Source organism: Gracilinanus agilis, chromosome 5, assembly GCF_016433145.1.
Source record: "Gracilinanus agilis isolate LMUSP501 chromosome 5, AgileGrace, whole genome shotgun sequence".
Taxonomy (NCBI): domain Eukaryota; kingdom Metazoa; phylum Chordata; class Mammalia; order Didelphimorphia; family Didelphidae; genus Gracilinanus; species Gracilinanus agilis.
This window is the reverse complement of record NC_058134.1, coordinates 28,247,517-28,391,695: the sequence shown is the minus strand read 5'-3', so window position 1 is coordinate 28,391,695 and position 144,179 is coordinate 28,247,517.

The following is a 144,179-nucleotide window of genomic DNA, read 5'->3' as shown; positions in this document are numbered from 1 at the left end:
TCAAACCATTCCCCAACCGATAAATGGGCAAGGGACATGAATAGGCAATTTTCAGATAAAGAAATCAAAAGTATCAATAAGCACATGAGAAAGTGCTCTAAATCTCTAATAATTAGAGAAATGCAAATCAAAACAATGCTGAGGTATCTCCTCACACCTAGCAGATTGGCTAAAATGATAGTAGGGGAGAGCAATGAATGTTGGAGGGGATGTGGCAAAACTGGGACATTAATGCATTGCTGGTGGAGTTATGAACTGATCCAACCATTCTGGCTGGCGATTTGGAACTATGCTCAAAGGGCTGTAAAAGAATGCCTGCCCTTTGATCCAGCCATACCATTGTTGGGTCTGTACCCCAAAGAGATCATAGATAAACAGACTTGTATGAAAATATTTATAACTGAGATTTTTGTGGTGGCAAAAACCTGGAAAACGAGGGGATGCCCTTCTATTGGGGAATGGCTGAACAAACTGTGGTATATGCTAGTGATAGAATATTATTGCACTGAAAGGAATAACAAACTGGAGGAATTCCATGTGAACTGGAAAGACCTCCAGGAATTGATGCAGAATGAAAGGAGCAGAGCCAGAAGAACATTGTACACAGAGACCAATACACTGTGGTAAAATTGAATGTAATGGACTTCTGTACTAGCAGCAATGCAATGATCCATAACAATTCTGAGGGATTTATGGCAAAGAACGCTACCCACATTGAGAGGAAGAACTACAGGAGAGGAAACACAGAAGAAAAGCAATTACTTGAACACATGGGTTGAGGCGGATATGATTGGGGATGTAGACCCAAAACTACCACAACAATTAGGAAATAAGTCTTGATCAATAACACACGTTAAAACCAGGGGAAATGCGCAGAGGCTATGGGGTGGGGGTGGGGTGGGGGGAAAGTAAGTACGTGTATCATGTAACCATGATAACTTTTCTAAAAAATTTAAATTATTAAAAAATAAATAAATAAACAGGATTGTACATTTGATCCTGAAGGTAACAGGGAACCACAAAATTTATTGAGCAGGGGAGTATCATGGTTAAACTGGCATTTTAGAAAGATCAATCTGGCAATTGAATGGAGAATGAACTGGAAAGGAGACTTGAAGGAGGAAAAACAACCAACAGGCTTTTACAGTAGTTTAGAATGTGAAGCGATGAGGGGCAGTACCACAGTTCTGTTTGTATTGAATGATTCTCAGTGAAAACTTATTGATTTCATTTGATTTTTTTTAATTTTAAATTTTTATTTTTTAGAAAAAAATTTTTTCATGGTTACATGATTCACATTCTTGCTCTCTCTCCCTCTACTCTCCCACTCCCCGGTAGCTGACACACATTTCTACTGGTTTCTTCCTGTCTCATAGATCAAGACCTATTTCCATATTATTGATAATTGTTCTAGGGTGGTCATTAAGAGTCTATATCAAAATCGTGTCTGCATCAACCCATGTGTTCAAGAAGTTGTTTTTCTTCTGTGTTTACACTCCTGTAGTTCTTCCTCTGAATGTGGGTAGCATTCTTTTCCATAAATCCCTCAGAATTGTCCTGGGTCATTGCATTGGTGCTAGTACAGAAGTCCATTACATTCAATTTTACCATAGGGTATCAGTTTCTGTGTATAATGTTCTCCTGGTTCTGCTCCTTTCACTTTGCATCAATTCCTGGAGGTCATTCCAGTTCACATGGAATTCCTCCAATTTATTATTTTTTTTTTGAGCACAATAGTATTCCATCACCAACATATACCACAATTTGTTCAGCCATTCCCCAAATGATGAACATACCCTTGTTTTCCAGTTATTTTTCCACCACAAAGAGCATGGCTATAAATATTTTTGTACATGTCTTTTCCCCTATGATCTCCTTGGGGTACAAACCTAGCAATGGTATGGCTGGATCAAAGGGCAGCAATTCTTTTAGCACTCTTTGGGCATAGTTCCAAATTGCCATCCAGAATGGTTGGATTAATTCACAACTCCACCAGCAGTGCATTAATGTCCCAATTTTGCCACATGCCCTCTAACATTCATTACTCTTCCCTTACCACCCTTACACCACCTTATACCCAGCAGACTGGCCAATATTGCAGCAAAGAAAAGTGAAGAAAAGAAAGGCAATTTGGAACTATGTGCAAAGGGCTTTAGAAGACTGCCTGCCCTTTGATCCAGCCATGCTGGGTTTGTACCCCAAAGAGATTATAAGGAAAAAGACTTGTACAAAAATATTCACAGCTGCATTCTTTGAGGTAGCAAAAAAAATTGGAAAATGAGAGGATTTCCATCAATTGGGGAATGGCTGAACAAATTGTGGTATCTGATGGTGATGGAATATTATTGCACTGAAAGGAATAATGAACTGGAGGAATTCCATGTGAACTGGAAAGACCTCCAGGAAGTGATGCAGAGCAAAAGGAGAAGAACCAGGAGAACAACGTGCACAGAGACTGATACACTGTGGCACAATCAAATGTAAAAAACTTTTCTATTAGCAGCAATGCAATGTCCCAAGACAATCCAGAGGAACTTATGAGAAAGAAGCGATCCCCATCCAGAGAAAGAACTGTGGAAACAGAAATGCATTAGAAAAATATATGATCGAACATGTAGTTCAATACGGATAGGATTGGGGTTTTGGTATTAAAGGATCACTCTATCGCTGATATGAATAACATGGAAATAGGTTTTGAACAATGATAGATGTATAACCCAGGGGAACTGCTTGTTGGCTTTGGGAGGTGGGAGATAAGCGTGGGGGGGGGGGGATCATGAATCATGTGACCATGGAAAAACATTCCAAATTAAAAAGGGGAAAAATGATAGGGTTTTTTAAACCCTTACTTTCTGCCTTAGTAACAATTCTAAGACAGAAGGGCAAGGGCTAGGCAAAAAGGGTTAAGTGACTTGCCCAGGGCCACACAGCTAGGAAAAGTATGAGTTCAGATTTGAACCCTAGTCTTAGCTTATATCCATTGATTCACCTAGCTGCCCCCAAAGTTTGGTTTTTAATTGGGGATAGGAACACAATGGCATCTTCTACAATTTCAAGTCAAATGGACTGATCGAAAATTATCAAACCTGGGTCAGCTGAAACTTCACTCTTACAATTACCTGTAATCTGGAGCTTTATTCACAATGGGACCTGGACAGTTATTCTAAGTCTCTGACACTCTCTTTAGTTTTTTCCTAAAATTCTCTTTAACTAATGTTTTCCAGAATACATGTCCTCATTCCTTCTCATGCTTTCAACCTTTTAGATTCAGTCTTTCCCTGAGTACCTCAGCCAAACTGCAAAGCCATCCACTCCATTGTTCCATCCATCTTCCTGATCCTCTGGCCTCATCTCATGCCAATTTCCTGACTCACATCATTTCCAGATCTATTTTCTCCACCTCACCAAATGCTGCACTTTGGCTTTTCCCATGCCCTTTAAAGGTCTATTTCTATTATTTAAACTCAGTTGATTTTTTAATGGAGTGTTGCTAATAAACTCAAATATCTTCACCAGTAACAAGAATTTTAAATCCATATTCTTCAGCACCTTGTAAGGAGGGGTGACCAATTCCAATTAAAATATATATTCACATAAATTCATTTATCATTTCTCAAGTAGTTAAATAGGCAAATTGAAGACCACTATAACGTAACCAATTTTAATTCCTAAGGTCTGTTTGCTCCTTGGAGGCAAGAATTGTTTAATTTTTGTCTTCCTATCTCCAGCCTAGCATAATGTCTGTAATATAGTAGAGGCTTAATATATGCTTAGGATTGATTAATTCATTAAGGAATAGATAAGAATTTTTTGTAATGAGTACATTGCTCTCTCTTCATTATGTAATTGTGTTTGGTTATAACCTCTCAGTTTAATTTAATTTATTTTAATTAAAAGCATTCATTAAGCGCTTACTGCATACACATTACATTAAATTCTAGGGATCTCAGAGCTAAATTTATGTATCACAAAAGCTAAATCAATGACATAGGAATTAACAAAGATTTCCCCAGTCTCTTTTAGAGAGATACAATTATTGTAAGAAATATATTCATCTCATCTCTTTTCATTCTAAACCAGGGAGAGTATTAGTTCCCTTAAAATTCATTCTACAGTTTTAGAAACATTCTCCATGTTGATGCAACTTATTCCTCAGTAATCTGCCTTCTTGCCAAAAGTGTAGAGAGATCTGGTGGTTTGATGGTATCACTGATGTACCTGTGATGTGTAATCAGCCTTTGCATTTCACAGAACAAGTTGGCATATCAAATTACCTAAATCTGACAAAAGAAACCCAATAAACTATGCCAAAGCAGTCTTATATTTGATTTCACACCCATATTTTATAAGATGAAGTTGGCCCCAAGGGACTATTTGATTCTCTGCCTCACAAATATTCAACCCCACATGTCTGCAGAGAAAACTGCCAGTTTTGAAGCCCATTTGTCCTGATTAGGGGGGAGCCCAATTTTCCTTCTTATGATATGAAAGGGCTCCAAAGCTCCCCAAATGCCTCCTTGTCCAAAGTATCTTAAATATCCACCACTGTGATTATTTCTTTGGGTTAGTCTGCCTTAAGCATTAAAGGCATTCCTTCTCCTCCTGTTACCTGGAAAGTATATGCTACCTTGTACGCATAACTGGAATGTAAATGTTACTTGGAAGAGATAGCAAAAGAAGCTATGTGGGGCAGTGGAAAAATCAATGATCTCAACTTTAGAAAGCCTGGAGTTGAATCCAAACTCTGCCTTTTGGTACTCAGTAAGTGTTAATCAAGGGTCTGCTATGGGCCAGTAACAGTGCTAGGCTCTGGGAATACAAAAGGCTCTGTGGATCTCCAAGTCTTAGCTCTCTCACTTGAACTGTTTCATGTTCAGAGTGCTCTCCTTTACCAATATAACATATTTAGTCCTCATCTCTAATGAGAAAGTCCAGTCAGATTCTATATTGTGTACATATCCCATGGCAAATGTCAGAGCTCCCAACAGTCTCTGCAAATTACAACAGACTTAAGTGGATAGAGGAAAGAAAAATATACAAGCACACTTTGTATCTAAAATGCCACATAATTTAGTTTTAATTATGAGTAATTTTCAACGTGACATTGTAATCCTGATTTCTTGGAAATTATCTGTTAATGAAAAATGTTACCACCAATATTTGGAAATGCTCATGGGTTTCTCATTCTCTTTGTCTATGCCTCTCTCTTCTTTTCTATGTCTTTCTGTCTCCCTGTTTCTATCTCCATCTTTTTTCTGTCTCCCTTTCTTGTTTGTCTCTGTCTCTGTCTCTATCTCTGTGTAGCTCTGTTTCCCCCTCCGTGTGTATATCTCTTTATTTCTATCTCTCTTCCTTTCTATTTCTGTCTCCATGTATCTGTATCTCTCTATTTTTGTCTCTTTATCTCTGTCTCCATCTTTCTCTCCATCCCTCTCTCCCTTTCTCAAATCTCACTGTGTTCTAGATATTGATTAGGGCACAGACTCCTCAGGGTTTGTTTGCCACCTTTTTGTAGTCAGTGTCACTAAATGTTTCTTCTTGAAGATGAAGATGTTGGAGCCAAGTAACTGCATGGCCACCTTTAACCTAGCAATCGAATTATTTTTCAGGCAATGTCTACTAAGTGGAAAAAAATCAAGAGCCATGGAAAAATAATCAATAAGTCCCCTTAACTGAAAAGCAGTTACCTCCTCTCCCTTTTTCTAGGGAATCAGTGAAAAAAGAGCTCTTCTTCTGCCCTGGGAGGATGGGGGCTCCCTTCAATTCTCTGTGACACCCACACTTTCCCAGCATAAGATTTTCCCTAGTAGAGCAGACACATGGCAGGATTGCCACATTGAGAGCCCATAGTGAATCATTCTATTGTGGCAGTCCTTGTCATAATTACATTGTGAGTTAACGTGGAGTTCAGCTGAGCGAATCCAAGGATCTGCTGAGAACTGACAAATATTTATCTGCCTGCTCTTCAATCAACCATGATATATGTCAACCTAAAAATAGCCCCATGGGGAAGCAAACTGAGCTCTTCACAGTTAGTTTATGATCCTAGATTCAGAACCTGAAGCCCCTTTAGCAGCCATCTAGTCCAATACCCACACTTCCCAGTTGGGGTAACTGAGTTCAGAGAGATTTTTTCTGAGGCTACACAGGTAGCAAGAGACAGCTGAATCTTGATCACAGGTTTATTAGGTCCATTCTCAAAAATGGCATTCTTGCTACTGCACTACACTACCTCTACACATATCAAAGCAGATTCAATTCTTATCCAGTGTCACCAAGTCAGAACACCTAAGTGGTTTAGTGGACAGAGTGCTGGCCCTGGAGTCAGGAAAACTAATTTTCTTAAGTTATATCTGGCCTCAGATAGTTACTAGCGTTGAGACCCAGGGCAAGTCAGTTAATCCTGTTTGCCTCAGTTTCCTTATCTGTAAAATGAGCTAGAGAAGGAAATGGCGGACCACTCCAGTATCTTTGTCAATAAAATCCCAAATGGAATCACAGAGTCAGACAGAACTGAGAATGACTATATAAGAACAAATTGCCAAGTCAATAAACATTTATTTAACACCTACTATGAATAAGGAACTGTGTCAGAGCTGTGGGAAATAAAACGATAAATAAAACTAGTACTGTCCTCAAGGACCATATAAACTAGAAGAGGATATGACACATATTCTAAGAATTGGGATACAAAATGATTAAGGGAAGAGATACATGTCTAGTGCTCTGAGACATCTGAGAGAGAAAACATACACAAATTTTTAGACAAATTTTCAGTTGGTTACATTTCATATGTTGTTAATTTCTCCAAGAACATAGATGCTGATTTTTCCTTTTTATTGCATGGAAATCTTATCTTTCAAATGGTAGAATGAGGGGAAAAAAGCATTTAATAGTGCCAGCTATGTACCAGGCTACTGCTCTAAGTGCTTTACAAATATCTACAAAGAATTGATAGGCAAAAAAAAATAACTTCTCCTGCTGTTGTCCTGATTGCTGTGCCTAACCCAACAATGGGGACATGGTACAGTGTGCGTGTGTGTGTGTGTGTGTGTGTGTGTGTGTGTGTGTGTGTGTGTGTGTAATCTTTGGGTGTTGACTAACTGACTAGTCGGTAAATTTGAGTCTTTGGATTTCACTCTCAAATCACAAGGACAAGGAAAGGTTATCCAGCCCCTAAATCACCTTGGACAGATCCACATTTGGGTTCTTTTCATTATTGCCAGATACTCACCTTGGCATGTTTTCTTCAACTTAGGAAAACCTATCTATCTCAAGAGTAAAATAACATAAATTTTATCCTCCCTGATGTAATATAATTTCATTTCCTCTTGTTCTCCTGTGGATAGATTTTTCTGGCTATTGAAAAGGGAACTCAGAATGCCCATGCTCCCCTTCTTCCTAAGTGCCTGCTACTTAGCTTAATAAATGCTTTTTCATTCATTCAAGTCCCTAATTCTTAGTTTATCCATTGAGGCTTCTCAATAGAGATTTTTTCAATAGAATTTTCTCAAGAGCAATTGACAGATGAGGACTCCAGGGATGTGTCTGGGACTTTGGCAACTAGTTGGTGGGCAGAATTCAGCATCCCAAATGCGAGAAGTCATTCCAAATGAGTTGTCCAAATGGCTATAGACTGATTCTTACACAAGCTGTTCTAAATATGTTAATTATGGATACAGTGTGGAATTAGATGCCATAGCCTATCCTGTGGGTGTCAGAAACCCCTGGCAGCTCCTGTCTAGGAGATCTCAGGATCGTTTAATAGATCTATACAGGATGAAGTCCTAGGAGCCATAAAGTTATTCCCAGAAGTATGCAGGAAAGAAATTCAGGACACAGATTTAAAGGGTTTGAACACCAACAGTAACAAGACAGACTAATAACATGAATGTATCTCTTTATCACAGATATCTAGGCCAATCACAAGATTTAAGGACTGCAATCAAGGAAGAATAATCCTGTGGATTGGCAGAGGTACTCACAGTAGATCTGGGAATCTTGGCTTGGTGACTAGGGCAGGAATTTATGTTCATAGTAGAAAAGAAAGAAGATATGGAAGATTCTAGGTTAGGAACAATATTCTTTCAGATATGTTAACTAGATTATATAATTATTTCAAAAGATAAAGTAATAGCAAGCATCAAAATGATTTTCAAAAATGTAAACTAACACACTTCTTCCCAAAACTAACATTTTCTCACATTTTTAACCCAGACCTTATGTTGGCAGCGATGTAATAGAGTTAATCATTTTGAGTGACTTCATCTTGAGACACCAGCTTGCTCACTGCCATGCAAGTTGGGCAATGGTTTGTGTGATAGAACCTAAAACTCCACATATATGTTTTGGGCACTGTAGTTTAGGAAGGAAATAACCTTTTCTCTTTAACCACAGAGCAACCATGAGGGCAACCAGCATGGTGACCAGCATTCAATTCCATAATATGTGAGATTAGTGAAAGGAATTGAGAATGTTTATCTTGAGGAGAAGACTTCAGGTAGGGTTATGTGATGACTGCATTCCATTATTTGAAGGGTTACTGTGTAGGAAGAGCAAGAAGGCAGCTAGGTGGCTGGAATCAGAAAGCCTCATCTCATGAATTCCAATCTGAACTCAGACACTAGCCAAGCCATCCTGAGCAAGTAATTTAACCCTCTTTGTCTCAGTTGCTCACTCATTAAAATAAGCTAGAAAAGGAAATGGCAAACCACTCCAGTAACTTTGCCACAAAAACCCCCAAAGGGGTTGGAAAATAAATGAATAGTGACAATAATTATATGGAGTAGGGACAAGATTTGTCTTGTTTGCTCTTTAAGGACAAAACCAGGAACAAGGGATGAAAGTTTCAGAGGAACTGATTAGGCTCAATGTCAGGAAAAACTTCTTGACAATTAAGACTACTCATAAATAGCACAGACTGCTTTGGAAGTAAGTAGGTTCTTCTTGATTGGAGGTCTTGAAATAGAGGCAATATAACCCCTTGTGGTTGTTACAGAAAAGATTCTCTTCCTACATAATAGCTAGTCTTTAATGTAATACCTTGTGGTTTACAACACACTTTTACAAATATGTTCTCATTTGTTCCTTACCACAACTCTGAGAAGTAGGACTTTTATTTTTCTTATATCATTTTGCAGATCAAGAAACTGATCAAGAAAAAAGACTTGAAACAACCACAGCAATGCAACTATCAATAATATGGAAATAGGTCTTGATCAATGACACATGTTAAAACCAGTGGAAATGTGCATTGGCTATGGGGGGGGGGGAGGTTTGGGGGGATGAAGGGGAAAATAAGAACATGAATCATGTAACCATGAAAAATTTTTCTAAAAAATAAAATAAAAAAATACTGTGGTAAATAGAAGTCAAAGGAGTTGCTTAGGATCACACAGTTAGTAAGTGTTTGAGGCTGGTTTTGAACTCAGGTCCTCCCTACTTGGTCTAGTACTCTGCCTCCTAGCTGCCTAGGTGGTTTAGGCTCAAAGGTCATTGAAGTCCCTTCAAATTACTGAAGTTCTTTTATTCTGTGACTATTCAGTTTGGGAAGAGATCATAATGGTATATATGAGGAATATCAGTGTCCAACACATGGCCCACAGGCTGTATGTGGTTCAGAACACTCCACAGTATGGCCCAACCATATTAAAATGTAATTGGAAATAATTTTGTTGTTCAGTTGTGTCCAACTCTTTGTGACCCCATTTTGAGATTTTCTTGTCAAGGAAATTGCAGTGGTTGGTCATTTCCTTCTCCATATCATTTTACAGATATCAAAGTGAACACAGTTAAGTGGCTTACCCAGGGTCATCCAACTAGGACGTGTCGAAAGTCAAATTTGAACTCAGGAAAATGAATCTTCTTGACTTCAGGCCTGGCACTCAATCTACTGTGCCAGTAGCTGCCCAGGGAAATATTTAACATAATAAATAAAAATATAGTAAAATAGATAACATTAGTATATTTTTCTAAATCAATATGCAAGGCTCCATATGGATGGTATAATGACTTCTATTTCTATTTGAATTGGATACCACCATGTTTAGGGTATTGAATATCCTAACCTCAAATTTATAATCTAGAAATGAAGATGAGACATGTACAACAGTAATTATGATACAAAATGAAAGGGCAAAAAGAACAGATCTCAGAAGCATGAATGTGGAATGAGAAAATCTCTTATAAGAGTCTCTAAGAATCCCTCTGACTTGGAAGGGATTGGGAAAAAGAGGAGTAAGGGGGGGAGTTTGGAAGGGAACTTGAGCAAGTGAATAACAAAGTTTTTAAACTAAGCTTTCCCTGCCCTGCCCCAAATTTTAGCCCTATCACACCCAGAAAGCAATGATCTAATTATCTCAAATACTTACCAAAAATGTAAATTCAGTATATTGTTACTGTTTTGTAACAGTTTTTTTTTTGCTGTATCTTATTTAGGAGAGTCAGTGGGAAAATAAAATTGTCTATCAATTGAAGTCAATAAACATTTATTAAGCATTTACTATGTACAAGGCATTATACTAGGAACTAGCAATACAAAAAAATGGTAAAGAAAGAGTCCGTACCTTCAGATTTATATTTTACTATTGGGAAGATACTAGTAAGATGTGTACTAGTAAAAATATAAAGATAATGAAGCAGGAAAGAACAATGAAATGAGGGGAGACTAGAGAGTGATTGTAGTAATAGAGCTGAGTCTGAAGGAAGAAAAATATCATGGGAGACCATGAGGAGGAGAAAGTACATTACTGACATGAGTGGATGAATTATAGAAAGCCCAAAAGGCAAGGTCAAGTTCAAGGAATAGCTGTAGTGCAACTGAGTCAGAAAAGAGTTTAAAAAGGGGAGTAATATAAGACTAGTGAAATGGTTGAGATTCACAAAAATAGAGCATCTTGAATGCCAAATTGAGGGGTTTGTATTTTAATCAAGAGGTATTTGAGAGAGGCCAGCTAGATGGCTTAATAGATAGAGAGCCAGGCCTGGAGATGGGAAGTTCTAGGATCAAATCTGGCTTTGGACCCTTCCTGTGTGACCCTGGATGAGTCATTTAAATCAGTTGTCTAGCCCATCCTAGACTTGAGTCTTCTGCCTTGAGCTGATATTAATTAATTCTAAGACAGAAGGTAAGAGTTTTTTTTAATTTTTTAATTATTTAAAAAAAAACCTAACCTTCCATCTTAGAATCAATACTGTGTATTCATTCTAAGGCAGAAGAGCAGTAAGGGCTAGGCAATGGGGGTTAAGTGACTTACCCAGGGTCATATAGCTAGGAAGTATCTGAGGCCAGATTTCAATGTAGGACCTTCCATCTCTAGGCCTAGCTCCCAATCCACTGAGCCACTTAGCTGTCCCAAGAGTTTTTTTTGTGTTTTTTTAAGAGTCAATAGGAAGCTATAGAAGGTTTTTCAAATAAGGAATTATGTGCCTTAAGAAGATTATTTTTTTGGCAGCAATGTTGAAGATGAATTTTAAAAGGATAAGATTAGAAACAGGGATCCAAATGTGAATGTTTTTGCAATAATCCAGTTGAGAAGTGATTAAAAATTGTGCAAGGGAGATAGAAGTGAATAGAGAGGAGACAGAAGTGTGTAATGTTGGAGAGAACTGAAGAAACTGAGCAACTGAATGGATCTAGGGAATGTGGAAGAAGGAAGAGCCATGGTTGCAAATCTTGCTAATCAAAACTGGTGGGAATTTAGAGGAGGGATGATTTTGGGTGGAAGACTGAGTTCCATGTTAGATATATTGACCTTAAGATGCCTTCGAAACATATAGATTGACATAAGTTAGAGGATCATGGAATTATTCACCTGTCAGACTCATAGAAAAGGAAAAAAATGTAAGACTGAAGATGACAAGGAACACATTAAATAATGTAAAATGGATAATTTTGATTACATTAGATTTAAACCGTTTTGCCCGAACAATGCCAATGCAATAAAGATTACGAGAGAAACAACAAACTGGGAAATATTTTACAGTAAATGTCTCTGACAAAGACCTCATTTCTCAAATGTAGAGAGAACCGAGTCAGATTCATAAGAATATGTCATTCTCCCACTGGTCAAAGAGTACAAATAGGCAGTTTTCCAATGAAGAAATTAAAACTATTTAGAGCCATATGAAAAAATGCTCCAAATCACTATCAATTAGAGAAATACAAACTAAAATAACTGAGGTATAACTCACACCTATCAGATTGGCTAATACGACAAAAAAAGAAAATGATAAATGTTGGAAAGGATATGGGAAAACTAAGACACTATTACAACTATTCATGGAACTATAATATGAAGTAAGCAGAACAAGGAAAACATTGTATACAGTAACATCACACAATGATCATCTGTGAATGACTTAACTGTTATCAACAATATAAGGATCCAAAACAACTCCAAGAGATTCATGATGAAAAAGGCAATCCATGACCATAGAAGAGGCTGATGGGGTCTGAATGGAGAATAAAGCATACCATTTTCCACTTTATTTCCTTCATGAACTTTTTCTTGATTGTGTAATATGTGTTTTCTTTCACAACTTGATGAATGCGGATATATGTATTACTTGATAGCACATGAATAACATATTGCTTGCCACTTCAATGGGAGAGGAGCAGAGGGAGAGAATTTGAATCGTAAAATGCCAGAAAGGAATGTTAAAAATTGTTTCTGTATGCCCTTGGGGAAAATATAATAAAAAAAACCATACAGGTAGAAACATCTAGCAGGCAAGAGAGAAGAAACTATCCTGAAGGAAAATATGGTCTTAAGTGTCAAAATTTCAGAGAGGTCAGGGAAAACAAGGACTGGGTAAAGGTCATTGATTTTAGTAGTTAAGAAATCATTGTTAGCCCCAGGAAAACCATTTTGGTAGAGTGGAATACTTGAAAGCTTTGTATGGGTGAAAGAAGTGGGGGAATTGAGAATGGAGACCTTCTAGCAACTTTATAGTTAAATGGTGAAGTAAGAAGGGATAAGAGTGTGTGGAGATGATTGGGCCAGGTGACAATGTTTTAAAAGTGAGGGAGATCTGGGTACATTTGTAGGTGACAGTAAAGGGAACAGTAGAAAAGAAGAGATTAAATATGAAAGAAGAGAAAATACTGAAGGGACCAGCACTAGAAAGAGATGAGAGTGAAAGAGAGATCAAGGCTACAAGGGGAGGGTCTGGCTTTGAAAAGGAAAAGGAGAACTTTTTTTTTTCTGAGACTAGATCAAGGAAAGCCATTATTAATAAAGATAGGTAGTTGAATTCTGAGTTATCCCTTTGGGGGGAGATAGTAGTTCATGATGTATGGACACATTTTTTTTTTTTTTATTGCAGAGGAAAGGAAGTCATTTTCAGAAAGAGAGATAGAGGCAGCTACATGCTATAGGGATTCTTTAGAATGAATAGGTTGCTTTGGATAGCATAACTGGAAGTCAGGCATGGAAAAATGAAAGGCAATCCGTACAACTCTGAGGGATCAGATGAGATCAAACAAGGATGTGTAGCTGGCGAGGTTAGATAACTTCCTTCCACATGACATTCATTAGGGCAGAAATTGGAGTATTGATGGTGAGATTGATCAAATCAACAGAATTGCAAGGATATAGATGGTGGCAGGACAAGTAAGCATGGTCTTTAAGGGTCAGAGTCAGTATATAGTTGCACTGGTCAACAATAATTTCACAATTTTGAAGAGCAGGTACCTTCCTCCTTGCTTCTTTTCAGAGGTGAAGAACTATATACAGGACATTGTATACAATATGTGACTTTTGATAGTATCGTTAGTTTTCCCAGATTTTATTTCCTTCTTTTTTATTCTTCATTATAAGGGATAGTTCTCTAGAATGGGAGCTAGGAAGTTCATTGGGGAAGGTAGGTGATTTAAAAATCATTGATATCAATAAAACTATGAAGAAAGTATTACTGAATAGGGGTGATGAATTGGGGTAGCATGTAGAAGTAGAGAGCCTTAAAGTTATGATGAGAATGAGCAATAGGAGACAGTGAGGAATATGGGAGAGGTAACACTGGATTATGACCGAAGAGAAGAATTTCAGTTTTTGAGATAATAAATGTGGCACAGTTGTGGATAGTGGTTAGTATGTGTTTCCATAGGTAACTTAGGTGGAATTAATGTATCAGTCATTGGAATTGGAAGACTGAAGAAATGGGAGGCCAGGGTGTTTGGAAGGGACGATGATAACATATCCATTCAGTACAAGAGGTTGGATTGGTGAGCATGACTAAGTCATATTCCAAGTTCCTTGAAAAATGAAGGAGTTTGAGCTATAGGCCAGCACCTTGCAACATCAGGGTGTTAGACCCATGACTCTGTGACAACTATGTCCCATCGCTGGGGTAGCTGGGATCAAAGCTAGAATAGAGGTCCCCTAGATATTTTACTTCACACACTTCTCTGTTGGGATCTTTGTAAACCCTTGACTTTGCTTTCATCATCTCATCTAGTTTTTCTTTCAGTCCCAACGCAGACATGGTTATTACCCTTTGTAAGAGGGGAATTTAGATATTTAAGGTATGGTCGCCAGGAATCTGATTACCTTGATTCTGAATTTAAAATAGACCCAAGTCAGAATGGCTTTTATGGAAGTTTATTTACAATTAGGAAGGTTGAAGGTAGGGAAATAGAGAGAGAGAGAAACTTTGGCCGGGACCAGAGGTCGGGACAGGATAAGAATTTAGAGGCCCCAGCAAAGGAGCACAGAGGTTAATTAAACAAGGCTACTAGCCACAAGGCCTTTGACAATTAGAGAGGCAAGTGAAGCCTCCTTGAGGGTAGAGCCTCCAGAAACGCCAAGGGAGGAGAAAGGAAGTCAGCCTAACTTACCCACCTGACAATTCAGAGGGAATCCACCTGAGGTCTCAGCAGAGATCCTTCAACACCAAGTTCAAAGCTCCAACTGCCTTCACAGGAAGTTACTATCATATTTAAAAGATAGCAGCTTTCATCACTTCCTGCAGCCACCTTCCATTTCAAGTGGACAAATGGCAGCCTCAACACTGTTTTGGACTGTCCAAAGGGCAGTCCCTTGTTCTTGATTTGTTACTTATTGTCATGAGTGGGTAACTAATCTTCCCCTCCCCACTAACTTGGGTGAGATGACATTATTTCTGATGGTTAAAGTCTAACAATGAATGAGGATGAGATAATTCCATTTACAGCTTTCAGGTATGATACTAGGATATTCCAATGGGAAGTCCAACACCCTGATCCTTCAAAGACTGAGCAATCCTCTTCAACCAGGGAATGGGGAAGAAACCAAGATGAATTAATGCCTGAGGGCTCTCTTCTTCATCCACCTTCCTAAATAATTCCTTCCTGTGTTTTGGCTAGAGCACTCTCATCTGGCTTGCTGGAAATCTCCAGTTCTAGCTAACTTGATGGTTTTATGCAGGCCCCAGAGGCATGACCACATTCCTCAACCAAAACAAACATGCTTCCTGTCACACCTAGGGAAGCATCTAGGCCATACCTCTACTATCATTTAACAGATTTTTTTACCTAGAAAATATGACAAGGAATAGCAGCTTATGGCTTACTTTAACTAGGTTGGAGGTTATTTTCTAGATTGACCCCCAACCTTATATTTGAAAGGGTATATTCTTGTTGGTAGAACAATCTGAATGTCACTTAGGAGATGTGTAGGAGGGAAGGCAATGATTTCATCTTTGTGGGGGCAGTCTCTCCACCTATGTAGGTGACAACCTATTCATCTCTGCTAATGGTATAAGTACAAAAGATTTTCCTGAGGCACATTGAAATTAAGAGACTTGACCAGTTAGGTACAGCTAATAAATAGCAGAGGCAAAATTCTTTTTTATTTGAAAATTTTTATTTAATTAATTAATTTAAAATGTTTTTCTATGGTTATATGATTCATGTTCTTTCCCTCCAGAGGCAAAATTCTAACCCAGATCTTTGTGACTCCAAACACAGCACTGTCTCTACTGCAGTAAGAATCGACTTAGAATAAAGAACTTTAGATGGATAATTGTTGCCCAAAGCATAAATGAACAGGAAAAAAGTGTGTGGTTGGGATGATACAGCCAGCAAGGTTGCATTGATGCCCAAGTCCCTGTGTAACCAGCAAAGCTACAGGAATCCCTGAATTGAGTTTACTTTTAAGTCACCCCTGCAGCAATGCTGAGGGGGGAAATGCTGGTTCTCAATGGGTGGCTTTTGATGAAGAAAGGAGTGAGGGGATCTGGGAGATAATGAAGTATGTTGCCAAGCCCAATTGATCTGTGCTTTACTAAGGCACCACTCATCCTGTTTGTGAAAGGTCTGGTGCAGGTCATTATTTGGGAGTTTGCCTGCCTGAGAGTTTTTGCTCTGGGAAAAGACTGAAAAAGATCCCTCTGATGGCAGAGAATATTTTCCAAGCTTTGCACATGCAAAAACGCATCCACACAGCACACACTAACAGAAAAAGGAGAGCTCCTTACTAAATGTGGTCCTAGGAAAGGGGGTCTGGTTTTCTTCTCTCAGTTTGCTGAAGAAAGCAACACTGCAAAGTGTGGAAGAAAGGGTGCTCCTTTGTGGAAGTTGCAGAGGACTCTCCCTTGGTGGTCTGGAGACATTTACCCCAAGGTTTCTGGAGAGCTGAAGGTGATCTCAGCAAGAGGATGAGTTCCATCCCAAAAATCATCCCACAGGTTAGTTCACTGAGTCACATTTTCAGATGCATATTTATGGTTCTGAATCTCAGCCACACACACTTTACAGTAAAATGGAATCAAGAGAGATGATACAATGCTATTGTTGCAGCCCTATCCCCATGGCAACAACATCATAATGAAAAGTTGCCTCTGGTGAAAAGGCAGGATGATCCCCCCCCCCCTTTCTTGGGATGTAAAACACTTCCTCTGACATCAGCAAAGTGGGAAGGTGCTTCTAACACCACTTACTTTGTAGCCAGCCTTCTCTCACTTTGTCCTTTCTTGTTATCGCTCAGCTTCCCTTCTTTTTCTTTTTCCTCTTTTTTTTTTCCTGTAGGGCTCCTCTTTTCCCTCTCCTCCAGTAGCACTGAAGAGTCTGGGAAATATTGCATTCTGTCTGGGGCTTCCCCATGTGTCCTGAACTGAACTGACACCCCACACAGATCAGATCATGCAATGATTACATGGCAAGGAGTCAGGGTCATTGAGGGCAGCCCTAGAGCACTGTTTGAGCTTTAGTGAGGGGTGATTCCTCTCCTTCTGTTCCTCATGGGAACTTCTGAAATGTTGTAATCCTTTTTTTCCTTCCATCCTCTGTTATTGCTCTGTTCAACTAAATAAGAAGCTCTATAAATGTGAGCTCTGATGTCTGTCAATTAATTACTCCATCCTGACACTCATTCAATGTTGGCTGTTTCTAGCCCTCTATAGAGATGGAGCTGACCACTGCGCTAGACATGGCAGCTTTTCGGCTCACAATTAAAGACACTTAATCATCTTCCTTTTTTGCTGATTTTCCCCAACTGCCTAAACGAGCACCCTAAAGTGTGTAGTATTAAGAGTTAGCTTCCTTTGAATACTAGGAGAGGTCGTATTGATATGGGTACTACTTCTAGCAAGTCAGATCACCACCACTTTAGGCCTGTCCAACCTATCCCAGAATTGGCCAGATGCACCTATATATGCTCTGAAGAGGACCCACCCAATACTTTTTGAAGTTGTCCTATGATTCTCTTACTATTGTACAGATTCTATTCAAAAGATCAGTTACATCTCACTTTTACTAGCTTGTCAGTCTATTATTTTTTTCCTTTTTCTGCTGTACATTTTTGTTTGGCTTCCCTCTTACTGGTTTCCCTGTGCAATTCCCAATTTGTAATGTGTCTCAGTTTATTAAAGCCCACCATGAGTGTCTCCACTTTCCTCTTTAGATTATCCTCAACTTCAGATCTTTAAAGATTTTAGTATTCCATGACCTTAGACAGGAATAGGAGCTGGAACTTCAGTTTCATTGTTATAATCATTACTATGATCATCATATTAATAGTTAACATTTCTATGATGTTTTTAAGTTTTTCTTTTTTTAAAATCCTTACTCTCTGTTATAGTAATGACTCTAAAACTAGGCTAGGCAAATGGCTTAAGTGACTTGCCTGGTCATAAAGCTAGGAAATGTCTGGGGCTAGATTTGAACTGGAGAGCTCCTGACCTAGTTGCCCCTAGTATTTTTTAGGTTTTCAAAGCACTGTGCATGCAGCTTCACAAGAACTCTATGAGGTAGGTAGTACTATTATCTCCCTTTTATTGATGTGGAAACTGAGGTTGACAAAGGTCAAGTGACTTGCTCTATGTAATAACTGTCTGTGACAGGACTGGAATGTATACATACCTTCCTTACTCCAAATCCAGAACTCTGTCTACTGAATCATCTAGATCTGTGTAAGTTATAGGGAACTTCCCAGGGGAAAACTTCTACCAATGCAGGGCATTACCTTCTCTGAAATGTTAAAGAGTGTTAGGTAGTTGACTTGAGCATTGAGAGGTTATATGACTTGTCCAGGGTCACACATGTGCTGGACTTGAACTCCAGATCTTCCTGGCTTTAGGACAGCTGTCTCAACACTATTACATATTTTCTTCTCAGTTATACAATATAAGCAGAATTTGGTGACGGAACCCCACTGGGGACCATTTTCTCTGGGAAAAACTTGAGTTCATCATAGACCCATAGGTAGTGCAACAGATAGGTAGGTCTAGAATCTGGAAGATCTTAGTTCAGAAATAAGTTAGTTGAGTGTCTCTGGGCAAGTCACTTTAACCTTTGTCTGTCTGCTTTCTCAATTATAAAATGGGGATAATAGGAGCACTCACCTCCCAAGGTTGTTGTGAGGATCAACTGTAATATCATTTATTAAGTGCTTAGCATAATGCCTGGCATATAGTAGGTTCTTAATAACTGCTTATTCTCCTTCCCTTTCCCTTTATCAAAGGAACTTCCTGATTTCCCAAACAGAATATTGTTCACCCTCCTCCTGTCTAATTTTGGGTTAAGCTCATGAGCGATGACTATAAGAAATATTTGCCAAATTATCAGCTGTATGGGGCACCTATCCAATAGCCTACCCCAGCTTGGAAAATAGACATTTGTCCTCCGCTTGGTTTGTCGTATGTAGATAGTCGTGCCAAGTTCTTTTTAGTGAACACGAGTCTCAAGCAGGAGGAGCTACAAAATTTTAGAGCTGAATGAAATAAACATCATGACACTTACACCAGGGACAAATATAAGACCTTATGATAAGGTTGAAAAAAGTCACCATAAAAGATGGGGGAGGAATCTATATGAATTCTTATAATCCATGTGAAAAAACCCTGGAGTTGTTAATGGATTACAACATATGGCAACCCCAAAGGTCACTCTATCACCTATTCATTCAACAAGTAGTTATTAATTTATTTCATGCCAGATACTATTCTAATAGCATAGACACAAAGAAAAAAAAATGAATGGTTCCTACCTTCAAGAAGTTCACATTTTATCAAGGATATAGCAATGCTGTGTTCTACTCTCCTCAGATTAGATCACATCTAGAGTCTGGCATTTGGTTTTGCATAAGACTTTCTAAAGAGGATGTTGACAAAAACAGAGACTTTTTCAGAGTTGGGTTGGAGGGTATGATGCTATGTAAGAATTGGTTAAAGTGACTGGGGATATTGAACATGAAGAAAAGACTTAGGAAAACCGGTAGATCCACTTTCAAGAAGTGAAAGAATGTCATGGGAAAGAAGGATTGGACTCATTCTTATTGACCCCAGAAGACAGATATAAAAGTAATGGTGGATGGAAGTCACAGAGACATATTTAAATTTAAGGAAGGAAAAACTTCCCAATGATTCAACTCTCCAGAACTAGAAGGAAGCACTTCAGGAAGCGATGAGTTTCTTCTCACTCTACAACATGAACCAAGAGGTGGATGGCAAGTAAGGATGAAAGGGTCATAAATTTAGAGCTAGGAGGCTTATCTAGTTTAATTACCTTGTGTTACTAATTAAGAAATTGAGGCAGAGGCTAAGTGATTTAGCTACTTAGTAAGTTTTGGAAACAATCAGTCAACTTACATCTTTCTGATGCTGCCTCCTGTGCATGTAGCTGACTTTTGTTTTGTTTGTTGGAGGGACTCCTGATTCCTTGCATTTATTAATAAGATCATGATGATTCTACACTATTATCTACATCAGTGATAACATGGAGTCATCCACATAACATATACCTAACTCCTAGCTTGAGAAGTCCCAAGATTTGAATCTTCACATCTGTAACAAAAACTAATTCAAGAAACATGTTGGAGTTCTCAAAATGAGTATGCTTGAAATGACAGAGACTGGCAAATCTCTGCCAATATGATGGCTGTGTTAGAAATGCAAGGAAAAAAACTTGTGGCGAGGTGAAGAAATGTGAATTTTCATGTCCTGGTGCTTGCTGCCATTTAACATTATAAACTAATTTTATAGTCTAGTTGACCTCTCTTATAGGAGGCAAACTAATGTAGTAGACAGATGGCCTCAAGTCAAGAATAATTGGGTTCATCGTGGAAATATGTTTTGCATGATCAAACACATATAACCCAGTTCCTAGTGCTTACTATCTTATGGGGGGGGAGGGAGAAGAGAAAGATTGGTACAATTTGGATGCTATAATTTTGGAAAGTGTAGGTTGAAAATTGTTATTACATGTAATTAGGAAAGTAAAATATTAAAAAAAAAGAATACTTGGGCTCTAGTTGTGCCTCTAATACTTATTGATTGTGTGATTCTGGGCAAGTTATTTAACCTATACATGTCCTGGTCAACTCCCTGACATTGTTAGTTGCATTTTTAGTTGCTGCATTTAATTATCACATTTTTAGTTGCACAGCTGTTATTGAACTGGTAGAAAAAGTTACTTTAGTGGGTACTCCCTATTTCAATGAAATTGTAAGACTGGTAAAAACCGACAGATTCCCTCCATGTGATCATTTCTGCCTGTTACTTACAGTCTGCTGGGGTCTTGATCCACATCTTTTCTTGTACTGCACTCTTACCTACACCACAGACAGATAAAGTTCCTGCTCTTGTTGCCAAGCCAAGATTCCTGGACCTTTGTGAGCTCTTATCATATGGAAGTTTCCTTCCTTGATTATAGTTTCTCAGTGATTAGTCAAGGTAGCTTCAATAAGGAGATAGAGAGCTCAGAGACATCTACACCATCAATCTGTCTTCAGGTTCTGAATCCTTCCTCCAGATTCTTTGGGGACTAACTGTGTGACTTCTGGGATTTACTTCTGGGATTTGATCTTGCCCAAATTTAAAAGCTAATTTGAGAGGGAACTAATCTGAGATGTGGCTTGGTTTATCCAGATAGGGATCTGGTTGCCTGCCAGGGGTTTCTGATATTTACCCATAGGAGAGCCTGAGGCATTAAGATTCACACTGTATTCATAATAACACATTAGAAAGAAATTGTGGTGATATTTTTTACATGTGTGTTGGAAATTCTGAATTCTGCCCACCAACTTGCTGTCAAAGTCCCAGCCACAACACTGAAGCTTTCATTTGCCCATCATTTTCAGGAGTGAAACAATACCAAAAAGATAAAGAATCTGAGACTGGGGAAGAAGGAGAACATGGGTATAATAAATTCCCCTCTCAATAGCCTATATATCTAGCCACTGAAGAACAAGAGGAAATGAACTTAAATTACTTCAGGGAGGATGCAATTTAAGTTAATTTCCTCTAGAAATAGACAGACCTTCCTAAGTTGAAGATAACTTATACCATGGTGAACATCTGGAAATAATTAAGAACACAAAGAAAATTTGTCCATAGGGATTTGGTTGCCCTCTCTAAAGGACTGAGATAAAGAAACTAGAATTAAGCCCCTGGTCAATCAAGTCAAACATTATTATGTTATGAGAGGCAATGTTGTACAGTGGATAGAAAACTAGTCTTGAAGCCAGGAAAATCTGTGTTTAAATCCTTCCTCATAAACATTTTGGTTATGTGATCTTGGGCAAGTCACTTACCTTCTCAGTGCCCCAGGTAAATTTCCAAGATTATATGCTACACAGAATGTACCACTTGCATTGGTTCTTGAGAGTTTTCAACAATACTAAAATCACAGGACCAGTCTCTATACTCTAGTATATTCCCATCACAGTGCTAGGCTGGGATGAATAAAAGAAGCAGGGTCATTCTTCTGGCGAGGAAGGGTTTGCTAACCTGGCAGACTAGAAGGATAGTGGTGTCCTATCCTTCTATGGGGAAATGAGGAGGTCCATAAGAGTGGTAAGTTTCTGGGAAAAGAAATTTGGATGTGTTGAGTTTCAGTTGCCTATGGGACACATACTTCTAAACATCCAACATGCCATCGATGATGTGCAAGTCAGAGGAGAATCTCTCAGCAGAGAGACTAGGGCTAGATACATAGATCTGGGTATTATCTATATGCAGAACTCAAATTAGGAGCATATTGTTATTATATTATATACTATTATAATAGTATGGGTAAGAGGTGAGGAGGAACTTGAAGTAGAATTAAGATTGTATACATGGTGAGGAGTCCCATGTGAAAGATTTTTGTAGAACCAGAATTAAGATTCGGCAACTGATTAGCTATATGGGAATGGAGGAGAGGAGAGAACCAAGTATGACTCCAAGATTAATAAGTGAGGTGCCTAGATTGATGATCAGGCCATCAACAGAAAGGAACAAGTTCGTGGTTCATGGGAGGGTGGTGGTGAAATATAATTGGTCTGTTTTAGATATTCATTGATTCATCTACTGGGAATATAATCTATTTCAAGCCATGCTGTAAAGGAATTATGGGAGTGGAATAGCCCCTCTATTTGCTTTCTAGAGATCACAAATATAATGATGGTGGAAAAGGACAATAGCAATTGAGCATCATCATGTGGTTCAATCAGGACCCAGCCAAGAGCTCATTGTCCTTGAATTTTCAGCCTTGTGCCCCAGCAATGCCTGATGTCATACCAGTTGAAATTAGCTTTAAAGAAAAGTGCTTGTAATATTTATAAAAGCAATTATCAGGAAGTGCTCAGTTTGGATGCATTTTCAGTGAATGCTAATTAGCAAACTGACTGACGGTGGGCTGTCAATTCATTACTTTATCTAGGAAATAACCAACATAGCTTCATTGCTCACCACATTGCCACCACAACATCCCCCTCCCAACCCTGATCCTTCTTTCCACAAAGATTCACATTCCAAAGTAGGCATGCATCATTCCCGGGTTTATCTCCTTCTGAAGAGGCAAACAGAAAGAATTTTCACTAGCACTATTCAAGGATCCTTACTCAAGCTTCTCTGGATAGTTCTAATATGGACATAGTCATTTGTATGTTGTGTCCCCTTTTCAATTGTGAGCTTGAAAGCAGGGACCATGTTTCTGCCTCTGTATCCCCAGCGTTTAGCACACTGCCAGGCCCAAAGTAGGTTAAGCCATAGCAGGCTTAACAAATTGATTTGTTGACTTACTTAGAGCCAGAGTACCTGGCTTTAAAATGATACCTCCCAGCATATATACTTCCACTATTTGTTGGCATAGGAGAAAGGTGAAATGTTCTAGAATGAGAGGTGCAAGGCATAAACTTTGCCTCAGGAAATAAATGTGAAGGGAGTGAGAACACCTGAAATAGCTTTTATTATTTAAAAAATGTCTATCATAAGAATCACAATGTCCTTTTTTTCCTCCTGGATGATTTTTATTTAACTAAAATCATTGATTTTTTTTTTCTTCTTTTAATCTGAACTTAGCCTGTGAGAAGTTATGTAACAGGCTATTTCTCTGTTCCTACTTAGATAAAAGAGGGGAAAGGATGGAAATGTCCAAGGGAATGGAATTCCAAATTGAAGCAAACCAAATCCATCAATAATTCAAAGGTCTGAGATTCCATATAGAAGGGAGCCTCTCTTCCTTCTCACTACAACTCTTCAGCTACATCAGCCTAAGGCCAATTTGAGGAGGCCCTCAAATTTAGGTTAACCCTAGGACCAGAGATTTACATTACAATCCAGTACCTAAAGCCATTCCAACCTGGGAGGATGCCACATTGGTGAGCTCAGGGTCACTATGGTAGATTTGTAAGAGAAAAAAGATGTACTAATTAAATACACTTAGAAATAAAAATTTAGTAATATTTCAAAATTCTCTCAGCATTGACCATAAGATCATAGATTTAGGGCTGGAAGTAAGCACCAAGGACACATAGTCCAACTCTTTCCCTTTAGAATTAAGGGAACTAAAGCAAAGTGAAATTATAGTATTTTCCCCAAGTCACACAGCTAATAAGTGTTAGAAACAGGATTTGAAGCCAGATATTCTCATTTGAAATTCAGAAATTTCCACCATATTTTGTTATTTTTTAAAAAAAAACAGATTAAATTCTGGTCAACATATCTTTGTGTCCCCCTATGTACTACATTATTTTAAAAATCATTTCTCACAGTATATTCTGGGGAAAATGCAGGAAGGAAACATACAGGGGATCTGGAGTAAAGGATGCTTTAACAGAAATGTGCCCTCAAGAAAAGAGATGGGCTGATTAAGTGGTGATAACAAGGGATGAATGACAGACAGTCAGTCCACACATTCCACTGATATTCTCCAGATGCCCAGAAAAAGCAAAGAAGGTCTTCTTCCAACATATTGTGTACCCCTCTTTCCCACTGTGACAAAACTATAGGAGGAGAGGAGCCACTAGGTACCACAGTAGATAGAGCACCTGGCCTAGAGTCAGGAGAACCCAAATTTAAATCTGGTCTCAGACACTTTGGGGATGTGTGTCCCTAGGCAAGTCACTTAGTGCCCCTGCCTTTCTGACTCTTGAGTTGTTACTAGAACAGAAGTAAGGGTTTAAAAAAAAACAATAGCTATGGAAGGATATGGAAAAGAGAAGTCCAGTAGGCATGGGTGGGCATGAATAGGTTGTGATTTACCTTATAGGAGTGTCAATTTGAATATTTACATTTTTTAAAAGAAATGTCAGGTGATTTAAGTAGAAGGTGTCTGAACCAAAGTAAGAGGAAAACTCTGTGCTAAGGTAGACAAATCCTTCTCACTTAAGTGTAAGTTAGTGTTTCACATGTATATGTGAAGTCAGAAAAATTTTTATGTGTTGTCCAGTGTGACCTACCCGTGTAATGGAGTGTTATATACTTACTCCTCTGGAATTCTTCTGCCAGTTGCATGTACTGTGAGGATGGAATCTAAAGTGTTGGGTGCAACTGAGAATTCTGTTGGTTGTAAGTTATGTTTTCCAAGTGCATGGGTCCAATGCTGATCCAATGCTCCTCTTCATAGTGCTGTTGTCCCATATGCCAATTGTGTATCCAGTCACAGATGTCTTTTGTAGTCCTCGGGATTGCTGTCCTTGTGATGATCCATGAAGTCAGCAATGTCTTCCTTTTGTCGTTTGATGTTACCACCAAGCTTGTCAACTTGCACAGGAACTGATGTTCTGGTGTGTTGACTTGTGTCACAAACAAAGTCAAATGTCCATGAAACGTGATTAATCTTTTCTTCTTTCTTTTTTCTTGCGATTTAATAAAGATGATTACAGATAACAAGGAGTTCATCATAATGTCCTTCATGCTTTTGTTTATTCATCGATGTCAGTGTCTAGATCTTGGATTGATTGCAAATCTGATGTTGTGTCTCCTGCCATTGATTCTTCTTCATTGTCATGATGGTTTATGGATGTTTCTTCTAAGTTGTGATTGGGTTTGGGATAATCATTTTGTTGTAAAACTTTGGTGTAATATCTGGTTGCTTACTGGCTCTTGGTCTGACTCTGGTTCTGATTCTTGCTCTGATTGTTGTTCTGATTGCTGCTCTGATTCTATGGTCTCATGTATAGATTGTGGACTTTCTGTGGACTTATTTGGCTGGCTGGTTGGTGCTAATTGATCTTTGTGCTGTATAATGATTGGGTCTTGTGGTTGTTGTTGGGACATATCTTTTGCCGGCTTGACATGAGTGACATGGAACCAAGGATCCCTCCCTTTTACCTTGATAGCACTAGGAGTTTTCAAGATTACTTGGGACAGACCATGCCACTTAGGTTCCAACACAGACTTCCTAGTGAAGTTTCTGATGTAAACATAATCTCCAGGTTGGAAGTTGTGCAGACTAAAATCAAAGGGAACTCTTTGATGTATCAAGCCTAGTTTATGAAGTTGGTTTAGGCACTGCTTGAGTAATTTAATGTACTCATACAGCTTGCATTCCATACCCAGATGTGATAATTTATGGATGCTTTGAGGTGACTTGCCAAGGAAGGGTGGATGACCATATAACATTTCAAATGGTGATAAGTGGGTTGTGCTATTGGGTTGGCATCTAAGATGGAACAGTACCAACGGTAAGGCATCAGGCCATTTCAGATGTGAATCTGCACAGATTTTAGCTATTAGAGTCTTCAAAGATTTATTCACTCACTCAATCTGTCCACTTGATTGTTGTCTGTATATCGATTGTAGATGTTGCTTGACTCCGAGGGTCTCATATATTGTAGCTAAAATTTTGTTAGTGAAGTGAGAACCAGAATCTGAAGCAATGTGTAGGGGAATAGAGAATCTGGGTGTTAATTCTCTCAGTAAGACTTTCACAACAAACACTGAAGTGTTGCGTCTGGCTGGGAAAGCTTCTGGCCACTTCGTTAGTCTATCCACTATCACTAATGCATATCTGTAACCTTGACATCTTTGGCATGATGATGTAATCAATTTGTAAGCATTCAAAAGGTGTATAGGCTAGTGGTTTGCCTCCCAGACTGTGGACTTTGGTAACTGTCTGGCTGAATTGCACACAAATTCTGCACCTCTGAGAAACTCTCATTGCAACTTCATATATGCCCGTTGCATTCCAATACCTAGTTATAGAATCTGCCATGCCCAGACTTCCATAATGCCCCTTTTGGTGTAATGCATTGCAGAAGGTGAAATACAGGGATCTGGGCAACATAGGTTTTCCAACCAAACTCTGTTAGCTAAGTATGCACCATGATGTTTCTTTCAATCCTTCACTTCCTTTGGGGAGTAGGCATTTTTGAGATCATCTTCCTCCACCAAAGATAAGTTTAGAATTGTACTTGGTTCATACCTTGCTGTGAATTTGGCTGTAATGTCTGTACATCTGTTCCCTTGATTCCAGTGGCCCTTGGATCTTGGTGTGGGCCTTGCAATGAATGACAGACCCTTGGGCTGGTAGTTGGAGTGCATTTAACAACTTATCTATCAAATATCCACACGCTATCTGTTTACCATTTCATTTTTATGAGGCCTCTATTTTTTCCAGAGTTCAACAGAATGATGCACCACTCCGAATGCTTATTGCGAATTGGTAAAAATGTTCACTTTCTAGTTTTCGGCAAGCTTCAGAGCATGTATCAATCCAACTAATTCTGCCCCCTGGGTATTCATGGTGGATGGCAATGATGAGTACCAAAGGGTTTTAGAGGCTGAGACCACTGCTGCTCCGGTAAATCTCTGATTGTCTACTACTTATGACGATCCATTTGTGAACAATGTCAAATCAGGGTTTTCCATGGGCTTGTTGGATAAATCTGCCCTTTTCTTATGCACAATGTTAAGTGCGTCCTCACAGATATGTAGACTTTCTCCTTCCAGAGGTAAATCTGGGATCAGAGTCGCAGGATTTAAGTTTCTGCACTGGTGAAATGAGATGTTCTCATTAGCCAACAAGAATGCTTGGTATTGCGATAGTCTTTGGGAGGTGAAAGCTTGAAGTGTAGTGTTTCTTAGAGTAGATTCCACCTGGTGTGGGGAAAATACTTTCAGCTCACCCCCTAATACCAAGGAAGATGCTTTTCTAATCATGATGGCTACAGCAGCAATAGCTCTCAAACATCTTGGCATTCCACAGATCACTGAATCTAGTTTTGAGCTGTAATAGGCATCTGGTCTAAGGGTATTCCCGAATGACTGAGAGAGAACACTAGAGGCTATCCCTTTATCCTCGTGGACATAAAGGAGGAATGGTTTGTCACGGTCAGGGATTCCTAGGGCTGGTGCCGATAAAGTGAGTGATTTTAGTTTCTCTATTGCATGGATATGGTCTTTGGATAATTTTAACAGTTCTGGAACTTCCTTCCTGGTTAGCTCTATCAGAGGTTTAGCAATGAAAGCATAAACTGGAATCCAGTTTCTACAGAAATTCGTTATTCCTATGATTGCCCTGAGTTGCCTCTAGGTCTTAGGCAAGGTCAACCTCTGTATATCTTGTGTTCTCTTTTGGGAAATCCTTCTGGAACCTTTTGCTAAGATGAATCCTAAATAATCTACTTTTTTCCTCACAAACTGAAGCTTTGATCTGGAAATTTATGGCCCTTTTTGCCTAGCTCTTTAATCAAGTGCACATTGTCTGTATAGCAGTCTTCAGCAGATGGTGACATTAGCAGGATGTCATCAACATAATGTGCCATTTTGCTGTCTTGGAAAGTGATTGACTCAATGTCTCTCTGCAGGATTTGACAGAAGACAGAAGCTCAATCTGAAAAACCCCGGAGCAAACAGGTCCATTGGATGAATTTGCCCTCCCAAGTGAAGGTGAACAGCTTCTGGCTGTCTCTGTGCAGGGGAACAGAGAAGTATGCAGAGCTCAAGTCCAGTACGGTAAACCAAGCAGCTTCAGGTGGTATGGCTGCTATGATTTGTGATGGACTTGGTACCACGGCATAGGATCTTCTGCACATCGTCATTAATAGCTCTGAGATCTTGTACTAAATGCCATTGAGTCTTCCCATCAGGAGATAGTTTGGCTTTCCTCACAGGCATGATTGGAGTGTTGTACTGTGAGAAGCCATATCTTAATATACCCTGCTGTAATAAACTCTCTATGATGGGTTTCACTCCCTTGATTGCCTCTTGGCTTAGTCTGAACTGAGGAATTCTTGTTGGTAAGCCTTCTTTTACTTCTATTCTTACTGATTCTTCAGACAATATCCTGCCCACCTCATTAGAATTTTTAGCCCACACGTAATCAGGCGTGTTGTGAGGAATCTTATAGAAGTTATCAATTTTTTGGTAAATTGGTTCCTCACTACATGGGTATAAAAATAAAATGGGGTGGTGTTTCAGAGATCTCTTGGGGAGGTGGAGATAGATATAACACTTATAACACTTGTTAGGATAATCATGAAAATAAACATAATAATGAAATAGTGCCTACTGTGTTCCATATGCTGCGGTAAGCACTTTACAAATATCTCAGTTGATCTTCACAACAATCCTGGTAAATGTTATTATTATCTCCATTTTATAGTTGAGAAAACTGAAGCAAAAAAGAGGTTAAGTGACTTGCCAAAGGTTACACAGCTAGTAAGTGTCTGAAGCTGGATTTTAACTTAAGTCTTCCTGACTTCAGTCCTAGTGCTCTATCCATGATACCAACTAGATGCCTATGATTCTACCAACTATGGGTCCTGAAGTAGCTAGCTCACCAAAGCATCCTGGTACAAAAGAGTCTGGAAACTAAAGTTTTATTCCCAGCTCTGGCACCAAAGTTTTATGCTATGTGTTCTTTCATAAGTAAGTCACTTCTCTCTGAGCACAAGTTTACTTATCTGCATAATGAAGGAAATGGACTAGATGACCTCCCAGATCCCTCCTATACCCAACTTTGACATTCTGTGCTCCATTTCCCCACGTTGTTCAGTGCAATAACCACCATGTTGAAATTTCAAATCCTTGATGTGTTTAGGTGTCTATCTTCGTACTTGTGTAATTATATGTGCTCATTCCTCCTTTTCCTTCAGGGCCTTCTAGGTAATAACTTAAATATCCACCCCCAGTATGGTCTCAATAACTGTCATCTGAATATAGCCTTTTGGCTCCAGGCTCTGTTGCTTCTTTTTGTCTTAGGCTCCATGATTTATATGTGCAATTATGAATGAATTATATGTGTAATTAAGTTCAGCCTTCCTGAACCAAGGACCTAAAATGTTGATCCTTGGGGGCAGGTTGCCTCATCCCAACAGGGGAATTTGTGGTTTTAGGACAGAGCTATCCTTCTACATGGGGTGGGGGAGAGGGAGTTGTCAGAGCCAAGAATAGTAGAATTTTTCATTTCTGCAACCACCCATTTATCCAAATATTTTGTCGCCTCAGTCCAAGGGGAATTTAGTAGAAAAATCTATGGGACCTCCTAGTGGTCCTTGCCCTATTGGATTGATGATAAAGGGCTATCGAAAGGTATAGAACATATAGAACATACAAGGATGGAGTTAATATTCATAAACAAAAGATCTTGGATGAAAATAAAACATTTTTGATGTGTCAGTTGGAGTTCAGAGGATTTATTTAATATATAAAAGTATATTGTCCCATTTGTTGGGCTTACAGAAGAAAGCAACTATCAGCTTGTCCCACATGATACAAGTGATGAGTTCTGAAAAGTTGTATGTGACTCAAAGTTTTCTGTATCAAGTAATAGTGATTTGAGATGGTTTTTGTTAACATCTGATGGAGTTTTTTTAAATTTTAAACCCTTAACTTCTGTGTATTGACTTATAGGTGGAAGATTGGTAAGGGTATGCAATGGGGGTCAAGTGACTTGCCCAGGGTCACACAGCTGGGAAGTGTCTGAAGCCGGATTTGAACCTAGGACCTCCTGTCTCTAGGCCTGGCTCTCAATCCACTGAGCTACCCAGCTGCCCCCATCTGATGGAGTTTTAATTGACAGAGGCTCTTAAGAAGTCAGTTTGAAGCCAAAAAAATTTCTTCTTTTTTAATAGAATAGAAGACATCGTAGAAAGAATGTTAGGCTTAATAAGCAGAAAACTTGGGTTGGGAATGGCTTGGCCATTTACTTGTTGTATGACTTTAAGGACTTCAGGAGCCTCCCCACCTTCACACCACCAAAGTAAGGTCTGCATTAATGGCCAAAAAACACTGAGAGTTGGAATAAATCAGTAAGCACACAGTTCTCTGCCATACATTTCTACCATACGTTTCACAACGTTAACCAGCAGGAATCCCAAATCTTGACCTGGAAACAATATCTAAAACCTTACTTTTTCTCTACAGTGTCTGGTCATATTTGACCCATAGAAGAGCCATATTAAAAACCCAAGCTTTACCAGTTTTTGATACTTTCTTATACCTAGAATCTCAACAGAATGTTACCTGTTTTCAACCTTTCTGACTTCCTCTTCTGCTAGTGAGCTATTTTCCCTCAAGAAAGTTGACTTCCTTTTCTTTCTCCCTACTGACTGCTATCTTCTGCTATGCTCTGTCTCACGATGCTCTACTTTTTCTTGTACCGTACCTTGGCATCTCATACTTTATTCAAACTACCTTAAGACAATCACATTTGAGCAAGTCTCTTACTCTTTCTGAAAATCTCTAATAGATAAAGTGTCAAAGGATATAAGCAGTTTTCAAATGAATTGCAAATTTTCAATGACTCTTTGATATACTTCCAAATCACTAACAATAATGAGGTTGTATCTTACACTCAGCATATAGTCAAAGATAATTAAAGATGAAAATAAATGATAGGGCTAGGGGAATGGAAGATGGAAACTAAGGTTTGGAGTTGTGAATTCATCCAGCTATCTTGGATTATAAAAGTCATTAAACTTGTCATTCCCATTCACCTAAGGGCCACTGTTAAACACATACTCCAAGAAGACCAAAGATACAAAGATCCCATATATATGACAATATTTTTATATGTACATTTTGAGGAGGAAGGGAAAAAAGCTAGAATAAAAGTAAATGCCCACTGGTTAAGAAATGGCTGAATGAATAGTGGTAGGTGGATGTAATGGAATATTACCATTCTTAAAAAATTATAAGGATAAGGAATTTTAAAAAAAGAACATTAGTGCAAATTGATGCCGAAAGAAGCAAGAACTAAGTAAAGCATATATGCAACAATTACAGCAATGTAAAAAAAAATGAACCAACAAATTAATCACACACTGTGTAACTGGAATGACCACCCTGGGTGCTCTAGTACTTGGAGAAGAGATGAGGAAATGTATCTCTCTCTTTTCTGGAGAAGTGGGGGACTATGGGTGCTAAATGTTGTATAACCTATCAGATATTAATATGACTTGATTTTCCCCGTATTATTACAATGGAATGCTTTGGCTTTTTGGATGCATTAGTAGGGGAGAACAGGGTACAACTAGAAAGAAATGTGATAAGGTAATAAAGAACATCAATGAAACAGATAGATAGATAGATAGATAGATAGATAGATAGATAGATAGATAGATNCAGATAGATAGATAGATAGATAGATAGATAGATAGATAGATAGATAGATAGATAGATTCCACCCTTTTCTCTCCCTCCTCTCTCTCTCTTTCTCTCTCTTCTCTCCACATCAGTTTCTCTCTGTAAAAGAAACTAATAATGTCTATTCCTTTAATCTCACAAAGATATTGTGAACTCTAGGACCCTGAGAGGGACTTCCAGTCCATCTTGTCCATCTCTTTTATGGTTAAGGAAATGAGGCTTGTACTGGTTGTGGCTCACTCAGTCACACAGCAGTAAACACCAGAGGAATGGTTTGAACTCAAGTGTCCTCTGACTGAAATGCCAGAGGTAGTGAGATAGTCAAGACAGCAATAGTCAAGATACTTTCCAACTTACTAACGTGTCTGTAATCAGTGCAAAGCACTTTAGAATCATAAGCACTATACAAAAATGAGTAATCATTCTTGTTAACTATCCTCATGAAAACACTTCAGTCCTCAAGGGACATTTTTCTATGAAGGAGCCCCCTGTGGTGAATCCTTTTATAAAATGAGCACTTTTTCTATAATTAAAAAAAAAACTCACCTCTTAACTGAACTGCTTTGTTGGTATTTTTCTATAGTGAATTTTTTAAAAGTGACACAATCGTAGTCTTATAAAAGCTTTTTTTTAATGCTTTGTTTAATTTTCATGTATTTTTCACATTAATTTGATATGGGAACAAGTGAATAAATCTTACACTTTTCTTTTTTTCTTATAGTTTTCTAATTAAACTCCTTTTCAATGAATCTATTTTATCCATGAAAACATTTTTGTATGCCTGGGTAGGTAGGACAGAAAATATTAAAATATCATGGCCAGTGCTGTCTCAGTTCCTCCCTCCTACATCAGTCATAGTCTCTATTCCTTTATGCCCAATATATTATTTACCCAGCCACTATAACCTGCCTCAAAAATAACATACCTTTTAAGATAGTTTGTTGTAGATCTATGTTTTAACTTCTCCAATATGATGATAACAGAGTAGGGGTCAATGATGAGTCTCATGATTAGTTACTCTCTAAGCACTAGTTCTACTTGTCTCTATTATCCCCCTCCTTATATCCTCCAGGTGCTTTTCCAATGAAGATATAGAAACTCAAAAGCCCTGCTCTAGGAGTTCCCATACTGTCAGGTTACCCCATGAGCCACTTTCCATGGTATTTCTAGTAACTACCTATTCTTCTTCATCCATACTCCTGATTTTCCCTCCCTCGGTAACTACATCACAGATTTTCTCTTTCTCTGTTTCTCTCTTCCTTTTTTCCTTCTCTCTATCTCTCTCATACTTCATTCCTTTTCTTTTTTTTATTCTACACATTCAAAATATGTCCTCAACATACTTGCTTCAACACCCTAGACCACCCTTCCAACAATTGTTAGTCTACTGATTGCCTGCATCAGAAATAGCACTGGGATTAGAGTCAAGGAAAGTATATTTAAATTTCACTTTCAACACTTATTTTGTGACAGATTCTTAACCTTTCTGGGTCTTAGTTTCCTTATCTGTAAAAATGGAGAGTGGGATTTGGCAATCTCTAAGGCTCCCTTCATCTTTAAGTCTATGATAATACTATGACCAACTGCCTTGAGTTGTGAGACCTCATCACTTTGACTGACAGTTATACACAACTTTTTAAGTTAGATATCTCTAGAGAAACCATTATCATTAAATGTGTGGGAATGATGAATTCTCAGCCTCATCAAGTGGGTAGAGGTCAGTAGCCCAGAAAGCACCACCAATTACCAGCTGCCTTCTTGCTGGTTCACAACAGAAGGACCTAGGATTAGAATAAATTCAGAAACTTGAGCTTCCATGGAGTTCAGCTTGTTGATAATAGGCAGCTAGATGGTTCAGTGGATAGAGATTTGGACTTGAAGTCAGTAGCCCTAGGTTCAAAACTTCAGGCATTTGTTATGTGACACTAGGCAATTTAACTTCTCAGTATCTATTTCTTCTTTAGAAGAAATGAGAATAATCATAGTTCTACTTCCTAGAGTTGTGGTGGAGATCAAATGAGATGATATTTATGTTACCTCCCAAACTTTAAATGCTATATAAATATGTTATTATTAATGGATAATCCTTCTGAGAAAGTGAGGTAAGTCAGACATAAGGGTAGAGATGGAGATGGGAAGAATGGTTTTTGTCTGTTAAGCATTTAAGACTTCAGACTTAAGTACCTTGGACAGGTACTGTGGAACATACTTTACAAAGAGTAAATGATAATGTTGAAATTTAATAAGCATGGTTACCCCCTCATTTTCTCTAACACTTTCATACTATGGCAACAAAAACTGACACCCAAATGGGAAATTTGCACCAACAAAAGAAGCTCTCTACCTTCTTTATTTCAATGTTGAAATCTCTAGAACAGCTTGGGAAAAGAAAAGGAAGAAAGTAGATACCATGGTTACCTCAGAGATAAGTCTTTTCATTTTCTCCATGGAGTGAGAACCAGTTTAGAGAATCTAATCAGGCACAATCTCAAAATGGATCCAGTCATTTGTCATCTGAACCATGTCTTTCTCCTTAGGTTAATTAATCTACTCAGATAAGAACTACCTTTAGAGAAGAACTTAATTGGCTTATGAGTGATACAATTACACTTGAAAAATTATATCTAGTTGTCCTCTGACCATGCTTTATAGCCATGAATCCTAGATATTTTGAGATATTTTCCTATATGCCTCTGACCCTGAGTTGCTTCTTCTTACCCCTACCTCTGCCACTTTAATTTAGGGGAACTAATTTCCACTTTTTGTTCTAGAAATAGCAATCAAATAACTACTATTATAGCTTCTAGGAGTTTGATAATGAACTGCCCTAAGGCTCTACTCCTGTTTGACATTGAAAGCCCTTCTCAACATGGTTCTTACCTACCTTTCCTGGCTTCCTGAACTTAATCTCATTCCACAAATTCTATAATTCAGCTAAACTGGCCCAGTCTCTGTTCCTCTAATGCTAGCTGTCTCCCATACTTTGAATTCTCTCCCTCCTTACCTTCACCTCTTAGAACTCCTGACTCTCTTTGATTTAGATTAAAACTTACCTTGTGATGGGGCAGCTGAGTAGCTCAGTGGATTTAGAGTCAGGCCTAGAGATGGGAGGTCCTAGGTTTAAAGCCGGCCTCAGACACTTCCCAGCTGTGTGACCCTGGCCAAGTCGCTTGACCCCCATTGCCCACCCTTACCCACTCTTCCACCTATGAACCAATACACAGGAGTTAAGGGTTTAAAAAAAAACAACTTACTTTGTGCATTAGACCTTTCTTAGAATTTCCCACCCCTCATAACTACTACTAGTACTTTCCTCTGCATTATAGATTGTCTTCCACCTATTTCATTTGTATCTTGAATGTTTCTATTTAGTTACAGGTGGGCTCACACATTAAAATGTGAGTTCTTTGAGGGCAAGAACTGATTTTCTCCATTGCTTAGCATCATGCCTGATACATTGTAAGTACTTAATTAATGCACACTGCCTTGTAAGAAGGGTCCAAGCATGAGGAAAGGGATGATATGGGTCTAGATGAGATGTTGGAAATGTGGAGGGTAGTGATTTGCCATGATTATATATGATCTGAAGATGATAAGAGGAAAAACATTTTTAAATAGTCTTCATCTGCAAAAGTCAAAACTCTGAGCACTTATTTTGTGGCAGATAATTTATTTAACCTCTCTGAGCCTCAGTTTTCTCTCTCAGGTTCTCCAGAGACCCTAGTAGAATTTTGAGGATAGGAAAATAACTGTTGGATTCAAATGAGTTCTTTGGAAAATGTGACCCAGCTCCCATCTTTTTCCATCCTACATAGGAGTATTCCTTCTCTTCTTTCTTCTCTCTCCCCTCTTCTATCTGGAACTGTCAAAAGAAAGGCACTAAAATAATCATCTTTTCTCCCAGGAGACAATAGCACTATCTCCTGGTCACTTGGTCGCCAAGCTCATTCCTTCCCTACCACTAGCTTCCTTTCTCTTCGGTTGGCCCCTTGATTCTGAAGAATCAATTCCTCTTTATTTTTAGCCCTATCTTTAAACTGTAGCACTTGAAATAGCAAATTACAACATCTCACATTGCATGGTGTAGGTTTCAGGAATTCTCAGTCATCACACTTCAATTCGGCAGCCACCGGAGCTGCCTGGGAATGGAAAGTTGCCTCATGTCCCTGATATTTGTGCAAACTAGTATTCCTCTGTTTCTGTTCTGCTGCTGCTGACTATTGTCAAGATTTACTAAAGTACTGGCCATGTTTTCTATTTCTTGCCAGACCAATATATGTATTTTGGTGTTCTTGAATCCTCCTAGAAATTGTACTCTCTGGAAACATTGTTCAAGGATAGTCTTGTTTTTTAATGTCAGCCACCTCAAGTTATGTCAGTCATAGTTACACTATAGGAGGACTGAGGATCTTAAAGGCATTCAGAAAGAGAGTAAGAAGAAATTATAGAGATCCAGCACACCATCTTTTTACAAAAAAGGAAATTGTGAACTAAAGAAATGAAATGTTTCCTAAAGTCACACTAGTAATAAATGATGAGCCAAAATTTCAATTCTATGTCATAGAGAAAAGAAAAAGTAAATTCTAGATTGAAATCAAGTTCTGTTACTACTTTGTAATTTTGAAGGATTGTCAAATGGAAGAGAGATTAAAATGATTCTTCTTAGTCCCAGAGGGTGGAGCTAAGGGTGAGCAGTTTCAGAGAGGCAGATTTTGGCTCATTATTAAATAGCTATCTAAAAATGGGATGGGTTGTCTCAGGAGTCGGTGAACTCTCCATCCCTGGAGATATTTAAGTGGTGACTGAAAGCACTGCAGAGTATATTCATGCTTCCCCAAGGAGAGGATTAAGGACTTTTAGAACTTCATTTATTTTAACATTTTGTGATTTTTAAAAAAAAGATTAAGTGGGGTTTGTGAATTCTCAAAATAAGACATAGTAATAATAATGCAGAGCTCTCATAGAAAACCCCTGTATGCACACAATAATATGTCATGGCAAACATTGTTTATGTCCCTCCGGTGTGTAGAATTGTTGTTGTTGTTCGTCCTTCATTTCTGAATGTAACCAATGACATCATGGTGAGGTCTTGGCTTGTGTATAAATTGGATTTAAGTGAGGCAGAGTTACACAAAGTCATCAGCCTCACTCTCTCTTCCAGTCATCAAAGGCTAGTGGAAAGATAAAAGTTAATGTGACTGGCCATAGTCCAGGATGAAGTGGATGACTGTGGCATCTTCAATGTCTGATCCAGCTCTAAGTGCTCCCCAGTACCTGTTTCCACCACCTTCCTGTTCATTGGAACAAATTGTTCCCATCTGCCCATTCCACCAGGGAAAACCTTAATATGTTGGAGGAAACTTCCCCTTACTCTCATCAGTTAACTTCAATTTAGTTTAGCCTGTCTGCCACTATGATTTTACCAGATTGTGTAGAGTATTATGAAGATCAGAAGTAGAGAAAAAGCATCATCCCACTACCCAAGTCAACAACAAGCATTAACTAAGGTATTACTATATCACAAATTTATAGGAGTATGATATACCAGCAGCTAATTAAAACACCAAGTTAAGTCTCAGGGTCAAAGAAACCACTGGTTGAGGTGAACAAAGAAGTCTTTGTGGAGCATTTGTCATTTGATTTGGGGCTTGAAAGCTGAGTAGACTTTTAACAGGCAAAGAGGGAGAAAGAGAATTGTGGGCATCATGAAGAGCTTGAACAAAGTCATGAATGTGAGAGCCCAAATGTTGTAGAGGAAAGTGAGACAAGTCTGGTTTATTTGTAGTACTTGAGAAATGTGAGGTAAAGCTGGATCAATATTGTGATTGCAGATTGCAGAAGGCCTCGAGTTCAGGTGAAATTTAATTTTTTTTTCATAGCATCCCCTCCAGGTCTATCTTCCCTCTCCTCTAACTTATATACCCAGTTGTGAGCCTGGATCCCATATAATTGGGTGACTACTACTTAGTATTTGAGAAGGTTAAAAAAACCACCCTTACATTCCATCTTAGAATCAATTGTGTGTATTGTTTACAAGGCAAAAGAGCAAAAAGGGCTAGGCAATGGGGGTTAAGTGACTTGGCCAGTGTCACATAGCTAGGAAGTGTCTGATGGCAAATTTGAACCCAGGACCTCCCAACCCTAGGCCTGACTTTGAATCTATTGAGCTACCCTCAAGAATAAATCCTGAGAAACCAGAGTTTTTGGTATAGTCTCTCATGTGTGACCAAGAACTTACTTCCCATTGATTTTAGCTAGATTATAAGCCTTTAGAAAGGTATTTATGCAATAGGTGAGAGATAAAGTTGTTACTTTTTTTTAATCCTCCAAACTACAGAATCCTCTTCTTTTGCATTCATGAGGTCCCTGAGTTGAATAAGGAGAATAGAGAAAGTGAGAGAACTTCTTTCCCCAACTTCCCAGGAGCAACTGCTCAGATATCCTTCACAAATGGATTTTTACCAGTTATGTGCTAATAAAATGTTTAACAATTGTCTCTCTGGAGAAAAAAAATATGCTCCTCACATTTTTATGCTTAATCTACATTAGTAACATTTTCTCCATCATGTTAAGTTGAGATAATCAACAACAAAAAAAAAAAACAAGTCAGACATATATTTCATCATTTGCCCATTTCTGAGGTGTAAATATTCAAACTGAAAAATCAAAGATCAGCTTTCTTGAGCTAGTTTGAATTGACTTTTAGCATACGCACGGGTTTAACCAGCATGGCTTCAAATTAGCTTACTATTTCTATACGGAAACTCCAAAATATTTCTGATTCTTTCAGTCAATCACAACATGTGTCCTGGGTAGTATCATCTGTCTTTATCCAATGATTGAAGCAGTTTGTCCCTCTCAAACTGATAAGACTCATTCGCACTAGTGTATACTTTTGGCTTGAGAAGTGAAGTGGCATAGCGGGATGGAGTGCCAAGTCCGGATTCAGGTAGATTTATCTTCCTGACTTCAAATCTACCCTCAAACTTACCTTTTTGCCTCAGTTTCCTTATTTGTAAAATGAATTGGAGACAAAAATGGCAAACCATTCCAGAATCTTTGCCAGTACTAAATGGGGTCACAAATAGTTATACATGACTGAAATGACTAAACAACAACCATATCTAATACTTTTGGTTGATTTGATTCAATTGAGCTGTTTGGGCCTTCCATGATTTTGAGCTGAGAGAGATCTTTGAGATTATCAAGTTTAATTTTCTCATTTTGCAGATGAGAACTTTATGGCCCAGAGAATTAATGTGATTTACCTAAGGTCACCAATCTGGAAAGTAGGAGAGGTAGGATTTGAACTAGGTCCTTTGCCTACCAGTTCAGCCTTTCTTCCATCCTGCCTTGAGTGGTACCAGCAGTCGGGATACAGAGTAGATGACAGATGTGAGGAAAGCTGTGGAGGAAACCACTCTCTTTTGTCTGTCTCTCCAGTCTCTGAGTTCAAGGTGAAAGCAAGCTGTCTTTGCTGCTCTGAATAAGCTGTGAACATGGTGATTTTTTTAAACCTTCTAAATTATCTATGACTTTCCTTAAATGAATGCTTCTGACAACTTTCTTCCTGTTCTGGCTGATGATGATGTCATTCGTGCCACAAATAGGATAGAAATTCCAGGGCTTTTCCCCTGGTCTGACAACAAAGGATCAGTGGATGATGGATTTTGAGGTGAAAGGACCTTAGAGGTCATCCAGTCTAATCCCCTCTCACTTAATAAGGAACAATGCAGAGGTAGGGAAGTGAATGGAGGGCTGCCCTTGGAATTAATAAGGACTTGATTTTTGGTTTGAATCCTGTCTCTGATGCTGGTTAGCTGTGTGATTCTAGGCAAGTCATTAACTTCCCTGTCTCTTTGTCAGTAGTCAATAAAAACATCTGTAGCACCTAACTCCTAGAGCTGATGAGAGGTTCAAATTCCATAACGTATATCAAGAATGTCACTTCAAATTTATCAATGACAGCAAAATACTAAAGAGGAGGGAATGGAGTGATAATTGCTAACCTGCCCTTTCTTCCATTGACCAAACTGGGAAAAAGATGGTTCATGAATCAGGGTTTTCACCAACATGGTATGGTTTATTTATCCAGAGAGTCTAGGACCAAATCTTAGCTCTGTCACACCCTACCAGTCTGAATTTGGACAAGTTATTTGACCTTTCAAGACCTCTGTGAAGTGAGAAAGTTGGACAAGATGGTGTCTGAGGTCCTCTTCAAGTTCTAAATCTCTGATCCTCCCTATGACTTTTTTACTCTCTTTGGATTATTGGTGGAAAGCTTTATTTGTGGGGTAAAGACCATGGTCCTTGCAGAAAGGCCCCCATCATGGTCCCTCCAAAAAGCCAATGACTTTACTCAAAGGCATCTGCCCCTCCATTTTTTCTATGACACCTTGGATACCTAGATGCAGAGAAGGCACTCATGCAGAAATCAACTTGATTTTAAGCTGTCTTATAGTACTTGTTTATTTTTTGGCAAAAAAATAAAAAAAAATAAAAATAAAAAGACCCTAAGATAAAAAGAACGATGATATTGGGAATAGAAAATTAACCTTTGAGTCAAGGAGTCCTGAGTGCAACTATTTATTTTTTCTGCTACACGTTGTAATTCTGGATAAACTCAGGCAACTCTCCAGACCATTAAGTTAAAGAAAAGTCACTGGTCTGCATTGACAAATTGAATTACCTCACTGGGACTTATGACCCAGATAAAATCACAGGTCCAGACAAATATGAAAATATGAAAGGAAAGAAAAGGAAAGAGCTAAAAGAAGAAAAGAGAAAAAACAATGAAAGAAAAGAAAAAGAAAAATTTGGATAAGAAATGCTTAGCTTCATATTCTTAAGATATCTTTGGAGAAATTTGTATCTTTAAGAGACATCCCCATTAGAATGTGAGCTCCTAGAAGGTAGAATGTCATTTTTGTATTTGTATCTCCAGTGCTTAGCCACTCAAAAATACTTGATTATTGATTGGTGAATTTATCATCAAAGATTAACAGGATTGGAGATGTCTGGTTCCTTCTAAAAACTAGTATAGCTAATGGCGAAGCTGAAATCAGGATGGAAGAGTTGGGCTTTGCCTAAGGGAGTTAAAATGTAGAGCATTTTTACTCTCTGATAGACATCACTAAGATGAGAACTTAGTTATCAGAAATCCATTAAAATTGGGAAAGTACCAGATGAGGAAGTTTTTCCCTTCCCACCCTAGCCTTCTCCCCTACTGGTCCTCTTGTATCAAAGTTCAAAAATTTCCCCAGAATTCTCTTTACTCACTAATTGAGTTTACCATTTGTTATCAGGCTGCTTTTATTTTTTCATTTTATTATTTGTCTGGGTTTTTTTTTTGAAATGGGAAGATGTTAATACTGCCTGTCCTGGGGGGACAGAATTATTCATTATAGCTCTAGAGAATGCCATCTGAAGATGACATTCTTCCTATTTTTCTTCTTTCATAAGTATTAAAGAGCACCACTAATCTTAAAAATATGACCACATCCCCTCTTTAACTCAGACCCTTAGTTCCATGTTCAAGGAAAATGAGTCAGTTTTGCTTTTTCTTGCCATCAGGAAGAAGTAGCTTATAGTAAAATAATTTTCCAGAGTCTGACTTGTGTCCCATCAGGCAGATATCAGTAGCACAAAGATGAGCAAATAAAAGATGATGGGAGAAGACAAGCTGGCATGGTTCCCCAAGTACCTGGTGAGTCACAAAGAGTGGATGGTTGGTTGGTTCCATGGTGGGAGACTGGGCAGGGGACTCTACAAAATGAACAAGCATTTTGTGTTCTGAACCAAACACAGTGGCAGCAAGAAGAAGGAGGTAAACACAGCCAAGTCTTTTAGCAAAGTATCCCTTGGGTAGCATAAGTGTCTAGTGATGATGGTGGTGATGGTCAGTGTTGATGGTGAGTGTCATGGCGGTTGACATCTGTGTAGCAAGTCAGAGTTTACAAAGAGCATTCAGTAGCTTTGCCACATGTAATCCTCACTCTAGCCATGGATCAAGTACTTATACATGTATTCTTCAGAAATGAGGGAACTGAGATTCCAAGAGATTCAGGAATTTGCCCAGCATCATATAACAGCAGAGGCATGGATTGCATGAATACAGCACTAACTTTGGAACAAAGAAAACCTGAATCTCTAAGTCTTGTTTTTGACATATGCTGACTGTGTGACTCTGGGCAAGTCATTTAAACTCTACCATCTCAAGGCAACTCTAGAAGACTATATTTTGTAGACAAAATGTTAATTTATATGCATAGAGGAGTTTCATTATTTAGTAGCTCCCTTTGCCAATGAAATCACAAATTGAATCCCAGTCTTCCAATCCCATATAGATAGTAAATAGAACTCATATCTTTCTATGGACAAATGTTCATTTTGCTACTCTGAAGGGCAAGTCATAGGATCATGGATTTAGAGTTGGTAGTTAAACCCCAGCATGTTACAATTGAGGAAACCAAAGTTAACTAACTACCCCAAGATCACATCTTTAGTAACTAGGAAAACTGGTATTTGAACTCAGGTTCTTTGACTCTGGGTCTATTTTTCTTTCTAGAACACCATTTATAGAATGAGTGACCAACATAATGGTGAGGTGGGATTATTGACTCTTTTAGAAGCCTTAGGAAATATGATCAAGCAAGTATCAGTAATATGTATCCGTATATGCCAAGGTGAATGTCAAGAAGGGTATAAGTGAGAAAGATGATAGGAAGGGAATCAGTGAGTGGAGTTTTCTGATGCCTACACAGCATCATGGTCAAGAGCAGTCTAGGTCCCAATGATTTGGAACCTACCTGGAATTTCCTCTTGGACACAGGACACTGTGATGAATTAAGGAAAGCAAGGTGGAGCATCAGGAAAAGAGAGATGGATTTAGAGTCGAAGGACCTTAGTTCAAGTACAAATTCTACTATTTTTACCTTCTGGATGAACTCAATTTCTCAAAGCCTCAGTTTCTTCAGCTGCCAAATGAAGGAGTTAGCTCAGATGACAGAATGGCATGGTAAAGAAAATTATGGACTTGGACAAAGGAAAGCATAGCTTTGGAGTTTGCCTCAGGTACTTACTAATTGTATGGCCCTTAACCCCACTGAATCTCAGTCTTTCTCATCTGTAAAGTTGGAAGAATTGTAATACTTTCCTCATAGTGTTGTTGTAGGGCTTAAATGTAGTAAGTTGTGTAAAGTGCTTTTCAAACAATAACATACTATATAAACATAAGCTATCATAATGATTAATATCATGAGAGTCATTCTTCAATAGATAGTCAAGAGATATGAACAAGAAGCTTTCAAAGCAGGAAATCTAAGCTAAAAACAATGATTTTAGAAAAAATAAGCCAAATCACTACTAGAGAAATGCTAATTAAAACGATTCTTTTCTTATACCTATCAGCTTGGTAGGGGGTGAAAAAAAGGAAAAAACTATAGATATTGGAGAAACTAAAGGAAAACAGGCATTTCGATACATTGTAAGAAAACCTGCAGCCATTCTCAGAAGAAATTCAGAATTATGACCCCAAAGTTATTAATCCAGCAATACCACTAGTAGGCCTATACTTCAAAGAGATAAAAAAAAAGAGTAACAGGACCTATACGTAGAAAATATTTATAGCAGCTCTTTTTTATGGTAGCAAAAAACTATACACTAAGGGAGGGTCCTTCAATTGGGATGTAACAGAACAAATTATGGTATATTAATGTGATGGAATACTATTGTGACATAAGAAAGTATGAAAGGGGTGGCTTGAGAGAAACCTGTGGAATATTTGTATGAATTGATGCAGAGCAAAGTGAGTAGAACCAAAAGAAGAATTTATACAACTTCTACATTGTATAAACAAAAGTCTGAAAGATTAAAGAACTCTGATCAGTGCAATGACCAACCATGCTTCCAAAGGATTGATGATAAAGTGGGCTGCCCTGTGTGCTATGGGCTCAAGATTCAGAATGAAATATATATTTTTAGACATGACCATTGTGGAAGTTTGTTTTGACTGTATGCTGATAGCAAGGGTTTTCTTTTTCTTCTGTTTTTTACAGTTGGGTAGGGAAAGATGTGAAGAAGTGAAAATAAATGCTTATAATTTATAAAAATCAAAGCATAAAAGCCTTATTGTGATGATCTTTTCCAAATCTAAATCTATGTGTAGCATTCTGACATGGCAAAATACATTTATAGTCTGCCATTGTGCCAAATGATGGCATCAATCAGAAGACAGAGATGCCTAGGGAAAACTTGTTCTAACCTTTATCCCAAAGGACTAAAAAATATTTTGCTGGCAAAATTCATAAATGAATAGAATGGTAGATTGTTAAAATTAGAAGGAAACTTGAAGATTATCTAGGCTTAATTTATAGATGAAGAAACCAAGACTCAGGAAGAGGAAATGGCTTGTACAAAATATATTTTTGGATAAGGGAACAAAATTACTTTTAGCAAGAAGGAGTCAGATGCACAGTGAAGAGAGACAGATACAAATTATAACTTCTCCCCCCCCCCATACTCCATACTCCACCCTGCGCAACAGGTCTTCTTAGTGAAAGCCTATAAGCAGGATGCTTCTAGAAATAGTTCATTTTCCTGTACCTACAAATGAATTTTTTTCATCTTGGCATGCATTGATGGGTCAAAGTTAGATAGAAATATGTGAATAGTAAATCTCTTTCAGCTAGTCTAGTCTCCAAACCATACCCTATCAATCTTTTTTGAGTCCTGTGTCTGACCTTTGGCTATTTTTTCCTCATCTTCTGTTCAATGATTGGAATCCTAGCCTTCTTTTAACTTCAAATCCCAACACCCACCTTCCAAAGCTGTCCCTGACCTCTCCAGAACCAAGTGATATTTCCCTCCTATTAAGTCTGTATTCATAATGGATCATAGAGTTAGACCTGGAAGGGACTTCAGGGGTCATCTAGTCCAACTTAGAGTTCAGGAAATTGAACCCCTGGTTAAGTGACTTGTCCAAATTATACATGAAGTAAGCATCAGGGATGGAATTTATATCCAGGTCCTCTGATTCCAGAACCAGTATTCTTTCCACTACATCACAATGCCTAGAGCATTTGTCATTACCTTGTACCATTTGGCACATTTGTATGTATTCGTATGTCTCCTCCTATTTCCTCAAATAGGCTGTAGGTTATTTGAAAGAAGGATCCAAATCTCATTGGCTTTCTCTTTCTCTCTCTCTTTGTCTCTCTCTTTCTCTTTCTTTCTCTCTCTCTCTCTCCCTCTTGCACACACACACACACACACACACACACACACACACACACACACACACACATGCACACATTATCCTAAACTTCATTCATAGAGATATATTCACAATGAGGGGAATAATTTTACTGCTTTCTTTTCTCTGGTCAGACAGAGAGACTTTAGAAAGGACAGGCAATTTTCAATACAACCAGGAAGAGACCAGGATGTTGACAGTACAGCAATCATGCCAAAATAGAAAAATGAATGCATCTGAGGACACTTAACTTGAGGAAAAGACTCTGTAGGGACCTCTTGGCTGACTTTAAGTATTTGAATGGCTGCTACATACTGTAGAAAAGACATTGCACTTGCTATGCTTGGCCCCAGAAGGCAGAACTACAAACCGGAGATGAAAGTTGCAGAGAATTGGAATTAACCTAAGATAAAACTTCCTACCCATTAGAGATACCTGAAAGTCAAAAGGGCTGCCTTGAGACATTGTAAGTTCTCCCACACTTGAGGTCTTCAAATGCAAGTTGGAAGATCTCTTGTTGGGTATGCCATTAAGGAATTATTTTTCTGTTATTTTCATTCAGAGTTAAGCTCATCACCCTCTGAGATCTCTTTCAATTCTGTGGCTATGGTTATTCCCATAGCATCCAGAGGGAGCTATTGGTTCTAGGTTTATAGAAGTACATAAAGGCTGGAAGAAGTCACAGCTAGAGAGAGAGCAAATAAACATTAAGCAGTTGTTTGGAAAGTCAGTCCAGGAGGAATGAGAAGTTATCCAGAATACTATTTCAAAAACAAAAAGAAAAAGAAAGGGGGAGTTGTAAAAAGAGACCAATGTAGAAGCAGCACTGAGAACTCATCAATCATCTTGAATTTCAAAACAACTTGCTCAAAAGATAGAAGTAACAGTAAGCATGAGGATGAATACCAAAGCATGGCACAGTTCTCTAACAGTGGCAGCAGGAGTGCTAATGTACAAAATGAAGTGAGGCTTTTGAGGAATTCTAAATATAAGTTACTATACCTTTAAAGGACTTCCCTCTTCGTATGGATTGCTTTAGTGCTAAAATGATCAGAAAAATATTTTCGTCTAAAAATGAGTTATTTCAACTTGGTAAGGCATGTAAATTATTATTTCTGCCATAAATGATCATCTAAATATCTAAAAGGTGTAGGAAAAGAACTTTGATTTAGTAAAAAACTTTAAAATATGTGCATGAAGAACCAGTTTTCATAAGGAGTTTGGGCATTTGGGTGGAAAATGATGTTTGGCTTAAATATAAAGATAAATCCTCTTCTGAAGGTATGGGTTGAGGACTCATTTGTTTGTGAACAAGTTGATGGCTTTGGGCAGAGAATAATGTTTGTTTACTAAAACCTGAGAAAATAAAGTCACAAATGAGATATCAATAATGGGGAATTGCTGAGAATTATGGCTCCTCAGCTCAGTTGGATATAACTATTTTAAGATTTAAGAGGGTCAGACTAAAATGAGAGAGAAATGTAAAGATAGGATTAACTCTCCCCTTGTCTATTTTTAGCTAAACAAATCAAGAACTTAAAGTACCCCTACTTGAAGCTAAGTAAGAGAGTTTGCAAGTCACTTACTAGAGTAAGCTCACACCTCCAAAGGTCACTGCCCCCTCCTTGGGCAGTGCTAGGCAAATTGAAAGACTGCAATTGGTTCCCATAAAGGGGGGGAATGACAGGAAATTACATTGAGAAAACTGCTTTAAAAAGGTCAGCTCTAGGATTCAGTCATTCTCTCTGCTCAGTCTCAGTGAGCTGGACTGGAGGAGAAGACTCTTTCCCTGGATCCTGTGTGGGCTTGAGGTGGTGAGTGGAGTGGAGTGATTCCTTCCTTGGTTCTTTGGCAAAGAGACCCTCTATGCTTGTTGGCACTTCAGTGGACCACTCTCTTCAGCATGAGTTTTGGTGATATTCTTGGTGGTCTTAGCCTCGTGTGCACTGATGGGTTCTGGGCAGATTCTTTAGCATCTCCTGGCTCTTTGGATTTCACTTCCTAATTAGGACTTTGGATTCTGGTGAGATTCACTTTCTGATTGGCATTTGCAGTCTGGAGACATTAGGATTAAACTTAGGGTGTTTGTAGCTAGGCAGTATCTTCTGTCTCTTTCATACATTTCTCACTTTCACTCTTTCCTACCTCTTTTTAAAATAAAGCTGCTAGTCATTTTGATTTAAGGGATAATATTTTAAATTGGCAACCATAATATTACTTTAGAACTTTCATATTAGCATAAAAACCTAAATTTAAACTCTTATAGAAATCATGTAACTAACTGAATACTGGATTCAGATTTTTAAAGGTGTGCTGATTTCATGAAGAGAAACTTGGTGAATTGTTGCTTTTTAAGTTGGTGAGTCAAGAGTTGCAGGAAAACTTCAACTTAAATCGTGGAAAGAAATAAGAGATAGTATGTTGAGAATCTCTTGTGGTGAAGTGATTAAGAATGTAGAAAGAGAGGGAGATTCAGCAGGAAGTGGAAACACCTTTGTCAGAGCTATCTGAAGTGACCCGGACAGCAGGATCTATGGATAGGAAGAAAGTTTTGGCTACTGACTCATGATTGGTTGAAGAAAGGTATGAACTTTAAATCTATCTCTAAACTTTCTACCCTTCATTCCTAGTTCTACCCTTTGATAAATGAAGAAAAATCGTTTAATTCCCCTTTTACAGACATCCCTTAAACCACTTCAATTTTCTATGACATCCTATTTGTTATCTTTACCTCCTAGACTTCTGTCATCTTCAAATTTGGTAACTGAGCCATCTATGCTTTTTATGTATGGTCAGTGATGAAAATATTAACTAGGAGAGGGTCAAGCCACAATTCCTGGCATACTTGAATAGATGCCTCCTGCTACTTTGACTTTATACTATTAATAACTTCACTTGAATCCAAATCCTTCATCCAACAGTGTTCTCTATTTTCAAGACCCCAGTTTGTGCCATACTTGGGCAAGTGTCCAAAACAAGAATTAGTCAGCTTTTCCCAGGCCTGAAGACTGCCCTGAACGGCCCATTGCCCTAAATAGATAGATGCAACTTCTTTTCTTTTGGGATAAAGTAAAAACTTATTCCTGAGATACACTTTACAAAGGCACCCATCACAGGTAAGAAAACTTTAGCAGTATAAGAGTAGATCAAACATAAGAGCCAGACTGAATACATGCCATGGTCAGTTCAATTTCTCTGGCACCTTATGCTTGTACTGATGAATTCACCAGTTGTCTAAGCTGTTTCTGTCCATGTGTCTCCACTCCCACCTTCAGGGTAGACAGACTAGCTCAAGCATCTGCTCAATTTTTAATTGGCCTTAGAAATAATCTCTTAATTATTTTTAACTGGTTTAGAAGTGGCTCCTAGATGTACTCTAATTTTATTTTTCTAAAGAAAACACTTGCTCATTATTTTTAATAAGGCATTTGTCACCTGGAACTCGCACAAGCCCAAGCTTCCTTCCAAGTACCACACAGGTGTTGCCTCCTACACTAGGTTTCTGTGGGTCCTCCCAAAGTTGTTAGATGGCTCTCCCTTCTGAGAAGTTCCTAAGTGTTCCTCAATAGATTTCATTTACTTATCTGTACACACTGTTGTTCTCCCTCATCCCCAAAGACAGAATAGAATCCAAGTTTCTTGTGGGCAGAGATGACTCCTGGTATTCTCAATACACCCTGTATTGTTACCTGACCAACTTTATTCTGCCCACCCTTTCTTTACTGAAAACTAAAGCTTGGGATCACAATTTTAACTACTATTTGAAGACATTATGATAATCTTAAGGATCATGACCTTTTTCCCTAGGTGGTTTTTCTCCCTCTGGCACATAATTACCAGCCTACACATACTCCCTATTCGATTTGTAGAGGAAGAGGAGGGAGGATGATTACTCAATGAAATAGATACTCACTACCACCATCCCAGGAAGGAAGGAGGCCAGATTTCCCAACCATACCTGGCATCTAGAGTATTCCAATTCCCATAAGATTTTCCTGTCCTAAGTGCAAGTCAACAAACATAAAAACTAGATTCTAATCTCTGTGTTAAATTCAAATTCAAACACAAGCAGAAAAATGATCCTTGCCTTCAAGGAGTTCACAGTGCATGTGTGTGTGTGTGTGTGTGTGTGTGTGTGTGTGTGTGTGTGTGTGAGAGAGAGAGAGAGAGAGAGACAGAGAGAGAGAGAGAGAGAGAGAGAGAGAGAGAAAGAGATGATGATGATGATGATGAGAAAGCTCCCAAGGTACAGATATTTCCAGAGCATGACAGAAAAGGTGTCTTGGAGAATGAGGAGGGGATTCTGGGAGGAATGGGTAACCTTACTCTTTCCTACTCTTAACACCTGAAAGACATAAATTGAGGTTTTGGTTGTTTTTTAAAGGTTTTAATATCAATGAAATGAAGGCAAAATAAAATGAGATATCAGAGATAATTTAAACTCATTCCTATAATATCCCTAATAGAACAATCATTAGTTGATATAGTATTGACATTATCTCTTGGCTACCTTGGGAGAAGCCCAGTATGGGACTTCTCCAACTTGTTGTAAACCCAAGTTTCTCAGTTCCTTCCTACTGTTAAGTTGGCTCCCTTTACCATCTTGCAGAGTAAATAAAAGGTTATAGGTACCAAAGATCTTGAGCATTGTAAAGACCTTTCTATCTCCAACAGGAATTCTTTTTTTGCATTGCAGATATCAGTGATGGAAGTGATATGGTAAAATTTGAGGGAATCAAACTCTCAGGATTAATGTGACTAATGGAGCAAATTGGAGATTGTCAGTTGGATAAGGAATAATGAAGGGATGGATGAATACTGTTTCGGCAGAGTATAAAGGACATGTAGAGGAGAAAGCTGATAAACATTGGAGAAAATGCAAATATATATGCAGAGGATGAGGATGGGGGTGGGGGAAGAAGACACTATGGTCATGGTGGGGACAGATTGTCTATCACCCAATTATTTCCCTACCTCACAAATACAATAGCCAGTAAAAATCAGCAGAAGGTATAGCCAGAAATGTTGGTGATCTGTTCTGGACACTTGTCCCTACTTTAGCAGGGACTCATCATGTAAATGATGAGTCAAATATACCACTTAAACGATTAATCGGACCTGTTGAGTCACCCTCAACTAGGCAGCTGAGTGATATAGTGGATAGAATTGAACCTAGAGTCAAGAAGACCCGAGTTAAAACTGTGGATTTTAAAATTAATATTCAAGAACTAAATATTACATTTTATAAAGTTTTATTAATAATAAACTTGCATAAAAAATCTGGAGCAAAAAAGTACTAATCTAACTTCAGCAGCACTCCTGAAGAAGAGAGCAAGAGGGAAGAACTACAGAGCTTATAAAACAATAACATGACCACGCATACGTGGAGGCACATTAAAGGAGATTAAAGAGAATATTGGAAAATACTAAGGGACTTATGGGGGATGAAGTCTAAGGTTCAAAATCTCCATTTATACAAAACCTGTCCTTAAATTCTTTGTGACCTGGGTAAATCACTTCACCTCTGTCAGCCTCAGTATTCTCATCTGTGAAATGGGGATGATAATAACACCTATTTCACTGGCTTGTTGTAAGGATCAAATGAGATAATATCTGCAAGGTGCTGCCTGCCACATAGCAGGTGCTTGATATATAATTGTTTTCTTTCTTCCTTATTTTCTATGTGAGCTACTATGACTTCTTTATAACCTACCCATTCAGATATGGCCCAAAGAGCTATATCTCTCTGTGAGTTCCTAGAAGAAAAAGGATCCCTTTGTGGAAAGGAGCTTGTTGATGTACATTTAAAGGTGGGCAGGAGAATGCATCTGGGATACTGGCCTGCACTGGTCAAATTCTGAGGCATCACTGATGAAATATGACTTTCGATTTGGCCCAGGTGACTCTTGGCTAAGAATAAGTATGATACACTTTTTTTTTCTCCATGTTTTTGTGTATGAGAAAGGAGGAAAAAGGAAGAACTATCATGTGTTCAAAGTTCTTTTGTTTTTGTATTTTGTTTTTTTAAAGAACTAATTCAGAAGACAAATGTTCTACACTTAAATTTAGAAAGATACTTCCTAGAAACCATAGTTTGGAATGACAGGAAGGAATGGTTTGTCTCAGAAGTTTTAGAACCAGAAAAAGGTTGAATTTCAAAGGGAGGGAGCTGATCATTGAACAAACAGAGGTGAGAAGATTTGTCTCATTTTTCTAAAATCCAGGAGCAGAAAAAACAGTAATGCATCTACTGGCACTCAATCCATTAAGAACAAGGTAAATATTTTTCAAATGTCAAGACAAATCCAATGAATCTTTTTTCCCTTCCCCAACCCAGAAAGTTAAGGCTTATATTTTACACATTAATCTTAATCTTTGTACCATGTTTTTAAATGTTACTATAATCTTATAAATTAGCTATACTTCTTACCTCACTTTAGAGATTTTTTTTAATTAATTGTTTTCAGTTGAGTCCAACTCTTTATGACCCCATATGATGTTGTCCTGGCAAAGATACTGGTGTGGTTTGCCATTTCCTCCTCTAGTTCATTTTAAAAATGAGGAAACCAGGAGGCAGCTGGGTAGCTCAGTGGATTGAGAGTCAGGCCTAGAGATGGGAGGTCCTAGGTTCAAATCCAGCCTCAGACACTTCCCATCTGTGTGATCCTGGGCAAGTCACTTGACCCCCATTGCCCACCCTTACCACTCTTCCACCTAGGAGCCAATACACAGAAATTAAGGGTTTAAAAAGAGCAAAAATAAAATAAAAATAAAAATGAGGAAACTGAGGTATACAATGTGTAATGACTTGTCCAGAGTCACACAACTAGTAAATATCTAAGGTCAAATTTGAACAATGATCTTCCTGACTCCAGGCCTAGCATTCTATCCACCTGCCATTTAGGAGAACAACTTAACGTTTTGCAGTACCCTGCATTTGGATCAATAGAGTATGGCATATAAAGGTAAAGGAATTGATGAGCTGGGTCCCTGAATCTCGAGGAAGAAGATTTGCTATTTAGCAGTTCTCTCTTCTGAGCTTTACTTTTTGGATCAGAACTGCCATTTCATGGTAGGAGGTCCTCTGGTTCAGTAAATTTCCTCTTTCAAAGCAGGCCAGCTCTTCCTCTGCCATTCTCCATTTGAGAAAGTTGCCTAAGGCATTGAGACTTTAAGTGACTTACCCAGAATCACAGAACCAAAACAGATCAAGTTTTTAATTATAAATGGACTCATTGGTATGGCTTGACCCCGATGAGTTCAAATCTTATATCAGATAGTTAGTAGCCTCAACTTTCTCACCTGTAAAATGGGGATAATAATGGCACCTACCTACAAAGTTGATCAAATGAGAAAAATTATATAAACCTTAAAGGATGACATGAAGTGTAGTTATAATTTTTCAAAAATGATATGTTTCAAGGGACTCTATTTTCCTGATCTGTGGCACATCCTTCTATGCTCTTATTCATCTGATCAGCCACAGGACATTGACCCCAACATAGTGGTGTCTTTTTGGCCCACTTTGAGTATAAAGGACAACAACCAACTTATATACACACACACACAGTTGCTGACACACTTCTTCATTCCTCAATGGACTACATTCATTAAGGATCAGTAAATTAATAGATCATACCTCTGTTGACATTTCTTTTCAAAATCTAAAGATTTATTTAACTTTATGGGCTTCTACCATCATCAGGGACTAGTAGGACATTAAGACAAAATTGATGGGACCTGGAAAAGGGTGATGGATTTAACTTGTCTTTACTCTTTTCTTCCCAAGGCTGACTCTAAATTTAAACACCCATTTGATCTTCTAAGAGCAAGCTACATGATGAGGGCAGTTTGACTAAGCAAACCAATAGGTTCAGACAGAAATGTCAATATGGTCCAACTTACTAATATGCTAAACATTGATGGCCATTAGCCGAGTCACTGGACTCTATTAACTATAACTATGGAGGAACCAAGAGATATATCTAATAAAAGTGCCTGAAACATTTTAAAATAATTTGTTTTTGAAATAGACATGCACACAGTCACAGATATACCCTCCCACACATATTCATTCATTTAAAAACCTTTTCTTAAGCACTTATGACAGTATCCTTCTAGAACGTTTGTTCCCTGAGTTGGGGGATTATCTCTTGAGAAACATAATCTGTTGTTACAGCAGCTATATTTGAAGAAAAAGAAGTCTTCTAAGGACTTTATGTAATAGTGTGCAGTAAATAAACTCATCAGCGCAGGAAGACTTTGGAAAGAACGATGTTTCCTCTCCAGTAGAAAGCTTGTTTGGAGTTCTTGCCTATGTGACATCATCATTTGATTTGTCTCCCTGCCCTCCCATACTATTTACTCATGATTTTTAAATCTATGAGCCCCTCAGGGAAGGAATACCCTCCACTAACCCAGAACCAGGCTATCTGCTTCCTCGGATGATTTCATAAGTGGTTCCCAAAAGATTCATCCTCTTATAACTTGCCTTTTGGTAATGAGTTGCTGTAATTTGGAGGAGACACCCAAACTGGATGGCGAAGGATGAGAAAAGGATTCAACAGGGAGAAACAAGAAGAAGAGGGTTCTAAGTATTGGCCTGAAGGTTGTTATCTGCTAGAATGTTGGATGGTGAGTCAGGAAGATCTGAGTTCAAGTTCTGAACATAGACAAGTCTTTAACTTTATCTGCACCTGGTTTCCCCATCTATAAAATGGAAATAATAATGATCCCTAGTTCACAGGGTTGTCATAAGGATAAAGAGGGATGACATTTGTAAAGCACTTTTTAAAACTTGAAGAATTTGTCATTTCAATGAGATGGCACAATCAAAGGCAAAAAGATGAAAAGTGGGAAAGGGAAGGTGGTTAGAATTCAGGGAATGTCTATTGGTCTAATTTTGTTTTGGCTTGACTTATGAAAAATGGTATGAGATGAGGCAGAAATGGAAAGCTAACATGAGACGATGGCCCCTAATGCCAAGGTAAGGGATTTGAATTTTTCAATAGGCAATGGAGTGTTATTGAAGAGTTTTGAGGAGAGATGTGTAATTAGAATTGTCCTTTAGAAAGGCTATTCTGGTGGTATTTCCATCAATTGCACTAGGAAGAGCTTTTAAGTGGGAAAGACATGAATTGGAAAGGTATTGCAATAGCCCTGGCAGGAGGAGAGCTTGAATAAGGGGATGGCCATGGTAGTGGAAAGGAGAGGAATGATGTGAGAGATATTGCCAAAGAAGGACCTACAGAATTAGGTTATTGGTAGACATAGCACATAGACATCAATTTCTTGGTTTCTGGCCCATGTTTCTCTTTGGATCTACCCATCTCCTAGCAAGCTCGAACCCAAAAGGTGCCAAGGAGAGTGGCAAGAAAGGGAAAAATCTATTGGTTGCCTCAGACAAAATGGATAACACTGAAAAGTAGTGCATGTGTGGTGGGAAGAGCCCTGCACTTGGATTCTGGAGGGACCTAGGTTCAAATCCCACCTATAACACTTAAAAAAACATATGACCAAGGTCAACTCACCTAAACTCTCTTGGCCTCGGTTTCTTTCCCTCAGTAAATTAAGTATAATAATAATAATCCTGATGATACTTAAGTCTCAGATTTATTGCGAGAATCAAAATGAGATGATATGTAAAGTATTTTACATGTTAATATTAATTAATCCAGAAGTATTTATTTAGAGCACACAATATGCCAGATACTGTACTAGATATTGGGGATACTGCGACAATGTGAAGCAATATCTGTCCTGAAAGAGTTTGTTGTTGTTCAGTTATTTCAGTCATGTCTGACACTTCATGATCCTAGTTACAGTTTTTGTGCAAAGATACTAGTGTGGTTTGCTATTTCCTTTGCCAGCTCATTTAACAAATGAAGAAACTGAGGTACACAGAGTAAGTGACTTGCCCAGGGCCACACACCAAGGAAATGTCTGAGGTTGGAGTTGAACTCAGCTCTTCCTGACTCCAGGCCTAGCATTTTTTTCTACCTGCTCAATAAGGAATGATGTACACATCAGTCACTACTAAAATTTACTTGGAAATAGTTAGAAAATAATTAAGTATCTTTTTAAAATTCCAAGTGGGCATGATAACATGTGACAATAATAACTAGCATTTATAGAGAGCTTGAAGATTTGCAAAGTGATAATATTGCATCTGGTCGTTACAAGAAGCACCTATAATCAGAAGTTCAAATCTGGTGTCAGAAACATAATAGCTGTGTGACCTTAGGCAAGTCACTTAATCCTGTTTGTCTCAGTTTCCTCATCTGTAAAATGAACTGGGGAGGGACATAAAAAATTACTTCAATATCTTTGCCAAGAAAACCTCAAATGTGTTTGTGAAGCATCAGATGTGACTGAAAAAAACTGAAGAATAACCAAAGCTGATTGATGACTGATTGCTTTGAACTAAAGTCTAGGATTTAGGTTAATTGTTTTCATCTTTATAAGGTCCTAGTGCATCTTGCCATTTCTTTAAAAGATGTTACAGGGGGCAGCTATGTGGCTCAATGTATTGAGACCCTGGTCTAGAGATGGGAGTTCAAATTCGGCCTCAGACACGTCCTAGCTGTGTGAACTTGGACAAGTCACTTAACCCTCATTGCCTACCTAGCCTTTACCACTTTTCTGCCTTGGAACCAATACAGAGCATTGATTCTAATAGAAAAGGTAAAGGTTTAAAAAAAAAGATGATACAGCCCTTGTCTTCAAGTAATTTACATTATATCAAAGGAGGCAAAGGTATGTCACTAAGTATGTACAGAAGAGATTAAAAAATAATAGGACCTTCCAGAGCTTGTGTTGGCATGGTCTTCAGGAACCCAGGGGGTACCCACATGTTATAAGCAGGTATTGGGGAGGCCATTTCTTTCTTTCTGAAAGTGTTGGCTGCCTCACGTGTCCCTCACACAGAGCTTCCTCCAACAGACAGACATACTCCTCCTGTAGGATGATAAAGAAAGCTTTTGATTAGCCAGGATACCAGATAGAACCACCTAGAATGAAGGAATCAAAGCTGAGGAGGTCTTCTCTGAAGCAAATCTCCTTCTGCCTAAAGCAAAATGATAAACACTAATGGACCACACGAAGGAGAATTGCCACAAAGATGTGATAGTTCATGTGAACCCAGTTTAGGAATTAGAACCATAGAGATTATTTAGAACAATAGTGTTCAAAGAATAGTCTGAGGATCCCTGCAGGTCCCTAAGACCCTATTAGGGGTATCCACAAGGTCAAAACTATTTCCATAATAGCACTAACATGTTTTAATTTATAATATGGCAATATCAATAGATTTCTCCCATCTCAACAAGAGCTCATTATGGGGAGGGACTTCAATCATTTTTCAGAGTGGAAAGGGATCCTGAAGCCAGAAACTTGGAGATCTGCCAAACTAGCACAACCCTCTTATGTGACAGCTGAAGATAGAGAGGACCAAAAAGATATCTTGGCCAATTTCACTCTCATAAACTAGTTAGGAAAAAAGTCAGGTCTTGAACACAGGTCTTCATATTTCCAAAATAGCTCTCTCCCTACTATGATCTCTGCCAGTCTATGAAGGAAAGAAAGACTAATTTGTTGCCCAACTAGCATATAAAGGTAGTGATTGCTAGTGACACAGTGCACAGAGACTTGGACTTAATGTCAGGAAGACTTGAATTCAAAAACAACTTAAGTTCTCTCATCTGTAAAATGGGGGTCAGCATAGCAACTACCTCACAGTGTGATCCCCTAATATCTTATTCAAATGAAAACAATCAATTTAAACCATAGGTTTTAAGTTAAAGCAATTAATCAGTTACCATCAGAGGCTTTGGTTGTCGCTCAATTGTTTCAATGATATCTGATCCTTCACAACCCCAATTGGCATTTTCTTGGCAAAGATAGTGAAGTCATTTTCCATTTCCTTCTCCAGCTAGTTTTACAAATAAGGAAAATGAGACAAATAGGGTTAAGTCACTTGCCCAGGGTCACATAGTTAGTAAGTGTCTGAAGCTAGATTTCAACTCAGATCTTCCTGATTCCAGGTCTGGCACTCTATCCACTGTACCACCTAGTTGCCCCCAAAGGCTTGGGACTAAGTACAAATGGTCCTTAGATCTTTGACCTAGACATTATACCAGAATTGTGTATGGGTAGGTTGAGGAAACTCAGTCATGCCCTAGAGGTTGGCTATAAAATATCAAGCTAATTGAGAACTGGGATTATTTCAGGGTCTGGACAAGTGCTGAATTACTGTAAAACCACTGAAGAAGAATCAGGTATGGGTGGGAAAGGGTGATGAGAAGAGAAGGAGAGGTCTTGGCTTTATAAACATATGATGTACAACTGAAAAACATGATCAGAGGGAGAAGCAAATAAAGTCATGGGGAAAGTGAGTGGAGCCATAGGGTAATCCATTATCAAGCCCTTTGAAAAGTAATGGAACTATGGATTTAATATAGTTCCCAGAGCAAGAAATAGAATTGAGGAGGGAGGGAGCAGATGGTAAGAGAATGGTGCAGTGGAAATAACACAGATTCTGGATTCAAAGGACTTCAGTTCAATTCCTGTCTCTGACCCTAACTACATGGATGATCTTAGACAAGCCCTTTAACTCCCTATTCCTCAATTTTCTCAAGTATGCATTGAAGAGTTTGGACTAGTTTGGACACTTCCAAGGTGTCTCCCAACTTGAGAGCTATGATCCTATGTCTGTTGCCCAGGATGGATAGATGTAAAATATGGCTTGTAGCCAGATAAAAGTAATAGGCTAGAGGAATTTGAAGTCCTTCACTTGCCAATTCAGAAGAGCTTAGCCCATGGCAGAGTTCCAAAGCTGAATGGATGATTTCTTCCAGAAAAAGGGGTTGGTTTGGGGGGATTTCAAATAGGTAAGGATTATGGTGGTGGGAAAGAGGAGAGGAAATGGCAAGATATAAGCAGGAGCTAAAGATCCAGGTAAAAAATTTCATAGAAACTCAAAAATCATCTCAGCCCAATTTCTCTTTGAGCAATGAGATCTTCTTCATTAGTCTAGGTGTGACTGTCCTTTCTGTGGAAGGATGAGAGAAGACACTGGAATGGAAAAGGCCCAAGATGCTGTGTCCCTTCAGGGAATGGAGCAGACCTGGTCAGTGTTCACATGATAGCACTCAGCCAATGTTCTTTGGTGAGCCTTTTGACAAAGGACTCCACCTTTGAGGGTATGAAAGTTCTTCTTTAATGGTTCAAAATTTGAGATACTCCATGGGGTATCATGCAGCACATTGTTTGAGAAAATACTTGAAAATAGAAAACAACTCTGAACCTGGCAATGATTCTGAAAGAATTTGGGCTTTCCCATCACATTCACACGTGTGTATTTTTGAAGGGGGCAATAAATATGTGTAAATGCTACATATTGTTTATTCAGTGTGCAGAAGTATCTTTGTTGATTTATTATACTGAGTCACACTGCATATTTTTGAAGCTAAATAAAGACTAATATGGCAATACTTAACATGCATAAAGATTCTCAGACCCTTGGCAATAACTTCATCAGTCTCCCCTCTACCTCCTCCAAGGTCTCCATTCCCAAGATGTGAACTAGAGCTTTAGAGCAATCCTTTAACTTATTCCCTTGCCTGAGGTCACCCTTCCTTAGCTCATCATAGGGAGTTATAAAGATGTGTTATCCTCATCCATATTGTGCTAGTCTTCATGCTAGAAGGCTGACTGTATTCTAAGATAATTAATTTGGGTGATCTGGTTCTGCCATCTATATATGGAAGTAGAGTGTAGACACTCCTTTTGAAATCAACCAAGAAACTAGATGCAGCATCAATTATATGGCCATATTTCTCATATGGGAGATTAGAAAGCAATATTATTCTGAAAACTGTTCCTTTGCTGAGCAATTTGATGCTACATAGGATCTCTCCCATTATTATTCTTAGCACCTAGGAGGAGACATAGAGCATCAGAGAATATTAGAACTGGAAGAGATCTCAAAGATCTCTCATGGGGGTAGCTGGATTGAGATCCAGGCCTAGAGGTGGGAGGTCCTAATCTGGCCTCAGACACTTCCCAGCTGTGTGACCCTGGGCAAGTCACTTAACCCCCATTGCCTAGCCCTTACCACTCTTCTGCCTTGGAGTCAATTGACTCCAAGACAGAAGGCAAGAGTTTAAAAAAAAAAAAAAAGATCTCTCGATTCAATCTTCTTACTCCACAGATGCAAGTAGCAATCTTTGAAAGTTCACAAGAAGTTTCCTATAGTTTAATATTGGCAGATTTCCCTTCTTTTAAATGGTCTTAATGGTCGAAGACAGAGTAAGGAAACAATCACTAAAGTGTTTTTGCTTGAGAGCAAATGAATAACTGGGGCCTGAATTTATCTTGAGTACAGGATAATTATATTTCTCAACAATCTTTAAATATGATTTAACAAATATCCCTCAAAGAGTACTGAATGATAGGGAGGGATCTTTGAATTAGATTCATGGTGAAACATGGTCATTGAAATGATGGAAATGAGTTTTTTTGGTGGACATAGGACCTAGCAGCACACTCCAAATAGTATTGTGGATAATTAATAATAACTGAAGAAACAATCTGAGCCATGATTTATCAGCAAAACAGGCATAATAAAGAGGTAAATGGACTCCTCAGTCAGTCCAAAGAATCATCCACTTTATTAGATGACAAATCAACTCTCCTCTTATGAAAATTTCCATTTGTTCTGACCATTGTGGTCTACCACAGGCCCTTACTTGCCACCATCAATCAGCAAGTCTTTATTAAGTATTTACTATGTGCCAGATACTGTGCTAAACACTAGAGATCTAAAGAGAGGCAAAAGCACACTCTGCCCTCAAAGAGCTCATGCAAGATACATATAGAAGAGAAGAAAAGAAACTGTAGAGGAGAAGGTACTATCAGCTGGGCTCATAGAATATCAAAGCCTTTCCTGTCAAGTAGCCTTGTTGAAATTCAGAGTATGATTTCTTTGTTGCATTTGTCTTATTTTATTGTGTGTTGCTGTACAGATTCTAGTAACTGAATTCTCAGTCTGTATAGACAACTGCCTATGATAATTATGCATCTAGGAAAACTCTCAGGCCCCAAGACAAGAAATAGATTCTTTTAAATGGCATCTGTTTGACTAGGCAATGATAGGTCCTTAGTGGTCCTGTCCTGAGCATTATGGAACTAAAGTGAATCAAAATGGCAATACTGTACATTTCCGAAATGGCTCCAGAAAGAACCTTGGTCCTTGGTTGATTACAAGAGCACGTAAAAGAAATACGATCTAATTAGATGATGGGAAATGTTGGAAAATTACTCTATTATGACTTATGCGATGTTGAGATGGATCCTTCCATCATAAAATTTTCTTTTTGCCTCCCTGAAAATTCATAGTTGTTGAGAAAGTCAGGTTTATGGCATTTTTGTGCTTCAAGAAATAATAAAATGAACTAGCAGTGTTTGTTCAGGGAATAGTCATATCTTCTTATCATTTGAAGCTGAGAGGATCACAGAAATCAAGACTATAAAAAAGGCTCAGATAATGTTGTTAACTGACAACCATTGATACCTGTGCATCAAGAAAAGGCAGGTTATATTTTCAAGTGAAATGATCAGTTTGTGGACAAATTAAATACAAACTATTGGCTACAGGTTGCTTAAAATGTATTCAGTGAAAAATATGACAAGTTATCATTGAAAGATTACTTGTTCTGGAGCCAAGAATATTTAAGTTCAAATATCAGCTCTATTACTTACTACCTATATGGCCTTGAACAAATCACTTTAATTCTCTGTTGGCTAAGTTTCCTCATTGGTAGAATGAGGAAATTGAACTAGATGACTTGTAAGTCCTTAAGACACTATATTGAAGTTCCTGTTTGGAAATTCCCTCCATTTATTCAGACCAGAAGCTCTGCATTAGCTTATAGAATTGCTTAACACTGAAAAATTAGGTGAATTTCTTAAATCTACACAAGTTTTATGTTAGAGGAAGAAGCTGAAACAAGGTCTTCCTAACCTCAAGGCTATCTCATTCTGTAATTCTTCAGGCCACCTCTGGGTGAATAGATAGAGCCTTCAGAAGGATAATTTGATTCTTATCTGAGTTTAAGAATAAATTTTGATTTGAACAAAAATATGGTCAGAACATTTTTCATGAACCATGAATTATGCAGTTTTGCTTCCCTCCCTAGGCAATAGAAGACTTATTTTCTGTTCTGGAGTGTTTAGTCAGTTTGAGTTTTGCTTTCTGGATCTCTATTCTTCATCAATATCCCATGGAATCATTAGGTGGGAGTTAGTATTTGCTTCCTACTTTCCAAGCAAAGAAACTGAAGTAGAACAAGCATGAACAAGTTTTCCATCCCAAGTCAGTAAGGTGGTCACTGTTAGAATGCAGAACCCAGAACTCTTTTACCTTGAAATTATCTGGGCCATATTCAGCTGTATTCTATGTCAATAATGAATTTCAGAGCTCCTGACTTATGTAGCTGGCCACAGAACTCTAATGAAGTATAGAAAGCAAACATCTAAGAAGAGATTTGGGTCTTTAAGAATTTCACAAGACAAATTGTGGTATCATTTAATGATGGAATACTATTGTGCTAAAAGGAATAATGAACTGGAATGACCTCCAGGAAGTGATGCAGAGTGAAAGAAGCACAACCAGGAGATTCTTAAATAGAGCCTGATATACTGTGGTACAATCCAATGTTATGGACTTTTCTACTAGCAGCAATGCGATAATCCAGGACAATTCTGAGGGACTTATGAGAAAAAACACTATCCACATCTAGAGAAAGAACTGTGGGAGTAGAAACACAGAAGAAAAACAATGGCTTGATCACATGGGTCAATGGGGACATAACTGCAGATGTAGACTCTAAATGATCAATCTATTGCAAATATAAATAATATGGAAATAGGTTTTGATCAAAAATATATGTAAAACCCAGTGGAATTGCTCATTGGCTATGGGAGGGGGGAGGGAGGAAGGGAAGGAAAGAACATGAATCATGTAATCATGGACAAATAGTCTAAATAAATAAAAAAAATTTTTAAAAAGAATTTCACAAGAACTTAGGGAAAGAACATATGATTTAGGGATGGATGATAATTTAATCAAAACCTGTTATTTTACAATAAGAGAAAATGAGGACCAGGAAATTCAGTAACACCCAAGGTCATATATAATATATATGATTTATATATATAAATCAATAAGTCAATCAGTCAATGAGTATGTATTAAACACCTTCCATATGCCAGACACCATGCCAGGAAAAAAGAGATTCTCTCTTTTGCTTACCACGTCTTAGTCTATAATCCAGTTACTCTGGCTCCTAGCCCTCTTTGTGAGACAACCCAACTCTCAAGCAAAGAAAGATGAAATGAGTTGAAATACTTTCTGAGGTCTAGGCTGTCTTTGGGGACACATCCTCTATGCTCTGTTGTCTTCAGAAAATACCAATGTGGATGACAATTTTTTAAAAAATTCTGCAGCTATTTTGGGGGTTCTGCTTAGCCAGAGAGGACCAGACTAAGAGCCAATGGGAGGAAATTATTGAGTGGCAGATTTAGTATCCATGCTAAGACAGGATTCCCAACAATGAGAGAGACATCAGCGTGAAACATACTTCACTCTCGTGGGTGCAAGAATTTTAAAACCATGTAGGGATTTGAGAATGGAAAAACTGTCTTCCAATTAATTCCATCTTGTAGTAGATCTTCCCAGAAAAGATGAATGACCAATTGTTGGGACTGCCATAAAGGGGATCTTTGTTTAGTTATAAATAGCATCATTGGGTGGAGAATATATTGGGCTTCTAATGATGAGGGATCAGATCTAATCCTGCTTCAGAAACTCCCTACTTGTATGTGGCTGTGGGCCACACCAACCTCACAGGGTTGTTGTAAGGATCAAATTAGGTAATATAAAGCATTTTGCCAATCTTAAAGTGTTGTCTAAATTGTAGTTCTTGTTATGGTTGATTATTGTGATGCTGGTGCTATTACAGCTAAATGACACAGGAGATAGAGCATTGAATTTTGAGTCAGGAAGACCTGAGTTAAAATTTTGTCTCAGACACTTCTGAGAGACCCTGGGTAAGTCACTGGATCTCCCTCAGCCTTATTTTTCTCATATATAAAATAAGGATAGTAATAATACCTATCTTACTAAGTGATTGTGATGATCAAATGAGATAATGTATGTAAAATGTTTTATAAATCCTAAAATGCCATATAAATGTCCTCTATTCTTCATGTTGGTTTTATTGATTGAACTAGATGACCTCTGAGGTCCATCTCCCCTCTAAGATTCTGAATTTATGACATTGATCTTCAGGGTAAGATTGAAATGCTGGCAAACTACAGGGAATATGTGAGATTTATCTAAGTCAACCTGTAAAATACCCTTGGCTCACAGTCTGATGTTTTCTGTTACTATAGCTTCCCTTTCACAAGGTTGGATTTAATCATCCATATTTGGATGAACAGAGTTCCTTTCCCCCAAAAAATGTAGTTTGAGCAAAACGTTTATTTCTTGCCAAACTCCCCAATGGTTGTTTTCTCCATTTTGTTTTCAAAACACTCTCTCTCTCTCTCTCTCCCCCCCTCTCTCTCTCCCTCTCTCTCTCTCTTTCTTTCTCTCTCTCTCTCTCTCTCTCTCTCTCTCTCTCTCTCTCTCTCTCTCTCTTGCTTTTGCCTTCCTTCCTTCCTTCCTTCCTTTCTTCCTTTTTTTTGACTTCTTAGTCATCTTATGTCAGAAATAGAGCACAGTTATCAGGGAGGCCCCTAGCTTCAACAAAGCAGTCTAGGCATGGCTTAGCAGCATTCAAAAAAGGAAGCCCAGGCAGGTGGGTGGGAATCATCAAAGTGGTCTGTCAGCAGGCAACAGATGGAGACATCAGCATGTGGGAGAAGAAGGGTATCAGGGGGTTCTGAGAACAGCAAACAGGCAACAATCTAGGCCAGCAGATGGTCATTACCTGTTCAGTATGGTGGCAAGTGACAGGGAGACAGCTCAGGTATAGGATATTAGAATGTGTTTTGAGTTTTAGGGGCAAGGCTACAACCCTATGAGAGGATAGGAAGGAATGAAGCAGGACCAAAAATGCTGGAGAAAAAAGCCCAACTAGGGAACAAACAAAAGGCTCCAGAATGAAAGCAACAAAGGACCAGCAACCAAGGGATGAATTCAGGGGGACTTGGTCATGAAGAATAAGAAAAGTTATTGAACTTGGAATAAAAGGTCAGAGTGAGGTCAGCTTTAGGGTTAGGGGATATGGATGCAGGGATCTTTATATTTTTCCTGTTTGGGGGCAGGATTAATCCCATTATGTAGAGTGGGTTGAATCTATAAGCAGAGGTTAAATGGTACCCATCGGAGCATTAGGGGAGACAGAAGCCCAGAAGGTCATAATACTGAATTGATAGTAATCAGTTAGTAAATAAATAATCATTAATAAAGGGCTTACTGGATGCCAGGCCCTGGGTTACATACCAAAAATACAAAAGTAACCATGCCTTGTGAGACAAGGCCCTCATAGGATGCTTAGTCCAAATGAGGGAGAATCTGGGAAGTTATATTGAATAGGTGACTTTGTTTGGTTCCTAGAACATTCTGGGAAAAGGAAGGCAGAGTTACACAAATAAAGGCAAAAAAACAGTAGTTCCTCAAAGCAAGAGCTCACAATTTAATAGGAGAGATATCATGAAATTAATGTTGTACATGTGCTATATATACACATATGTGTGTGTACTATATGTATGTTTGTACATATATATATGCTATATATATATATGACATATATATGACTAAAAGAATCAGGAACTGAACTCAGGTCTTTTGACTCCCTATCAGATGTTCTTCCTGCTATCTCACAGATGAGTTTTAACATTCTTGTCACAATGGAAATAATCCTAGATTAAGTGGTACTGAGGACAAATTACTCTAAAGGTCAGAAAAAGAAAATAATCTCTTAAAACTTGAGTTCTTCTTTAAGAAGAGCCCATTGACTCCATCCAAATGTGCCCGTCTGGATAGGTTGCAATTTGACAATCATCAATGCTGTAGCAGCGTTATGAATTGATCCCCAGAGAAAGTGCATTGCCACGTCCCTAAATGACATACCCCATCTCACAATATTCACTCTGTCTTTTCTTCTTTGACCATTAACTATTGATCTTGGCTGAAGATTCTGTTGGCATCAGACAGGACCTGAAAGTTTCATTCCAGATGCCAAATTCTAGTCCAGTGCCTTATGCTGGATGGAAAGCAATGCTCTCTTAATTCATTTATGATGACCATTTATTATCCCTGACACAAATGTGCCAATGGAAGAGCATTAAGTCATTCCAAACTGCTTCCCTTCTTTCCAAAATGATGCCGATCATTTGAATGGTAGATTCATTTCAATCCCTTACAGTTTTCAGAGCTATCTTCTCTTTCTGGCAATTCAGATATAAAGCAGACTTTATTCAGAGTGGTCTGGGTCATTCAGTTCTTTGAGATTATAATGTATCACAGGACATTAGTTACAGGGTTCTAGTTCTCCATTACTGTGATTACTTTTAAAAGGAACTCAATGATGCTTTTGAGATGGAGTCAAGTGGCTGGGTGAGAAAGAGAGCCTTATGTACCACTCTTTATGTCAACTGGATCATAAAGTTAAGAACAGGATCTATCTTTCCCAATTCTTAGAGAATCCTAGATATAGAGCAAGAAATTATCTAGCCCTGGGATCAAATCCAGAATACTAACTGTTATAATCATGCTGCCTCTTTATAATTATTTTCTTGAATGGAACTGAATGAATTAAGAGTACAGGAACTCCCAGTGACAAAACTCCCTCAACTGATGTAACTAGACACCTTCTCTATGATTTAGTCTTAGAGAATTGGTTGGGGCACTGGAAAGTTAAATGACTTGCCCAGGGTCACACAATCAAGCTGTATTAGAAGTGGGATTTGAACCCAGGTTACTTACCTCTGAGATGGGCTCCCTATCCACTATCATTCTGCCTCTCACTCCCATTTTACAGATAAGAAAACTAAGAAAGAGTTGAAGTGATTTTCTTGAGGTCACATGACTAAGAAGTGACAAAATCAGGAACAGAACCCACAGGTTCTATTCCAAGTCCCTTAATTATTTTTGTCTACACTTTGCTTTGGGGAATAGAGGGCATCTCATAGATTAAAATTATGTGTATGCAAAAACTGTGTAGGTATGTCAAACATCTCTCAGGATGGGGAAGAAAAGGCATACAAATCATAGAATTGGAGGATGGTAGAGGACTTCAGAGGCCATTTAGTTGAACTCTGCTATTAAATCTCTTCCCACGGCACAACACAATAACTTTGATTCCCCTAGAATTCAGTGGGTCAGTCTAATAAACACTAACATTACATATGACTTCCATACTAAATCACTCAGTGAATATCAATGAACTACAGATGCTGGTGGCTACATTGGCAATCCAGGGTCCTGCCTCTCAATTGTATTCATGTTTAGCTCAGGAGAGGTGTCAAACCTATTCTTTTACTAACCTGTTCTGAGGGCAGTGTCCTTCCATGTTCCTCCAGAAAGAAATTGCTGCCTCCCATGCACCCACCTTTTAATCGTTTTGGGCTGCAGAGTTGACAATTTCTGCTCATTTTATTTTCCCTCCTTCTATCACGCAGACCCCTTTCCACTCTCCAAAGCCTTCCTCATGGTACCCTGTTAGACACCATTCCTCAAACTGTATTTGGCTGGATTGTCTTCACACTTGCTAACAATAAGACCCCCTCCCAAAGTCTGTGATTTGCCTTCATGCTAAGAAGGCAAGCTTTTGATGTCTGTCAATAGTAATCTCTTGGTTTTATGAACATCCAGTCCTGGAGTCCATCAAAGATTAGACTTTTATGGTGTCTCCAACTTTTTAATAATGTTTGTGATCAAAATTTTTATTACCACTGTACATACTTCCAAAGTCCTTAATGTCAGTAAAAGAATACTGTCCTGCTCTCCTCCATTTTGTTAATATTTAGAAAAGTTAGGAATCTCTGCCCACCTAGCAGGAAGATATGGTAAGGTAACTATATGGATGGAGCAGATTCTTTTTTTAATTTATTTTTTTAATTTATTAATTATGAAAAAATTTCCATGGTTACATGATTCATATTCTTTCCCTCACCTCCTCCCACTCCACTCCCATAGCCAACATGCAATTTCACTGTGTTTTACATGTGTCATTGATCAAAACCTATTTCTATATTATTGATATTTGTACTGGGGTGATCGTTTAGAGTTTGCATCCCCAATCATATCCCCATCGACCTATGTGATCAAGCAGTTGTTTTTCTTCTGTGTTTCTACTCCCACAGTTCTTTCTCTGGATGTGGAAAGCGTTCTTTCTCATAAGTCCCTCAGAAATGTTTTGGATCATTGCCACTGCTAGTAGAGAAGTCCATTACAATCAGTTGTGCTACAGTGTATTAGTCTTTGTGTACAATGTTCTCCTGGTTCTGCTCCTTTAACTTTGCATCAATTCCTGGAGGTCATTCCAGTTCACATGGAATTCCTCCAGTTCATTATTTCTTTTAGAATACAATAGTATTCCATCACCAGCAGATAACATAATTTGTTTAGCCATTCCTCAATCAAAGGGCATCCCTTCATTTTCCAATTTTTTTTGATCCAGCCATACCACTGAGATTCCAAAAGTCCCAAAGAGATTTTTTGCCACCTCAGAACGTGGCTATAAATATTTTTGTACAAGTCTTTTTCTTTATTATCTCTTCGGGATATAAACCCAACACTGGTATGGCTGGATCAAAGGGCAGGAAGTCTTTTAAAGCTCTTTGGGCATAGTTCCAAATTGCCCTCCAGAATGATTAGATCGATTCACAACTCCACCAGCAATGCATTAATGTTCCTATTTTGCCACATCCCCTCCAACATTTATTACTTTTCTTTGCTGTCATGTTAGCCAATCTGGATGGAGGAGCTTCTAAACATTCTCACAGCTTCAGTTCCACAATAATAGTGTGGTAGATGATTCACAGCAAGGAAACACTTTAACTATATCTAATCCCTAACTTGCCACAAGATTACTGTTATTACTAACCTCAGCAGCATTTTTTCTTATTATTTACAGATAGGTAGCATGAGAAAGTATAGAGTTATCATTAGAGTCAGAAAGATGTGGATTCAAATGCTGCTTCTGACATATTAGTTATGCATCTCCATATACATCTCCATAACTAACATATTAGTTAAGTCACTTAACTTGTCAATGCAATGTAAGTCTGTAAGTTGCAGAAAAGGTGCTGATCTCCATCCACTCAAGGGAATTTCTTCATCTTGGAACTCCCTCTATCAATGAAATCACAGCTAGAATCGCTGTCTCTGTTGTTGCTTTTTAGTGACTTCCTATCTGACTTTATGATCCCTTTTGGAGTTTTCTTGGCAAATATATTTCAATGATTTGCCATTTCCTCCTCCAGCTCATTTTATATATAGAATATATGTATATATATGTTTATTATAACATGTATATATAATATAAGTGATATACATGTATACGTTAGAACATACAAAATAAGATCCCTAAGAAGCTTCTAATCTATTAGAAGAGCAAGAAGGATGCATGAAGAAATGATATAAGTAAATAAATAGAAGAACATATTAAATGGCAAGAATTCACTGTCTTTTGGTCTTTTCTCTATACTCTCCCCACTCTCTCACTTTGTGATCTTATATTGTACCAGCAATTTATGCCTGATCTTTAGGAAGATGATTCCCATGTCTTTATGTACAGTCCTAATTTCTTTCTTGAACCCTATGTTTCCAACCACATACTGGACATGTGGAAGAGGGGGAATGAATATAATGGAAGAAACATTGGATTTGGATGCAGAGGGACCTGAATTCAAATCTTTATTCTTCTTCTAATTGCCCATGTGACCTTGGGCAAATATTGTCATTCCTGGGCTTTAGTTTCACCTTCTTAAAAATAATAGAGTTGGACCAGAAGATCCTTAAATTCATCTCTGATTCTAAATTTATGATCTTTCTCCACCTGGATAGTTGAAAGAAGGGAGGAGAGAGGGAGGGAAAGAGAGAGATTAGAAAAAGGAGGGAGGGAGGAAGAAAAGAGAGAATACAAGGTTGATTAAGCACTTAAATATGGTCCAGGAAGTATGCTAAGTTTTGGAGACACAAATACAAGCAAAAGGAAAGATAGTACCTGTCCTCAAGGAGCTTACATTCTTAGTGATTCAAATTCATTGTATTTAAAAGTGAAATCATGATTTTATACCCAACCTGCTCTGCCTTCCTCTGATTTCTATTTCAGGAAACAAAATCACTATTTGCCTAGTTATTTATGGTTGAAACTAGCGTTACCTCTGATGATTTGATCCTGGAGTGGGGGTGGGAGCATGAAAGTTGTCTTCAAGTATTTGATGCCCCCAAACCCAACTTCCTTATATGAGAAAGAAGATTACCTTAATGAAGGCCTTCAATGGAATCAGCATGATTCCTTTTGGGATATGTTCTAGTAGGGATGTTTTGTTTTCTTTCCAGTTATGGGTCCAACTAGATGACCACAGAGAAATTTAATTTAAATAATTTTAGTGGATTAATTCTTTCAAGATCATGATTCTCCTAAAATGTTTATCGTTTCCCTTTATGAATATTATTATAAGAAAAAGAAAAGAGAACACTGGGTATACACTCTGGAATTCTACAATTCTATACTTCTTATCCTTCTCTTCCCTTCTCCATCTTAAATCATCACCAAATCCAGCTGATTCTGACTCTGATATTTCCTGTGCCCATCTTCTTCTGCCCATTTGCATTGACCCTATCCTCATTCAGGGCTTCATTACCTCTTGCAAAAACTATTGCTATGTCTTCCTAAGAAAGCTTTGCCTATTGGTCAGGCCTTATAAGCTGCTTTATAAGAAAAAGGGAACAATAGTTGGCAACCTTCTTGTTTGCCTCAAACAAAAATAGCAATCAATGTCTACTATTTATAGGATCATGGGCTTGGAGGTAGAAGGTTTCTTAGACCAATCATCTTATTTTATAGCTGATGAACTAAGACCCCTCAAGCTGAAGTGATTTGCCTGTGGCCACTCAAGAAGTAACTGGTAGGGGGGCAGCTGGGTAGCTCAGTGGATTGAGAGCCAGGCCTAGAGACAGGAGGTCCTAGGTTCAAATCCGGCCTCAGACACTTCCCAGCTGTGTGACCCTGGGCAAGTCACTTGACCCCCATTGCCCACCCTTACCACTCTTCCACCAAGGAGCCAATACACAGAAGTTAAGGGTTTAAAAATAAATAAATAAATAAATAAAAAGAAGTAACTGGTAGACCCAGGTTTCCAATCCAGGTCTTTTGACTCCAAATCTAGGGTTCATGCCTTAGAGCATGCTGTTTTTCCTACTGATAATCCTGCTTACAAGAAACAAATCAGTGAGGGTCGTGTTAAAAATCGATGCAAATTGAGCTCTCTATTTGTCATCAAAACCCTGGACTGCTTGCAAACTAGAGCTAGGAGAATAAACTGAAAATACCAATGTCCTTGCTGTGATTCAGATTCAGACAAGGGCTTTCCCTCTATTTATTTTAGTGATGGCAATTTTCACATCTTTTCTCTCTTGATTTTCTTACAATGAAATTCAATAAGGGGAGAAGAGAAACATTTTTCTAGGGAAACTGTGAGCTTGATAGAAAATGTGCCCATTAAAAGGATTTTAATTAAGCTCCTAAATGCTTTGTAGAAGCAAACAAACCAACAACAGTAACAAAGAAAGCCTGAACAAGACTAGACTTCAGTGTCAGCAAAATGAATGAAATGAAGCATTGTCTTTCTTTCCAAGGGAAGACTTCTTTCCTATTGGCTTAGAGGTATAGATATATATACACATGTACATGTGTAAGGGTGTGTGCATATATACTTATATAATACATAATGGAGGCACACATACATGTAATGTGTGATGTATGTGACATATAATACATATATTAAGTATACACGTGTGTTGCTATGTATTTGTGTATAATACATAGTTATAATTATTCTTGAGCACACTATGAATAATTGTATACATCTATACAGTACATGATACATATATACATATATGTTTGTGTGTGCATATACATGCATGATTATATGCTCATGTATATCCATGAATTTGTTTGTATATGTATTTATATGTATCTGTATGTATGTATGTATATGTGTAGAGACAGTCAGAGACAGAGACAGAACAGAGACAAAAATGAGACAGGTGGAAAGAGAATATGGTCTACAAAATAGCTGCCCAGGAAGGAGCCTTTTCTGTCACTTAAAAAAGTCCCAGAATGTCATTCCAATCTTTTCACGCTGATTTACTCTTGTTAATGGTCTCTTTCCCCAGAATTTCTCATGCCTGCCCTTCTCTCTGCTCACAAAGATGTCACTCTAGCCTAGGCTCCCATTACTTTCTTGCTTCCAATGTTGATTGTAATAACCTTCATAGCTGCTCTCCCTCCTTTCCATCTCTCCTGTTCTCCTTCATCCTTCATGCAGCTGTCAAAGTGCTGACTGTCTTCTCACTGCTTGACAATCTTCTGTGACTCTCTACAGCCTTAAAGATAAAATACAAATTCCTCCTCAACATGGCATCTCAAACTCTCTATAGCCTGGACCCAGACTACTTTTTTAGTCTAATTTCTTATTACTTCCCTCTGCAAACTCTAGGTTTCAGCTGAACAGGGTCATTAGCTGTTCACCCAAATAGCCCATTCCATTTCCTGCTCCCATATATTTGTATAATTCATCATTTATGCTTGGAAAACATTTCTCTGCTCCCTTCAGAGTATCCTTCTTATGATGAGAGGATTACATATTTGGAGACAGAATTATTTTGAAGCCAAATAGACCAACCCTGTCATTTTTACAGGTGTGAAAAGGTCACACAGGTTTCAGGTGTTAAAGTTTTCAGAACCCATATCCTTGGATTTCAAACCTACTATTCTCTCCTCTGTCCCAAGCTGCTTCCACAAGGCTTGAATGGCAGCTGCTCCAGGAACTCTATCCAGCTAATCTTGTTCTCTCTTTCCACAAATATTCATAGAGAGCTCTATTTTCTCCTCTGCTCTCTAATCAGTCAAAGTATTTAGATAAAAACCAGACTCAAAGAGTCTATGGTGTGTGTGTTGTAGTTTTCAGTCTAACATCCAGCATTTATTAAATTCCTATCATGTTTTAGGCACCGTGCTATATAGAGACATCCAGGTAGAATAGTGAATAGATCATTAGGTCTAGTCAGGAAGACTGGGTTCAAATCTAGCCTTAGATTTTTACTTGCTGTTTGAGCCTGGACAAGTCACTTAATCATTGTATGCCTAGTAGTAAAATATTAGCACCTGTCTCCCAGAGTTTTGGGGAAGATCAGATAAAGTAATAATTGTAAAGCATTTAGCATAGTGTCTGGCACATAGTAAGTGAATATCTGTTTATTTCCTTTTTCCCTTCTCCTAATTGCTGGATTTATTTATGTATATACCAATTCCCACTATCCATAGAAAGTCAGTTTCTTGAGGACGAGGACAAAGACTGCTTCAGTTTTGTCTTTGTGTCCCCAGGGCCCTGCACATAGTAGGTACTTAATAAGTATTCAATGATTGAACCCTAACTGTGCTATAATTGTGTTTCAGAGAAGCTGAAAAGGAAGGTCCCATTTCTCTGAGGTTTCCCAAAGCCACCCAACACCTGTTGGCATCCACGAATTTATCTATCCCTTAGCCACAAAATCTGATCCCTTTATGAGTGATCTTATTTTACTCTACCATAGTTTTTTCTTCAGGAATAATTTGAACTATATTTCCTTCATAATTTGAACTATGGTTCCTTTAGAGCATCAGTAGTCAAGACCAAGCTTTCTTTCTGAAAAGAATAAAAAAACATCCTGAGCAATAGGGCAGGGCTGGCAATACTTTGAGGGTGTCTATAGACCTAAGCTATTCTGAGTGAGTCAGGAAATTTTTAGAAATGCACTAGGAATTCTTTCATTTTGGGCTCACTTGCCTTACCTAGACACCTTCCCAACAATGGGTGTTCTGGGTGATTAGCCCTCATAAGATTACAACTGGAGAGACATAAGAGGCCTCCTAATGCAAACTTCATATTTTATAGATGAAGTAACTGAGGTCCAGAGGGGTTACCCATACCCTGAGCCACACAGTTCATCTACACCTACCTTGGCATGATGCCCTATGACATATTTACAATATCATAGTCATAGGATCCTATGGAGTAGGAAGAGACTCTTCCTAGAGTAGGAAGATACCTTTAAAGGCATCTAGTCTAATCTCATTTTACAGATGAGAAAACAATAATATTAGGTAGCTTACCTAAGGTCATTAAGTTCATCTCTAACCAAACCTCTCCATGGACCCTGTGGCATTTTCACCATTTCCTACATGCCTCTCCAGCAACTCAATCCCTCAAATCTCTGAACAACTTAATTATGCTTATTGGACCTAGAGGAAGGATGAAATATGAATTCCTAAAAGAAATTGTAAAATAAATTGTCAAGGAATATAGAGAAGTTTAGACATTTTAACTAGGAACTCAATGAATTGGGAGTGTCAATTAAATAGAATTAATAATAGTGGAACCTTCTCAGCGAAAATTATGAATAAATTATGACACATAAAAGGTCAGAGTTTTAAAGAGTGGTTCTTTTTTATACACACAATTTTTGTATTGACAAAACTGCCTGCTTGAGATAATTGGCTAACCTACAATGGTGTACCAGAGATTCTGAAGTCTCAATGGACTCACTCTCACCAGAAGCAAAAGGTGAAGTTGTTTTGTGACATTTCTATGGTTTTAAGTTAGATATTCATAGGTTCTCAGAATCACAGAGTTGAAATGGACCTCAGGGGCTATCTCACCCAACCACTGCTGATCAAGAATGCCTTTTATAACAAATACCTGACTGATACTAACCCAGCCTTTACTCAGAGTCCCAGGGATGAGGGAACCAGTACTGCCCAAGGCAGTCCATTCCACATTGGGACAGCTCTCATCAATATGAAATAGTGACTTCAAGCTTAAGCCTACCTCATTCTTTCTTTCTAATTGTTCCTACTTTTACCCATTAGGACCATGCAAAACAAGTCTTATCTCTTTCCCATGAGCCCCTCCTTCAAAAGTTCTTATTAGGTCTTACTTTGTCCCAGAAAATCTGCTAAGCACTGAACTTAAAAAGATAGGAAGGTTGCTATTTTCAGAAGATAGCTATCTTATCTTCCTGGTTCCTCATGAAAGCTTCCCTTACGTAGTCTAAACGTTTTCAGATCCTTCAACAAGTATTCATATAGCATGTTCCTGAGGCTCTTTACCAGTAACTTTAACAATTTATGGTACAATGGCATGTTTTCATACACAATTAAATTCTATTATCTGTCCTGGGTCACTTGAGGTCTACCTTAGACCTAGGATCATTGAACAGGATAAAAACTTTGAGGCTATCTAATCTAATCCTTTCATTTTAAAAATGAGGAAACTGAGGTCTAGGGAGGGTAAGTGACTTAATTATCCAAAATCTTACAAGCAAGTCATTGTAAGTCTTTGTCCTACATCAAAGGTAAAGTATGAACTAGCATCCTCTGACAATAGAGTCAAATGCCCTTCTGCCATCTTTCTTTGAGAAAGAAAATGCAGCTTCAAATCAAAAAAGAAAAAGGTGAAGAGAGGAAGGCAAGACATTTCTGGATCCTTTTCTGCTCATCAGAAAAGTACTGTTGCTAAGTATCCCTCTTCCCACTAGGACTGGGAAAATTTAGCTATTGCCTAGCCAAGAAGGGCTTGAAAAGGAATAAAGAGCATTGCAATCAATTCTGAATCAAGGAAATCCAGCCCTGTTAAGAAAAGAAAGCTGCTTTCTCAGTCCTATTGCTCACTGTGGGGCTGGGGGGGTGGGGTGGGGGGAGGGGGTTGTTCTTTAAAACTGAGGTCTACTGTTCTCCCTGGAGCTGAGGCAGTGCCCTCATCCATACAAATAGCTAGAAGGCAGCCAGGTATCAGCTGATAATTAAGATGTTGCCAAGGACGATTAAGCAGGCCATTTCTTAACAATTTAACCTGGCAGCAAAGACTATAAGTGGCATATCCTTCCCAAACTAGCTAACTTTTAAACATGCCCATGATTCTTACATAGTCATTTGATTGGACAACTTTTCTTTCCAAGACAATAAATGAAATAGTGGGCTGTGGGCTGACTCTGATTCAATGGTTTCTGAGTTGCCAATGTTTGAAAAACACAATTGTACTTCCATTAGAGTTAAGAAGGCCTTAAAAAGAATTAAAATGCCTCCTTAGATGTCTACCCAGATATTAAAGGTTTCACTTTTCTGGACTGAATCAAAGACTATCAAGATGAAAGGAAATTGATGGCTTTGTAATAGGGAAATAGCTCTCCAATTAAGGGACTTCAGGTTTTCAAACTGATCCAGAGATGTTGTCGATGTTCTCTCTTTGTACATTTGGATGCTTTGAATGAATTTCCATGTAAAATGGCCAGTTACATCAATGTTCTGTCTAGCCCCAACAGAATCCCATTTCAGTCCTCCAGAGAGCAATTTTTGGCATTTTAGGCCAACAACTATGTTTTCACTTGAAAGCACAACCCCTACAAGGCACTTTGGCTCATAAAGCAAGGAGGGGAGGGAGGAAAAGAGAAAAGAAACTGAGAGGCAGGAGAGAGAGAGAGAGAGAGAGAGAGAGAGAGAGAGAGAGAGAGAGAGAGAGAGGTTGGAGGAATAAAAAGAGAAAGAGAAGAAAAGGAGGAGAGACAGGAAGGGGGAAGAAAAAGGGAAAGAGAATGGAAGAGGAGGGAGAGAGAGGATGGGAAAGGAGAGAGAAGAGGAAGAAAGAAAAGAGGAGGGAGAGAGAGACAGAGGGACAAGAGAGAGGATGTACCAGAACAAATTGCTTAACCTCTCACTTTCAGTTTCTTCTTTTTATTTTTTTAAAAAACTCTTACCTTTTTATTTGAATCAATACTTTGTATTGGTTCTAAGGCAGAAAAGTGGCAAGGGCTACACCATTGGGGCTAAATAGCTTGCCCAGGGTTACCACATATTATATAGTGTTTTTAATACATATTATCTCATTTAATCTTTGCAACCACCCTGGGAGGTAGGTGCTATTATTATTTTCATTTTACAACTAAGAAAACTAAGAAAACCAAGGCTGAGAATAGCTATATGACTTCCTGAGGTTTAAAAAGACAGTAAGTATCTGAGGTCAGAGTCAACCTCAGGTCTTCTTTACTCCAAAAATATAGACTTTAGTCATCAGTCTATAAAAGTCTCTACTATTATCACATCCACACAAGGATCCTGTAGATATAGATCATATGCAACTATATTGACTTATTGACTATATCACAATTCTGCCATGAAGGGTCCTACAATCAGGTAGCATGGCCATCATTGGTAGAATTCTTAGTAGCACTAAACTCCAATTATTTTGCATTGGTTGTCAAGTCACAAAGAGAATGTGCCGAAAGAATCTGGTGGTTATTGTGTTTTAATGGGGGGGGGCGTGATCCTTTGATGCTTAAAACAGCAACAAAAATGGTTGATGGATATAGAGTTAAGTAAAAGATAGATAGGAGATAGAGAGAAACAAATAGATAGATAGATAGATAGATAGATAGATAGATAGATAGATAGATAGATAGATAGATAGATAGATAGAATCAGAAAGAAAGAAAGAAAGAAAGAAAGAAAGAAAGAAAGAAAGAAAGAAACATGACAGATAGAAATAGACTAGAATATTCTTCATCTCAATTATGAGCCATGGAGAAATAGAGAGAGAAAAGTGATTACATGGAAACTTGTATCTTTGCCTGAAACTGTTTAAACTTGTCAGAAACTATGATGCTCCAAAGCCTGGGACTTTCTATATTCTTCCCTGTGACAAGCAGACAAACTGAGATCATTGGATGTGTGTCATTTGAGACCCAGAGTGGCATCAACACCTTCATTTACAGTAGTATTAGCTGGAGGGAAACGGGATAGGGTTTATGAACCTGTCTGCTGCGTAGCCAGCACTGGATCATTCTGGGACCACAAATGATTAAATGGCTGACATTCCCATGAAGTCAAGAATTTTACTGTTCTCCTGATACATATCATATGGAAATTAGCTTTATTTTCCTCTTTTATCATTTTTGTCCTATTACTGGTCTGAGAAAAGGATAATTAAAACTCTCTGTAAAGGATATGACCTATACTGTTGGTGAGTGATAAAAGTGACATTTAACAGTTGAGTAAGAAGGATGGTTAGCCCAGTTTGCTCCAAACTACCACATAGGAACTTCACCAGTCTTTGATGGTACAGGGCATATGAAACTTTAGAAAAGACACTGGATTTGGAATCAGCAGATTTGTATTCAAATCAAAAATCTACCATTTGCTACCAATGTGACTTTGGGTTGGTTACTTCACCTCTCAGTCTCAGTTTTCTCATCTGTAAAATGTGAGATTTGGATTAGATGTCCACTAAGGCCCCTTCTGGTTTTAAGTCTATAACCTATGATCAATTCATTCAATATGATCTAAAATCCTTTGGGACATATTCCTTGTGATCCTTTTCCAGGGTGTGTGTGGGGGAATAGATGGAAAGGAGCCCATCTATTATCTTTCAGGGAATATATGACAGGATACTTATATGATGCTAATTGGCATTTTAACTATTGGTGTACAAAAAGATAGAATTGAAAATAGGGACACTGAAGGTCATTTATGTTGATGGCCTACCTTCTACAATAATCTTGGCATATGATCAGCAAGCTTAGATTTGAGGCTGAAAAATAAAAACGGAAAAAGAAAATCAATCTGAAAAATTCTCCATCCCAACCACTGGTGAGACTCTCTCATATTCAGTAAGAGTAATCTGTATGAAGAAGCCAGTTCCATTGTCGGACAGCTGCTACTGTTGAAAAGTCCTTGAGTAAAACTCTGCTTCCTGATAACTTCCACCTATTAATCAGAGGAGATAGAACTAAAACTAAAGTAGGAAAAACAGGGATTTATGCAGGGTACTGAAATTTTGAGGGCATCTTTAGCCCTTTAACAGCATAGAAATAATAAACACATAGTTAGAAAGAAAAAAATTAGTTTAAAGAAGAAACCAGTGGTAGTTTCCTCATCCTAATAGCTGCACTCCAGGTGAGCTCTTCCCTAGCCCAGGCCACACCTGTCATGCTGTCTGCACTTCTTCCAGATGTCCCTTCAAAGTCCAATTCAAAAATACAAAAAGAGCTTTCTGATTTTGAATGGCTTTCAGTATATTCTTGACTGTAAACCTTCTGAGGGTAAGATTGTAGGTAGGTGGTGACATGAATGGATTTCAACACTCCCATGTGCACATAAATGAAAGTGAGTTCAAACCCAACCTTTGATATGTACTAGCTGTATGATCCTGAGCAAGTCACTTAGCCTCCTTTTGCCTCAGTTTTCCCATGTGTAAAATGTGGATAATAACAATAACGATTTGCAAGATTGCTATAATCATTTAATGTGATAATATCTGTAAAGTACTTGGTGCAGTGCTTGATACATAATCAGTGAGTAATAAATGCTTGCCTAACTTCCTCCATTTCTTTCCCAGGACAACAGCATCCTATTGTCTCCATCCTCCTTCACTGGTCCTCTTCCAAAATGAAGAATGACAAATAACAACCAACCACAACCCCTATTGTCTTAGGGCATCCTTTGTGCTACTTTGAGTTTATCTTCTCTGATCTATGTGTTCAATGTGCTCTAAACTCCCTTGGGACATATTCTTTGTGATGCTACTTGGTATTTTACACTTTTCATGTACAAAATTATAGAATCACAATAGGGTCATTGAAGGTCATTTATGTTGATGGTCTTATGATGAGGTAACTGAGGTCCAGAAAGTTGTCCCAAGTCATATGCTGTGTTAGTGGTAGGCCCAAGATTTGAACTCAGGCCACCTGACAGTAAATTTACTTCTTCATCCAAATGGCAGTCCTTTAAATATTTGAAAATAGCTGCTGTATCAGTTTTTTATTAAGTTTCTTTTCTCCCAGTTAAAAATCAGGAGACTATTACTTGCAGAGAAGTTCAGGGTTAAAGAGTTTTCATCAGCTACTGTTTTTGTGCTGGCCTGCCACTATTTAACTAATCTCTTCATCCTAGACAAAATGTCCATTTCTTACTGTTCTACACTATAGTAAAGAATAATGTGGGCCTCCAGCTAACATAGTCAGGGTTTCCATAATTCCCAAAGCCCCATAAAGCTAATAACAACAAAAGCCAATAACCAACCAAGATCAGCATATATTTAAATATAGTTTCAGCTCACTAGAGGTAAGCTGTTGTCCTCTGATATCAGGAAGATCTGAGTTCAAGGTCCACCTCTGAAATACTGGCCTTGTTACCCTGGTTAAGTCACTTGAACTTTGGTATTTGGGTGAAGCTTTAAGATTATATATTACAGAAGAATAGTCAATATATATTGGTAGAGGGAATTCTTTTACTGGAAGTTCCCTAAAGTGAAGAAATGTCAAATTTAGAATGATGAATTTGACATTTAGAACTCCTTCCCCTCAAAAATTATCTTACCACCATATTTCCATTGGAGACCAGGCAAATGGCCATGATACCTTTCAATCGTGGGCATTATAACCTATCTCATGAAAGAGTTGTGGATATTTATCTATTATCACTAGATTGTCTGAGACTCTTGGAATAAGAGCAACTTTAAAAGTAAAGGCATTATTTATCTCCTTATTCCATGATTTATTCCTTGTGTAATGATTCTGCATGAAATTGTAAGTTCCCTTAGATCAGAGACTCTCTTTTACCAGGATCAGTACCTAGCATACAGTAGACACTTAATAATTGCTTATTGACACTTGATAATTGATCAACATGGTAGAGTAGATAGAGTGGGAAGACAGCATAAGGAAAGAAGAGTTCAAATCTCAACACAATACCTCCTGGATTGGTGTCTGTGAGCAAGTAGGTCACATGTTCTCTGAGCCTTTAATTCACTTGAAAAGTGGAAACGGTCATATTTGTAGTATAATGCCAGAGTTTTTGTAGTGAGGGGCAAATCAGGAAATGTATGTAAAGCAACTTTAAAGTACTAGGTAAATGGGAACCATAGTTGTCACCCAAAGTGGTGAATGACCTTTAAAAGCATTGGCATTCATGTAATTTTCACGTAATATTATGAATTATAGCTATCTGTGTTGCTGAGGGAAGAGTCCGTGTCATCAAATTTTTGTTATCTAACACTATTCTGGGTCTAACTGATGCTTGATCAATGTTTTTAATGGCTTTAAAAAATTAATCAGCATTTATTAAGCACCTATCCTGGATAAGGGTACGAAAAAGTTGAAGACATGATTCTTATTGTCTAGCACTTCAGAAGCATTTATTTAGTACTTTAGGTGTTCTGGGCAATGTATTAGGGTCTTTGATACATAGACAATGACAGTGAAAGATTCTTCTTTTGAAGGGTTTACATTGTAATGAGGGAGATGATGTGTGTGTATGTATATGTAGGTATGTATGTATGTATGTATCTTTCTATTTCTCTACCTCTCCATCTCTCTATCTCTCTATCCATCTGGATATTCCAATTCATACAATTAAAGTTTAAGGTAAACTGGAAAGGAAAGGCACTGTTAGTTGCAAGACCCAAAAAGCATCATGTAGAAGGGGCTCCACCACTGAATCTTGAAGGAAATCAGGAATTCCAAGGGTGAAGATGAGGGTCATTCAAGGCATGAGAGACCGTGAATGCAAAGGAATGGTGATAGGAGATAGAACATGGTGTGTGAGGAACAGCAATGAGGCCACCATAGCTAGACCATCTAGAACTGCCATCCATCAATCAGCAAAAAAAGTATTAAAGACCTACTATGTGCCAGGCACAAGTGCTGAGGATGCAATTAAAAAGAATGAACAATCCCTAGATTCAAGGAACATATATTTGAATAGGACAGACAAGAGTTATAGGTAATCTGTAGAGATATTTATAGAAGAAAGGAAAGGAAATAAATGCAAATATAAGCAAAGTAGTTAAACACAGAAGAAATTAGTGGATGGAGCACTGGGCCTAGAGACAGAAAGATCTGAGTTCAAATCCTATCTCAGACCTAGCTATGTGATTCTGGACAAGTCACTTAATCTCTGTTTGTCTTAATCCACTGGAAAAGGAAATGGCAAACTACTCCACTATCTTTGTCAAGAAAACCCCATGGTGGGGGCAGCTGGGTAGCTCAGTGGATTGAGAATCAGGCCTAGAGATGGGAGGTCCTAGGTTCAAATCAGACACTTCCCAGCTGTGTGACCCTGGGCAAGTCACTTGACCCCCATTGCCTACCCTTACCACTCTTCTGCCTTGGAGCCAATACACAGTATTGACTCCAAGATGGAAGGTAAGGGTTTAAAAAAATTTAAAAAAAAAAAGAAAAGAAAACCCCATGGACAGTATAATCTCCTTAACCCTATTTGCCTTAGTTTCCTCTCTTGAAAAATGGACTGGAGAAGAGAATGGCTCCAGTATCTTTGCCAAGAAAACCCCAAATAGAGTCACAAAGAGTTGGACATGACTGAAATGACTGAACAACAATAATTAAACAGAAGAATGTCTGGGAGGAAGGCCAGTTACTACCTTTGAGACTTTAAGCAAATTCTTTACCCTCTCTGTGCCTCTGTTTCTTCATCTCTAAAGGGAAGAATTGGGGCAAGATGACCTCAAAGATCCCTTCTTGCTCCCAATCCTATGATTCTATGATTCCAAACACTATAAGGTTTAAAAGGAAAAAAATAATGAAGAAGGGGAGTCACAATCCTATAAAGGGTTAGAATCCAACTGGCCTTTGAAGGGAAGTGAGGCCCTACCCAAGTGGCAAGACTGGGGGAACCATTTCAAACAGGGAGGGAACTCGCATTTATTATCATAATAATCATAAGAAGCATTCAAATTGATAGAGCACAGTGGGAGATGCAAGCAGAAATACAGAATTCAGATATCACAGCTAGTTGTCTGCAATGCAAACACCCTCTTTCTTCAGTTAAGATTACTGCTCCCCCCTCACATCTACACCTGATTTGTGAGAACCACTTCTCTGGGATGGAATAAGGGTATACGTAACTGACCCTCACATTTGCCATTCAGGAACTAAGTATCCTTTAGTCAATCGGGTCTTAATAAGATGCTGGTTGTCTGGCACTCACTGAGTCAAGAGAGGTAATTTTGCTTGAGGGAGAGGGAGAGGGAGGGGGAGAGAAAGATTTAATGAGGACTAGCAAGCAAGTGGGCTTTCAGAGAAATTTCTAGCTGAGTATAAATATACATGTTTATCAAAAATAGCTTCTATAAATTAGGAATACTATTCTTAACAACATCCTTGCCCTTCAGCTGGGTAGCATCATTGAAAGAGAGTCAGACTTGGAATCAGGAAGACCTAGGCACAGATCATGCCTCAGACACCAGCTACAGGACCTCAGAGAAGTCACTTGATGTCTCTTAGCCTCAGTTTTTTAATCTGGAAAATGGAGATAGAATTATGCCTACCTCACAGGGCTTGTTGTAAGGATCAGATGAAATAATGAATGTAAAACACTTTGTGAACTTTAAACAGTTTAAACAGTTATTATCATTTTTGTTGTTCAGCTGTGTTCTATTCTTCGTACCCCTATTTGAGGTTTTCTTAGCAAAGATATTGGAGTTATTGGCCATTTCCTTCTCTGACAGCTCATTTTACAGATGAAGGAAACTGAGGCAGACTGGGTTAAGTGATTTGCTTAAGGTCATATAGTTAGTAAGGGTCTAAGGCTGTGGATATGTTGTCATTTTTACCATTATTATTAAAAATGCACAAGCTTTCTTCTTTTTTTAAACAAACTCTTTCCTTCTGTCCTAGTATCAACTGCAGGCAGTTAAGTGACTTGATCAGGGTCACACAGTTAAGAAATATCTGAGACCAGATTTGAACCCAGGTCTTCCCAACTCCAGGCCTGGTTCTCTATCCATTGTGCTACCTAACTACCCCCACAAGCTTTCTTCTAAAGAGGATTTACTTTGAGGTTTGGATTTTTGAATTCTTCTCTGCCCAGCAACAGAGCATAGCTGACGAGGAATATCTTCTCTGTCCACTGAAGAGGGTCAAAAGAGAAGAGAACATTCAAAAAACCAAGCTTTAAAATAAAAACAAAAAACCTTCCTGTCTTTAAATTCATGTCCTCTGAAGTACGCTCCAAGCCTGCAGCCCTATCGTCTGATTGGCTGGTTCCTCTCAGAACCTCCAGTCTAAGGAAGCTGCCCAAGTCAGTCCTGTCCTTATTTCATTCCCAGCTATAGTCCTGATTCCCTCCCAAACTCTTATGAAAGCAACTTGTCCATCACCACCCCAAGAACCCCCTTTCAAGCTTCCTTCTGTCATTAGAATGAGAACTCCTTGAAGGCAGGGACACTCTCCTTCTTTGGGCTTGTATTTGTTTTCCCAGAACTTAGCACCATGTCTGCCATAGAGTAAGCATTTAATAAATGCTCATAGACTTGACTCCAAATCTGTCCCTCTTTCATGGACTCAGATATCTAGAGCTGAATAGATGTCAGTGATCATCTAGTCCAATCCCTTTAGTTTTCAGATGAGAAGACAAGCCCAAGGAAGTTGGGACTTCTCCAAGGTCACACAGGCAGGTGCCTGAGACAGGATTTGAACCCAAATCTTCTTAATCCAGGATTGGTGTTTGTTGCACTGTCCCAATCTCTTTGCTGTGCCTCAATCACCATTTACTCTGTATAATACTTATTTGTGCAAGCATCATTTCCCTACTCCTCGGATGGAAGCTCCTAAAGGACAGGATTGTCATTTCCTCCCTTTGCATCCCCAGTTCCCAACTCAATAGATTCTAAATTCATGTCTGGTCGGTCGATAGGACCGAAGATGGTTCAAATGCTATTTAGAAAAGGGATAAGCAGCTGAAGAGAAAGCTCCTCCTCCCCACCCCCCAGCAAGCAGCAGGAGTGAACTTGATGCAGTCACAGTGGGGTGATTCAGAACATTATGGTTTATTTTTTCCTTCCTCTCCCCATCACGCTTTCTCAGTTCCAATCCAAACACGTCCTGCCATGTTATGGGGAAGAGCAGCACTAAATTTGATGCTTACTCTGCATCTAGGGAGCAAGAAAAAGAGAAAGTCTTGTCTCTCGTCAGCTCCTGGGTCGATAGCAGAGAGAAACGACCTGAAGATGTACTCCTTTCTCTCATCAGAGCAAATCAACAAGGATGTATTGAACACCTGTTATGCGCAAGGCCCTGTGCTGGGTGCCCAGGGACACAAGTTTTAAACAGCCTTCTCTCAAAGTCTTTTTTTCCCCTTTCCTTCTCTACTCGTTTAGTCAAGGAATGAAAGCAATAAAAATAATAGCCTGTACTTCTATAGTGCTTTAAGCTTTGCAAAATGATTTACATACATTATCTTATTCAGTATGTACACCACCACCACCTCCAGGAAAAATAACTGATAGATATGACATAATTTGGTACATACATAGATCTTTTTGTCAAATGATGCTTTCACTGATGGGGAGAGGAGAGGAAGGAAAGGAGTTAACTGAGTATGTTAATGAAACTAATGGATTAATTAATTTATTTTTAAAAAGCCACTGTGATGTAGGTATATATCATCCTCATTTTACAGTTAGAGAAACTGAGGCTGAGAAGTTGAATGATTCTTTTAGAGTCATATTACTAGAACGTGTCTGATAACGAGACTTGAACTCTTGTCTGTCATGACTCCAAGTCCAGCGCTCTATCCATCATGACCTTAGCTTCCCAAGCAAGCCATCCCAAAATGAGGGTTTGCATGACTTCAAGCCACATCATCCATGCACTCCTAGAAGGCTAGCCAGTAAGAAAGCAAGAGATCAAGGCTCTTACGGGTGCTGCGACTAAAGCTTCTGACATCATGGGTCACAGGACTCATCTGGTGGAAAGAATATCATCAAGACCAAAATGGCATCTTTGTTCAGAAGACAGTCTTGACTTGAAATAAAGGGTAGAGAATACAAACTTGACCTGTCATGTCATTAACATACAGAACTCTTGGTGAGGCAAGTCCCTCTACCAAAGCAGGTCAGCCCCTTCTCTGCAATCTAAGAAAGTTGCCTAGGGTACTGAAAAATTAAGTGACTACCCCAGGGTCAGTATGTGCCCTAAGGAGTACTTGAACCAAGTTTCCAAGGTAACATCCTATATCACCCTGCTTTTTTCATACATGCTTACAGATTCCCACCAGTTGGAAACAAAAGCATTAGCCCAATTTGACATTTGAGAGAAACTGAGACGTTGACATTTGCCAGAAGACAAATGTTTGCAAGGTCATTTTATTGAGGAAAAACAAAACACAGGATGGCAGTTAGATTTGTAATGATCAGACATTTTTCTTTATTTTTTAAGTTCAGTGACTGGCTCACAGTCTTTCTTTTTTTCAACTCTTGTCCTTATAAGTATGGGACTTCACAATATATATCAATACTCCCTCAACTATTCTAACTTCTCTCTTTTTCAGGTTTCTCATTCTCTATGACTTCCTCCTCCTCATCTCCTCAGCTGGACCCAGAAGTGGTAGCATTCTAGATTTGCCATCACTTACAAGTGTTTCAGTTCTACTTTCATGTTCATAAGCTCCAAATTTCCTATACTCAAACTAAATTCTTGGAATTCCAACTTTGCCTATGGTGTATGACCTCAAACCATGTTCTTTGTTGTCTCTGTGACCTCCATTCCCTCTCTCCTTTAGTTCTTTCTTGGGTCATTCCTATACTGCCATTCTTCTGCCTTCCCTAGCTTGATTCTCTTTGTGAATCAGCTCAACTCCATACTGTACCCTGTTTTTAATATCATCCCTATTCTCCTATTACCTATCATGGGTTTCCAAATCTGAACCTTGAATTACTTCTACCATTCATCCCCTTGATTGCTATTCAGATGTTTCTGAATCCAGCTATGGAAAATCTCAAAATGGTATCGATTGGGTCCACCTCAAATTCCTGTTACATAATCTCAAGGGGGGCCTTCACTGGATCAAGGCAATACTTTTACACCTCCCTAATCCATTTCCATTTCCACTAATTACAGTGACTCTTCTAAACCTTATTATCTTCTTCCCATATGCTTCCCATAGCATTTTCCCCAACCCTTTCAATTGAGGACATTGCCTCATACTTCTTTGAAAAAAAATTGACACTATACATTGAGAACTCTTTTTTTTCTCCTCTTCTTCAACTCACATCACTCATATGTCTTCCCCCTACTATTTCCCTCACTCCTATATCACTTGAAGAGCTGACACATCTCCTTACCAAATTTAATCCTTATATATGCAACCTTAATTTCTTCTCCTTCTGTGTTCTCCAGTAGATCACCTCCAATATCAATCCCACTCCCTTATTAGCCTCTTTTTAAACCCTTACATTTGTCTTAGAATGGATACTAAGCATAGATTCCAAGGGAGAAAATCAGTAAGGGCTAGGCAATTGGGGTTAAATGATTTGGCCAGTCACACAGGTAGGAAGTGTCTGAGGCCAGATTTGCTCCAAAATTGCCATTGATATTTTAATCTCCAAACCCACTGGACTTTTCTCAGTCCTTATCCATCTTGACCTCTTTGCAGCCTTTAACACCAACACTGAATTCTTCTTTGATACTCTTTTCTCTTGAGGGGCACTAGAAGAGAGTTGTCTCTTGAGGTGTTCATGAGACAGTTTTCTCCTACTTCTTCAAGCTATCTGACCATACTTTCTCCATCTCCTTTGCTGGATCTTCATCTAGATCACTGCCATTAACCACAGATATCCCTCTCTTCACTCCAGCCTCTATCCTGGGCCCTCTTCTCTTTCCCACTGTCCTGCATTGCTTAGCTATCTCATCATTTTCCATGGGTTTATCATCTCTATGATGCAGATGATTCCCAAATCTATATATTCAGATTTCATCTCTGTCCTTAAGCTTCAGTCCCACATCACCAATAAATTTCTTTTTGAAGATCTCAGGTTGAATTTTCCATAGGCATCTTAAACTCAATCAATACACATAAAACAGGACTCGTCTTTCCCCCCAAATTATTGCATCTTCCAAACTTTACTGTTTCTGTCTAGGGCGATGCCATTCTCCCAATCAATCACCCGTATTCAAGACTTCAGTGTTATACTCTACTCCTTACTCTCACTCACCCCAAATATTTAGTTACTTGCCAAATCTTGCCATTTTTAGCTAGAAACACCCGTCCCATATATCTCCTTTTCTCTACCTATGTGATCACCACTCTACTACAACCCTGAGTCCCTCTTGCCTGGACTCTAACAATAGCCTTCTGGTTGAATTCCTCACCTCCAGTCCATTCTCCATTCAGATATCAAATTCATCTTCCTACACTGTAAGTCTGACCATGTCACCTCCATCCACATTCCATCAAGTCCAGTGGCTCCCTTTTGCCTTCAGCATCAAATACAAAATCCTCTTTTGGACATTTAAAGTGCTTAAATTACTTGGCTTCTTCCTACTTTTCCAGACTTCTTGCAGTTTATTCTTTTCCATACATTTTATAATTCAGCTATATTCATCTACTTGCATTCATACCTGACACTCCAGCACTTATTGGTCCCTTCTCTAAAATGCTTTTCCTCCTCACTTCAGCCTCAAGCATTCTATGGTTCTTTCAAATTTCAACTCAAATGTCCCTATCATAGGAAAGAGAACTTTCCCCATTCTCCTAGCTTCTAGTGTCCTCCCTCTAAGATTACTTTTGCAGGAGTGTACTAGAGATAGATGAGAAGAGCTGATTGTTAAATTTTCAGTATGGGCATTTGCACTGCAGAAATTCATAACCATTTTGAATCAGGGCTTGATTCTTTAGACTTAAGAAAGTGATGGAGGAAATGTTAATAATATATATTAACTTAAACATGTGTCTGGATACATTTTCAAGAAACACAGCTGATTGTTAAGCATTTACCAGCACATCACTGCTGTATACAGTTCACAAGTACCTAATTATTCATGTGTTGTTTCCCTTGTTCAGTGTAAGCTTCTTGAGGGCAGTGATTGGGTTTTGCTTTTTCTTTGGACTCCTGGTTTTTAGTACAGTGGCTGGCACACAGCAAACACTTAGTAAATGCTTGTTAACTGGCTGGGCCCTCAAATATTCCTTAATAATTAAAATATTTGGTACAAATTGAAGAGATGCTACCTGTGGAGTCTGAAGACCTGGGTTCAAACCAGCTTCCAATGGTTACTATATGGCCTTAACTTAAACACAACTTCTCTGAGTCTGTTTTCTGATCTTTAAATTGAGATTGTAGAGTAGATGGTCTCAGAGGATCATTTATTTATTTTTATATATTTATATAATACAACTTCCCTTATCTTTTCACTCTCCCACCCCCAACTACCCTCTCTTTCCCATTGGAACCTTTTAGCTCTAGATTTGTAATCTTAATTCAAGTTGGGAAAAGGTCCCCAAGGGAGTTTCATAGGGACTTGTGGCCATAAAATGATGTCACTTAGCAAATTTGAAAATCCCATCAAGCTAGGAAGGATTATTAACATTCCACAATGTTTCAGTTTCTGTGTACAATGTTTTCCTGGTCCTACTCATTTCACTCTGCATCAGTTCATGGAGGTCTTTCCAGTTCTTATAGAAATCAAGCAGCTCATCATTCCTTATAGCACAATAATATTCCATTATCATCATATACCACAATTTGTTCAGCCATTCCCCAATTTTCCAATTTTTTTCTTGAGGCTGATTCTTAATGAACTGAGACACAATACTCCTCTAGGTGAAATTTAATGGGTATAAAAGTAAAGTTTTAGACTTAGATTCTAAAAATCAATTTTACCATTGCAAGATGGGAGAGAAATGACTTAATCAGTTGCTCACATAAAGAAGATCTTGGGTTTTCAGTGGGCAGCAAGCTGAATTTAAGTCATTAATATGACAGAAAAACCAAGTTAAATATATTTGGAGTGAATTTAGAAAAAAATGGTGTCCCGAGTCAGGAGGTTGGTTATAATTCTAAGTCCTCATCCTAGTTAGATTATATTTGCAAAATGTATTCAATTCTGGGTGCCATGTTTTAAAACGATCTTGAAACACCAGAGAACATGAAGAGGAAGGCAAGCAGAATAGAGAAGAGTCTCTAATTCATGGCATGTTAGAGTCAGTCAATTGAAAGAACTGGGGAGGTTTAGTTTGAAGAAGAGAAGACAAAGTAGAGTGTTAGGGCTGACTTCAAGTGTCTGAAAGAATGTCTGGTGAAAGAGGATCCAAATTATTTGATTTGTCCCCAAATGATATAAATATGAGCATGGAATTGAAGGGGGAAAGAGGCAAATTCAGACTTGATATACAGAAGGACTCCTTGTAGTGGAATGAGTTGCTTTGGGTGGTAATGGGTTCTTCATCATTGGAGGTCTCCAAACCAAGGCTGGATGACCAATTATTGGGTAGTTATACAAGGATTTCTTGGTTATAATAGGATAGGCTAAATAGTGCCTGAGATATTTATACTCCCATCCCTGCCCAACTGGTTAGTAGTGGAACTTGTACAAGGAGGAAACTAAATAACCTAATTCCCATTTTGGGGATCCCCTCTTATAGGATGTTGGTATGGACTCCTCTTTTCTGGGGTAAGAGAGCCATTTTAAAAAAAAACCCTTTCCAAATTAGAATCAATACTGGGGGGGAGCAACTGGGTAGCTCAATGTATTGAGAGCCAGGCCTAGAAATGAGACCCTAGGTTCAAATCTAGCCTCAGACACTTCCTAGCCATGTGATCCTGGGCAACCCCCATTGCATGGCCCTTGCCCTTATCACTCTTCTGCCTTAGATCCAATACATAATATTGGTTCTAAGGCAGAATGTAAGGGTTTAAAAAAAGAAGTAATATTATGTATTAATTCCAAGGCAAAGAACAGTAAAGGCTAGGCAATAGAGGAAGTATTTGAGGTCATATTTGAACCCAGTACCTCCCAATTCCAGGCCTGGTTCTCTACCCACTGAGCCACCTATTTGCCCCCTAAAAGACAGTTATGTTTAAGTCTCCAATGCCTTGGAGGAATCCAGTGACTTACCATCCTTGGATTGGCTGAGTCTAGTTTAACATATCACTCTGAGTACTTGTTCAGAAGAGCTAGGTCATAGGTACTGAGTGGAGTTTCTGTTCAATGCTACAATTTGGGGTTATTACTAAGTATGGTGCAAAATATAGCTGCCTGCAAAGCCCTACTGTAGTTTGACATTAGCACTGGAGGCGAAAGACAAAATCCTGCCCTTTCACTGTCCAGACATCGTTTAAAGCCAACTTTGGACCAGTGCTTTTGCAGGAGCTATCAGTAAATCAGACTGAAGAAGACCTGCTTCATCCCACACATACCTTCAGAAGGTGAATGTTCCTCTGATAACTTATCCCAAGTACAAGCTACTAAGAGACTCAGAATGGCTGCTGTTGATTTACCGATTTCTCTTCAGCTGTCAAAATCGGCAGAGTAAGGCTCCTCCTTGGTCTGATTCCTGAGGAGAGCCAAGGAAGAAGACTTCTACCCATTGCAGCACTGACAATTGTATATGGCTTAGAGTGGAGAAGGGTCAAGGTCAGATGCAGTCATTCCTTGCTTTGATGGCTTGTCCTAAGTTCTATTTTCTCCCAAAGGTTTGGTACTCATCCAAGTGGTAGAGCTTGGAAAACCCTTGAGCAAAGGCACTAAGGAAGCCTTTGTGGGGCAGTTCCATGAAGCCTGCTGGGAAGGAATATAAATGTCTCACATGTATGTGTGAGGAACTAAGATGTTTGTTAGAAGAGCCGATTTAATCTTCTGGTCTCTTGTGCCTTAACCCCAACATAATAGCAATGTTTTTCATAATTTATAATGACTGGCTTCAGCAGAGGAGAGTGGAGAAAATGTACCTTCTTCTCCTCTTTGGGGAGGTAGGGATTATGGGTATGGACCAATAGATACACTTTCAGAAGAGGTTGCTGTGTTGGTTTTGCTGATCTTTTTTAAACTTTATTTCAAAAAATAAAATGCACTATTAGATTATGTTGTTATAGATTATGTTCTTTTTTGTTCAGTTGTTTCAGTCAGGTTTGACTCTTCGTGCCCCCATTTGGGGTTTTCTTGGCAGAGGTACTAGAGTGATTTGTCATTTCCTTCTCCAGCTCATTTTAAAAAGGAGGAACTGAGGCAGACAAGGTTAAGTCACTTATTCAAGGTCACACAGGTAGCAAGTGTCTCAGGCCAGATTTGACTCAAAAAGACGAGTCTTCCTGACTGTAGGTCAAATGTTCTACCCACTGTACCACTAAGCTTTATGCCACACTATAGTATGCTATGTTATATTGTATTATATTATACTTGCTATGCTAAACTACATTATGTTATATTATATTGAATTACAAAGACTGTCTCAGTGACATAGAAGGAATGATCTATTTGAAAATGAAAAATCTAGGAAACCTGTGGTTTCACTGGTTGAGGGAACACCTAGGTGAAGAAACTTTTTACCAATGCAGATGGCCACCTTTTAGGCAACTTCATGTCTTAGAAGGTTACCAAAAGCAGAGGGTCAAACTCACAGGCTGCTGACAAAAACTCTCCAAACCAGATAAAAATGAAACTGGGCGGGGGCAGCTGGGTAGCTCAGTGGATTGAGAGCCAGGCCTAGAGACGGGAGGTCCTAGGTTCAAATCCGGCCTCAGACACTTCCCCTGTGTGACCCTGGACAAGTCACTTGACCCCCATTGCCTACCCTTACCACTCTTCCACCTATAAGTCAATACATGGAAGTTAAGGGTTTAAAATTTAAAAAAAGTGAAATTGGGAAATATTTGACAAATTAAATAGAGATGTAATACTACACTGGTAGTATTCATTTACATAGGCTCTTATTCTATTTGTTTGACACATTGAACCCTGAAATAAGTGACTTGCCCAGGGTCACACAGCCAGGGCTTCTTGACTTCTCTAGGCCTATGCTACCTCATCAAGATGATCTAAAAAGATATTCATTTATTCTAAAAACAAGTAATATTTTATATAGCATGGTATTCTAGACTTGGAAAAATACTCTTGTTTGCCTTCTCACCTCTAGTTCTTACAATAGCCTGTGAGGTAGGAGAGACAGGTGTCAATATCTTCTTTGTATAGAAGAGGAAACTAAGGTTCAGAGAAATTCATCTAAATGTAGAATTTTCCTTTAATGTCTATGTTGCTTTGAGCCCCTCTGAGGTCCCTTTTCCTCATCTATAAAATAAATAAGTTGGACTAGATCAGAGATGTCAAACAACATGAAACCAAAGAAGATTAAAATGTAACTGGGAAATATTTAATGAATAAATAAAAATACGATAGGTCATAGATGATGTTAATATGTTGTTTTCTAAGCTAATATGTGGCCTGTGGACATCTTTATGTCGGTTTTAATGGCCCCTGTTTCTATTTGAGTTTGACACCACTGGACTGGATAACCTTTATTGTTTTAATCTATGATCCTATTGTCATCCCATCTTCATCCCAGGAGCCCTTAAGTAATGTTCATACACGCTCTTTAGGTCTTCTCTAAAAACATAACTAGTTCATTTTCTTCTCATCCAAAAGTTTCCTTAGAAAAATCTCAGAATATATTTGACTCTTTATTGTGTCTAGGGCTTCACTGATGTTACCCAGAATCCCTCTGTTCTATGCAAGGATTCAAGAAAACTTGGCCTACTTAGTATAAAACAACTTTGATCAAATATTTGTAAAGCACTTAGCACAGGACTAGGCACATAGTAAGTGCTACAATGTCAATGCTTGTTCTCTTCCCTTCTCTTATTTTTAGAAAATGCAAAGCACTCATAAAGGATGCAGAGTAGAACACACATATTTAATGTAATTTGCCTCTTCTCTTGAGTGTCATCACCCCTGGAACCCTATGCTATTTCTCCCCAGACTTACAGCTCAACTATGGGGTTTAGATTTCCTGTAGAAGGGGTATAACTTGCACTAATAGGCAATATTTGACATTCCAGTGAGCTCCATTTTCATCCCAGAGATGCATCCAGATCTTATATAGCACTATCCCATGGACTTGGACTTCTCTCAGAAAGGAAACCAACCTGAGGTTGCTAGAAAGGCAATCTCCTGTCCCCCTGCCCTGTCCAAGGTGTCCAAGTGTCTATTAATAGTTAAGAGTCCTCCATGTGTCAGCTTAGTCCCTTGCTGATCTTCAAGCTCTAGTCTTCTGCCCAAAATGTTGGCACTACCTATCAACCACCCCATCTCTAGCTAGAAGCCTGGTCTTAGAACACATAAACCTATGGTCACTAGAGAGAGAACCTTGAGGCAGATGATGCCTGGGACCCCACCCTCTTCTGACTATGGGAAGCAGGATCCCTGTCTTAATTCTGGAACTTGATATTGTCCCAGTGTTCCTATATATAGTGTATATATAAATATGTGTATATATACATATATGCACATATATGTATGTATGTGTATAAAATTATATATTATGTATAATTTGTTATATCTAATTTATGTATTTATACATATTATAAATATATACATATATCTGCTTCTATATCCAGTTTTCCAATCTGTAAAATGGAGAACCAAAAGATGCCAACTCTACAATGGACTCCCTTTTTATAGGCACACTGCATGGACTAGTGGTTATCCACCACAGCCCAATTTGACTAGTCCTGTGCCAGATACTACAACTTAATCAGCCTTTCCCAGAGAGATGCAAATTCAGATTGGAAGAGATCTTAGAGGCCATTAAATGTAACCCCTTCATTTTATAGATGGGGAAACTGGGTGGCTAAGTGATTTGTCCAAAATTGCACAGCCAATCTATGCCAGAGACTGGAATTTGAACCTAAGACTTCCCATTTGTCAGGCCAGCAATGTTCAATCTGTTCTATCTCAACTTCCTCTCATGTACTCCTCATCCCACTTCCAATCACCACTTGACTATAGAGGAGATACCTAAGAGTGCAAATGGCTTTGTACTGAGTACAATTTGGAGAGCACTAGAAAACCCACAGAATGTAAACTGATTGAAGTTAGAGGACATGGAATTTTTCTTCTGCTTTTATCTCTGTGGGGCATTAAATCTTTATGATCTCCAGTGTCTGTGTACCCTGTGTCCTAGAGAACAAACCTTCTCATTCTACCAACTCATTTATTTTCTATCTAATATTTGGCATCTGAGATGCTTCCAAAGGCTGGAGTCGATTCCTCAAATCAACTCCTGACCTTTTAAATATTTTCTCTATTTCAGGTATTAGCTATCTGGAAAATGACACAGAGATGTTCTCAGCAATGCTCTCTTTCCCCATTTGTTATTACTTCTTTTTCCTCCTGTATTTCCAGGGGTTGTTATTATTCTTTAATGCCATGCTTTACTCTCCCTTGGAAGAGCGGATCAGTGAGATCAGTCAACTAGGAACCACATTTCTTCTTATTTCCTCTAAAACTAGCTTTACTGGGCTCTGGAAAATAGCAAAAACATTTTACCCATTTCCTCCTCTTCTTCCTCTCCTCCAACTGGCCAGAGAAAACTCCACCCAAACTTCATTTAACAAGGAAAATAGCATCCAAGGGAACTGGGAACAGCTGAATTGCTTATCTTCTGACCCCTGTTCAGTTAGTGCCTTAGCACTATTCAGCACAGAAAGCTTGTCCTCCCTGTTCTGCCAGACATGTGCTATGGGCTCTGTATCAGGATTCCCTGGGACACTTATAACATGGAACCCAGACCTGAAAAATTATCTCCATCCCCTTCCCCCAACTATCTCCACCCAGGCTCTTAGGTTGAGCAAATGCTGTTTGGTTGTGTTCTCTTCCACGCAGTGTTTTGCAAACAGCAAGACACAAACCATACCCACGTGGCATGTCCCAGAAATCTGACATTCCCATAGTTGATGCCAAAATGTATTTTCAGAAAGGTTTCTGAGTCATGCTGCAAGTGATTTCATTGACGGAAATGTCAGAAGGCTGGAGTTGACATTTCTGATGGGCCTGGTCTACCCAAGGTGGGTTATGTTTCCTTTCAAATAGTGTGAAATATGTAGGAGAGAGATTTGTCTCGTCTCCAAATGCCCATTTTCCTAGAGACTGATAAAAGCTCTCAGGGACAGCCTTGCTGACGTATTGTACAATCTTAGGATTTAAGAAGGGTTCTTAGAGATCGTCTAATACAAGTACTTTTTATATAAGAGGAAACTGAGTCATGGAGAGGCAAAGAATATTACCCAAAGTTAAAAGGGTGGTAAGGAGAGAAACTAGTATTAAGCATAATTTGTTAAGCACCTACTGTGTGCTTTTATTAAGCCATTTATTAAGCACCTACCAAGAGAGATCACAGAGAAGAGACAGGGAACTGGCCTAGAAGTCAATATGACACAAACTGATTGTATGACCCTGGGCAAAGAACTTAGCTTCTTAGAGTTCTAGGAATTGTCCATAACTCTAGGTTTTGGAGAACATACTGGCTTGCATTGATAAATAGAGTGTCCTTGTTTCAGAGTTTCCTCTATGCCATTGAAGTCACAGATCTAATCTCTGTTCTCCACTTTTACCATCTGCTAGGGCCTGGGATCCTGAAACAAAAAGCAAAATTGTCCTTGACCTCATGGAGCTTACATTCTTCTAAAGTTCTAGTAATCCACTGGGAATATTGGGAATGCTTACTTAGAATGGTTAGAAAAATGTGTTTCACTAAAGCAACATCAGGTTTAACAGAAGTAAGACAAAGCCCAGACTCCTCACTCAGTATTAGTCCTGATTTCACTGTTGATTTGCCATGTGTAAGTCAATGATGAATTATTAAAAGTCTTACCTTCCTCACAAAATGGACCTTAAGTTTTATTGAGCTGTCTATAGATGATCTACCAATTAATGCTAATTGAGTGAACATTGAAAAGGCATTGTGGGGAGGGGTAAAGTATGAGCTAAAGTCCTTTCCCTGGAGGTACATAAACATTAATTAACTAGTAGACAGTTTGTGATTCATCCAATGATTGGTGGAGACCATTGTTGCTCAGAGCAGGAGCAATGGTGAAATGAGAGAGCACTGTGCCCTGGGAGAGTTGGACTACCTGAATTCTAGATTCTGCTCCCTCAATAATTAGATTTTTATTTTTGTTTGTTTGTTTGTAATCAAGGAGCTATGTGCCCCTGGGCAAGTGACCTGGGCTCTCTACTTGGGCCTTAGATCTTCAGCTATATTTAGAGTACCTAGACTAAGTTATCTATGAAATCCTAAGATTCTATTATGCTACAAGTTCAAAAGAGGAAAATGGCCCTTTCAGCTCTGGCTGTTAAAAAGAAAAGGTAAAATCTGAGCTGACTAAAGGATATATAAGATCTGGATAAGTGGGGAAGATAGCTTAAGGGGAGGCAGAAGTAGCTACCTATAAACTCCCACAATTGCCTATAAGGTTTGAGTTAAAGAGCTTAAATAAAATTCAGGGAAGAGCTCTTGATTTTCAATTTGGGAACTTGTTCTGCCATCTCTGCCTGGCAGTCTGCCCTGGAGGAGCTAACTGGATTAATAGAGTTGAAGTATCGTGGAAGATACCATCTGAATTGGGATATGAGGGACAACCACTAGTGGGAAAATACATAGAGGATATGGCTTGACCAACAAGGACAGACCATGTAAAGTATGTTAGACTGTACGTACAGTAGTATCAACAGTGAGAGTGCAATGTATTAAGTAGATATATCCCCCTGTATCAAGTACTTTCTGTATAGAGCTGATGTTTTGTATCTGGACAAAGTTCTTTCTCAGATTCTTTCATTTGATTTTTAGCATGGTCCTCTGAGATAAGCAAGATAATAAGGATTATTATCCTCATTTTCTACTTCATCAGTGCTGCCTCATTTGTCAATCAATAAGCATTTGTTAAACATTTATTATAGACAGCCATTTTGCTACTTGCTAGGAATACAAAGACAAAACCAAAACAAGGCTGCCTTCCAGGAGCTGACATTCTAATATAGAAGGCAACATGCTTTTGTATAAATATAAGCAAAGTTCAGACAATGAACAATGCAAAGTAACCCTAGCAGGGGTTCTTAACCTGGGTTTTAGGAACTTGGGAGGAAGACAGACAGACAGACAGACAGACAGACAGACAGACAGACACAGAGGCAGAGACAGAGAAACAGAGAAGAGAGAGAGGATAAATAAAGATAGCTTGATAAATATTTTCAATGTGATTTTTTGTAATGTATTTTATCCTGCACTTAATTAATTATTCTGGGAAAGGTCAATAGACTTCACCATATTGCCAAAAAAGGTTCATGACACCAAAAAAGTTAAAAACCTCTACCTTAAATTCCATGTGAACTGGAACAACCTCCAGGAATTGATGAAGAGTGAAAGGAGCAGAACCAGGAGAACATTGTACACAGAGACTGATATACTGTGGCACCATCAGTTGTAATAGACTTCTCTACTAGCAGGAATGCAATGATCCAGGACAATTCTGAGGGACTTATGAGAAAGATGCTCTCCACATCCAGAGAAAGAACCGTGGGAGCAGAAACAGAAGAAAAACACCTGCTTAATTACATGAGTCAATAGGGATATGATTGGGGATGTAGACTCTAAATGATCACCCCAGTGCAAATATCAGGTTGTAAAAAGCTTTACGAGGCAAATAGAGGAGTTTGTATTTTGCCCCAGAAACAATAGGGAACCCAGTAGACATATCTGCATGTAAGGAAACTTACTTCAACAGAATGTGTAGGATCGACCGGAGTGGTCAGAGACTTAAGCAAAGAAAGCAATTAAAGGACCATTGTGACAATTCAGGCAAGAGATCATAAAGGCCTGGATTAAGGCAAGGCTAGGTAACAAGTATCTATTAAATACTTAGCACCATCTGTGGTTCTAAGTGCTGGCAATACAAATTCAAGCAAAAAAAAAAAAAAAAGATAGTCCCTACTCTTTGGGGCAGCTAGGTGATTCAGTGGAAAGAACCCCAGGCCTGGAGTAAGGAAGACTCATTTTCATGAATTCAAATAAAATCTCAGACACTTACTAACTGTGTGATCATGGACAAATCACTTAACCTTGTTTGCCTCAGTTTCCTCATTAGTAAAATAAGCTGGAGAAGGAATTGGCAAACTACACCAGTGTCTTTGCCAAGAAAACTCCAAATTGGGTCACGGAGTGTCAGACCTGACAGAAAACAACTGAACATAACATCTTTCAAAGAACTTACATTCTAATGGGGAGAAAACTCACAAAAGGGAGCTGAAAGGGAGTAAGGGAAGAGACATGTGAGGTAGGAGATCCATGTAGGGGTGTCAAAGTCCAAAATCCAAAGAACCAGAAGCAGAGAGAGCCAGCCTGAGCCTCTCCTCAAAATGGAAGCCCTTATAAGAATTCACCAGTGGTAGAAGGCAGCTGGTATGGCAGAGAGATAGTAGAGGAAGAAGAGGACTCAGAGATGGATGGATCAGGGTGAGACCCTAGACAGTGAGGGAAGTTCTAGGTTGAAATAACAGCTGAGGAATGGTGGCTAAGACCAGAAAGCCAGAAGCAGGCTCTAGCATTACAATCCTCAGCCTTGTGATTAGAGAGGGAGGCTTGGATGTGAGAGATATTATAGAGGTGGAAATGGTATGATTTAGCAACTTCTTGGGTATGTGGGGTGAAGATAACGCTGAGGTTACAAATCTAGAATCCTAAAAGACTTCAAAAGCAGTAGAGATCATTGAAAGAGGGAGGATGTAGGAAGAAAGATCATTTTCCATTTTGGGTAGTTACCCAAGGTCATTTGACGGTTGCTTGTCTGGTGTCTCTACCTCCTTTGCACACACACCAATTTACCACTGCCCCTGATTACAGAATTCCACTGAAGAATTCAGAGGATTGCTTGCTTATTCCCTTCTAGGTTCTAGACTTCCTCTAGCTATTACTGTAGTCTGAGATTGCATTAAGGTTTTTTGCAACCATACTACATTGTTGACTCATGCTGACCTTGCAGTCAACTATAAACCCAAAGTATTTTTTACATGAATAGCTGTCAGGCTATGTCTGCATTAATGCTACTTGTAGAGTTGATTTTAATGAACTTAAATAAATGACTTAACAAGATAAAAATTTAATAGGGACAAATGTCATTTCAGCCTTTTCTTCCAGACTGTCAAGATCATTTTGAATTCCTATTGTCATCCAATACATTATTCAATCTCACCCTCACCCCCAGCTTTGTGTCATTTGAATATTTGAAATGCATGCCTTCTGTGACTTCATGCAAGTCCTCCATAAAAATGTTGAGTAAGATTCAATTAGATGGCTCGGTGGATAAAGTGTCAGAAAGGCTCATCTTCTTGAGTTCGAAATCAGCCTCAGACACAGGCAGTATGATCCTGGACAAGTCTTTTAACCCAGTTTGGGTCAGTTTCCTATCTCTTTTAAGTAGGTCAATTTTTGCTTTTGATTTGTCTGAGATCATGAATGTTCCCCTTATCTTTTTTTATTTCAACTGAAGCTTAGTAGCTTCTGTTCCAGTCATTTATCTTAACTCTGGGTGTCTTTCTGTTTTAAGTGTGTCTCTTGTGTACAACATATTGTTGGATTCTGTTTTCTAATACATTCTGCTGTCCTCTCCCATTTTATGGGTTGATGCATTCCAGAAGGCAGCTAGATGTCAAAGTGGACAAAGTGTTGGCCTGGTGTCAGGAAGACTCATCTTCCTGAGTTCAAATCTGACCTCAGACACTAGCTATGCAGACCTGAAAAAGTCACTTAACCCTGTTAGCCTCAGTTTCTTTATCTGTAAAATGATCAGGAGAAGGAAATGGCAAACCACTCCAGTGTTTTATGGGGGTGGAGTGGGGTTGGAGAAACCAAATGGAGTCAGGAAGAGTTGGATATGACTGAACCTCAGAAGACTCAGCTGAGAACAGAACCCTGTGGCACTCCAGTAGAGACTCCTCTCTCTAAGTTGAGATGAGTTTCTGATCTCAATGACCTGAGTATTCATTCCACCAGTGGAATTTATAAGCCAGTGTCTACCTCTTCTAGTTCACTCTTCAGAGAATCATAGAATCTGAGTTAGAAAGGGTTTTCAAGAGAACCTAGACCAGCATATACTTGAACAGAAATCCTCTCAGAAACATGTCTCATAAGTGGTCATCAAATCTCCACTAAAGCACTTTGCAAAAATTATTTGGTAAACTGTAAACATATGTTTCTACTTTAAATATATAAAACATGAAACATAAAAAGTGAGGCTTTGTGCTTACCAAGAAAGAAGCAATAGAAGAAGAAGAAAACGTCATTGTGACCTCCTGAATTTGCCACAGAGAAACCCTGCCAGTCTCTGCTCCCCTCTAAGCAAAAAGGAGTAATTTTCCCCTCTATCAACCTTGGATCTTCACCCTTTGAAGTGAGAGTTTGTATTGCTCCTAATTTGCATTGAATGAATAGTCCCTTAGCAACTGTGGCACATGGGATTACTTGTTTCAGATACAAAACGGGATTCTGAAAGGAGTTACAAAAACAAGCTTTTGAGGAGGACCTACTTTAAAAACATTTAAACAAGATTTTTAAACAGAAAATTAAAGTGAGTTCAGCATAGGATGTGATGGTTGCGTCCAGAGCTGAAATGGAGTCTTGTTTATCTTCAGGCTAAATGTTATAACATCCTTTCCTTATTTTTATTGTTCTGAGGGAAGCTTTAAAATAATGCGACTAGTCTTTGTTAAACCCTTGGCATCTTTTCAGGGGAAGAAATATCATACAGTGCTACACAGGCAACTCCATTCAGTCCAGTAAAGGGAAGCTAAGTGTTCATCATCTGCAAAGTACTGTCTTTGGTGCTGAACATATGAAGACGCAAATGACTCTTCCTGCCCTCAAGAAGCTTATGTTCTACCGGGATGATATACCATGCTCAAAAATGGGTCAGTACATTAGCTATTCTCAGCAATACAATGATTCAAGACAATTTCAAGGGATTCATTTGGTAAATTCTATCCTCCTGCAGAGAAAGAACTGATGGATTCTGAATGCAGATCGAAGCAAACAATTTTTCACCTTTTTATGGCTTTTTTGTGTTTGTATTTTCTTTCGCAACATGACTAATATGGAAATATGTATTGCATGATTGCACATGTATAGCCTACATTAAATTGCTTACTATCTCTGGGAGGGGAAAGGAGAGCGAAGAAGAAAGACCATTTGGAATTTAAAAAAAATTTTAAACAAATATTAGAAATTGTTTTTACATATGATTGGGAAAAATAAAACATTATTTTTAAAAAACCAGATAGGTCAGTACAAAATATGTGCATAGTTATTTCAGAAGAGGGAGAGTTCTAACAATTAGGATATAATTATTATTTCCCCAGTGACAAAGCCTTTGCTGAATTCATATAGGAGAAAATGGAGAACTCAGATATGTTCTCTCGACCTGATTCCCCAAACTGAGAAAACTTTACTGGTTTAGTCTGTTGTAAAAAAAAAAAAAAAGAATTGGATATTTGTTTTAACTCCAGTTCTTTCTGTGGTTCCTAGCTCTCCAGGGTCCTGGCAGACTCAAGAAGGAGAAGAATAAACAAAGCACGCTTCAGAGAGAATAAAATGTGCTTCTTTCTCCACAGTACCACTCTTTGCCTTCTCCCTGCAACCTGCAGGGCATAATTAGAGATTAAAACATGGAAAGGAAGCATAGAGATCTAGGTTCACAACATGGAAGTTTTCTTTCAATCCATATTCTACCTGCTGGGATGGACAGTGGCTATTAGAAGAGTGACTCCCCAGATTTGCCCCTTCCTCAGTTTATCAATGTATCCCCCTTGGCATAGAATCAAGCCCCAAAGCAGCAATGAGAATCACACTGTATACCCCCATTGAAGTTAATAGGAAAAGGAATTAGTCTTCTTCTATGTTCTGGTGCTTCCACATTTAGAATATCGGCACTCATTTAAAAGTTTTATAGTTGTTTCTTAACAATATCATTACAAAAATGAATAGAGGTGTATTAAATTGAATTTTCCTTTTTTTTCTCCCCTTTATTCCTGATTCCTGTAATCTGATAATAGTGAAGTGGGAAATGAGTGAAATATATTTGTATAAAACAATCTGCAGAAATTAGCCCAGTCACCAAACAATTAAAACCATTGTTCAGGCTGCTTTCTTCAGTATAATGCCACAGGAAATCATAGGTAAGCTGAGGAAATTCCGATAACCGTTTGGATGACGTAAAAATGAAGAACCATCAGATAAAGGGGAAGCTGATAAGTTTGGTCACTCTACTTTCCCCAGTTCCACCCATGATGCTATGTGTTTTTCTTGAACTGATTTTCAAGTCTTTCAAAAGCATAGCATCTAAGTTGTAGCTGCCATATTTACAAAGTTGAAGAGGGAAACTTTGCTTAGCACTGTAAGATAAGTTTCAAGGATTGAGGAAGTGACTTTTCCAACCCCCTCCTCCATCTTGGCACCCTGGAAAAAGTCAACAATTGCCTCTTGTTCCTTAGAGGTCTTCTGAGCATTAATAACACTGTACTCAAAAATATGATTTAATTTCTTATAATAAAGGTACCTTTGATTTTAACTCCTCTTTCTTTACTATACTAGAATAATAAAAATATGTAGAATGGAAGAGGGCTAGGAGTTGAGTCCCATTCTCAGCTATATCATTAGCTATCCTCAAAGTTTTATTCTAACAAAAAATAAAAAGAACATTGATGTTGTGTATTGGTTCCAAGGCAGTAGAATGGTAAGGGCTAGGCAATGGGGGTTAAGTGACTTGCCCAGGATCATACAGCTAGGAAGTTCAATCATTAATTTTCAATGTTTGCTCCTAGCTTCCCCTGATAATTCTATAGGAATAATAACATCTTGAATAACAAACTTTATATAACACTTTATTTTTTTTCTTACTAGGCACTTTATATACATCCTCTCACATGAGTTTCATACCAACTCTTTGGGGTAGGTGATACACATATTATCCCCATTTTAAAGATGAAAAAACCAAGGCTAAAAGCAATAAATGAGACTTTCTCTAGGTCACCCAGGTAGTATCAGAGGTGAGAACTGAACTGAGTTCAAATTTTTTCTCTAAAGTCAGTGTTCTATCTATTTTAACCATGACATGAGCTGCTAGTCTGGAAAATAATAAGCCCCATGTTTATGCAATCCAGAAGTCTGTCTCTGATGGTACACCAAGAGGCATTCTGGGAGAAAACATAGTTCATCTCATGGTGTTACATGGTGGAAAAAATGTAATGAAACAAAAGGAATAACAAATAGATCATCTGCAGTCTACATTGGTGCCCATGAAAAATCAATAGAGCTACAAAATGGCCTAGCATGATGGAAGCCCCACATTAAGTATTTATTGGAAGATAGAGATAATATATGGAATGGATCACTCTGTATCACTGAAGGGAGTTCCTCCTTCCAAGAAACCTGACATCCATTGAGGAATTAAAGTATTTAAATATCAAAATAAAACACAAGTTAGAATTCCATTGCTGCTCCAAATAAACAGACAGCCTTGGAAATCATTTATTCTCTCTGGGGCTAAGATTCAAGTCACAACAAGCATTTATTAAGTGCCTACTATATATGCAGCTTTGGTCTAGGCCTCAAGGACACAGGGGTAAAAAAAGAAAGTATCTACCATGAGCAATTTGTATTCTTCATCTATACAATGAGACAGATGGAGTGAATGAATTTGAAGAGTTCCTTCGATCTCCAAATTCTATGTCAGTTCCAAATATTAGCAATAGATATCTTTGGGGGCTACTCATTTGTTATTGAGTCTCAGGTAGATCCATCCCTAGACAAAATTCAAAATCACCAAAGTGATTTTACATTGCATCTCCTTCCTTTTGAGGTAATCCTGTGCCTCCTTCCCAGTGATTTTCTATTACCTACTACCCAGGCTCTATAGCAGGGGTCGGCAACCTTTTTGGCCATGAGAGCCATAAATGCCACATTTTTAAAAATGTAATTTTGTGAGAGCCGTACAGTGCTCACAGTGCCGCTCCTGTAACAGTGCCTGAAAAAAAATGGACTTTATGGCTCCTGCAGAAAGAGCCATACTTTGCCGACCCCTGCTCTATAGTATACCTCTTGGACCTACTTCAGCCTGTAGACTTTTCATTCACTCAGTCAGAACTTATATATTCTGTGGCCTACTCTCTCAATGCTCAGCCCTCTGCTGATTTTTCCTAATAATATTGTTGATGCAGAATTATCAGCCTCTCAGCCCAGACCTTCCCCCTTTCTTTATGATTCCCTACAAAAATATGACTAGCCATTTCCCAAGACAGTTTGTTTCATGCCCACTATGTCCCTTGGCAAAACTTCCAACATGTTGGTACAGTATTATATGGGCTTATAAATGATAAAAATGCCCCTTAACCAAACTGGGAAATTCTCCAGATTGGTTTGCCTCATTTTCCTTTCTTTGGGAATTGACTTCCATAAGATTTCAAATAAAGAGGAGAGGCTTAAAAGTATCTCATTAGTGCAAATATAGAATTAGACTTTCTGCTGGGACTGTAGGGGGAAAAGACCAATTATAGGACTCATTTTCTAAACCTAAACTATAATTTGAAGCTGGAAAATTTTCTAATAGGCATTCCCAGATCCTGAAATGGCCTGTGCAATTTTTCTCTATTTATAGGAACAATCAGAGACCTACCATTTCAGCTGTCCATATAAGATTTTTGTGGGCCTTCTTGAATAGTTTAGACCAAATTGAGTGAAACTTTTGTAGGGCTAGAGATGTTGAATGATTTGGGGGATTATTTTAGTGCAGTATACTCCTCTTCCTGATTAGAATGACCTGTAAACAGATAAAGCCAGCACATCAGGCAGATGGGTTTAAAAGGGGCTGCCTCTTAATAACCGTGCATGACTCTAGAGAATTTTTAGAAATGTTCCCTTTAAGTAATTTTAATAAGTTCTCTTATCTCCAAAGAGACTTAAGGTCAGATGAGTCTACAAGCAAAATTATATCAGGTTCTTTGCTTTTCATGTCTGGGGAAGAGCCCCAGTTGTGCCATCTGCTACAGGGATATTCCCTTAATCAGCTCCATTTGCTCCCTAGTAAGCCCCTCTTCTCCTGCCTTGGATGCTTTTAATCACCTATCAGAATCCAGAGTTTCCTTTCAAACTATGTCTTCTACACCAAGCATTTCTGGATGCTCTCAATTGCTAATTCCCTCTTCTTCCCCAACAAAAAAATCTGATTTTTATTTTGTATATCATATATAATTGTATATTATATATTATTAAGTATATTAAAATATTTCTTTGGTAAATTATTAAGTATATAAAATAGTTATATGTTATTAAAGATATTATATATCATACATATATCATTATTCATTGTGTGTTTATATATGTATGTGTACATATACACATACATATATATTCACACTTACATATTATCCCCCTCAATAGAATATAAGCTCCTTGATGGTAAAAACTTCCTTTTTTTTGTCTTTCTTTTGCTTAATATTCTGCCCAGTACATAGTAGATATCTAATAAATGCTTATTAATTATCTCTGTTTCTGCTATCTTATATCTTAGACCTCTTTGGCATTCTGGAGCCTATAGATTCCTTTTCAGAATCGTGTTTTGAAAGTATATAATAAAATATATTGAATTATAAAAGGAACCAATTATATGGAAATATAGTTATCAAAATGTATATTTTTAAATGGTCAGATACAAAGGGTTAAATGTCTATATGTTTCTATGAGTACCATAGATTTATACTTTGGGCTGTCCTTGTTAAAAAAAGAAAAAAACAAGGGATAGAAGGTATGTGCCATGCTCTTTTGGTTCCTGGACCTGGAACTGAAGTACTCTGGGAAAAGAAAGTGAAAGAGCACAGTGGTAGCAGCAGTCTCTTCCTTCTGGATTTTAGCCTTAAGTTGAGTTTCCCTCCTCCTTAAGTAATGAACTAGCCACATTAAGGAATAGTTAGGGCTCATTATAAATAGCAGGACATGGAAGAGACAAATACTAAATAAAGGAATTTCACTGTATTTCAAGTCCATGCCCAATGTCAAAGTGGGAAGGAGATGTTTCCAACATATAGCTTCCTCTTAGAATAATGAGCTTAAAATCAGCTGAGATTCAATTTGTGTGTCCTATATTCTGTTGTCCAGGAAGGGTGGTTTTAGGGAACCAAACATATTTGAGGTGGGCCTTCCCCAGAAATATTGAGTTCTAAAGAGCTCCTTTATTGTTTGGAAGCTATCTGGGGTCCGAGAGAGGTACAGACATGTAGCTACTCATTAAATTCATTATGTATTATTTATTGCTATTATTGATTTTATGCAAAGAGTAAAACACTGTATTCAGTTAAGTTATGTTCTCTCTTATTATGGGAAAGCAACTACATTATGCCAAGGACATGAAACCAAAATTTAATGAAATATATCAGGTCCAGGGAAAAGGCAGGTTTGTCAGCTGAATGGAAGCTCAAAACTGATTCTAATTGAGTAAATCCCCACTAACCCCCAATTCCTCAGACTAGCAAATTAGTGTGACTGTCTAGAGAGAGTCTATTTCCCAGTGGGGGAATAGAAGTCATCTACCCTTAATATCCATAGAGAACCAGGCACATTTCTAGGATTTCTATTCATCAGAACAGAATGCATAATCATCAAAGTAAAGATGGAATTCTCAGTTTCTCACCCTTCTTCATGAATAGGATCAAGTTAGTGGCTAGCATCACCACCTGCTGGTTAAACTTATATCATGCTCTAAGCTTGCCTTTCTTCATCTTTCTCCCCTATTCCTGGATCTGTTGCATCAGCCGAACAGAAGAAATGGAATTCTTGCTCCATGAACCATGCAAATGCTTGAAGATGACTATTTTGTTTGCTTGATGACATTTTTTTAATCTCCAAATAAAATGTTGCTGTTGCTTTAGTTAACCAATCACAGATTCTTTGTTAAGTACTTAGTATGTAATAGGTGCTATGCTAATCACTGGAGACATAACAAAAGGTGGAAACATAGACACTGACCTCCAGAACATAACATTTTAATGCACATAGCATGACATTAAGGCATTTTTCCCACCCTAATATTTCCACAACTTCTCAATGACCTTCCAAAAATGTGGTACCCAGAACTGAACTCATTTCTATAGCAGGGACTAACTGAAACTAAGGGGACTCTAATTTCTTTAGTCCTCTTTAAATACATTCTGTGGGGAGGTATCAAGATGGTGGAGTAATGGCCAGAACTCAGATGAATTTCCACAGCATTCACCTTCAAAGAACTTTAAAATAAGCCTTCATATCAAATTTTGGAGTGGCAGAACCAACAAAAGGTAAGAGGAAGACATTTATCTATCCTAAGACAACTTGTAAAGTCTGTGGGAGAAGTCTGTAACACTGAGTGAATATAGGCCTAGAATGCAATAGGAGCACCAGCATTGGGTTTAGCATTAATAGCAACAGTAATAGCAGCAGCTTTGGCAACTCTCAGCTCAGAGATGGTAAGAGGGTCAAATAATTTTTCAGAAGGAGATTATAGGAGAACATTTGCTGGTACTGGGTGCTTCTCCTGTGGTTTGGCAATTCTACTGCCTATGAGCCATTCTGGGTTGCAGTTCCAGGGTAGAGAAGAATATTTGTGATTGATTATAAGGGAGCAGAGACCCTGGTGCCAATTGTAGGGCCAAGAGGAGCACTAATACTTAAAACTGCAGGGAAGCAGAGGGTAAAGGCCAGTGTCTAGACCAGAAGATTAACAATAGCTCTCCTGGTTCACAGCACCTTGGAAGTACCAAAAATTTGCAGACTTCCCCCACTAGGAATTAGTTCTGAAGAGTACAAAAAAAGCCTGAAGCTGGGGACAATGCTTCACCACCTAGACGTAAACAGAGTCCAAATTTAACATTAAGTTCAAAGTCAAGAAGTAGGATAGAAAAATGAGCAAACAACAAAAACAAGAATGAATCTGGCTATAAAAAGCTACTACATTGACAGGGAAGACCAAGACATAAATTTAGAAGATAACAATGTGCAAACAGCTACAAGCAAAACCTCCAAGAAAAGTGTCAATTGGCCCCAAGGTCAGCAAAAATGCATAGAAGAATAAAAGAAAGGGATAAGAATGGGAGAGGGAAAATTAGGAAGAGAAATGAAAATGAAGCAAAAAAAATATGAAAAAAGAATTAATAGCTTGGTAAAAGAGGACCAAAAAAATCCTGAAGAAAATAACATCTTAAAAAACAGAATAGGTCTTATGGTAAAAGAGGAACAAAAATTCACTGAAGAAAAGAAATTTTTTAAAAGCAGAATATGCTAAATGGAAATGGACGTACAGAAATTCACTGAAGAAAAAGAACTCCTTCAAAAGCTGAGTAGGTCAAATGGAAAAAGAGAATATAAAAGTTCCCTGAAAAAAACCTTTAAAAATAGAAGTGAGAAAGTAGATGCTAATGGCTCATGAAACTTCAAGAAACAATAAAACAAAATCAAAAGAATGAAAAAAAATTGAAGAAAATATGAACTATGTTATTGGGAAAACAACTAACCTGGAAAACAGATAAAGAGATATAATTTAAGAATTACTGGACTATCTGAAAAACATGATAATAAAAAAAGAGACTAGACATCAAATTTCAAGAAACTATTAAGAAAAATTGTCATGATATCTTAGGTCTGGAGTGCAAAATAGAAATAAAAAGAATCTACCAATCACCTCCTGAAAGAGATCCCCAAATGAAAACTCCCAGGAATATTATAGCCAAATTCTAGAGCTCCTAGGTTAAGGAGAAAATACCGAAAGTATCCAGAAAGAAACATTTAACATATTGTGGAGCCACAGTTAAGACAAGATTTAGCACCATCCACATTAAAGGAATAGAAGGTTTGGAATATGCATTCTGAAAGGCAAATGAGTTAGGACTATAATAAAGACTACATACCCAGTAAAGTTGAATGTAATTGTTGAGGGGGGAAAAATACTCATTCAATAAAATAGAAGACTTCCATGCATTCCTGATGGAAAGACCAGAGCTCAATAGAAAAGATGAAATTCAAAAAGAGAACTCAAGGCAAGGATAAAAAAAGTAAACATTAAAGAGTAATCATAAGTAGTTAACTGTTTACATTCTTATGTAGAAAGATGATACATGTAACTCCTAAGAATTTTATCATTATTAGGGCACTTAAAACAAGTCTACATAGACAGATGATATGGGTTTAAGTCAATTACTTTGGAATGATCTTTAAAAAAGAAATTTAGGGGTGAGAAAGATGTTGCAATAAGAGACAGAGCAAGGGATAGGTAGAATGCGACAAAATCTCTCACATAAAGAAGGCATACAAAGAAACACTTTTAGCAAACACACACATACACACTGTTAGGTTTAGAAATCTATCTTCCATCCAATAGGAAAATAAATAAGAGATGGGATAACAGGTGGGACAAGAATGCTAAAAGGGAAAGTAGATTAAAGAAGGTAGTAGTCAGAAGCAATGCAGGCCTTTTTGTAGTGACAAAGAACTGGAAACTAAAGGGATGTCTCTCAGTTGGGGAATGGCTGAACAAATTGTGGTATATGATGGTGATGGAACACTATGTAATGCTATAAGGAATGAAGAACAGGATGATTTTAGAAATTACTGGAAATATCTACATGAATTCATGCAGAGTCAAATAAGTAGAACCAGGAAAACACTGTCCACAATAAGAGAAATATTGTGGAACAATCAAATGCAATAGACTTTGCTACTAACAACAATACAATGATTCAGGACAATTTGGAGAATTTATGAAAAAGAATGCTGTCTACCTCCAGAGAAAGAACTGTTGAAGTAGAAATGCAGATGAAAACATGATTTATCACTTGCTTATTTGGGTATATGATTTAGAGTTTGGCTTCATAAAATTATTCACTTACAAAAACGAATTGGAGGAGAGGTGGAGAGGTCTAATCATTCTGGAGAACAATCTGGGACTATTACTCAGAAGGCTATATAACCATGTATATCATCTGATCCAGCAAAAGCAGTATTAAGTCTATACCCCAAAGAAATTTTTTTAAAAGGGAAAATGCAACATTGGTAGAATAGTTGTTTGCTGAACAAGTAGTGCCATGATTTGTGATAAAATATTATTGTGCTATAATATAAGGAGGGTGGTTTCAGAAAAGGATGGCAAGACCTATATGAACTGATGCAAAGTGAAGTGAGAAGAATTAGAATATCATTGTATACAGTAATAGCAATGGTATAATGATGAACAATTGTGAAAGATTTGGCTACTCTAATCAATACAGTAATTCAGAATAATTCCAAAGGACTCTTTTTTCTTTTTTTTAATAGGAAAACATGACCTATAAATAATTAGTATCTTCCATATTTCTGCTTCCATTCTGACAATCTCTCTTTTTTAAAATATTTAATTATGTATTCAGAATATTTTTCCATGGTTACATGATTCATGATTTTTTCCACCCCTCTTGCCTCCCTCCTCCCTGAACTGACAAGCAATTCCACTGGGTTATACATGTATCATTGTTCAAAACCTATTTCCATATTTTTCATATTTGCAAGAGTGATCTTTTAATGCCAAAAACCCCAATAAAATCCCCATCACACCATGTGATCAAGCATGTTTTTCTTCTGCATCTTTGGTCCCACAGTTCTTTCCCTGCATGTAAATAGCATTATTTCTCATAAGTTTCACAGTGTTGTCCTGGGTCATTGCATTGCTGTTAGTAGAAAAGTCCATTACATTTGATTGTGCCATAATGTATCTGTCTCTGTGTACAATGTTCTCCTGGTTCTGCTCCTTTCACTCTGCATCACTTCCTGGAGATCTTCCCAGTTCACATGGAATTCCTCTAGTTCATCATTCCTTTCAGCACAATAGTATTACATCACCATTAGATACCACAATTTGTTCAGCCATTCCCCAATTGATGGACACCCTCTCATTTTCCAAATTTTTTGTCACCTCAAAGAGCGAGGCTATAAATATTTTTGTACAAGTCTTTTTTCTTACTATCTCTTTGGGGTACAAACCCAGCAGTGGTATTGCTGGATCAAAGGGCAGGCAGTCTTTTAAAGCCCCAAAGGACTCTTGATGGAAAAAATGTTATTCACCTGCAGAGAGAGAACTGATGAACTCTTTCCTTTTCTTTTTTTTCTTTTCTTTTCTAACCCTTACCTTCTGTCTTGGAGTCAATACTGTGTATTAGCTCCAAGGCAGAAGAGTGGTAAGGGTAGGCAATGGGGGTCAAGTGACTTGCCCAGGGTCACACAGCTGGGAAGTGTCTGAGGTCAAATTTGAACCTAGGACCTCCCGTCTCTAGGCCTGGCTCTCATTCCACTGTGCTACCCAGCTGCCCCCAAGGGTTATGCTTTTCTGATTTAAACTTGTGGGTGAATGTCCATGAATAAATTGATAGAAAGTTTTTGTAGGAAGCTTTAACTGGATCAGTTTGAATGTATAGGAAATCTAGAAATAAAATGGTCTCCCATTAATTGAGTCACAGTTTTGTTGGCAATTCCTGTCCCTTTAGTTCCCAGTGGCTTTTACATGTGGACCATAACTCCTTTTATGCACTGTTCTTCCTAAGTCTGATGACAATATTTAGGGAAAGTTTTCACCAAACAGGCCCCTCAGCAATATGACATGCGAGAATGTGAAATATGGATCTCTGACCTTTTTATGGTCCGGAAATGCCAAGTAACAAGAAGTCTCTACAGAATGGTACAATAAGAAGATGAATCATTTAATCTGATTTTTTGCTTCAATTTTGTCAAAGGGCCAGAAGCCCACCCATTGAGGTACATGCACTATGTGTAGTTATCAGATTAGGCAGTGGGGCATTTTATTAAAAGGATGGGTGCTTTTTATTAAATGAAAAATGAAGCAGGTCCATGTATTTATCCCAGCATCCTGCCTTCTCTGATGGCAGTCTGTGCCAGATTCTTTTAAGGAATGCAAATCTGTTATCTTGCATCTGGCCTATTTGCTGATTCAAGGAGGATCAGGGATTTCCTTCTTGGCCCTAAATGTGTGCACATTTGCGGGTTACCAAATGTTGGGATTAATTAGCTATAATTAGTAGTATCTTTGGAGGGGAGGGTGGAATGGTCTGATTTCATCAGCATAGGGCGTTCCCTACATTGTCTTCACTTGGAATTTCATTTTAGAGAGTTCTCTAGAGATACTGAAAGGATGGGTAAAATCCTAGTGGACACACAGACAATGTATTAGAAACTAGGTCTTCCTTACTTCAAGGCTGGTCCTTTCTATACAAAATGATGGGACCTAGTATTTATTACTTCTTGTGAAAGTGCTTTGAAAATATTAAAGTGCTATATCCATGTGACATTGCTTTATGTATGTATAATATATTGTTGTTGTGGAATATTTTTCAGCCACATCCAACTCTTCCTGACATAATTTGGGGTTTTCTTGGCAAAGATACTGAAGTGTTTTGCCATTTCCTTCTCCAAATCATTTTATAGATAAGGAAATTGAGGCAAATAGGGTTGAAAGATTTGCTCAGTGTCACAGAATTAGTAATTGTCTGAGATCAGATTTGAATTCCAGTCTTCTTGACTCTGGGATTGGCATTCTATCCATACCACCACATAGATGCCATAACCATATGTGCTTCATGTATATATAGTACTACTATTGCTGTTTCTACTAATTGATACTATCTCAGATGATCTCTAGGTACTGATATAATAAATTCACAACGAATGCAGCAGTGACCTATTTAGCTAAGTTAACCATGCCAAACCATTTTTATCTGATTAGTATTTTGAGTTTGAAGATGAAGAATATTATAAAATAAAAATAGTTGGTTCCTGCCCTCTCCCCTATCAAAATGAAATCAGAGAGTAAACCCTAGCCAAATAGTCATGTCATCAACAACCAGCCTATGTAGCATAATATTAGAAGCAAAAAGAATCAAACTTTTTTTTTAATATGATGTCAAAGACAGATCTTTTGGAATCATTAGCTTTCATTTCTTCATTAACTAATCTTAGCTGATATTAACTGGTAAACTTGTGCAAATAACAAAACTATCACCCTCCCTTTCCTTTGTCAATGAAAGACATGGAAAACACTGCAGCATATTGCTGAGTACAGAATTTTGCATCAGAAGTCTCAGGTTCAAATCCTACTTTTGTTCTTTCTGGACCTCAATTTTCTTATTCATAAGATAAAGAGATTAAACTCAGTGATCCCTAAAGTCCTTTCTAGATCTAAGTACTTTAGGAATTACAGTCCCATAGAAGTGGAGGTTGGTGCTATTCCAACTTTTTGCTTAGCCATACCTTTGGCTTGCTCTCTTAAAATGGCTTTCATTTCTAACAAAGTCTGGGAAGATCCAAAGACTCAATGCTACATCAGCTTTTTATGTCAGCCCCAAACACTGCTAGCTCATTGCCTAGACAAATCACAGTATAAGTCCTGAGAAGTTATAAAAATGAATCAATAGGGGCAGCTAGATGACTCACTAAATTGAGAACCAGGCCTTCAGATGGGAGGTCCTAGGTTCAAACCTGGACTCAGATACTTCCTAGCAGTGTCATCCTGAGCAAGTCACTTAACTCTTATTTAGTAGCCTTTGCCACTCTTTTGCCTTGGAACCAATATTATATATTGATTCTAAGGCAGAAAATAAGGATTCTTTAAAAATTAATCAAAACCCATCTTCTATAGCTCTGAGCCCCCAGTCAAAGATCAGGTTCTGGAAAAAAATGTTTTCAAATATCTCTCTATATGCACTCTCCTCATTTAATCCTTTCCACTGTATTCTCAATCATATATACAAATTTTCAAAGAGAGTGGTCAACAAATTTTAATCACAATTGCCAACTTAAGAGACAAAGTCATCATTTAAATACCAAAATAAGTCAAACTTTTAGGTAGCATTATCAGCCCCTTGCTGGAAAAATTATGTCAGACTCTTGTTTTCTCTGAAAATAGATGAGGGAAGTGGGCATGAAGGCTCACCAGCTTCAGTCTCAGGAGTCCTAATCAGTTCCAGCTGCTCAGTGTCTGCCCCTGGCTGTACATTCTCTCATTAATAGGGTGAACACATGGCCTCAGTCTCAGGAGTTCCAGTACCCAGTAATCATGATAGCTACCCTCCTTCAGCACCTTCTGTTCTCTCAATCCTGTATGGCTTCTGTGACTAACCTTTCTATAGTCATTTAGGATGAGAGTGACTAATTTGTTTGCCATAGTCAGAACCTACCAGACCCTTTCTAAAGACCATATCTTCATACTTTAAAAAAAAGTTTTTAGGCTAATATGAACCCCATTTTCTACTTAATTTTGATGACTATTATTTTTCCTGAAACAAAGACATCTATTTCACAACAATATTCTTCCAGTGGTTCTCTGTACATGTTTATTGAAATACTATTCCCTAAAGAATTATATTTGTGGGTCACCCACAGGGCATTGGAGAGGCACATGATGAGCATAAGCAGGTTGTAACACATGACAAGTATTAAGAAGAAGAAGAAAAAAAGGATTGCCAGAGAGATGTAGGACTAGAAAAGAAAATGGACCATTCATGGAGTCTGAAAAAAATGATAGATAATAAAAATATTGTAGTAAGCAACAAATGGGTCAGATTGCCCCAAAAAGGAATGCAAAAGTGTATAGATCTCATTAGCCTTCAAAAATAAGTATATTTGAAAAGGATTCATCTGTGTTCTTTACTCAACCTCACCTGAATTTTGAGGTAATTCATATTTCCTCTTCATAGTAGATGACCTTGTTCTATATTGTATCCATTGTGAATCAGTTCCATGCAAAAAGTTCATTGACTATGTTGTTGATGTCAGTGTAGAATGGTGGTGTCAAACACACACACACACAAACAGACCTCTATGGGTCACACACTGATTTAGAAAACTACAAATTAACTTTATGTTATATTGTATTTTATCTACTTTGTTAAACATTTCTCAATTATATATTACTCATTTAAGCCTCATTCTTTGTGGGCTGCAAATTTAATACCTCTTTTTAAAAATTTTAAAAATTTCAATAACAAATTTCAACATGTGTTTTCCAAAGTTATATAATCCAAATTGTCTCCCTCCTTTCTTCCCTCCCCTTCCCAGAACTAGGAAGCAATTCAATCTGGGTTATACACGTATTGTCACACAAAACATATTTCCATATTATTCATTTTTGTAAGTGAATAATCTTATGAAAGCAAAACACTAAAACATTTACTCATATAAGCAAGTAATAAATCATATGCTTCTATCTGCATTCTTACTCTAACAGTTCTTCTCTGGAGGTTAATAGCATTCTTTTTCATAAATCCCTCAGAATTGTTCTGGATCATTGTATTGCTGTCAGTAGCAAAGTCTATCACATTTGATCATTTCACAATATTGCTATCGCTGTGTACAATGTTCTCCTGGTTCTATTTATTTCACTGTGCATCAGTTCATGTAAGTTTTTCCTGCTCTTTCTGAAATCATCCTTCATCATTCCTTATGGCATAATAGTTATTCCATCACTGTCATGTATGACAATTTGTTCAGCCATTCCCCAATTGAGGGACATTCCTTTAGTCTCCAATTCTTTGCCACCACAAAGAAATGAGCTATAAATATTTTTGTATATTTTTTTGTACAGTACAGGTTCTTTCCCTTTTTAAAAATTTCTTTGGAATATAGACCTAGTGGTGGTATTACTGGATCAAAGGGTATACATTATTTTATAGCCCTTTGGGCATAATTCCAAATTGTCCCACAGAATGATTGGATCCATTCAGAATTCCACCAGCAATGCATTAGTGAATCAATTTTGCCACATCCCCTCCAACATTCATCATTCTCTTTTATTGTCATATTGGACAATCTGATAAGTGTGAGGTGGTACCTCACAATTGTTTTAATTTGCATTTCTTTAATCAAGAGTCAAATCTGATACCTCTAAAAAGATTATCAATCCTTTTCCATATTTTCCACTCGGCCAAGACCCTATGATTTCCTTGGCATCTGAGTAATATAATGGTGGAGAATGAAGATTGGGAAGAGTTTACTTACCACATTTTCACCCAGTTCCCTTGCAATTTGTTAAGTAGTATTCTGAAAGACTATTTAATGGGACAGAAGAGTTGATAAGACGTGATCCCAACTCAGATAAAAATGAAACTGAAGCAACTAGGTGGCACACTGAATAGAATGCTGGGGAGTTAAGTAGATATGTTCCTGAGATCAAATCTATCCGCAGATACTTACTAGCTGAGTGGCCCAAGTCACTTACTCCTGTTTGCCTCAGTTTCCTCATTTGGAAAATGAACTAGAGAAGAAAATGGCAAACCATTCCAATGTCATTGCCAAATATCCAAATGGGGCCATGTAGAGTCAGAAACAACTGAACAACAATAATGAAACTGGGAGTAAGAGGATAAAACAAAGGAGAGGGTTGAGTTAAAAAAAATAGAATTATAAGACTTGAAATCTTTCCCCATGTTGCAGACTGGGTATAGCTTGCTGGTGTCTAAATTTGAAAAAAACTACCCTAGGTCTATGGACTTTTAAGAACTGAGGATCTTGCAAATATAACCTTGCCAAGACTTTATTTAATCACAAATGAGAAAATAGTAGCAGAGTCCACTCAGTAGAGAGCAGGGAGGTAGATATTACAGACTAGTAGAAGAACCCAGCTCAGCAGAAAAAGCAAGTCATTACATTATCAGACCACACTGATAGTTCTAATTCATCAAAAGCATGAGTTGCTTCTTGAAATGCACATGGCATAGACGTTCCCTATATACATGTATACAATCTGCAAATTGATTTTATTACAATGCCAAAGACTGGACATTATACATTCTGTCTAGTCATAATGGATCAACTAACCAGATGGTCAGAAACATTTCCTACCCCCCAAGCCACAGTGGCTTTTGTTGCCAAGGTACTCTTAAAAGAGATTATTCCTCACTTTGGCCTGCCAGCACAAATTGATTTGGACAGGGGGACTCATTTTACCAATTTGGTTCTTTCCCAAATTTATTCCTGTTCAGGGATAACTCCTATATATTAATATATTTCATATATTAAACCATATAATCCCCAGAGCTCAGGTCAAGTTGAAAGAATGAACAGAGAACTTAAGACCATGATTGGAAAACTGTACACTGAGACTCATTTAAAAATGGCCTGAAACTCTCCCTCTAACTCTATTTTACCTCTGAATCAGGCCCAGGGGAGATTTATACATTTCACCATTTGAGATGCTTTTTGGGCATCCCCCTATATAGGCTGAACCTTTTTGTCCTGCATATACATCACTACTAGAGGGGACACTTCTTCTGCTTCATATATACAGGAATTGCAGATCGAATTTTGACAACTTGATGAATCCAGAACTGCAGTACAAGTAGGGCCTATAGACTTTTCACTTCATGACCTAAATCCAGGAGACAAGGTATACATAAAGAATTTCCAGGGCACTTGAGCAACACAGCCTGCCTGGGAAGGTCCATTTAAAGTATTGTTAACTACTCCAATAGCTATCAAAATTGGAGAAAAGGATTCTTGGATTCATTGCTCACATGAAAAAAAAAACAAAAACAAAAAACCTTCTATTGACACTGACTGTATCCTGTCACATGGATTGGAGATAAAAATCCATAGACAAGTGGACATTGTTTTCATTGACATATTAAACTCCTGAATTTTTTATATCTTTTCTTTTTTATTTTCAATAGAATATTGATTTTTCCCCTTTCTTATTCTTATACTTAAAGTACATATAATCAATAGTAATCTTTTTTTTAATTTTGCAATAGAAGTTTAAAATATACATTTGCTCTAATATCATTGTATATCCAAAAGCTTTAGACTATAGAAACCTATCATTGATTGATAAATATTGTGGAACTGTGATTAATAATTGTATCTAATTCCAGGAGAAAGGGTCATAAAAGAGCCATTGTACAGTGCCAAGAAGCAAAAGGTCAAGAAAACCAACAATCCTTGTGGGATTAATGAGATTTGCACCAAGTCAGAGAACTTGTATGAGGTTCAAGGTAGTGGTTGTCTGACATATGTCAGATGCAGGTCTTCCCCATGCCACATTTTGACAAGTACCTAAGTTTCATTGCCATTTTTGACTCTCTATCCCTGTGAATGTAGGTAAAATCAGACCAAAGAATGATACTTCCCTTTTACATAAAAATCCAGTCTTTCTTTTTTTTTCTCCTATAGTATGGCTACTTTCTGTGGCCCTGGTTGCCAATGGGTAAGTGCAATATTACTGCATTTGTCCAACAGACCTGTGGGACAGAAATCACTTTAATTTGACCCTGATTTAAGAACCTGTTATAGATTTATTCTTTCTTACTCAGAAATTTTCATATACATAGGTCTTGATTTTGATTTTCTTTTCTCCCAAAGTTTAATTTTTCTTCTATTTGTTTTTCTTCTTTTTGTTTTTTGTTTTTCTTTTAACACACGACTCATGTACCCCATAACTCAACCATGTATTCTGAGTTGATCCAAGGGTTGGTTAACACCCTCCTCAGGGGGGATTGTATAATTCTCATAAAATCCAAGCCTTAATTTGTTTTTGAGAAAAATTTCATGAAAAGAAGCTCGCTAACTCCTTGAATTAAGAAAATGAACTGTTTGGAGAAAGTGTCATAAAGAAACCTCCACCACATCAGAAAATCCAGAATGAACTTTGAATTTAATTGATTGAACTAGAGGGGGTTGAACACATTTATTCTGAATGTAAACTCTTATGCCAAAGGAGACTGCTCCCTAACTGTCTTTTTGTCAGTGTGCCTAGCAAACATTCCTTTTGCTCTCTCTTTCTTTTATTTCCCTCTTATCTCTAACTATTGTAGTTTCCTCTTATAAAGTTCAACAGTGGGGCAGCTGGTTAGCTCAGTGGATTGAGAGCCAGGCCTAGAGACGGGAGGTCCTAGGTTCAAATCTGGCCTCAGACACTACCCTGCTGTGTGACCCTGAGCAAGTCACTTGACCCCCATAGCCCACCCTTACCACTCTTCCACCTATGAGCCAATACACAGAAGTTAAAGGTTTAAAAAAAAAAAGAAAGTGCAACCATGTGTATACACTGTTAGCTAGAAGATCTTTAGAGGTATAAGCTGGTTTTGTTAAATGATTCATTGGGGAGACTAGTCTCCCAAAGAATCACAGGAGGTATTGTGAAGAGTGAATCAAACCTTGTCTATCAATCAGCAATTTTTAAATTAATCAACCAAAAACTTAAACACCTGTACTTAACACTAAGTAAAGGAGTTCCCAAGTCACTTACTAAACTGGGTGACAACTCCAGAGGCCACAGACCACCCCCTGGACAGTGCTAAGCAAATTGATAGACTGCAATTAGTTCCCGTAAAGTGGAGGAAGGGACAGGAAGTCACATGGAAAAAGGACTATAAAAAGTCCTGAACTTCCTGTCCAGGGAACTTCAGCTGGTGACTTGACTTTTGGAGGTAGTTTTAGACTGCACCTTTGGCTTGGAACTTGACTTTGGCTCTTGGACTGCTTCTGGTATGACTGCTCCTGGATCTTCTCCTTTGGACTTCGGTCTTAGGTAAGTGAATAGCTGGCCTTCCTTTCCTGGCTTCTGGAGAGATTAGTTCCGGAGAGGCCTTCCTTTCCTGGAGGAGGCTACATAGGTGAAACCCTTGTATAAGACATCTCTGTGTCCTCTGGCTGACGGTTAATGAGTCCTGCTGGGGCTGAGCCAGACACTGGAGCAACATTTAGTGGAATAGGCTAGACATTTTTCTCTACCCTCTTCTTACATTTTTCTACTTTCACTCTTTCCACCTCTTTGTAAATAAATGCTACTAAAAGTCATTTTGACTTGAGTTATAATATTTTAAATCAGCGACCACAATATTACCTTACAATTCTCATGTTTAGTCAAACTCTAAATTTAATTTCTTACACATGTCCTCCATGATTTTACCTTAGCCTCTGCATCTTTGGTCATATGGGTTGTCTGGTTCACATGTATCCACTGGATGCATATAGTCATATAACAAACTGTTATAAGTAGTAACTTTGAGGGTATAAAGATAAATCTTTATTTTCATTTATATTCTAATGTTGTTAAATTAGATGTACATTGCCTCTACCTGGTTGTTATAAGAAACATATCAAAGGAGGCTAATGAGCTTTGGTTTTGAATGAGTGTTTATCCCAATATGCCTCAAACCCAGGGTAGTTTTCACAGACACAATATAAGTGTAAGGGTATATCTAGGTGCTATATTTACCCGAATCAGGGTAGTATTCTGCAGAGAATCCATTTGGTCTGGGAAGTTAATGCCAGATGGCAGGATGCCAGTCACAACATCAAAGCCTATGCTCAGAAGATCATGATAGCTTTGAAAATTCTGCTCTTGAGTAAGTACAATGTTAAGACTATTCCTCTATGCCACAGGGCATATATCCTCCTTTAAGAAAGTCCAAATATACCTGTATAAACATTTGTACTGCTTAAATCCTATTCTTAATACCATTCATTTTAATAGCATTCATTTTAAAGCTTAGCTTTTAAAGAAAGAAACTGCTCTCTCAAGTCCACCTCCTCTTAAGATCAGGCTGCAGTGGTCCCTGAAGAGGTTGTACTGTCTATTCATATGGTATGCTAAACTTGACATTTCCTAAAAGGTCAAGATCATGGTTGCTCACTTTTCCAGGGTCACTCTATTTCCAAAGGGAGTTATTAAATTAGCAAAACAGAAAAGAGTTATACCCCTGGTAGCAAAAAATAAAAATAAAAAGCACCTTTGCTAAACAAAGGTCTTTCTCCGCAGATTAATTATGGTGGGGGTGGGGTAGAAGGGGTTTAAATTGGGCAGGTGGGAGTCATACATCTTTGGGCTATAAAGAAAATAAAAATGAAACTTTTGGATAGAAATACATTAAAACTATAAGGCACTGTAAATCCAGAACCCTAGACCTGCCTTTTTGTGCTTCTAAACTATTGTAGTAATTAAAATCACTGCAAAGACCTGTGGATAGACTAGATATTGTTAACCTGAAGAAACTATGAGGAACTGTGTTCCCATGGGAATGCCATCCCTGGTTAGGACAATGGACAGCAACTACTCAGGGGATAGTACTTGTTCCTAGAATATAACCAATCACAACTTGGTTGCTGTGACCTGTTAATAACAACCACATCGATATCCTAAATTTGTACTTCTCTTTCTCAGAATTGTAATGCTTCCTTTTGTTTTTTTAACTCTCTAACATCCTTATTTATTTTTATATTCTCAACCCATTTGTGACACTATAAATTACTAAGCTATATTCCACTTGGTTGGGAACATGATTATAAGGCCTGTTCACTGCCCGTGGTCCAATTATGCCCTTGTGTATGTAAGTAATAAAAATGTTTTGGCTAACCAAGAAAAAAATACAGAGGATTGAAATAAATCTTCAGCAGTGATACAATCTAAGATGTTTTTTTTAAGTTTAATGATGCCTTTTGATTTTATAACACTGTTTTTCCCATATTCCCCAATATAATCTCCCTACACCCACACAAATTGAACCCTCACTTGTCAACATTTAAACAAAAGCAACTGAGACAGCAGCATTATCTGACAGCATGGTAGTATTCTATACCTAAACTTCCACCAATCTGCCAAGATAATAGAAGCTCTTTAAGAGCAGGGTCTGCTTTGTTGTATTTGTATCTCTAACACCTAGCACAGAATCTAGCATATAATAAGGTAATGGTTAAATTGAGGGAAAAAATGTGTTTCATCCTTTATTCTCCCAAATCCCTCATTTTTAGTGGTATAGTAATATTCAATGATATTTATACTGCAGTTTGTTTAGCCATTCCCCCTTGAGGTTTTCTTTGAGCCTTCTGCCACATGTAAAGCCCAGTAACAGGGCTAAACAAACAATCTAATTTGGGATATCTGTGTTCTCATTTACTTCCAGAAACCTGGTAAATGGGAAGCAAGGTGGTTCGATGGATAGCATGACTGACCTGGAGACAGTAAGACTCATCTTCATGAGCTCAAACCTGGCCTCAAACAATTACTAGCTTTGTGTCCTTGGGCAATTACTTAATCCTCTCTGTCCCCACTTCATTATCTATAAAATGAGCTGGAGAAGGAAATGACAGAATATCCCAGTATCATTGCCAAGAAAACCCCAAATGGAGTTACAAATAGTTGGACACTACTGAATAGCAACAATAACATTTGGTCATTGGGAAATGGGTTGGGAGGGTTTCATACCCCAAACCTAAGAAATTGTTCTTGTTCTAATGGCTATATCTCTTATTCTGACAACTGACATCCCAAAGGGAGAGCCACTCACTACCCAAGAAGATGCAATTTCCTTTCATTCTATTTCTACCAGAATTTGTCATCCAGGGTTTCGTTACCTTATATGATAAGAACAGGTCTCTCCATTTCCCCTTCAAGAGGGACTAATGTGCCATGAAAGACAACAAAACTTTACCTGGTTTAGACTGGTTGCTGCCTCTTTTGACACAGTTTCTTAGTTCTCAGGCCATTAAAAAGTCTCACTCATATAGAATTGGAAAACTTCCAAGTTGGCAGATATTTGCAGACCACAGGAGTCAGTACACTGCCCTGCTGTAGACCAGTTTGGAGCCACATTGATGAAAACTAAGCCTTGTTGCATATCCTTTGTCTCAGTTTAGAAAACCTTTTATTAACTTTTCAATGACATGAATGCCTCTTTTTCTGCCCTGAAATCAAACCTGAACTAATGATGTATTGGCATCAGGCCCACCTCTAACACTCTACCTTATTGATTTGTTGGTCTTTACCAATCTTATCTGGTAATCAAACCAGAAAGTCTTTTGGGAGCTGATTATTCTTTATTCAGGTATTTGCTAAGGCCTCTTATTCTTGGGTCCTTGACAGATATATGACACACAGGTCATTTGTTTCAGCAAAAGATAATCAGAAAAGCTTCATCCTCCCAGTACAATTCCACCTAGATGTACTCACTTCCTGTCTTAATCTAGGAAGGACTGTACTTTCCAGCTTTAAATGTAGGTCTACATGGGCTTGACTCCAACAAAGAAAGATTGAGGAATAGCTGACACCTATCATTTGCTTCACTTTTCTTTGCTGTTGGGTTTCACAGATCCTAAAAATGGGACATGGCTACCTATGAACATGACTTTTTTCATCTTTGGTATGATCTCTAACTTTATCAAACAATTGTCAGTAGGCCGTACAGAATTACCAACTGGGCACCAAAAATAGAATGAAGGCAATTACCTTGGCAAAGATTAACATAGACAGTAAAATTGCACTTATTCAATGTTCATCTTCTGGCCATATGCCATAGCTTATAGGCATATTCTGTGTATTTGGTTAATCATAAAAATGAGGGGAAAATGACCAATGTCCCTCTCATGGGAATTTAGTATCTAAATAATATTCTCCTTTCCCTTTCCATAAATCATAGTTCAGAACAATGCCTGAGAAGTAGTGCTGCTTTATTGCTCTCCTCACTGAAATCTTGGTGCAATGCTATAAAGATAGCAGATGAAAAGAAACATTTATTATTAAAATATCAACCCTTCCCTGGAGTTTGGAATCTGATCATTGCTAAGCTCATGAATATGCATCCTAAAATGAAAAAGTTTGGACTTCCAACTTCAACTTCTAGGAAAGAATTGGACTGGGCCAATATAATTAGCATGATGGGAAACTGGTTTTCATGTGCATTCCTCTCCAACCCCAAAAATGTCAAAGAAATTATGTACCAAATATATAATAATCAAAACTGAACCTACAAGATAAAAAGAAGGAAACAGCATATAAGGTTAATCTCATGGGGAAAAAATACTGGAAGAGCTTAAATGCCTAAACCTCTCACTCACCAGACTCACCTACAATCCATCCCATGTCATACATAAACAGTTCATTAAAGAAGTATTTAGGGGGCAGCTGCATAGCTCAGTGGATTGAGAGCCAGGCCTAGAGATGGGAGGTCCTAGGTTCAAATCCAGCCTCAGACACTTCCAAGCTGTGTGACCCTGGGCAAGTCACTTGACCCCCATTGCCCACCCTTACCACTCTTCCACCTAGGAGCCAATGCACAGAAGTTAAGGGTTTAAAAAAAGTTGAAAAAAAAAAGAAGTATTTGATGCTTTCTTCAGATTGCTAGAGCCCCTGCCTAGATCTTCTTATGACAACCACTATTGGAACCCTACCAAATCTCACAAAAGGCATGTTGTAAGGAGCATAAAGATCAGACAGAAAAGAAACTGGAAATCTAGTTGAAATCAGGCATCCCCACATGGAGATTACACTGACCAGTGAATCAGTGAGGCCTCAATCTTTCTCAAACCCAAGATGCACATTGAGTCTTGGGGGTCTAATTAGTAGCTGGGAGGGAAAAACTGAAGAATAAGGAGAGAATCCAGAGACAAGCTACTATGAATGAAAGAAAAGGGAGAAAATGTCCAGTTCAAGAGAGGAAGGCTCTGCATAAGTTTAACTACCAAGTAAATAAACCAGCAGTTATAATTATAAACATAGAGATGCTTATAATGAGAGAAATGCAAATCAAAACAATTCTGAGGTACCACGTCACACCTAGCATATTGGCTAAAATGACAGCAAAGGAAAGTAATAAATGTTGGAGGGGATGTGGCAAAATTGGGACATTGATGCATTGCTGGTGGAGTTGTGACTTGATCCAACCATTCTGGATGGCAATTTGGAACACTGCCCAAAGGGCCTTAAAAGACTATCTGTCTTTTGATCCAGCCATTCCACTGCTGGTGTTATATCCCAAAGAGATAATAAGGAAAAAGATTTGTTCAAAAATATTTATAGCTGCGCTCTTTGTAGTGACAAAAAATTGGAAAATGAGGGAATGGGGAATGGCTGAATAAATTATGGTGTCTGTTAGTGATGGAATATTATTGTGCTTTAAGGAATAATAACCTGTAGGAATTCCATGTGAACTGGAATGACCTCCAGGAATTGATGCAGAGTGAAAGGAGCAGAACCAGGAGAACATTGTACACGGAGACTGATACACTTTGGTACAATTGAATGTAATGGACTTCTGTACTAGCAACAATGCAATGATCCAGGACAATTCTGAGGGACTTATGAGAAAGAATGCTATCCACAACCAGAGAAAGAACTGTGGAAGTAGAAACAAAGAAGAAAAGCAACTGTTTGATCACATGGGTCATTGGGGATATAATTGGAGATGTAGACTCTAAGTGATCACCCTAATGCAGATATTAATCATATGGAAATAGATCTTGATTAATGACATATATAAAACCCAGTGGAATTACTTGTTGGCTATGGGGGAGGGGAGGGAAAGATGAATCATGTAACCATGGAAAAATATTCTAAGTCAATTAATTAAATAAAATTTTTCAAAGTGAAAAAATAAAAAACTAAATAAACATAGAGAATAAAATAAAGGTGGATAAGGATTATAAAGGTTTGAAATACACCACAAAATAAAAATGAACCCCAAACTGGTAACAAAAAGAATTCTTTGTACTGCTCAGAAACCCTTCAATAACAAACAAAAAATTTCAAAATAGTCCAAAAGAAAAATGAAATTAAAAAAGAAAGTACTTGTATAGAAATTTAACAGAAACAAAAGTTTTCAAAGCAGAATTAATGAAGACAAGAAGTGGATGTATTCTAAGAAAATTTAGAATACAATATGCAGAATATCTCCAAAGAATAAAGGATCTGAAGAATGATACTTTTGTAACTAAAAAATACAGGAGTGAAAGAAAATTTGGCAAAAGAGAAGGAAATGATCGTAGGTTCCCAGAAGAACACAATGAATTTCAATACCTCAATACCATACTGCAAAAATTATTTTAAAATTCACTTTTGAATATAAATGAAAAATATTGATTGATTGAATCCACCAATCAATGCCAGAAGAAGACTCCAAGTTTGCAATTCCAAAACATGTTGGATTACATTTCAGAATTTTGATACTAAATGATAAATTTCACAAATAGTCTGAAGAAAGACTTTTAGATATAAAGTTCCATTTCTTTAAATAATATAAGATTCATCCATAGCTATGAAAAAATGAGGAAAACAGAATGGAATATTTCAGAAATCAAAAGAGCTCAAGTTATAATCATAAATAACATTTTCTGAAAATCTAAACTTAATAATTAATGGGAAATGTGGTAATTCCACAAAGAGAAACACTTAAGGCATCCCTACCAACTTTACAAAACCAGAAGTCAGCAGAACACTGAATTGCTAAATTAGATACTCAAAATAAGAAAAACAGAAGAAATGTAAATTAGAACAATTATTAAGAAAGATTAAGCAATCATGTTAATTTCTTCCTTTTTACCTCCTATATTTAAAAAAATTGGACAGAGAAGCAAAAGAACAAAAAAGCATCAACAACAGACCAATAAAAAAAACCCATCTAAGAGACTGTTATATTAATCTAAGAGATTTACATCTTATAAAATGACTTCAGAGAATATCAGGTGATTTCAAAGAAAAGGCACACATGCGCTTATAAATTTCAAAATGTGTGTGTATATCTGCATGCATGCATACCCATGTGCATATGCTCCCATGCTATAATGAATTTTATCCAGGAGGAATTTTATCTTGTTTGAGGAAGGATGATACTCCCCAGAACTGTATCCTACTCCAGGAGAAGAGAAAAATAGATAGCTAGAGACGATCAGAACCAGAGATAGATATTTTCACCTTGGGATAAGAAAATGATCATGGTAAAGGTAGGGCATAGGACTTGACCTTATGACTTAGGATACGGAATAATTCCCAGTTTGCAACACCCTTTCTTTGATAACTTTGAATATATGAGAGAAAGACAAAGCATAAAAGGCCCAAATAAAAGCCAAAAAAAAAAAAAAGCACCAACCCTTATTTATCTACATACATAGAAACACACAAATGTATATATGCAGAGGAAAAATGAAGTGAGATCTGCCAATGCAATAAGATAGAAAATTGTATTTAAAAGGGGGAGCTTCATTTTTTTTCCATCTTAAAGCTCCAAATTCAAGTTATATAGAAAAAGAAAATAACAAGTATTGATATAGACCAAGAGTAGGATGTGACTAATAACAATTTCTACATAGATATATGTAGACACATGCACACACTCAGAGGTAGTTAACTGGATAGAGATTGATCTTCCTGAGTTCAAATATGACCTCAGACACTTACTAGCTGTGTAATCCTGGACAAGTCACTTAACCATGTTTACCTCAGTTTCCTCAACTGTCAAATGAACTGGAGAAAGAAATGGCCAGCCACAATAGTGTCTTTGCTAAGAAAACCTCAAATGGAGTCACAGAGAGTAGAATTAGGACATGATTGAAAAATACATAAAACAACAAATACATATATGTACACATGTGTGTATATCTACATATAATGTGTTTGCAAATTCAGGTGTGTATATGCATACATATGTGTACAGTATATACATCTCTGTGTATATGTGTAGGTACATCATATATATATATATAAAACAGCTCACATTTATATAGAACATCAAGGAAAGTAAATTATTTATATATACTACTTTAAAGAAATATATGAAGTATAATATATTCTATATATGTAATAGAGACACATATGTGATATATACATATACATACATTGATGCATGCACATGTATATGTAAACTGAAGTATATCACAGTTTCTTAAAGTCTACATTTAATATGTTTATTGTTAATTTTTAAATTTTTATTTTATAAATATATAAAAGAATAATATATTTCCTTTATTATTAATATTGATTATCCACCGAATGCAAGGTCTGTTTCCTGTTCCTGTTGGCATCCCCCATTCTTAGCATGAATGCACTTTACACATAGTAGGTCTTTGGTAAATATTCATTGAGTTCAAATGAAAGCGCCTGGCACCACTTCCTTGCCAGTTTCCTGCAATGCCCTTTGTGTGGTGCTAGAGAAAAGTCTTAATATAAAAGGAGAGAACCCACACCCATAATTATACGCAGAATTGACTCCCAGACCAAGTAACAAAAATATCCTAACTGGCATCTCTAACCAGTGAAAACCAGAGGAGAAGAAATGCCCGCCTTAGCAGCTCAGTGCTCAGACGCAGGCTTGGATAGAACTGAACCATTTTCCTGAAACACAGATAAATAAAAAGGCGGTGACAAAGCCCCCAAACACAAGAACAAATAATTACTGAGGGAAGCCAGAAGCCAGAATGTTTGGCCACTTCTTTTCAGCTTTAACTGCTGATGTTTTGCTGCTTTTCAAATAAGTCTCTGGCTTTACTGAGATTGTTGGCTCAGGAAATCCATTGAATCAGAGTAAGAAGAGTATTGACCACAAGTATCTGGGCCAAAGCCTGCAACTGGAACTTAGGAGAGGAATGAAAATACAACTGAGCCCAGGATCCAAAGATACTCACATCTACCCTCCTACCTCCATATTTCTAGTTAAGATTCATGGTCGTCATTTAGGTGGGTGGGAGGCAACTTTTGTAAATAAGAAGTTCAAAATTCCTGCTGTCACCAACACCAGTTTTTGATCAACTGCCACTAATGGGCTGTTAAGCCCAAGGGTCTCTCAGATAGCAGTGCCCCACCCTCTAGCCCAGTGGTTCCCAAGCTTTTTTGGCCTACCGCCCCCTTTCCAGAAAAAAATATTACTCAGCCCCCTGGAAATTAATTTTTTAAAATTTTAATAGCAATTAATAGGAAAGATAAATGCACCTGTGGCCATCACCGCCTCGCTGGATTGCTGCAGCACCCACCAGGGGGCGGTGGTGCCCACTTTGGGAATCGCTGCTCTAGATGTACTGGAGATATAACCTCACCAATATCCAGCATGCAGGGTAGCAAACCTTGTGGAGGTGTGATCTGGCTACTTCCTCTGAAGGTGCTAATACCCCCACTTTCCTAGCAGCTATAACACTGAAGACCTTTCCAATGCCAAATGGTTCACCATCAGGAACTAATATGATTTTATTAATGGATGAATTATCATCTATCTTCTTTGCTACTGAACCCCATGGGACCTTTCCATCTGACTTGCAGATGAAACCCGCTGTAAGCACTATCTCCCCATATTAAAAAATAAACATCTTGACAGTAGGAATCATCTTACTTTTCCATTTGCATTCTCAGCCCTTAACCCAATGCTTTGTATATAACGCTCAATAAATGCATTTTTATTTATTCCTTTCATTATCCTCCACTAGGAATAAAACACTAATAAAAATAGAAATCTTTGAAGTAATATCTATATAATAAGATATCCATGCATTCAACAAAGCATTTATTACACATCTACTATGTGCCAAGCACTTAGCTTGCATCTAGGATTCAGAGATTAAAGATAAAATATCCTCAGTCTTATGAAAGCAACGTTCTATTTTCACCCTCCTATTGCCCTATTACCATGGGTCATTCATATCTCCCCAATGTCCTATGATGCTCTGAGACATCTACCATGACTCTCTCTCTGTCTCTGTGTCTCTGTCTCTGTCTCTGTGTCTCTCTGTGCCTCTGCCTCTCTCTCTCTCTCTCTCTCTCTCTCTCTCTCTTTCTCTCTCTCTCTCTCTCTCTCTCTCTCTCTCTCTCTCTCTCTCTCTCTCTCTCTCTCTCTCTCTTTCTCTCTCTCTCTCTCTCTCTTTCCCTCAGCTCTGCCCCTTCATGGGAATTGTTCTAGATTCTTAAATTCTTCTAGGTTTGGTTCTGATTGTCCAATCCATGTATCTCAACATATATCCAGTTTAGAGAAAATCCTCCCCCTCATCCCATCACTGCTACATTTCATTTGAAGTTTTCCTTTGAGGTCTTATATAGCACACTGGCATAGCACTCTTCAATCTTTGAATCAAAATATCTAACATCAAATACACTCAGTACCTGTGGGTTATCCTCAGAGCAGGCATCCGCCCCCTAGTGGCAGACAGACCTCAAACCCTCATAAGATCATTTCCCCTTAGAATGATGCTCCAAGTAAGGAACTGTGGAAAGTATTTACCCAAGGATTCTCCACTACTCTGGAATAGATCAGTTCTCATTCTGCTAAGGGGTCTCTGGGTACTTTTGCTTTGCCTCTCTCTAATGTAGCTTGGGTGCTGCTACCAGATTATATCCTCCCCAGTCTCACATCCAAGTGGATGCCATATCTACTTCTTGATTCTCAGAGTTAGCAGGTATTTGTCTCTAATTTGCATCTCTTGTTCTGATAGTATGGATGGATTCACCTCTTAAAATACTGGTGGAAACTATTTCTTGAGCCCTGACATTTAAACAACTATTGTTCTTTGGTCTAATCTTCAAGTCAATATTTAATAAATGTTTCCTATCAGCAAAGTCTTTGAGTATTCAAAGAAATAAACAAGAGTCCCTGCCCTCAGGGTGCTTATATTTATTCTTCTGAGAAGTGGGGGAGATATAACAGGTATACAAATAAGTATAACAGAGAGTGATGGAGAAGGAAAAATGTAGACAAGGGAAATTCTGGAAATGAAAAAATATTTTCATTTGGAAGTAATCATGGCAGCCTTCCCTTCAGAGCAGTCTCTGAAGGAAGAAAGGGATTCTAAAAAATAGATAGGGAGGAAGAAGGGTATCCTAGTCATAGAGCACAGTACTGGGAGATCTCTTGAGCTGTCACTGGGAAGTAACTAGGATTAGCTTAGTTTGTCAGGAATGTGGAGTCAATGAAGAGGAATAATGTGATAGAAGACTGGAAAGAGAGCTTGGAGTTAGATTTTAAAGACCTTAAGCACTAGAGCAAGGAATTTGTAATTGATCCTAGAGGTAATAGGGAGCCATTGTACACTTTGTACAGCTTTGGTGACTGCAACAGTCAGGTCAGCTTTGATCCCTTTAATGGATTATTGTGTGGTTTTTGTTCCTGGTGAGTATCACTTCCTAACTGAAGCTAATGAAAACATCCATGGAGGAACTATGTCCCACTTTCCATAGCTATGAAGATTGGAGACTCCTAAAATTCTTGATTTCTTTTTTTAACCTAATCTATTTATTTTACAGATAAGAAAATGAAGTCTCAGAGAAGGAAAATGACCATAGTTCAAGGCACAGTGACTTAGCAGAAGACTAAGTCTGTGCTTTGCAGTTGTGTCAACAAGCATCTATTAAGTGCCTACTATTTGTCAGGCACTGTGCTAAAGGACTGAATGAACTAAAATAGAGATTCCCCCCCTCTCTCTTTCCCTTCCCCATCTCTTCCTCCTTCCCTCTTTCTCTCCTTTCCTCCTTCCCTCCTCTCCTTCCTTCCTTCCTTCCAAATCACAAGTGGAAAACTAAATTTGGGTCTGCATACTAACAAAATGCAATTTAATTTAGTTTTTCTTAGGCAAATATTTTTAAATCAACATTTGCTTTTTAAGTTAGGAACAGGGAACAGAAATCTTTATTTTGATTATGTAAAAGATGACAAAAATAAGATTAAGTATTCCATATTATGGCCAGTAGGGAGAGAAAAAATAGGGAAAATGTGAACGACAAAGAGACATGAAATAAAAGGAGAAAGAGAGACAGAAAAAGTATGGTGGAAGAAAGAAAAAAGGATAGGGGAAGAAAGACCAAATGTGAAGGGTTGGCAGAGAAAAGGAATAAAAGCCATAAAAAGAAGAAGAAAGACAGAGATATATTTACTAAAGGAGTGGGAAAATGAAATATGGGGAAAGAGAGAGAAACTTGCTAAAGACAGGCATACCAAATAAGAGAAGGTGATGGAAATTAGAGAGAGCTAAATAGATTCTGAGGTATAGTCAGGGGATCCAGCCTGTTATTTAGAGAATGTTATCTCTGGCCTTTGAAGTTTTGATTAGCTGATTAATAACTGTTCACAGCTCTTTAACTGCTCTAATCCTTAAGCATTAAGAAGCTCTGCTTTAAATGGGACAGTCACAGAAGCATAACAAAGGGAAAATTATTCTCTCTCTGTGTTACAGCAGAAGTAGCCATAGCAATATCATTCCACAGACCATATGAAATCAAGAGCCTCAGATTGGAATTTCTCCTTTCCTGCTCCCTCTCTTCTTTTCCCCCCCAAAAAAAACTTTCCCCTTTTATGTGAGGCTAATTCTTTTAACTAGGGGCCAGAGATCCATGTTTGGGTGTCTTTCCGGCCTCCTTTGAGCTTAGTGTCCACACTTTCCCTATCATCAAAGTGGATTCTACATAATTTGTATACATTCTGGATTATTATATTGAAAGTCAAGTTTTTAACTTTTCAAGACTGGGACTCATTTAAGAGCTTCTGGAAAGAGAAACCTCACTATTAACTGTGATCAACAGCCAATCAGGCACTTTCTGATAGGCATCATTCAAACATCTCCCTCCCACCCTATGCCAAGAGTTAGAACCAATCAGAAACCTGAGTCCCTAATAATTATCCCATTACTGGACACTGGCTTGATTGGCATAAAACAAATTAAAATAACAGCTCTGAAAGTGGGGGACCAGAAACCATACTTAGTGTCAGGGGGGACAGGGGACGCCATTCCATTATTCACCTCATACAAGACTTATTTAAGCAGGAATATGTCAGTTCTGTAGCAACAACAACAACAAAATCCATATTCAAAACAAACACATTAAAGGAAGATCATTCACCATTCATATGTCAGAGAGCTAATAATAATGTCGTTATAGCATGTATGAATGTTCTTAAGACACTTTCATGGGATCTTCCATCTTCAAAAATTCTTCAATTTCAGTGAATTAATTAGCTCCCCTGTGGGGCAGGCGAGGAGGATATCGCCATTCTGGAGAAGGAGAAAATGAGATGGAAAGTTGCTGCGATGTTGAATAAGTGTGAAGCCAGCTTACCGAGATGCTTCTCATTTTGTCTAAATTAGCTCAAGTTACTGAAGAAAAAAAAATGCATTCGCCAAATCATTCACATATCTCTCTGCTCAGCTCTTCAGTTTCTTTTGCCTGGTGAGTTCCTTGACCCATTACCCATCGGCCTTGACATCTGAGGTTAGCTTAGCCATGTAGGGGAAGGAAGGATTCTGGACTGGAAGTCAGAAGATCTAGGTTCCAGTCTTGTTTGGATCAAACATTTCCCAACATGAGCAAGTTTTTGATTTCACATCCACTGGTCACAGTTAAGTTGCCAGAAGTGAAGATAATGCCCCACTTCACACCACATTTACACACACACACACACACACACACACACACACACACACACACACACATTGCATTCACATCCTCTCCCTGCCTTATATGTTGCCCTCTTTCATTGAGATGTAAGTTCCTCCAAGAGAGGAACTGTCTTGCTTATTTTTATTTATATTCCCAGCATTAGCACAGTGTTTGGCACATAGTAAACGCTTAATAAGTGCTCTAGGTCGCCGGCTTCTGTCTGTGAACTAATAATAGAAAAGGTTTACATAGTATGAATGAACAAAAAACATATTAAGGGTTTCATTCATATGCTAAGTGCTAGAGAAATGAATATGAAAAGCGATCCTCTCAAGAAGCTTCTATTCTAATTGCGGGATGCATCACATAGAGGGAAATGGTACCCAGGAAAGGGACTTTGGGGCTGAAGAGTCACAGGGATGGTAAAGATGCAATGTGCAGAAGTGCCTAAGATACTGGACTTGGAGTCAGGAGGGTGCAATTTCAAATTTACTAGCTGTGAGACCCTGGACCAGACAGTAAACTTGCCTGGATCTTATTTTCTTCATTTGTAAAAATGAGGGCTTAATGGCCTCCAAAAGTCCCTTCTAGCCTCAGAAATTATGAAATGATCCATAAGGCAATGCATTGACAAGTCTTTTTCTAAAGGCAATGGGGCTATTGATTGGATTTGCCATTCCTAGAGGAAGAGGGAAGAGATGGAGGTGTGGTCTAATCTGAGATCACTCTACATCAGTGGTTCCCAAACTTTTTTGGCCTACTGCCCCCTTTCCAAAAAAAATATTACTTAGTCCTCTGGAAATTATTTTTTTTTAAATTTTAATAGCAATTAATAGGAAAGATAAATGCACCTGTGGCCATCACCACTTCCCTGGATCACTGCAGCACCCACCAGGGGGCGGTGGTGCCCACTTTGGGAATCACTGCTTTACATAGTGAGTTTGGAAATCCTGTGCTCCACCTCAGGGCAGGAATTCCAAAGATGAAAAGATTAATGATAACTTTCCCAGAGCCTGAGAGCATAGATTCTGGGGGTCTTGTTAACAGGGTGTGGTTCCAGGTGAGGAGAAGTTGGGCAGATGGCAGGATGGCGTGGGTGATTGGCTAGAGAGGATGGGAAACATGCTCGCTGAAGATCAAGTCTCTGCTTTAAAGTTGTTTATAAAGTCTTCATAGCTATTCATTCGCAGGACTTCCAAAGCTAAGTATCCACAGGGAGGACTATAACTAGGGTAGGGTGACAAGGGCTATCCCCCAGGGCACCAAATTTAGGAACTGGCAATGCTAAATGTTCTTAAACAGCATAGAAACAAAAAGAGCTTAGCAACTAGTTAGCAAGAATAATTTGATAAAATAGCAAGCTACCAGATGGCAAACTGAGATCCTCTGCCCTGTTCTGTGCCGCAGACCTCATCATGTAATCTTCATCCCAGTGGCCTCTTGAGGGTCCAGGTATCCCCTTGAGCCATATGACAGTGTCCCTGTCAAGTTCCCAGGCCAGGAACAGATTGTGATATTTGCCCCAGGCACAAAAATCCCTAGTTACAGACAAATGAAATTAAAGCATTGTGACAATTTGCTCAATAATTACTGCAGAAAGAGAAACATTTAAGCATCAATCATCCTGACGATTCAGCTGGAAGTAGGAGTGCCGCTTCAGCTCTCCGGACTCGCCGCTGCTTCCTTCCTCCCTTTGCCCTGGGAGGCTGCAGCAGCGTCCTGGCGCTCTTCTGGGTTCACATGAGATTAATCTGAGCTGCAGGACCAAGCCCAGACTCGGAGAGAACATTTTCTAACCTTTGATTTAGAGATGGTTTTTGGTTCAGGCTCCCTTCATTAATTGGAAGCAATAACCAGGGATGTGCATTAGAGCATTCTAAGGCAGAGAAGGGATTCTGTGTCAGTTTGGTTTTGCCCAATTTTCAGATCTCATTGGTTGGGTGTTTCAATTCATGTGCTCCCCATTTCCTGCATTTACTGTCTGTGATGCTCTCTCCATGTATTCATTTACCTCTGCATTTTGCATCATTTCTTCTGCTGCTTTTCAGCTAGCCTTCAGCCTCCATCAACATATTCATTCCTAAAAAGCCATTAGCCTTCCCAAATTCCTAGGAAATCAGTTCTTACCAGCCAAAGGTATCCTGGAGAAAAATGGAAGAGGGCTTTAAGGCAACTTAAATGACTTCTGTACAGGTCCGGTGGGTCCTGCTTAGGAAAGTCGTCCTGTTTATAGCTCCTTTAAGCGACAGGGGCAAACATAAAAACAACGAGCTACTTTACATTCATGTTTTATGATATTTAGAATATTGTTGTTAATATTTGATCACAAAATCATCATTCTTTCAACAATGATCTTAAAATTTTTGGTGGACTCCTTGGTTACTTTAGTCAAGCCCCTCAATGTTTCTGGACCTCAGTTTCTTCATTTGTAAAATAAAGAAGATTAAGGTCTACCGTACCTAGAAGTATGATCTTGTCATAGAAATTGAGGCCTATTTTTTTTTTACTCAAAGGGGAGAAAATTCCAATTTCTTTTTTAAACTCTTACCTTCCATCTTGGAGTCAATACTAGACACGGTATTGACTCCAAGGCAGAAGAGTGGTAAGGGTAGGCAATGGGGGTCAAGTGACTTGCCCAGGGTCACACAGCTGGGAAGTGTCTGAGGCCAGATTTGAACCCAGGCCCTCCAGTCTCTAGACCTGGCTCTCAATCCACTGAGCTACACAGCTGCCCCCCCCACCCCATTTTTTAAAAGAAGTAAATAAGAAAGGGGGCAGTGAGGTGGCTCGGTGGATTCAGAGTCAGGCCTGGAACCAGGAGATTCTTAGTTCAAATTTAGTCTCAGATACTTCCTAGCTGTGTGACCCTGGGCAAGTCACTTAACCCCCATTGCCTAACCCTTACCATTTTTCTACCTTAGAACCAATACACAGTATTGATTCTAAGACAGAAAGAAGAGTTAAAACAAAGAAGGAGCTATTAAGAAAACAGAATTTAAAATGTACAGAAATTTGCTTCATGGGAAAATTTTTTCAGGCATGCATCTATCTGCTCCTTAAGCACCACTGAGAGAACAAGAGATTGAAATCTTCTACTGTATTTACAGGACAGATGAAATGTACACAGGCAAGGTTCCCTACTTAATTAAAATGACTTCACCTCTGACCCTGAGGGAACACTGCTATGTGAAGGTCATTGTGCCTCCGTGGTCCTCTCATGCTAAAGCCGCCTTCATGATCCAAGTAATCAAAATGTGCCAAATATAGCTCTTGTTTCCTCCTTCTTCCTCTTCTTTATTGGATTTGAACACTAGGAAGGGAACGGAGCCCAACTATTCATATTAAAATGTGATTTTGAGGTTGCCTTGGCCTCTGGTTGCTCCAAAACTAATCTAGATCTGGATGGGTGCCTAGCATTGTGCCTGGCATGTAGTAGGCACTTAATAAATGCTTCGTGACTCAATGATTGATGGGAAGAGACAAACTCGCCCACTTTTCCCTTCCCCCAAACATTTCAGAGTGCCAAATGCTATGAATAACAACCAAGGTATATTAAATGTTGGGGGAATAATTTCCTGAGCCAGTGAAGGTAATTAAACACCAACTCGAGGGCTTTCTAAAGTCAATAGCCCCAATCCCATCATTAAATCACAGAATCCAAGAGTTGGGAAGCAGCTTCAAGGTCATGGCATGGAAACTTTTGTTTTGGAAGGGACACTGGAGCTGAGCTACGTTAATCCCTTTGTTATAGATGAGGAAACTGAGACCAGGAAAGGTCAAGTAGCTTCTTCGAGGTTGCATGGGTAAGTCACAGGGGTAGGAGTTCAACCGGAGTCCTTTGACCCCCAAAGCCAAAAAGCTTCTCCCCAATGCAGGAATTCTCCCTGCCACAAACAACCAGACAAGTGTCTCATTTATAGAAAGCAGAACCCAGGAGGTGATGGGAGATTTTCGGTCTTTGGGCCAAACAATTCCACAAACTCCTTTGCCATTCTGCAGTGAGACACTCCGAAAAGGACTTCAAAACTCATCCAGAAGAAGAGAAGCTCATTCTAAAGGAGGGGAAATCTGGCAGGCTTGCAGAATGCTTGGCCCAGGTCACCAGGTTCTAGATTTCCGCTCCCCCTCCACCTGGAAGAGCTTTGCGCGACGAGGTGCTTGGCTGCTGAATATACAGTCCTGGTTTTCTGTACGTTCTCCACACTTCTTGTTTGTAGGAACTCTGGATGGGAAGCACAGTGGGCAAAGGAGGGAGGGGAGGGAGCTGTAGAAAGAGAAAGTCGCAGAGCCCCCGGGACACCTTAGGAAACTATAAAGGAAGTGTGGACTGGGCCATGGAGAGGGAAGGGAAAGGGAAAGCACCTTGAATTAATCAAAAAGCCCGCCTTAGGCACTGTACTGGGTGCTGGGGATGGTCCTTGCCTTCAAGGAGCTGACATTCTATCAGAATCCGTGGAGAAGTCTATTGAAGATTTTCCATATATGATTTACACGGGTCTACGCAACATCTACATTATATGTTCCACCTAGGATTAGTGGAGAGGGAGGCGTTAGGGAGTGGCGGAGGAATTCATGCAGAACGCGGGTGGCATCATTTTCACGTTGGACTGAACAAAGTTCTCCCGGAGGTCTCTCAAACACTAGTTCTACTTGACTACTTGTGCTTGGAGATGGGAGATCAGCGGGGTTGGGTCTAGAATTCAATGGGAGAAGCCAGAATTCCACGATGACCAGTAATTTCTCTTTGCCTTGCAATTTGAAAGAGAAATTTCATTTTGATGGGAGTGGAGGTGTAGCGACAGGCTACATTTCATTGGAGCCTAGCTGGGGCTGGGTGGTCTTAGAGGAGAAGATAGGATAAGGCTAGGGAAGGTAAGCGAGAGCGATAGGAGTCCACTTGGGCAATCGTCAGACCCACCACTTTAGTGCTCTGGAGATGCTGGTCGACTCTTGGGAAGCTCCAAAAGTCAGTCCAGGGTAGTGGTTGGCTTGGATCACATTTCTGCCCCCCACCCCCACCCCAGACAGCAAACACCTAGTCTATTCCCCTTTCCATTGTGCCTCTTTTTTCAAATGAATTAACATATGTAAATCTGTTCGCAAACCTCGAAACGCTATCTAAATATTTATTATTATTAATATGATTCTGATTCTGACTGGGTGATCTTAATAGTTCGTCCACACAGGGGAAAAGGTGGAGAAAGAGCACATTCTGCACTCCTCCCACCCCTTTCTCAAAGAGAGGTACAGCAGGGAGTGGCAAACACCGGGCCACGAACTCTCTTTCATTGGTCTTTTCTATCTACTGCGTTCTTCTTTTAAAAATTAAAATAGGAAGTAGAGAGCGAACCGAGGGAACTACTAGCCTTAAGGAAATTTTCTCACTTTCCTCTTCTCCTCCCAAAGAATACCCACCACCTTCTCATGATCACCAGCCCTCCCCCCCTTTGCCCCCCCCGCCCCCCAGGGAACTGGGCATAGAAAACTCAAGCCAATACAGGAATGACTCTCCTACCCTGCCCTTCTATCCCTGGCCCAGGTTGGAAGAGGCTCCCCTCTAGTGATAGAGAGGGGAGCATCTGCTCGAGGAAAGCTACCCTCTCCTCAGCCTTTGTCTCCTCCTCCTTCTCTCCTTCTTCCTCCTCCTCCTTTTTCTCCTCCTCCTCCTCCTTCTCCTAGTCTCTCTGGGTCCCCGAGATTCTGCAGCAGCAGGAGCAGCAACGGCGGCGGCGGCGGCGGCGGCAGCAGTGGCAGTGGCGGCGGCGGCAGCAGCAGCAGCAGCATCACTAGCAGCAGCAGCAGCAGCAGCTACAGGACCGAGAAGGCGGCAGAGCGCTCTCCGGGAGCCGGCGGCAGCTGGAGGAAACGATCTGGGGTGCCTCCTCCCAGCCAGGCAGGCAGCCGAAATGCTCCTGCGGTTCTCGAGATCCTAGCCCGCCCTCCGCGGCAGCGGCGGCGGCGGCAGAGGGAGGAGAGGCGAGAGGTGGCCCCCCAGCTCCCAGCTGCCTAGCCTGGGTGCAGTGGGCTGGCTGACTGACTGGCCGGCAGCAGCCATTGCACGCGCGCACCCGCACCTCTTGCACACACACACACACACACACACACACACACACACACACACACACACGGACACATCCACGCATCCACAGACACTCAGGCGCACACGCGCACCACCCCCTGCGCGCCCTCCTCCCCCACCTCCTCTCCAAGGCGCCGCTCCGATGGAGCTGCTAGCTTGGCACCCGGCTGGCGCAAGGTAAGATCCAGCCGCCTGTTGCTTTTCGCTGCGCCGGGCCGACTCCTCGCGGGCGCCCCCACAGTGGGCTCGCTATCCTGCGGAGAGGATGGGCGAGCGCCGTTGGCGTTCTCTTCATGTCTCCTAGATGGACAGCGGCTTGGGCTAGGCGGGGTAGGGGGTAGGGGGCGGGGGTGCCACGGGGTGAGCTCACTGGGGAGGGCTGTGCGGGGGCCCGGCGAACTCTCTGAACTTTTGGGCTGAGCTGCGGGTGCTGAGGGCCCCTTCCTTTTAAGTTACCTGGTGACTTTCACTATGATCCCCTCCCCCAGTCCCCCAACAGCGAGCATCCCTCCCCCTTGGCGTGTGTAGTGCGGGGAGGCTCAACTCCGCAGGGCGTCGGGAGGTCGGCATTTGGGACTGAGCAAAACAAAATAATACCGAAGATAAAATAGAATCCGAGAGGTGGGGCCGAGGGGGAGGGAGAGAAGGAAGGAGAGTGGGAGGGAAGAAGGAGGCGGCCAGGGATTTGGGAAGCAGCCCCTCGGCCGAAATCCGCCTGGACTCGGCATGGGGGGCTGGGCCAAGGGAAGTCCAACCTCCCCACCCCCCTTCCCCAACATCCATTGGTTAGCCAAGTTGTAGCGGCTGGCCGGCTGAGTCTCGGAGCCTGGACCTGGGCTGGTGTGTGCGCCGGCAACTGGGAGAATACAAATCAGAGGGGGTGGGGTAAGTAAGTGCTCTAGGTTTGGAGAGACTGGGACTGGGCGGGGGGCAAGCGTATTTGGGCGAGCCTTGGGTAGCACCCAGGAAAGGTGCTGACCAGTGCCGGGGCGGGGGAGGAGGGGAGGGTCCTCTGGATTTTCTAATTGGAGTGAGGGGTGGGGAGGAGGGATAGAGCCAGAAGTGTTCCGGGCCTCTGTGTCTGTGTGTGTGTAAATCGCTGGAGGAAAGGAACCGTGAAGCAAAAGATAGAGGAATTAAGAGGCATTGAATTTTCGAACCCAAAGAGCTCCAGGAGTGCTTTGGCGAGAGGCGCTAATGCCTTCTGCTTAAAGAGGGAGAAATGAGCCCGCAGAAATAGGAGAGGTGGGAATGGTGCCTGTGGTGGTAGAGGTGGAGATGGTGTGAGTGCGTGGGGTGATTAGACATGGCAACAAACCTTGCCTTTCATTGACTAAACACCATGGAGCTCTCCGTATTGAACCAGCTCCAGTCCTCTTGGATAGCTCCCGCTTCCACAGCCCTCACACCTTCCCAACTGGTCTTGTAGTCTCTCAGGCCCCTTCCCCACCCACCATTCCCTGCCCGGGCTCCCAGGCTCAGTCCCCGCCCCGTGGTCCAGGTGCTTTGCCCCGCGCTGCAGCGGAGAAGGAGAAGGAAACGCGGAGTTCTCAGCTCCTCCGACCAGTATAAGGCTGGGTGGGGGTAGGAAGTTCTCCAGCACCCGGGGCGGGGCTGGAGGGGAGGGCGGGGAGGGAATCTGAGACTCTGAGAGGGGTGGGCTCCCTCTAAAAAGAGCACCCCGTCCCCCTCCAGCATCCCTCCCCCGCCGCCCTAGAGAAGCTCACACCTGGGTGGAGTGAGAGGGAGAAGAGAAAGGGAGAACGTCTAGGCTGGGTGAGCTCTCGGGAATGTTTTTGGAGAAGGCAGCTCGTCTGCTGTTTTAGCTGCCCACTTCTTTGGCCTGGGGCTTAGGGTGATCTGTATTTTGGAGTGGAGAGAGGGGTTAGGGGGAAAGCAGTGAACTGAGCCCGGAGGGCAAAAAGTGGAATGGCCGAGAAGAAAAGGAGGTGGTGGGGAGGGTCAGAGACTAGGCAAGCTGCTTCTCCAAGACTGGGGGGAGGGAGGGGTTTTCGGGGGATCTCTCCACTTAGTCGCCCGCCGCTAGTTGCAGGTTGCTACCCAGAGCTGGTGAGGAAGGTGCTGCAGGTTGAGATTGGAAAAGGCGCGGCCCGGGTTTCCTCCTCCTCTTCCTCCGCCTTTGGCTACCTTGGAATTAAAAGCACGAATGGCACCAGGCGGTGGCCCAGGCTGCAGCAGGAAAAGCTTTAGTCTCCCCCTCCCTTCTCCTCCTCCTTCTACTCCCCCCCCCCCTCTACCGAGGGCCCCGCCGGGGCTCGGGTTCCCGAGCTGCGGCTTGGAGCTGGGCTCCCCTGGGCGGGGAAACACCGGGCTTAACCCTTGCTTCTCTGGAACAAGAGGAGGTGCACACCCCTTGAGGGGCACGGCTGCCGAAGGGACGCTCACTTCCCTCCCTCCCCCAATCCCCGGCTGGCAAGGTAGTGGGAGGATTTTTCAGGAAGGTGGAGAACGATTGGTGGCCTAGAGGGGTAGGGGCTCGGTGCTCCTCACACCTCTCAGGGTTTGGGTTTGGTTTCCCAGCTCTGCGGGCTCTGAACTCACCCTGGTGAATTCATTCTCTTCTACACTTCCATTACCTCAAGGGGAAATCAGGGCCGGGGAAACCTCTTCTCCCACCTCCTCCTTTCCTGGCCGTGTGCCAGGATGCCCCTGGCCCTTCTGGAAGAGAAAACCACATCCTCTAGGCCTCCTAAGAGGAATTCCGGGGTTGCCCTCCATGGGGAGAACCTCTGGAAGTGATTTCCTTATATCTGATTGCTTAAGCATTTCCATGTTGCTTGGCTGCCAGAGAGGCTGTGAGCTCCAGGAGACCCAAGCAAGTGGGGAAAGGGGAATTCCCGTTTGCTCTGTATTTCCTGCACATATAAACCTGATCTGTTCTGTAGAGGTTCACTTGTGACCACCTTAAGGCCCTCCCATCCAGACTTGATCCTAAATTGCCCAGATAGATTGAAGAAAAGGCAGGAGCTAAGTAAGGCCCAAATTACTCAGTTACTTGTCCATTTGTGCCTGCTCTGGCCCTCCCTTGCTTTATCCATCACCCTTGAATGCTTACCTGGTGATGAGCTCCTAGCGCTTCCCAGCACCTAGGACAGTGCCTGCTCCATAGTAGACACTTAATGACTGGGGATTGAATTGAATTAAATTTGGCTTTAGTCATCCTGAAAATAGCCGCCCCACACTGCCTGTGAGGACATGCCAAGACCACAGCTGAATCATAGAGAACTAGATTTAGAGCTCGAAGGGATCCTGGGTTTCGTGGAGTCCAACCCCTTCATTTTGCAGATGAGGAATTTAACTGACTGGCCCAGGACCATACAACTAGTAAGTGCCTAGGGGTGGGGTAGGGAATTTCGCTGTGAACCCAGGTTCTACTGCTTCAATTTAAGGTTTGTAAAGCACTTAAAATAATGCACTTATTTATCTTCATAAATAAATCTGAGGTTAAGTCATTCTGGTTTCTTTGTCCCCATTTTATAGATGAGGGAATAAGGTCACAGGGGTGAAATCATGTACCTGTGTTGCCCAATCAGTGATGAGCACTGAGGTCCTTCCAGCCTATCCCTGGAGACCTCTAAGTACAAGCTTCTTGAATCCTTACTAGGGATGGTGTAGGGCAGTAACGGAGAACCTTTTAGAGACTGAGTGCCCAAACTGCAGCCCTCACCAGCATACAAGCTGCCCCCTTAGCCCAGACATGGGAGGGAGGAAGTGCTCCCATTGGGCTGCTGGGCAGAGGGATGGTTGATGAGAGAAATGTCCTCAGGTGCACATGGAGAGGGAGAGAGGAGCAGCCCCCTATGGCACATGGGCCATAACTTCACCAACATGGGCATAGGGGATTCTTCGTAGGCAGGAAAAGGTTAGTTAGCCTAAGGGCCTCTGAGGTCCCTGCTAAACCTGCAATTTTGTGATTCTGACTCCAAGCCCCAGGCATCTGTCCACTGAACTTCTTTACTATGGCAATAATAGTAATATCTGGACATGAATACAATGTCTCAAAAACATGCAAAGGACTTAACTGCCCTAGAAAGTAAATGCTCTTCTCTCTAGTTTTCAGATGAGGAAACTGAGGCTCATAGGAGTTACTTGACTTGCCCTGGGTTTCACAGTAAAGAGAAACATCTAGATTCTCTGACTTTCAAGTCCAGTCCACTTTCCATGGTACCAGACTGACTCTTTCTCCCCTACTTTTTTATGTATCTAAGAAAAGATGGGTTGGGGAAAGCACAGAGAATTGAACTTCCAAGTCCAGAGTTCTTTCCAATCCCCCATGAAACATTTTTG